The sequence below is a fragment of the Heterocephalus glaber genome, unplaced genomic scaffold (assembly GCF_053883595.1).
Source record: "Heterocephalus glaber isolate CG9 unplaced genomic scaffold, H.glaber_assembly_v1.0 deba00001481, whole genome shotgun sequence".
Lineage (NCBI taxonomy): Eukaryota > Metazoa > Chordata > Mammalia > Rodentia > Bathyergidae > Heterocephalus > Heterocephalus glaber.
The window spans coordinates 43722173-43866351 of NW_028258317.1; the positions used below are offsets into that span (position 1 = coordinate 43722173).

The 144179-nt window shown below is 37.3% G+C and overlaps 1 long non-coding RNA gene across 2 annotated transcripts; it reads left to right on the plus strand.

Annotated features, from left to right (window-relative positions):
• The first annotated feature begins 2224 nt into the window (after nt 1-2224).
• Nucleotides 2225-87634, plus strand: LOC147825922 (uncharacterized). 2 transcript variants are annotated; one of them, XR_015440086.1, is made up of 4 exons: nt 2225-2452; nt 9791-9862; nt 64875-64984; nt 83917-87634. It is a non-coding gene; the product is annotated as an uncharacterized LOC147825922 (long non-coding RNA). The 2 variants fall into 2 exon arrangements; XR_015440087.1 differs by lacking the exons at nt 64875-64984; nt 83917-87634 and adding an exon at nt 48405-51231 and having other exon boundaries at nt 2228-2452.
• Nucleotides 87635-144179: the final 56545 nt, after the last annotated feature.

The following is a 144179-nucleotide window of genomic DNA, read 5'->3' on the forward strand; positions in this document are numbered from 1 at the left end:
CTTTCTTCCCTACTGTCCTGCTTCAGATTCTTGGAGTTGGTTATTAAGTTCTGGAAATTAGTGGTTCCAAGTTGGCACCTAAGACTGTTCTATCAATCAGTGGCAAAATAAGTCACTATTGCTAATAATAAAATCCCAACATTATAAATGATTTACTTTTTAACAAGTACATAAAATAGTGAGGAGTCAAAATTAACTCTGGAATTCATCATTCTTACTGATATTAATTCTAATTGTTTTTGCATACTGCTAGAGGAAAGGATGAAAGTGAGGTTAACAAAGTGGAACTTGAACATACTACTAAACATATCCATAGGATTGAGTAGGGCAGGTGAACTTTATTAAGTGTCATGTATGACAGCTGGATAGGAAGGGTAAAGAACTGCTGCTATAGAATGAAATCCCACAACGTTTCTCATATTTATATCTTTTCCATTCCATTTGCTCTATTATCATTTCTGGTTTGGATATAGATTATTTCACTTCCTATGAGATCTCTCTGCCTCTTGTCTCTATCTTCCGGCCCACTTGGCGACCCACTGTCGACTTGCTCTAGACTGACTTCCTGGAGGACACTAAAAATGGGTCACATCTTGGTTTATCTCATGTTGTCTGTCCTTCCAGGGTATCTTCAGGACCTGTGAGGTGTCTCCTCCAGCCTTGTCTCAAGTGAATTCTCTTCAGTTTCCTCTGCACACCAACAGGACAAATTTTCTTTTCCCAGTTTTCCAGGTCATTCATCTAAAATGACTGTTTCCTGCTTTTTAAGGAAGAATCTTTTTCTTACAAGAGATAGCTTGAAGGAAAACTAAAGTCCTCTGTGTAGTGAAATGTCAAGATCTCTAACTGCAAGCAGCAATGGGCAGAAAAACATGTATTATAATATACCATAGAGTAATAAGGGGGAAAAATAAGAACACATATGTCTATGTTTTGCTTTAATTTGCAGAAACACTGGGAAGACATATGAGCCTAACTGGTTTAGGTTGGTGAGATACAGATGACAGAGAAAAGAGGTGAAAGTGAAATTTTTTATCATGTATGCCACTATATGTATGAGTGTAATGTTTGCAAATATATACCTCATTAGAAATAAGAATTTAAAATGTGCTGATTTGTTATTAAAGCTAAAGCAATTTCGAAAAGCCATTTTCAACACCTCCTCCATGTTCCCAAAGGACATCATTAGCAACTTTTTCATATGGCATTGGGTTCAAGTTATTTAAGTTTCTTTCTTGAAGCTTGAAAAACATTTTAAAGAGTCTGAGCTGATATTCTGAATAATTCATTGTTTTATTATTCTATCAATGCCTTATAAGTGATTGGTGATTAGGATATTTTTTAACTTGAAGGCAGTTGCTTCCCGGACTCAAAGAATAGATGATGAATAGAGAATTCAAAGGAAGCAGCTCCTGTCCTGTTCTAGAGGAGCAGTGGGCGGTGTCCCGTCACATTATTCTCACAAATTAAGAGGGCTCTGAATAGAAGATAAACGAGTCTCTGATTCATGAAAACTCTTGGTCTCATCAGCCTCACATGGTCATTCTTTCACTCACTCACTTTCTCATTCGTAAATATATATATTCAGTGGCTAGCTCAGTGCAAGATACTAAGGACCTAGTGTTGACAGACAGAAAGGACAAGCAAACATAAATTCATATTATCAATTTAAATTGTGATGATTGCTTGCAAGAAAATACTGGTAGCAATAGAAACTTAAATTCTGTTTGCAGGCTTCCCAAATCCAACCAGGAGCTTGGCTCTGCAAAGTGCCTAATATTTCAAGATTCCTGCTTTTCTTTTTGGGTAGAACAACAAAAATCTGTGCCTCACAGATCTGAAGGCTGAAAGGTCCAGGCAAAGGTGTTGGCATATCTAGCATCTGGTGTGGGCATGCTTCCTTGTTTGCAGAATGGCTATTTTTGTTGTTTCTTCTCATGGTAGAGAGCAGACAGAATGGGCAACTCTAGCACCTCTTCTTATAACAGCACCAGTCCTATTCATGAGAGTCCATCCTCATGACCGCATTATCTCCCCCAAAGTCCTACCTCCAAGTCCACTACATTGGTGGTTTGGATTTGAAAATGTAAGTTTGAGGGAGAGGAACATAGCTCATAACCTTCTACTTGTGACCCTCAATAATTCTTGTTCTTGCAATCAAAATTATTTCATTCCATCCCAACAACACTAGGCGTCTTAGCCTATGCCAAAATCACTTGTGAAGTACGAAGTCCAAAATCTCATCCAAATCAGATATGCATGTGGCTCAAAGTACAATGTAACCAGAGGAAGAATTTCTTTCCAGCTCTGAACATTTGAAAACAAACAAGTTATGTAGGTCCAAACTCAGCAATAAGACAAGCAGAGAATAGCCATTCCCATTAAAAAAAAAGAGAGAACTAGAAAAGAAGGAAGGGATGACAAATTCCAAGGAAGTGCAAAGCCTAGGAAGGTAAGCTGCATAAGTTCTTAAGCCTTGAGGTGGTTTCTCTTTGCTTTATTCTTTACCTTCTGTACCTATGGTATCAGAAGACCTACCCTGGTGCCCACTGGGGTGGTGGACCAGATTCTGCATCACAGGGTTCAGGCACCTCAGGCTCTAGGTGGGCCTGTCTTGTGCATGATAACTCTTTGTTTCTCTCATCAGCTCCTCTTTTTTTGTTGGTACCAGGCATCAAATTCAGGTTCTTGCGCTTGCAAGGCAGGCAGCAGCAAAACTGAGCTAAATCCCTGGCCCCTCGTCAGATCCTCTTAACATATTCAAAACAATTTTTTTTGCTTAAATTCCTTTATTGGCACATTTTAGGTATACAATATGTTTACATTTATCATTGGGCATTTGTACCTGTACATGATGTATCTTGGTTCTTATTTTTCCCCCTTCCTCTGCCCTCCCTTCACCCCCTCCACCCTTCCCTATTTACAAAGACTTTGTTTCCATTTTTTCTTTTCTCATAATTTTTCCTTTCCCTTCTTTACTTTCCTTTTCCCCTCCCACTTTCCCTACCCCTTTGGACCTTTTCTTCCTATTTCAAATTATCAATTATTCATTTTAATCATTTTAATCCTTATTTACACTTTCAGTTTCTCATACCAGAGAAACTATTCGGTATTTACACATATGTCCTATTTATTCCCTTAAGAGTATGGCCTCAATGTGCATCCATTTAGCTATAAATGTCTCTAGTTTCTCGTTCTTTATGGCTGAGTAGTACAAAATATTTTTGTTAATAGCTTTATATTGTTGATGTTGTTAATTTAGACAAACCCCTTAAAAGTGGAACCTTACCTCATGGGAAAGTATTATAGATAAGGAAATATAAAGCTCTAAAGAAATCTGTGATAAAGATTCAGTTTCAGCAAATCCTCAGTATTGGCTTCCAGTGCTCCAGATGTCCAGCTAATCTATAGGCATTTGGTATAATTGTCTACAAGAACTGCAAGTTTTAATATTGTGCTTAAATTACTTATCAGGTATGTCTTAATTCATGCATGTATTTATCTTTCTAATTAGGCTGTAAACTGGTGAACAGTACTTGGTTCTTTTCTAAATTAAGTGTATTGCTAAATTCTAGATAAACATAATGATCACATTCATCAGAGGGAATTTGTACCTGTACATGAAATATCTTAATTTTTGTTTTCCATTCCCCTCCCTTCCTTTCAACTCCTATTCTACTCCTTATTTACAAAAGCTTTATTTCCAATTTCTCCTTCCTTTCTCATTTTTTGCTTTTCTCTTCCTTCCTTTCCCCTCCTTCTTATGTAGCTGCCCTTCCCATTTGAATATTTTCTTTCTATTTCACCCCAAAGAATTAAAAGCATCATTCCACAGCAATATATGCACACCCATGTTTATAGTGGCACAGTTTGTAATAGCTAAATCTTGGAAACAGCCCAAATTCCCATCAACCAATGAATGAATAAAGAGGATGTTTTTTTATACAGTGGAATACTACTTAGCCATAAAGAAGGATAAACTTGAGACATTTCTAAGTAAATGGATACACCTTGAGACCATACTGTTAAGATTTAGTTCTTGAATAATAAGAGCATTAAAGCTTTGTAAGTGGTTGGTAGGAGTGGAGGGCAACTCCATAAAACAGAAATTTGCAACTTGACTGCAGAGTAGAATTATCTGAGGAGATGTTTAAAAGTATGATGTTTGACAATCACCTCTTATTTATTCTATTTAGTTGGTCTGGAGTATAAGAAAGGGGTGAATAATTTCAAAAGGCTTCCCAGATGTTAAAATTCAGAATCACTTTTATAAAGCAATTTATAAGTGGAAGCCTGTGTGCTCATGATATTTATGACCTATCATAATTTAGAATAGAATAAAAAAACTGGAAAGAAAAGAAAGAAAGAAAGAAAGAAAGAAGGAAAGAAAGAAAGAAAGAAAGAAAGAAAGAAAGAAAGAAAGAAAGAAAGAAAGAAAGAAAATTATAGTAATTAGAAGTAGTCTAAAGTATAGTAGAAAGATCCTTAATGGCAAGAACTACCATTCATTGCATTTGTTATAGGTAATGACAACCTGAAGCATACATTTAACTTCCCTGTTTAATAAGTAAAAAAACCAAATCAGGCTTGTTCAAGTCAAAAGACATGCCATAGATTCCAATACTAAGTGAGGAGAGGAATAGATACTCAATTTTATCCAACCCTCAAATACATGCTTTTTCAATTTTGCCAGAAAGAGGCAAGAATTGTATTAGGCCTTTTCACTTACATTATTTTGGGGTTTTTTTCCTTAAATTATTTTGGGATTTTTTTGCTTAAATTCTTTTATTGGTACATTTTAGGTATACAATACATTTACATTTATCATTGGGTGTTTATACCTGAACATGATGTATCTTAGTTCTTATTTTTCCCCCATTACCTGTGTGCCCCTCACCCCCTCCACCCTTCCCTATTTACATAGACTTCATTTCCATTTGATTTCTTTTCTCATAGTTTTTCCTTTCCCTTCTTTCCTTTCCCCATCCCCTCCCACCACCCCTACCCCTTTGGACCTTTTCCTATTTCAAAGTTGAAATTATTAGTTATTAATCCTTTTAGTCCTCATTTACACTCTCAGTTTCTCTTTATTCCCCCCCCCATTAACTTTATTGGTACATTTTAGGTATAAAATAGTTACATTCATCATTGGGATCCTGTACCATTACATGAGTCTCTTGGTTCTTATATTTTTTCCCCTTCCCTTGCCCTCTCTTCACCCCCTCCACCCTTCCCTATTTGCAAAGGTTTTGTTTCCATTTTTTTCCTTTTCTCATATTTTTTCTTTTCCCCTTTTTCCTTTCCCCTACCCCTCCCACTTCCCCTGCTCCTTTAGACCTTTTCTTCCTGTTATACAATATCAGTTATACATTTTTTAAATTACAATATTAAGATCTAGGAGACATTACCACAGATTTTACAGAATTTAAAAGGATATAGAAAGCATATTACAAAAATCTTTTTTGAAATAAATTTGACAACTTCTAAGAAGTACCTTGGAAGACAAATTAATGAAACTAACTCTGGAGGAAATATAAAATTTGAATAGCACCTATTAAAGAAAGCATATTCCATGGGCCAGGGATTTAGCTCAGTGGTTTCGCTGCCTGCTGCACAAGCGCAAGGACCTGAGTTCGATCCCCGGTACCAAAAAAAAAAAAGAAAGTATATTCCTAGTTTGAAAACCTACCTATATGACAACAGCAGCCTCATATACATTTTAACTGATAAATTATATCAAACAATTAAAGCAGAAAAAAGAAGAAACACTTCTCCCCTCATTTTAGGAACTCAACATTGTGCTAATCCTAAAACTGGATAAAGATAATAGAAGAAAAATGTATGAACATAGATAGAAATTTGTTTAACAAAACAAACTATTGGAAGTCAGATCTGGCAGGATGTAGAAAGTGGTTTTGTTATAGGGATGGCAGTGTTGGTTCAGCATTGGAAGATCCACTCCCAAAAGTCATCATTTTAACAGAAGAAAGGAAAAAGGCATATGATCCTGTCGCTAGTTGGAGAAAAAGTTTTGGACTAAATTCTACAGCTGTTCATGGTAAAAGCTATCAGAAGACTAGAAGTAGAACAGAACCTTCTCAACAGATTAAAGACATGTACTCCATACTTCCAGCGAGAACGCCTTATATAAATGGAGAAGATACAATGCTTTCTCCTTAAGGTGGGGAACAAGGGCAGATATGCTTACTCTTTATCTGTCCATTAAACTTTGAAACCTAGGCCCCACCAAAATAGTCTGGCGATAAAATGACACAATTAGGATAGGATTGGCATGGTAGAAGCAAAATCTTTATATGTAGATGAAATGATCATCTACAGAGAAAATACTAAGAAATCTCTAGGAGCCCCTAGAACTTGTACTTGAATTTAGCAGGATTAGAAAACACAAGGTATATATAAAAATTCAGATCTGTGTATACTAGCTATAAATGAAGAATTAGATATTGAAATTTAAAAGTTATGTAGGAGTATAAAGGACCTAGAAAAGTTAAAAAAAAACAAAAACAAAAACAAAAACAGTGTTGGAAGACATTTAGTACCTAATTTTAAGACTTCTTCTAAAGCTACAGTAATCAAGGCAGTGTTGGTGTAAGGAAAGACATATAGATCATTGGAATAAAACAGAGAATCTAGAAATAGAACCACACATATATGGTCCACTGAGTTTTGAAAGATTTTTTAACATTAACATTTTATAGAATATAAACTCAATTCAAGAGCCAAGGAAGAGATAGTGTTTTCAGCAGACACCACTAGAACACCTGGTATCCATATATAAAAAATTAACCTCAACCCTTTATTTCCATACATGAAAATAACTTGAAGGGATCTATGAACCTAAATAGGAAAGCCTAAAAGTATAAAACTTTAGAAGAAATTATAAGGGAAAATACTTATGAATCAGGGTAGGCAAGAACTTCCTAGGATACAAAAGACATGATGTATAAAAGAAAAAAATTGATAAATGAGATTCCATCAAAATTTAGAACTTTAAATGACATCATTAAAATGAAAAGTAGTCCTTAAACAGACCATATTTCCAATGCATATAACCTATGACCAGAATATATAAAGAATTCTTAGAGCTCATTAATAGACAACCCAATTAAAATGTAGACATAAGAAGATGATAAATAGCCAGCATAGCACAAGGAAAGGTGTGCAACTCTAGAATCAGAAAAATACTAATCAGTACAATAATAAGATTGAATTATTACACTCATTAGGGAGATGAAGTTAAAAGTTTTAAAAGCCTTGCCATGAGTTTTTCTTTTTGTTGGATTCTCCCCCTTTGCGTTTAATTTGTCACACACAATGGATTCATTCTGCTGGGTTTCCTGGGGTTGTGATCCTCATTGTCTTTTCCTAGGGTATTGTCTAAAATTTTTTGGAGTGCCAGTTTGGTATTCATGAAGTTCCTGAGGTGCTCTTTATCATGAAAGTATCTTATTTCTCCATCGATTTTGAAAGATAGTTTTGCAGGGTACATCAATCTGGGTTGGGGGCTGTTTTTCTTTAGGGCTTGAAATACATCGCTCCAAGCTCTTCTTGCCTTGAGGGTTTGCATTGAGAAGTCTGCTGTGATTCTGATTGGCTTTCCTTTGTATGTGATTTGTTTCTTTTCTCTCACTGCTTGCAGAATTTTGTTCTTCTGTTGGATTTCTGGAACCCTAACTATTATATGCCTATGTGCAGATTTTTTTTGATTAAGGCTAGCTGGAGTCCTATATGCCTCACTTATCTATATGTCAAGTTCTTTTCCCCTCCTTGGGAAGTTTTCTGCCACCACTTCTGTGAACAGTTTTTTAAATGTCATCTGCATTCTCTCCTCTTTCTTCATTGACTCCAATCAGTCTTATGTTATTCTTCTTTGCATCATCTAGCAGCCACTGGATTGATTTCTTGTGTTCTCTTACAATTTTAAAGCAATTTTTCTTTTCCTCCTCACTAATTGCAATCTTATCTTCTATATCTGCAATTCTATCCTCACATTGGTTCATTCTGCTGCACAGACTTTCGATGGAGTTTTTAATCTCCTGGAAATCTGTTTGCATCTGTTTTATGGATTCCATTTGTTTCCTATGTTGGGATTCCATTATGTTCCTCAGATCCTCTATTTTTTTATTTGTGTCCTCTCTAGATTTATTAATCATGTCTTGAACCATGAGCAAAATCTTTACTGTTATCTGAGCAATTATTTCTGATTTCATTTTTCCCAAATCCTCTTTTGTTGCCAGTTCAGAGAGTCCAGGTTGTTGAGTATCAGATTGTTCCACCTCATTTCCCTTTGGGGTTGCTGTAGGTGATCTGGAAGTCTGTTTTTGAGGCTTGTTTATGTGTCTTCTCATTTCCATGGCAGGGGGTGCTTCTGGTACCCATGTGGCTCACCTTCTCTGCCCTTGGAGCCTGGGATGGTGACGGGGTAGCTCCCTTCCTGGTGCTGGAACCAGTTCAGCTTCTCTGCCCTAGGAGCTTGGGATGGTGGTGGGGAGCTTCCTCCCAGGTGCTGGGACTGCCTCACCTTCTCTGAAGTGATATTTTTTATAAAGAGTAATCCATTCATTCTATATATCCTAAGTTCTAAGAATCAGAACTACCAAAGGCTTCAAGCCTGGATTGTGTTTATCCATCTTCAATGGCATTTTTGATGGCACAAAGCCCATCTCTATGGCATCCTTGATTAGTGTGAGAGTATACTTATTTCATCCCTAGATCAACAAGGTGACAGAACGAGGGTTAACACAACCCTCTATAAAAGTGAACTTTTCTTCACCCTTTCCATATTTCTTCTGTTTGCTCTGCAGAGAGCTACTATTCCATGTTTTGCAAGAGTATCTAAGGAAAATGGGTCAGTTCCCTGGCATGCACCAAGGCTCTGGGTTCAATCCCTAGTATAGCAAAAAAGAAAACCCAATCCAGGAGCTCAGGTAGGATGATATCTATTTTGAGTCTTCCTTGTATCACAGCTCTCAGTTTCTCACACTAGAGAAACTATTCAGTATTTTCACATGTATTCTATTTATTTCACTTAAGAGTATGGCCTCAATATGCATCCATTTAGCTATAAATGACTCTAGTTTCTCATTCTTTATGGCTGAGTAGTACTCCATTTTATTAAAAAACCACATCTTCTTTATCCAGTTTCCAGTCGATGGGCACTTGGGCTGTTTCCAAGCTTTAGCTATTACAAACTGTTTCGCTATAAACATGGGTACACATATATTACTGTTGTATGATTCTTTTAATTCTTTTGGGAAGATACCCAGCAGTGGAATAGTGGGGTCAAATGGGACCTCCAGCCCTAGTTCTTTGAGATATCTCCACACTGATTGCAATAGTGGTCGCACCAGTCTGCACTCCCACCAACAATGGAGAAGGGTTCCTTTCTCCCCACACCCCAACCAGCATTTGTTATTGGTTTATTTCTTGATAGCAGCCACTCTTTCTGGGATGAGGTGGAATCTCAGTGTTGTTTTCATCTGCAACTCTTGAATGACCAGTGATGTTGAACATTTTTTCATATATTTATTTGCTGCTTTTACTTCTTTGTCTGAGAAACATCTGTTCATTTTGGATGCCCATTTTTGAATTGGGTCTTTGAATACGGGGGTCTGATTTTTTTCAGTTCTTTATATATTCTAGATAGTAGTCCTTTTTCTGAGGTACAGCTGATAAAATTTTTTTCCCACATTGTAGGTTGTCTGTTAGCTCTGTTGGTGGTTTCTCTTACAGCGCAGAATTGACTTACACTGTTTTATTTCGTTCTTAGGTTAATTCTGGCATCGTGGCATTGCTGAACAAACTGAAATTTAGAAGATAATTTCACAATGTCAGATTTTTAGTAAGTAACTACTATGGACGAAATGAATCCCCTTCCCAACTTAAGTTGCAATCCTAAGCACAAAGTTTCGGGAGATCAGGAGATAGAGACTTGGAAGGTAATTAGTTCATGATGAGATTAGGGCTTTTGTTAAAACACACACACATACACACACACACATACACACATATTCATACACACATGAGAGCTTCCTCTGTCTGCTCTAGAGGACACAATTACAAACCCATCTGTTGAGTACCAGTGTTCTCATCAGAACCCAACCATGCTGCCATCCTGGTCTTGAACTTCATCTCCAGGACTCTGAGAAATGAATATTTATTTTCTCAGTCACCTAGGCTACGGCATTTTTAATAGAAACACAAGCGAAGACAATTAAAATTTTATTTATATCTCTCTGAGTCCAAAATTGTATTCTTCTGCCCATACAGAACATAGAATTATAAAAGACCTTTAAGGGGAGTTTTTGTTCATATGTTGGGTACTTAATAAAAATTCATCTAATAATGAAATTACAGTACTAGAACTACATGTATATGACCTTAAGGAAAGGTTTGAGGGGAAGGCAAAGAATTTATATTTATAACATGGCAGGATTTGGTTAATAATATGCAAGTTGTCTGGACCTAAAATATCTCTTATACTCAGGACAACAATAAGAAAGGAAATTTCACAGCCACACACTTAATGTGGCGTATGGCTAGGGAAAGAATAATCAGAACCTAGAACCCCATTTTTGGGGCCCAGAGCAGACTGGTGCCACCCATTGGTATTCTAAGTATTTTCTTAGGTTTAAAGAATCAACAATGAGTAATTAGATCCCACCAATTTGTCCCATGAATGCAGACATTTCCAAGGTGTTTATTTGCATGAAAAGTAACACTTGATGAAAAAAATAAAAATAAGTCTGACTATATTTGCAAATATGTATGACAAAAATAGTTTGAATTTAAAAGTCAGAAACAAAAATTTTAAGTAATTGCTTTCTTTGAAATGGAACCACTTTGGTAAAGACAGCAGGAAACACAGAGATATGGGTTTACTTTTCTCTGAGTTATACTGTACTTCTGTGAGAAATTTACAAAACAAAAAATTTACAAAACCCTGCTGTCAAAGAGTGGTTGTACAAGGAATCAAAATCCCAGACTTGGAAAAACTAGAAAAGTTGCACAATGATAGTCAGGCTTAACAAACTCAGAGAAAAGGTTGGGCAGAATCAGATGGAGGTTTGTGTTTTTGACTTAAAGAGGTTAAAAAATTGCATGAGGCTCAATCAGAAAGGAAACCAAATGCAATGTGAGTGTAATCAAGACGCATGGGCTCTAAGCTCGATCCTTGTGTGAAACTTTGAGCATCACTTTCTTTAGCTTCTCCACCCATAAACAGAACTGGCTCTGTGTCAGGACAAACTGTTACAAGGATCGTGTGAGGAAGAAACTGTAAGGCAATCAGTCAATACACTGTGCCGAAAGCACAAAACAATAAAACATTCTGCAAAGATGTGAAATTATGTTTATTTTTAGCAAACTTGGAACCTGTAAAACATACTGTTGGACTTTGTGAAAGGGAGTAGCCATGTGATGACTACATCAAGGAAAACATGTATTTTCCATGTCACATAACAGAAACATAATGAATGGATTTTTCCTACTGGAAATGTACTTCTTTTTTAAGAAATATTTTAGGCTTACAGGAGACTTGAGTGATTTTCGTGTCACTATTGTACACAAGAATTGGTGTCACTTTGCAACTCAACATTACTCCTCCACCAGACACACTCCTCAAGTCTGTCAATAACTGCCCCTGCTCCTGCAATCACATCACATATCCCCATGGCCCTGGAACTTTTTTCTGTACTCTGCGTTTGGGGGACAGGCCCAAGGTCAAACATGCAATGGGAAAACTTGTAGTCAGAGAGTAAGACAGAGTCAGTCAGTTAAAGGCTGATGCAAAAAAGGTTTTAGTATAAAAAGAAGTGCAGATATATTATGATAAAGTAATTTCACATGCTCTTTTATGCTAAACAGGCAGTGAGTGTTCAATAAATAAAAATTAGAGCCCTTTTTATGCTCTGACTACTCTGCTTCTGACTGCTCTGCACGCTCTACTGTAGGAAGCACTTGAGAATAGATCCTGTCCAGAGCAGACGAATGGAATTGATCAGGATGCCCAAGCCTCTTCCCTCTGATCTCCTCCATTTAGCTTTCCATAGCCCTTTCTGGTTCTACTATTTCCTGCAAAAACTGTGGGTAATAAACACATATTACCCAGCAATTTGGCAAGGATGGGTTTGAAATAAACTGTGGCAATAAATTTGAAAATGATTTTAAAGCAGGAACTACTAGACAAGTAGTAGTTGTAACTTTTAATTGTTGTGGTAGGCCATAATATCTTTAGTTTTAAAAGCACTTAAGCATCTTAATTACATCACTTTATATATATTGGAACTTTTTAGATTGTTTCAGTAGAAAATAACTTGTTTTTAAAACAGATCCTAAGATCTTTGGCTTTTTTTTTTTTTTAGATAGGTCAAAATAACACCCTTGCTCTGAAAACTACTTTTAATATAATTTTTACATAACTATTACAGGAAAAATGCTTACTATGTACATAGAAGAAGGGGTGAGAACATAGCGCCCTGAATTTTTCCATCTTAGCATTTGTGGTGTTTGTCATTTTTGCCTACCTGGAACTTTTTCATCCCTCTGTGGTAATTTTTCCAAATTTTTCTTTTTAAAAGTTTTTATTTGGGCTAGGGATTTAGCTCAGTGGTTCCGCTGCCTGCCTCACAAGTGCAAAGACCAGAGGTTGATCCCTGGTAAAATAAAATAAAATAAGATTTTAAAATTTAATTTAATTTAATTTGTACATGTTTGCAGTTCATGAAGTTTATGTTGATTTAAGGAGTAGGTACATACACATAATGTGTCTCGATTTATTTTTATTCCCCTTTCCTTCTCTCCCTCAGACTCTGAATTCCTTTTCCCCATTTTGGGAGGGCAGGGGGTGAGCACAATAGTACATGTGTTTTTTTTTTAACTGTATATCCTTTTATTGGCACATTTTAGGTATACAATATAATGACATTCACCATTGGAAATTTGCACTTTTACATACTCTCTCTTGGTTCTTATTTTTCCCCCTTCCCCTACCCTCCCTTCAACCCCTCCATCCCTCCCTATGTACACAGACTTGTTTCCATTTTTTCACTTTCTCATAGTAATTCCATTCCCTCCTTTCCTTTTCTCTACCCCTCCCACTTCCTCTTCCCCTTTGCCCATTTTCTTCCTATTTCACATTATCTATTATATCTTTTAGTCTTTATTGACACTTTGAGTTTCTCATAAAAGAGAAACTATTCAGTACTTACACGTGTGTCCTATTTATTTCACTTAAGAGTATCACCTCAATGTACATCCATTTAGCAACAAATGTCTCTAATTTCTCATTTTTTATGGCTGAGCAGTACTCCAGTTTAGAAAAAAACCCCACATTTTCTTTATCCAGTCTCCAGTTGATGGGCATTTGGGCTGTTTCCAAGTTTTAGCTAATACAAACTGTGCTGTTATGAACATGGGTGCACATATATCACTGTTGTATGATTCTTTTAATTCTTTTCAAAAGATACACAGAAGGGGAATAGGTAGGCCAAATGGGACTTCCAGTCCTAGTTCTTAGAGGTATCTCTATACTGATTTCCACAGTGGTTGCATCAGTCTACACTCCAAGCAGCAGTGGAGCAGTGTTCCTCTTTCCCTACAGCCCCATCAGCATTTGTTGTTGGTTGATTTCTTGATAGCAGACATTCTTTCTGTGGTGAGGTGGAATCTCAGTGTTGTTTTCATTTGCATTTCTCAAATGACCAGTGATGTCGAACATTTTTTCATATGTTTATTTGCTATTTCTACTTCTTTGTCTGAGAAATGTCTGTTCATTTCAGATGCCCATTTTCAGATTGGGTCTTTAAATTTGGGAGGTCTGATCTTTTTAAGTTCTTTCTAGATTCGAGATAGTAGACCTTTGTCTGAGGAAGAGCAGGTGAAGATTTTTTCCCACATTGTGGGTTGTCTCTTCACACTGCTGGTGGTTTCTCTTGCTGTGCAGAAGCCTTTTAATAAGAAGAGATCCCACTTGTTGATTGTTTGTGCTAGATCATGAGCAACTGAGGTGTTGTTCATAAAATCTTTTATTATACCAATGTCTTCAAGAGTTCTACCTAACCTCTGTAGCCAGTTCAGCATTTCTGTTTTAATATTTAGATCTTTAATCCATTTTGATTTTAGTTGAGTGCATGGTGAGAGATGTAGGTCTAGTTTTAGTGTTTGGCAAGTTGAAACCCAATTTCTCCAGCACCATTTATTAAAGAGGCTATTTTTCCTCCAGTGAGGGTGTTTGGCTCCTTTGTCAAAGATGAGGTGGCTGAGTGTGTCTGGAGTTGTTTCTGCATCTTCTAATCTGTTCCACTGGTCCTCAGGTCTGTTCTTTGCCAGTACCATGCTGTTTTTATCACAGTAGCTTTGTAGTATAGTTTCAAGTTGGGGATTGTGATACCCCCTGCCATGTGTCTGTTACCTAGAACTGCTTTTACTATTCTGGGTCTCTTCTTGTTTCAAATGAATTTTTGGATTGTTTTCTCAAGGACCATGAAGTATGGTGCTGGGATTTCAATTGGAATTGCATTGAATCTAAATAACAGTTTATGAAGTATGGCCTTTTTCACTATGTTGATCCTTCCTACCCAGGAGCAAGAGATGTTTTTCCATTTTCTGATATCGTCTTCAATCTCTCTTTTCAAAGTGCTATAGTTTTCAGAGAAGAGGCCTTTGATTTCTTTTATTAGGTTGATTCTCAGGTATTTCAGTTTTTTCAATGCTATTGTGAAAGGAATTGATTTCCCTATTTCTCTCTCAGTGAGTCTGTTGTTCATGTAGAGGAAAGCTATTGATTTTTGTATGTTGACCTTGTATCCAGCTACTTTACTGAATTTGATTATTAACTCTAGAAGACTTTTGGTGGACTTCTTGGGGTCTTCTATATAGAGTACCATGTCATTGGCATATAATGACAATTTGACTTCATTTCCTATCTCTATTCCTTTATTTCTTTCTGTTGTCTAAATGCTGTGGCTAATGTTTCCAAGAATATATTGAACAAGAGTGGTGATAGTGGACATCCTTTTCTTGTTCCTGATTTTAGTGTGAAGGATTTCAGTTTTTGACCATTTAGTATGATATTGGCTGTTGGTTTTTCATAGATGGCTTTTATCAGATTGAGGTAGAGACTGTCTATTCCAAGTTTTTGTAGAGTATTTATAATAAAGACGTGTTGGATTTTGTCAAATGCTTTTTCTTCATGTATTGCGATGATCATATGGTTTTTGTCCTTGGCTCTATTGATGCAGTGCATTACATTGATTGATTTGCCTATGTTGAACTGTCCCTTCATCCCTGGGATGAATCCCACTTGGTCAGGGTGTATGATCTTCTTGATGATCTCTGGATTCTATTTGCCAGTATCTTATTTAGGATTTTTGCATCTGTGTTCATTAGTGAGATTGGCCTATGGTTCTCTTTTTCAGTTGGGTCTTTCTCTGCTTTGGGGATCAAAGAGATGCTTCCTTCCAGGAATGAATTTGAGAGTATTGCTTCCCTTTCAATTTCACTGGAGAGTTTAAACAGTAGTGGCAGCAGTTCCTCTCTAAATGTCCTATAGAATTCAGTGGTGGACCATCAGGACCCAGGCTTTTCTTAGTTAGTAAGTTTTAATTACATTTTCAATTTCATGGATTGATATTGGGTTGTTTAGAATTTTTAGGTCTTCTTCATTTAACTTTGGTAATTCATACGTGTCTAGGAATCTGTCCATTTCTTCTGTGTTTTCCATCTTATTGGCATATATGTTCTCGAAGTAGGTATTGATGATCCTCTGGATTTCTGCTGGGTCCATTGTAATTTCATCCTTTTTATTCCTAATTGCGTGGATTGGGGCCATTTCATTCTTTTTTCTAATAAGGTTGGCTAAGGGTGTGTCAATTTTGTTTATTCTTTCAAAGAACCAACTCTTGGCTTCCTTAATTTTTTGGATTGGATTCTTAGTCTCCATTCCATTGACTTCTGCTCTGATCTTTAGTCTTTCTTCCTTTCTATGGTGTTTGTGTTTGTCCTGCTCTTCTTTTTCTAGAAGCTTGAGGTTCAGCATCATGTTGTTTAATTGGGCTCCCTCTGTTTTCCTCATATGAGTATTCACTGCTATGAATTTCCCTCATAAGACTGATTTCACTGTGTCCCATAGATTCCAATATGTTGTATTGGTATTGTCATTTAGTTTTAGGAACTTTCTGATTTCTTCTTTAATTTCCTCTGTGACCCATTGGTTATTCAGAAGTATGCTGTTCAATTTCCATGTCTTTATGAAATTCTTGTGGTTTCTTTTGTTATTGATCTCCAGTTTCATCTCACTATGGTCTGATAATATACAAGGGATAACTTCAATTCCTTTGCACTTACTTAAATATGTTCTATGAGTGAGTATGTGGTCTTTTTTGGAAAACGAGCCATGTGCAGCAGAAAAGAATGTGTAGTCTGATTTTGTGAGGTGGAAACTTTTGTAAACATCTGTTAAGTTCATTTGTTCAAGAGTTTGATTGAGTTCTATTATTTCCTTGGTTGTTTTTTGTCTAGTTGATCTATCTATTTGTGACAATGTGGTATTGCGGTCCCCCATTACTATTGTATTAGTGTTTATATGATTTTTCATGTCCATTATTTCTTGTTTTACATAGTTGGGCTCATTAGATTTTGGTGCACAGATATTTATGATTGGCATCTCTTCCTTTTGGATTGTTCCCTTTACAAGGATGTAGTGTCCTTTTTTGTCTCTCTTAATCAGTGTTGGTTTGAATGCCACTTGATTTGCAAAGAGGATAGTGACTCCTGCTTTTTTTCAGGTTCCTGTCACATGCAGTATTGTTTTCTACCCTTTAAATTTCAGTCTAGGAGTTTGTTTTTGAGTCAAGTGTGTTTCTTTTATGCATCATATTGTTGGATCTTGCTTCTTGACCCATTCTGCCAGTCCATTTCTTTTGATTGGTGAGTTGAGACCATTAACATTAATGGTTATAACTGATACATATTGACTTATCATTGTCATGACTTTTTCTTTTTGTTGAATTCCCCCCCTTTGCTTTTAATTTCTTGTCACGCCTGTTGGATTCTTTCTGCTGTGCTTCCTGGTGTTGTGATCCTCATTGTCTTTTTGTAGGATTTTGTCTAAAATATTTTGGAGTACTGGTTTGATATTTATGAAGTTCCTATGATGCTCTTTGTCATGAATGTATCTTATTTCACCATCAATTTTGAAAAATAGTTTTGCAGGGTACATCAATCTGGGTTGGAGGCTGTTTTCCTTTAGGGCTTGGAATATATCACTCCAACCTCTTCTTGCCTGGAGGGTTTGTGTTGAGAAGTCTGCTGTGATTCTGATGGGCTTTCCTCTGTATGTGATTTGTTTCTTTTCTCTAACTGCTTGTAGAACCTTGTTCTTCTGTTGGGTTTCTGGGATCCTAACTATTATATGCCTATGTGTAGATTTTTTTTTTATCAATACTAGTTGGAGTCCTACATACCTCACTTACCTGTCTGTGAAGTTCTTTTCCCCTGCTTGGGAAGTTTCCTGCCATCACTTCTGTGAACAGGTTTTTTATGTCATCTGCACTCTCTCCTGTTTCTTCATTGACTCCAGTCAGTCTTATGTTATTCTTCTTTGCATCATCTAACAGCTGCTGGATTGATATCTCCTGGTCTCTTACAATTTTAAAGAAATTTTTCTTTTCCTGGTCACTAATTGCAATCTTATCTTTTATATCTGAAATTCTGTCTTCACATTGGGTCATTCTGCTGCATAGACTTTCAATGGAGTTTTTAATCTCCTGGAAATCTGTTTGGATCTGCTTTATGGATTCCATTTGATTCTTATGTTGGGATTCCATCATGTTCCTCAGCTCCTCTATTTTTTTAATCTGTGTTCTCTCTAGATTTATTAATCATGTCTTGCACTATGAGCACAATCTCTGCTGTTACCTGAGAAATTATTTCTGATTTCATTTTTTCCAGATCCTCATTCATTGCCAGTTCAGGGAGTCCAGGTGGTTGAGTATTGGAGTGTTCCATCTCATTTCCCTTTGAGGTTGCTGTAGGTGATCTGGAAGTCTGTTTCTGAGGCTTGTTTATGTGTCTTCTCATTTTGACGGTGGGTGGGGGATGCTGCTGGTGCCTGTGTGGCTCACATCCTCTGTGCTGGAAGCGGTGGTAGGTTGGCCTGAAAGCCTCCTAGTCTGCACTGGGGGATGTGGGGCATTGACCCAGTAGCCTCTTCTGTACTGGGAGCTGTGGCATGTTGACCCTGAACCCTCCTCTATGCTGGTAGCTATGGCATCCTGACCCAGAAGCCTTCTCTGTGCTCAGAGCTGTCTCCCCTTTTCATCACTGTTGTTATTATTGTTATTTTTAGTTGGTGTTTATGATATAATGTTTACATTCCTTGTGGGTATTTGGTACATTTACATGACACCCTTAAATTTTTATTTCTCCTTCCATTGCCCTTGGTCTCCTGGATCCCTTCCCACTTCCAAAACAATTGTCTCCCCGTTTCCTTCTATCAGTTCTTTAATTCATTTTTATTTGTACTTTTTCTTACTCAAATGAGAGATACCATACACTTTTTAAGCTTGCGTATCTGATTTATTTTACTTAACATTATATTTTCTAGGTGTATCCATCTTTATACAAAGGCCTCATATTTATCCTTCTTTATAGCTGAGTAGTATTCTATTATGTATAGATACACTTTTGGTTTATCCATTTGTCTGTTGATGGGTATACTGGCTGTTCTAGGAATTAGCTATTATGAATTATGCTGCTATAAACATTGGTATGCATGTTTTGCTGTAATAAAATGATGTTATCTCTTCTGGGAAGATACCTAGATGGTGAATGGCTAGGTCAAATGGAATTTCTAATTTTAGTTCTTTGAGAAATCTCCATATTGATTTCCATAATAGTTGTATTAGTTTACACTACCACCTACATTGAAAAGGAGTTTCTTTTCCACTGCAGCCATGCCAGAATCTGGTACTATTTGAATTCTTGATGATTGCCATTTTTTCTGGTGGAAGATAAAATCTTTATGCTGTTTGAATTTGAATTTCTCTGATGACCACAGATGTTGAAAATTTTTTTGTATGATTATTAGTGAGTTGTACTTCTGCTGCTGAGCAGTGTGTACTCATTTCACTTCTTCATTTTTTTGATTGGGTCTTTAACTTGGGGGATCAAGTTTTTGTGTTCTATATATGTTCTAGCTAGAAATCTTCTGCCTGGGAACTACATGGAAAATTTTCTTTCCTATTTTGTAGGTTGTTTCTTCACTCTACTTACTGTTTCCATTTTTGTGCATAAGTTTTAAATTTGATATAATCCTATTTGTTGATTCTTGCTGTTATTTCTTATACAATTGGAGTTCTGTTCAGAAAGCCCTTAACTACACCTATGATTTCAAATGTTTTTGAGTAATTTATCTTCCAGGAGGTTCATTGTTTCTTTTTTAATATTTAGATCTTTGATCCATATTGATTTTAGTTTAACACATAGTGAGAGATATGGGTCCAACTTCAATTTTCTGTGTTTAGATAACCAATTTTCTCAATACAATTTGTTAAATAGGCTATCGCTCGCTCCTCCAACCTAAGTTTTTGGCCCTTTGTGGAAGATCAAATAGCTGAAGATGTTTGGGGATGTTTCTGTGTCCTCTATTTTTTTCCATTGATCCTCATGTCTGTTTTTGTGCCAGTACCATGTGGTTTTTATCACTGTTGCTCTGTAGTAAACTTGAAACCAGATATTGTGTTTCCTCCTGATTTGCTCTTGTTACTCAGGATTACTTTTGCTATTCTGGTCTCTTTAGGTTCCACCTCAATTTTAGGATTGTTTTCTCCACCTCTCTGAAGAATGCTGTTGGTATTTTGATTAAGATTGCATTGAACGTATATATCAATTTTGGCAGAATGGCCATTTTGATGCTTTTGGTTCTGCCTATCCAGATTGGGGGACATCTTTATATTTTCTAATGTTCTCTTCTATCTCTTTTTTCAGAGTACTGTAGTTTTCATTGTAGAGGTCTTTTGCTTCCTTGGTTAGGTTAATTCCAAGGTATTTAATTTTTCTTGATGTTATTGTGAATGATATCATTTTCCTAATTTCTTTTTCATTTAGTTCATTATTGGTGTACACAAATGCTTAGGACCTCATCATTACTTTTTCTACTTCCTGTGATTTCATTGGTGTTAATCATACCCTACAAGCAGGGTGGGCATGTGGCCGGCCTTGACAAAGGTGACCCAATTCTGAGGGATACAAAATTGGCCCAGAACACCTTTGAAACTGGTGAGGAGGGCAAATTCTCTTTCTGTGAAGGCACTAGGAAAATACAAGCTGAGTTTGGAACTTCTGGAAGTCTTCTTATCATCATAAGGAGAAACTGTGCATGAATATGTGTAACAGGGACTTAAAAGTTGCTTTTTTTGTATTAAATTCTTTTATTGGTACATTGTAGGTATACAACACAATTACATTTCTCATTGGGAATATTACCTTTATATAATGCATCTTGGTTCTTATTTTTTCCCCATTTCTAGCCCTCCCTTCATGCCCTCCACCCTTCCCTATTTACAAAGACTTTATTTCCATTTTTTCCATTTTTCATCATTTTTTCCTTTCCCTTCTTTCCTTTCCCCTGCCCCTCCCACTACCTCTACCCCTTTGGACCTTTTCTTCCTATTTTGCATTATCGATTATTCAATCTAATCATTGGTACATTTTAGGTATACAATATAATGACATTCATCATTGGAAATTTGCACCTTTACATAGTCTCTCTTGGTTCTTATTTTTCACCCCTGCCCAGCCCTCCCTTCAACCCCTCCAGTCCTCCCTATTTACAAAGATTTTGTTCCTATTTTTCCATTTTCTCATATTAATCCCATTCCCTTCTATCCTTTCCCCTAGCCCTCCCACTTCCTTCCCCTTTGCCCCTTTTCTTCCTATTTCACATTACCTATTATACATTTAGTCCTTATTGGGACTTTCAGTTTTAGAAGTTGCTTTTGCTAAAAGCACCGACTCTTCACTTAGCTTGCAGATGTCTGATGAGAAAATAAAAGTGGGATAAAATTTGGCATCTCTGCCTTCATTTTTTGTCTTCCTTCTTTATTACCTTAAACTTTGAGTCCATTCTGGAGATAAATATGTTGATCATTCAAAGCTGGGAAGCATTGCCCTTTGAGGCTGGAGACACCAAGATAAAAGTAACTAAAGCATTGTCAAGATTTCAGGAACATCATAATCAACAGATTGTCATCTGCTGGCTTTCACTGTGCCCTGCTCCACATCTCTGGAGCAGTGACTAGAAGTCTCTGGCCATGGCTCTAAACTGGCCAGGAAGAGCTCACCTTGGGACAGACCCTCCTGTGAGGACCCTGACCCCCTTGGGCAGGAGTAAGGATCACATCCTGGACCCAAATGGCCTCCTCAGGCCTAAGACTTTCCAGAAGGCTCCCAGAGCCAGAAGGAATACAAGACTGCTTAATTATGCCTACCTCTGGCTCCTTGTCCCCATTCTTCCCCTGTTCAAGCCTGAAGCTCCTGTCAGTGTCCTGAAAATGGGACTGAGGATAATAGTCCCTCTGCCTTCTCAGTACAGCTACACTAAAGATTAACACTTCCTTCCTACTTTACCACTTCTCCCCACGCATTTTCTTTTAGGTTGAGTGGCTCCATATGGCCTCTTGAGACTCCCTGAAGTTAGGTCCCCTTTGGCCTAGGACTCTGGCAACATATGGGACTATTACAGATGAAAGAGGAAAAGAATGAGAAAAAGTCAGAAAAATCTCTGAGTTCTGGTCTTTTAGCTATGACCAAAACATTGAGCCACTGTGGTCTGTAAGTCAATCATTCTTCCATTTGGCTAATTTAAGGGAGTTTATCTCTTATATCCAAAGGAATTATGACTAAAACATTTATCATGGTGTGATATAACTTGTTGCCTATTTGTCTTCTTCATGAGACTGTAAAGAGGGAAGGGGCCGCATTTGTCTTTTGAATTTTATATTCCCAACATGTAGCTCAACACCTGTCATGTTAAATACTGGTTCAGTAAATGGATAAAAAAATAAGTACAATAGAATGCCTGTACCTATTAAATAAAAATTCTGATGCCACTGTTCTGGGCTCAACTCCAATACTCACTACCTACAAACCAGATTAAAAGTAAAAATGAAATCACTTATAGTAAAGTTTCAAACTTCTCAAGTAATCAGGACTGAGAAAGAGAACCAAATTTCTCAAATGGGCCAGTTTTAATCTCCATGACAATAAGCTTCCCCCTGTTTTAATCTTTACGCAAAAAAGTAGACTGAACTAACCAGAGGTCAACAAATGAGTTATTGCAAGGAAAGTAACTTTAAAATGACCAATCTGCTCTTTACTCTTTGTTTCTGCTTTCTTCAGCTCTTTTCTGTCTAGAGAATCTAATTCCTTGATTGTACTCATTGGAACACTCATCCTCTTTTATGGAATAAAGTGTCACTTACATCTAAAACTTTAAAATAAAGCCAATCAAAATCTTTAAATTAAATTTGTTTGATTTTTAACATACCTAAGAAGCTTTTGTTTTAGAATCGATCTGGCTATCTAGAACATAATTGAATTGTTAATGTTGATTTCTACACATATGCTAGCCTCATGAATGAAAGGTTTGAGTAGGCATTTGTTTCCAAAACACATGTATGTAAATCACACATGAATTTGAAAGTATTCATTTGTTCATTTATGTTGCCACATGTACATCTAAAGCCTATTATTTGGTCACGGGAAAAAGTATAGGAAGAAAAGTTTAAAGTACAATAGATTAAATGAGAAACATTTAGGTTTCGAGGAACTGTGTATTAGCTTTCCTGTCACTGAGACATGATTTGCAACACCCACAAATTAAAGGAAGAGAGGTTAATTTGGCTCATGGGTTCAGGGAATTAAGTCCATGGTTAGCTGGCTCTATGGCAAGAACATCACAGTGGAATAGTGTAAAGCTACTTCATGGTGGCCAGGAAGCACAGCAGGGGGATGAGTGCCAGGGAAGAGGGGCAAAGAGACCAGATGTAGACTCCAATGTCATACCTCCACACATCACCCAGAAATACCCAGAACTGTGCTTTACTCATCCTCTAGACACCCCCCCAAACCAATCATGTTGACACAAGTAAACTTAACTACTACAATCTGCTGCTGGGGCTTAGCAATCCAGGAATACTTTGGTTACTAATTAAAATTGAAATCCCAAACATGGGGTACATCTAGAATAGGAAAAACAAAGTGATACATTATATGGGTTATTCTTGAATTTTACAATAAAATTATCTTGGTTCTTATAGCATCTTCAGTTTTATTGTTTGGAGACTGCAGCAAAAGGTACTTGGTTAAAGAATGTTAATTGTCATATTGATCACTATGGCTATTTAGGCTTAGTTCTGAAAGCTATATTATTATATTATTATCTCTAATCAGCATTCATTCTGAGTGCTGTGATACTCCCTTATAAACAATATTGTTTTGCAACCATAAAGTCAGTAATTCCAAAGAAATTAAGTTGGGTTTACAGTAAACCAGTGATTACTATATAGTCTGTGGTATCTACATAATGACATATTTAGCTGTAGAACTGCATGTGAAACACAGAGCAATGATTACATGACTGTTTGGGGCCTAGGAAAGAAAGAGACACCAAACGTTTTGATGGTTGAAGGGCTGTGAAATCTTTTTGCTTTTAATGTCCTTTTTAAAATTATGATCTTCAGACATCCTGAGTTTATCTTGGAAATGGCCTTTGCAGATCTATTGCTAAATGATGTCTCACATTATATGTTGAACATTTATTTTATTAAAATAGGATGATAAAAATAGAACATTCATTTGATTTAAAGTAGCAATAGAAAAAAAATCAGCCAGATTTGCCTTTAGCAAAAAATCTGTCTCTGTTTTAAGAGTTTCTTTATTGATATTGTTTAGGTGAAGCTTCAGGTCATGTTTCTAGACAAAAGCATGTATCAAATGACCACTGCATCCAACAGTTCTATTCTCCCAGTTGTGTTAAGGTTACTGTCACTGCTTGACTTGCTTTTAATTAAGTTTTAGTTAAACCTATTGTCTTAGGCTGCTTTCTGTTGCTATAACTGAGTGCCCTGACTGGGTAATTTATAAAGGAAACAAATGTATTTGAATTACAATTCTCAAGACTGAGAAGTCCCATGGTGTAGCCAAGGCATCTGATGAGGGTCTCTATGCTTCATCCAAATGGGTTAAAGACTTCATGTGGGGAAATAGAGCACATATGGATGCTTGAGCCTCTCTTTCTCTTCTTATAAAGCCACTGTACCATCATAGAATCCCATTCTGAAAGCTTTATCTAACCCCAAAGGCCCTACACACCAATATATCATTAACATAGGACTTGGGGAATTAAATTTCTAACATGAATTTGGGAGAAGAGACATTCAAACCAATGTATGTTGCTTCCTAGTATAATAGAAACTCTAAGCTATAGTAATTATTGAACCTTAGAGTAAGTGTGGGCCCCAGAGATATTTACAGAGGTGATGTAAGTGATAAAAGCTACTCCATGATTCATGACAGTCATACTTAAACTTACATGTCTCATCTCCTAATCCAGTGTTCCCTGTAGTACTAAGACCTGCAGAAAGAACAAAGATGAGTTAGATCCAGACCTCACTCTCAAGGAGGTCAAACTCTGGTAGATCATATGGGACAATAAGAAGAGCAAAGACATCACTATAACTCAGGATTAAGGAACCTAACCCAGAAGTAGATTTGTAGAGATATAAGGAACACAGAACTGAGATTTCTATAGCCTGGAGCTCTACCATTTCTTAGCTGCAAACCTTCAGCCAGACAAATAATAGTTCTAAAGCCTACTTTCTTTTCTATAAAATTAGTATGTGGGTTTGCTCTTAGGAGGAATGTGGATCATGTAAGTTATACTCTGCACAGTGCCTGGTACATGGGAAGAACTTAGTGAATGATTGTTATTTTTTTAAAATTTTATTTTATTGGTACAATTTAGGTATACAATATAATGACATTCATCATGGGAAATTTGCACCTTTACTTAATCTCTCTTGGTTCTTGTTTTTCCCACTTCCCCTACCCTCCCTTCAATGCCTCCATCCCTCACTATTTACAAAGACTTTGCTTCCATTTCTTCATTTTCTCATATTAATTCCATTCCCTTCTTTCCTTTCCCCTACCTCTCCCACTTCCCCTCCTCCTTTAGAACTTTACTTCCTATTTCACGTTATCTATTATACCATTTAGTCATTATTTACACTTTCAGTTTCTCACACTAAAACTGTTTGGTATTTATACGTGTGTGTCCTATTTATTTCACTTAAGAGTATCTCCTCGATGTGAATCCATTTGGGAATAAATGTCTCTAATTTCTCATTTTTTATGTCTGAGTAGTACTCCATTTTATTTAAAAAACACATTTTCTTTAACCAGTCTCCAGTTGATGAACATTTGGGCTGTTTCCAAGTTTTAGCTATTACAAATTGTGCTGCTATGAACATGGGTACACATATATAACTGTGGTATGATTCTTTTAATTATTTGGGGAAGATACCCACCAGGGGAATAGCTAGGCCAAATGAGACTTCTAGTCTTAGTTCTTAGAGGTATCTCTGTACTGATTTCCACAGTGGTTGCACCAGTCTGCCCTCCCACCAGCAGTGGAGCAGTGTTCCTTTTTCCCCACAGCCCCAACAGCATTTGTTATTGGTTGATTTCATGATAGCAGCCATTGTTTCTGGGGTGAGGTGGAATTTCAGCATTGTTTTTATTTATATCTGTCCAATGACCAGTGATGTTGAACACGTTATCATATGTTTATTTGGTATTTCTACTTCTTTGTCTGAGAAATATCTGTTCATTTCAGATGCCCATTTTGGGATTGGGTCTTTAATTTTGGGAGGTCTGATTTTTTTAAGTTCTTTATATATTTGAGATAGTAGACCTTTGTCTGAGGAACAGCAGGTGGAGATTTTTTCCCACATTGTGGGTTATCTCTTTACATTGTTGGTGATTTCTCTTGCTGTGCAGAAAGAAGCTTTTTAATAAGAAGAGATCCCACTTGTTGTTAGTTTGTGCTGGTTCACAGGCAACTGAGGTTTAGTTCATAAAATCTTTTCCTAAATCAATGTCTTCAAGAGTTCTACCTAACCTCTGTTCGAGGTGATTCAGTGTTTCTTTTTTTTAATATTTAGATTCTTAATACATTTCAATTTTAGTTGAGTGCAGAGTGAGAGATATAGGTCCAGTTTTAATCTTTGACAAGTTGAAGCCCAATTTTTCCAGCACCATTTATTAAAGAGGCTATCTTTCCTCCAGTGAGGGTATTTGGCACCTTTGTCAAAGACAAGGTGGCTGAGTATGTCTGGAGGTGTTTCTGCATCTTCTAATCTGTGCCACTAGTCCTTAGGTCTGTTTCTTTACCAGTACCATGCTGTTTTTATCACAGTAGCTTTGCAGTATAGTTTCAAGTTGGAGGTTGTGATACCCCCTGCCATGTGTCTGTTACCTAGAATTGATTTTGCTATTCTGGGTCTCTTCTTGTTCCAAATGATTTTTTTGGATTGTTTTCTCAAGGTCTGTGAAGTATGCTGCTGGGATTTCAATTGGGATTGCATTGAATCTATATACCAGTTTTGGAAGTATGACCATTTTTACTATATTGATCCTTTCTACCCAGAAGCAGGGGATCTCTTTCCATTTTCTGATATCATCTTCAATTTCTCTTTTCAGAGTGCTATAATTTTCAGAGAAGAGGTCTTTGATTTCTTTCAATAGGTTGATTCCTAGGTATTTCAGGTTTTTGGATGCTATTGTGAAAGGAATTCTTTGCTCTATTTCTCTCTCAGTGAGTCTGCTGTTCGTGTAGGGGAAAGCTATTGATTTTCGTGTGTTGACCTTGTATCCAGCTACTCTACTGAATTTGGTTATTAAGTCTAGAAGACTTTTGGTGGTGTTTTCAGGTCCTTCTATACAGAGTATCATGTAACCTGCAAATAATGACAATCTGACTTCTTTATTTCCTATCTTTATTCCTTTTATTTCTTTCTCTTCTCTAATTGTCATGGCTGATGTTTCCAAAACTATATTGAACAGGAGTGGTGATAGTGGACATCCTTGTCTTGTTCCTGATTTTAGTGTGAAGGATTTCAGTTTTTGACGATTTAGTATGATATTGGCTGTTGATTTTTCATAGATGGCTTTTATCAGATTGAGGTAGAGACCATCTATCTAGAAACTTGAGGTTCCGCATTAGGTTGTTTAATTGGGCTCACTCTGTTTTCCTAATATGTGTATTCACTGCTATGAATTTCCCTCATAAGACTATTTTCATTGTGTCCCATAGATTCTGATATGTTGTATTGTCATTTTCATTTAATTGTAGGAACTGTCTGATTTCTCTTTAATTTTGTCTGTGACCCATTGGTTATTCAGAAGTGTGTGGTTCAATTTCCATGTGTTTATGTAATTTTTGCAGTTTATTTTGCTATTGATCTCCTATTTCATCAAAATATGGTCTGCTAATATACAACGGATAACTTCAATTCCTTTCCACTTACTTAAACATGTTCCATGAGTGAGTATGTGGTCTATTTTGGAGAAGGAACCATGTGCAGCTGAAAAGAATGTGTATTCTGATTTGCAGGGTAGAACACTCTGTAAACATCTGTGAAGTTCATTTGTTCAAGAGTTCGATTGAGTTCTAGTATTTCATTACTTATTTTTTGTCTAGTTCATCTATCTATTTGTGACAGTGGAGTATTAAGGTCCCCCACTACTATTGTATTAGTGCATACATGAATTTTCATGTCCATTGATATTTGTTTTATACAGTTGTGTGCACTAGTGTTTGATGGATAGATATTTATGATTGGCATCTCTTCCTTTTTGATTGTTCCCTTTACAAGGATGTAGTGTCACTCTTTTGTCTCTCTTAATCAGTGTTGGTTTGAAATCCACTTGGTTTGCAAAGAGGATAGCAACTCCTGCTTTTTGGGGGGTTCCCACCACATGGAGTATTGTTTTCTACAATTTAACTTTCAGTCTGTGAGTTTCTTTTTGAGTTAAGTGTTTCTTGTATGCAGCATATTGTTGGATCTTGCTTCTTGACCCATTCTACCAGTCTATTTCTTTTGATTTGTGAATTGAGATGATTAACATTGATTGTTATAACTGATACATATTGACTTATCTGTCATGACTTTTTCTTTTTGTTGGATTCTCCCCCTTTACATTTAACTTCTTGTCATGCATGATGGATTCATTCTGCTGTGCTTCCTGGGGTTGTGATCCTCATTGTCTTTTCCTAGGATATTATATAAATTTTTGGAGTGCTGGTTTTGTATTCATGAAGTTCTTAAGGTGCTCTTTGTCATGAAAGTATTTTATTTCTCCATCAATTTTGAAAGATAGTTTTGCAGGGTACATCAATCTGGGTTGGAGGCTGTTTTCCTTTAGGGCTTGGAACACATCACTCCAAGCTCTTCTTTCCTTGAGGGTTTGCATTGAGAAATGTGCTGTGATTCTGATGGGCTTTCCTTTGTATGTGATTTGTTTCTTTTCTGTCACTGCTTGGAGAACTTTGTTCTTCTGTTGGATTTGTGGAATCTTAATAATTCTATGCCTGTGTGTAGATTTTTTTTTACCAAGGCTATTTGGAATCCTATCTGCCTCACTTACCTGTATGTTAAGTTCTTTTCCCCTACTTGGGAAGTTTTCTGCCATTACTTCTGTGAACAGTTTTTTTATGTCATCTGCACTCTCTTCTGTTTCTTCAGTGACTCCAATCAGTCTTATGTTATTCTTCTCTGGATCATCTGTCAAGTGCTGGATTGATTTCTAGTGTTCCCTGACAATTTTGAAGCAATTTTTCTTTTCCTGGTGACTAATTGCAGTCTTATCTTCTATATCTGAAATTCTGTCCTCACATTGGCTCATTCTGCTGTGTAGACATTCAATGGAGTTTTTAATCTCCTAGAAATCTGTTTGCATCTGTTTTATGGATTCCATTTGTTCCCTATGTTGGGATTCCATCATGTTCCTTATCTCCTCTCTAGATTTACTAATCACATCTTGTACTATGAGCACAATCTCTGCTGTTACCTGAGAAATTATTTCTGATTTCATTTTTTCCAGATCCTTGTTCATTGCTAGTTCAGGGAGTCCAGGTGGTTGAGTATCCAAGTGTTCCATCTCCTTTCCCTTTCAGGTTGCTGTAGGTGATCTGGAAGTCTGGTTTTTAGACTTGTTTACATGTCTTCTCATTTCAATGGGGTGGGTTGCTGTTGGGGCCTGTGCAGCTCACCTCCTCTGTGCTGGGAGAGGTGGAACAGCTGCCTGGAAGCTCCTTTCTCTGGGGTGAAAGCAGTGGAATGGCAGCCTGGAATCCCCCTCCTCTGGGCTGGGAGTGGTGGAACGGTGGCCCAGAAGGCCCTTCCTCTGGACTGGCAGTGGTGGAATCGTAGCCTGGAACCCCCTACCTCTGGGCTGGGAGTGGTGGAATGGGACCACAGAAGCCCCTTCCTCTGGGCTTGGAGGAGTGGAATGGTGGTCTCGAAGTCCCTTCCTCTCAAATGTTTGTTGTTAATAGAAGAAACAATTATAGGAGGTTAGAGGATGGAAAGGGATTGCCAAGGTAGTGCAATTGGAAAAGATTGTGAAGAAATGGCATTTTTGGGGCATCAGAAAGACAAATATGCACTTCAGAGGAAGGAGAAGTGAAGAGTGTAGAATAATCAGCAAAATTGGAGTATGTAAAAGTAATGAAGAGGAAAAATGAAGCTCACAGGCAGGGCACACTGACTGAACTGCCCTGTGGGCTGAATTCAACTAATAAGGAATGACAGTGATTATAAGTATTTACTGTAATAAGTCCACTAGAGAAGTGAGAGGAAATTAGTTGAGGAAGTAAGCAAAAGCCTTCTAATGTGGTCTAGAGTCCTAGACTGTGGGTGTTTTAATTTGGAGGATATTTGAAAACTTTGAGATGTGGAGGTGTGGCCTAAGTGGATATAAACTTTAAACAAAACGATTCTGGCTTGTGTGGAAAGATGCTGGATTAGTCAGGGTCCTCCAGAGAAGTACAATGAACAGAACACACAGGGATAGGCAAGTGAGGGGATTTATTAGAGGAATTGGATCCTGTGATTAGGAAGGATAAGAAGTCCCATGATAGGCCATCTGCAAACTGGAGAATAAAAGAAGTTGGTACTATGGTTTGGTTCAAATCTTCGAGTCCGTAGAGCTAATGATGCCACTGAAAGGTCAAAGGCAAAAGAAACTGGGGGTCCACTGGTACAAATCCTGGAGTGTGGAGGCTGAAGAATCTGAAGTTCTTATGTCAAAGAGCAGGAGAAACTTGAGATTCCAGCTCTGGAAGAAAGATAGAAGATGCAAATCAACATTTTCTCTGTCTTGTGCTCTAGCTGGTCCACCACTGGTTGAATGGTGCCCACCTACACTGGGTGAGTGCAGATCATTCTCACTCTGTCCACTTATTCAGTCTCTTCTAGAAACTTTCCCAGAGACATGAAAAGAAATAATGTTTTACCCAGAGTCTCCTTAATCCAATCAATTTGCCACCTAAAATGAACCGCTACAGGTGCACTGCAAGAGGAAGTAGCACATGGATAACAACCCACTTCAGGCCTTCAACTGATAGAGACAAAGGCCTGAGGTAGGACAATAGCTACAATTTAAAAAACAAGCAAAGAAGATGTAAAACATAGACAAGAAACGCAGGATCTTAACAGCTCAGTCTGTCATAACGAACTGGCACAAACTGAGTAGCTTAAACCAACAGAAATTCATTTTTTCATAGTTCTGGGGGGTAGGGGTTTAAAATCAAAGTGTCTGCAAGGCCATTCTCTCACTGAAGTTTCTGGAAAAGAATCTGCCTCTTTCTCTCATATCAGCTTGTTTCTGGCTGCACTTATCTTATGGCTGCACTGCTGACATTTCTCCCTCCACTTTTACACAGATATCTCCCATGTGTCTGTACTCTGAGTCCAAATCTCCCTCTGCTTTTTCTTATGAAGACACCAGTCATGGATTTAGGGCCACCCTAATACAGTATGGCTTCATTTTAATTACATGAGCAAAAACTCTATTTCCTGGTAAGGTGATATGCGTAGGAATTGGAGTTATGTGGTCTTTACAAACTTGAAAACTGCTAAGATATGGAAGCCAGAAAGGGATCACTTACATTCTGCCATTTCCATAATTTCTTTTAGTCCAGTGATAACACTTAGAAGGAAACAACTCCTTTGGTATTTGGATTGGATCACCAGGCTCATTGAACAGGCCAGACATGAGCAGCCTTCTGCTCTTCTTCACTGAGGTCAAACTGATGTAACTGTCATTCACTGAATCTCAGCTCGAGTAGAGGAGTCTTTTCAGATGTAGCATGAACACTTAAGGGAAGAGGAAGCTCTGGAGCCAAAATGAATGCCAGTCTTGTTCTTTTACACATCTGTTTTATCCTGTTTCCTCATCAGTAAAATGGGCATGATGAACTGATGGAGCTCTTATTCCAGGTCTTACTGCTTACTTAAACACTTGATAAATGTGGCTTAGGGCCACAACACTAATTATTATTATTACTTTATGTAGAAATAGCCATCTTTTGATGATGGTTGCTTTCATTAGACTGCCTTTTAGCTTCCATGGTGACTTGACTTTTACCTCTAACATTGACCTGTGGAGAACCAGAGCACATTGTCACTGGAGTGCTGACTTTGATTATCTGAGAGCCACAGCCCAAGGGTAGGAAAAGAAGACATAGGTTCCTTAGCACCCATAGGTCGTGCCATTTTATGGTTCCACAACAGTATCTCTATTTCCTTTTCCTCTTTCTCCCAAGAAAATCTTATAAGTAAAATACCTGCAAACAATTAGCATATTTTAAAAATTCATAGATCAAATCTCATTATGGTAAACTTTAGGGGACATTTGAAACACATTTGTCACATTACAATTTTGTTATGCTAAATGTTATTTGAAACCTGAGCTGTGGCTGAAAAATACTTTCCTAAATACATTTTATAAAAGTGTAATTGAAATGGAAGTTCCATAAGGATCACATTAAATGCTCTCATTGTGTCCTCCTCCCACCTGATCTATTTCTCAGTGTGCTTCATAAGCAATTATTTAGAGACATCATCAAGAGATATTGCTGCTGACACAGTGGAAAGCTTTGGTTAGTTTGGTAGGTTGGTGCTCCTAAGGGCAGGGGATGCATAGCACTCACTTTGTACCTCCAGGTACCTGGCATGTACTTTGAAGGTAATCAAAAAATATCTGATAAATGAATGAATAACTAAATGACTAATTGCTGATTTAATTAGCATCAACTTAGAAAAGCCCTCATGAGACTGCACCCAAATCCGTTCATTTATAAACATTCACCAAAAATATTTTACATATACAGTACTTAATATCAAAGCAGAGCTGGGATTTTACAAAAGCAGAATGTGTTCAGTGAATTGTCTGAATATCTGCAGGCCAATCAAGAGATTATTGCTTCTAATTAGTATTCCTACAAGTGGTTAATTTTTCCCCTATGTCTGACTTGCAAGCACTCAGGTGCAAAATTTGTTCCTGTCTTTAAGACCAACTTAATAATTACTCCCCATCTGAATCTTGGAACCAGAATCCCCCACTGATGGGTACAAATGAGGGAGAAATATGTCAGCACACATGGGCACTGGCTCGTGGCAATGAAGATTTATTTGATCCAGCCAGGCAAGTGATCACTGGAAGCAAGTAATCAAGAGAATGAGATTCCAGGGTGAGCTCTGCCAGTACTTCCTTTGTTCAATAGCATATCCCAGCCCTGTCTATACCAGAGCAGAAAGTCCAGGGGATAGTGAATTTGTTAACACAAATCTTGCTTGAAGATGTTGACCTTGAAAATATTCAGATTTTGGAGCTCAATTTTTGTTCTTAAATGGCTTTAAACTTTTTTTTTGTTGCTCAGTCGCTGTCATTGGGATTTACTTGGCTGCCAGTTTAGAGTTGCTATTTGAAAAGAGCAGCACCATATGCAGCACATGCATATTCAATGGTGCAGTTCTTTTTCTGGGGGGAAGGGGGTGCCCGGACTCATTGCTCACAATTTGAATTTGCATCCCATTTTGCATAAATTTCCATGTATACTTCATAAGCCTTTAATTTCAAGTCTGTAAAATGAGACAAATCAATGCAATCTAGTGCAATTGTTTTCCAAGGCATTAATCACATGAAATACATCCCAGATTTCCTTAACCAATTAATTTAATCACATCCAAGGTTAGCAGAGACACAGAAGTGGTGAGTGCCTAGCCTAGGGCTGAAAGGATGTATACAGCCTTGACTCTTCACTGGTGTTTCTCCCTTCCAGTCCTCATGTCTTCCTTGGGAGATTATATTATAGTTTTCCCAGTATTTTATTTCTGCAAGAGGATTATACAGCTTTATCCTGTAGAACTCAGGAAAGTCTGTAGGAATTATTTGGACCAATGAAATATGAGCAGAAATGATGTGTCTTCTTTAGAAGAGGAAATGTTAAGAGCTAACACATGGTTCAATATCTCATCTTCTTCTGTTCCAATATAAGCAATATTCTAGAAACTAATGGAGGCTTTTCCATTAGCTTGAAGCACAGGGTAAGATCAAGAGAAGAAGCACTCCAGCTGACCCCAACAGTGGAGGTGCAGCAAGAGAAAGAAATATGTCTTTGAGGCAGCTGTTGACATTTTCATGTCATTTATTGCTACACCAAATCCTAGGCCTTGACTGATGGTACATATTGTGAATTAGTACATTGAGCTATAATTTGGCCCCAGTGGTTTATATTAGTTTTGTTTATGTGCACAATTTTGGGGTGAAGGCAAATGTAGGGAAAGATATAGTCGATGTGTCTAACAAACATAATGTGCTTGGGGAAATAATGTAAGCATTGAGGCTCAATGAAATGACATTATACATAATAATAATACAGTATGGATTATATCTTCCCTATTTGAGTAAGACAGGATAGACTATTTAGATTTCTTAAAATTGGCATATCCATAAAAATTTTGCATGTACTTTGGAGAATTACTGACTTTCTTTTTGAAATACTTTGGAGTTCTTCATATTCCATTGTAGGAAAAGTCTCAATAAAATGCCAATTTTTGAATACCTTTCCTTAGTGCTATCCAATCCACCAAAATTTAAAACTGGATGAACCTGAAACCACACGATAGTGCACAGTGAACAATCAAACAATAAAACATTAAATCCTGAATTTGAGAAGTGAGAGCTTTAAGTACTTCCAAAATGCAAAAATGCAGCCAGGTATGCTGGCACATGCCTGTAATGTCAGCACTTGGGAGGCTGAGGCAGGAGGATCACCACAAGTTTGAGGCCAACCTGGACTACACAGTGAGCTCAAGGTGAGCCTGGACTACATAGTGAGACCTTGTCTCAAAAAGCCAAACCAAACAAACAAACCAAACCAAAACAAAAACCACAAGAAACATAAAGTGCTGAAAAGTATAGGACAACTGAAAAATAATATAGGAACATAGATTAGGTGAAACTTTTTTTTGCTTCTGCTTCCCCACAGTGTTATCCTACAAATTCGAAATGTGGACCAATTTAACCTTAATTCTAAGGAAGACATATAATAATGAAGGTTATTTTATTCACATAATGAAAAGATGTGCATGTGCATATACTTCAAAAGTGAAAGAATCAAAAATCACAAATATTCGGTTTCTCATTCTTTCCCCAAGCACATATAGCCAAGAAATGGTTGTACATTTTGCAAACTGTTCTCCACTAAGAATATTATTATTAATGTTTTCTAGATTATATGGTAATCATTCTTGACTTGAATCAACCTCCTTCCTGGTATAATTTCTAAATAATTAGTAGTTTAAATGTAACTTCAGGACTTTAACAGTCTTTCTAAGGTCTTTCTTCTAAGACCTAGTAGGAGAAAATATTTTCCTTAAAGAAAGAAAAAATATTTACAGGAAACTTATACTGTGTAAATTGAATCATAATAAAAAAAAGAGATAAGCATTTGGAGTCCCCAAATATAGGGAAAACTCAATAGCGAGATAGCCTATCAAAGGATTAGAGGCTTAATTTACTTCCCACAACAGCTTGGAAGTCCACTTCCATCTCTGATGCCAGATATCCTTTGGACAGGATATCTTCCAGCACAGAGATTCTCGTGGTGGTTCCTACATTATGAATGCTAAAAGAATAATTCTCCTTAACTAAATCAATTTCTTGTCCATAGCCAGAAATAGTAGGATTAGAAGATTCATTATGAAGATCATTTTGGAGGTTCATTCTAATGTCAGGAGTTTCAAGATCAGTCAGAAAGAACCTTGAACTTTCAAAACTGGTATAATTCTTAGAGTAATAAACACCTGTCACTGTTACTCGAAAGGCTGACACAGAAGGCTTGTTGGGTATGATGACTCCTTGGACTTGAGAAATTTAAACCAGAGAAGAGTAGGGACATCAGGCAGAATACAGTCTTTTGAAATGAGTTTTCCTCTAAAATTTATCAGATGTTATTAGATTGTGGTGGGGTTTTTTTTTGTAATTAAGTACATACTACTTCACAAGGATAGTGCCTGACAATGTTGTAACAACTCTCTGGTCTTAAAATGTTCTTTAAAGAAAATAGAATTTTCTATATCTCTCCTTAAAACCTGTCAGAGCCTTGGCCATGCAGTGATATGAACAAGGTATCAGGGAGGTTCTGATCATCTACAAAGGAGGGGAAGGTGTTTGAGAGCTATAATCTAATTTGGTGATTAATTTGCATTTGAGGGGAAAGGATACTATGTTATTTTGATCACCCTGGGCCCCTATTTATGCACCTTATACTTGGTCAGGTGGTTGGGAGTTTGTGCAGCTTCCAATACTACACTAAAATCAAAATGGAATGTTAAAACAGAAACTATCTGCTAGAAGATAAAACAGCTAAAACTCTTAAAGACAAGGCATCAGCAAGGACTTTCTGAACAGAACTTCAATTGCACAAGAAATAATTCCAAGAACCACCAAATGGGATCAAAATCAAACTAAAAACCTTATGTATAGCAAAGGAAACAACCAAAATAGTGAAGAGATCACTTTCAGAGTAGGACAAATTTTTGCCAACTATTCCTTGGACAGAGGACTAATATCTAGAATACATAAAGAACTCAAAAAATTTAGACTACCAAAAATAAAAGAGCCAATCAAAAATGGATAGCTGAAATGAATAGATATTTCTCAGAAGAACTACAGATGGCTAGTAAATATATGAAAATGTATTCAACATCTATGGCCATTAGAGAAATGCAAATTAAAACTACACTGAGATTTCATCATACTAAAGGAAAAATGACTATCATCAAGAAATCAAATAATAAATGCTGGAAGGCCAGGGATTTAGCTCAGTGGTTCCGCCTCCTGCCTCACAAGCACAAGGTCCGGAGTTCAATCCCTGGTACAAAAAAATTAAAAAATAAGAAAGAATAATAATAATAATAATAATAATAATAATAAATGTTGGAGAGGCTAGAGGAAAAAAAGGGAATGTAAACTAGTACAACCATTATGGAATCAGTATGGAGATTCCTCAAAGAATAAAAAATAGAAATTCCATTTTACCCGGGTACCCCCTTCCAGGTACCTTCTCCAAAAAGTTAAAGACATCATATAACATGTATACCTATGTTTATAGCAGCACAACTTACAATAGCTAAATCTCAGAAGCAATCTATGAGTCCATTAACAGATGAATGGATAAAGAATCTTTGGTATTTGTGGACAGTGGAGTACTTCTCGGCCATGAAGGATTAACCTTTGTAGGAAGATGGCTGTGTAATGTTGAGACAATAATGTAAAGTGAAATAAATCAGACACACAAACTTTAATATCACATGGTTTGTCTTATATGAGAAACCAAAATTATAAATAAAGAACAAAATAAAAGCTAGATTGCAAATAGGAAATAAGGAGTTAGATCTTCCAAAAAAGGAAGGGGGCCAAGAGATGGAGGGAAGGGGAGGAGGGGAAAGGAAGGAGATGAAAAAGATTGAAGATACGCTATGCATGTGGACCAACTCCCCACGAGGAATGGAATAATGTATTGCAAACATGCACTAATATAAAAACTGAAAAAAGAATTTTCATGTTATTAGTATCTTTCAAATTTTTCCTGTAGCTTTGCTGTCAAATTGATGCACTAGTTTGCAATGAAGCTTCAAATGTGACCTATGATCTCAACGTCACCATAATTTAGCTATCCCTAATATGTCCATTCTTTGGAACATCAGCTTTTATTGCTATAATAATTTTCACATTATTTATAAATAATATGGTGCCATAAATACTGACCTTCAGGGCCAGCACAAGATGTTTTAAATCAAGTTTTTGCCTGGTTGAGGTGAGATTCCAACTCTTTATGACATTTTATTGAAAATGGCTATGTTAAATTCTCCAAAGATATCTGGGACATTTAGGGACACAGATTTTGTGAAGCCATAAAAGTGACATTGCAGGGACTAAAACAAGCACAGTGGAATTCTGTTGTTACTCCAATGTTACATGAGAGGAAAATCTGTGTAGCATAGATTTCACCCTAAGGTGAGAGAGCTGTATACAGCAGGACCGTGGATAGGCACAGGGGTTGTTTCCAGGGAAGCATTTATTTGACTCCCCCACATAACATTTTAAAGATGTACTCTTTTATCTTAATTTTTTCCTGTGCAACAGATGATATCATTTCCTCATCTACAAAAGGGGAAAAAAATAAAATAAACAATCTTAAGATTTACAAATGTAACTAGCTCTGATACGAGGACAAAACCAAAGCCAAGGCAATCAGGGTTGTGGAAAAACTCTCTTGCAAAAAATTTTGGGCAGTTTGAGAAGAGGAAATACCCAGGTGTCAGCAAGAAACAGAATTGTAAATGGATAGTTCAGCTGAAGAAATATTGATGACGGGACTATTTGCATTAAGATGTGTAAATTAGAGTGACCCAGGAGGAAAGTTGAGATACTCAGAGACCAGCAGTAGTGGAAAGTAATTACTCCTCCTATACATGATGGGCAAGGGAATCCAGTGGTGATCCTGAAGACCTAGGAGTTGGAGCTAGGGAGGAAGTCAGATATCTATAACACTAGGAGAACATAAACACCACCAGAACCATAACATGGAACAGAAAGGAAGCAGGACAAAATGCCCCAACTTCTCTCTCCTTCCACCCTAAAAGCCAGAGGAAAGTTCTCTTTGTTTCTAACCAAACATATATCACAAATAATTTAGAAAGAAAAATATGCCCCATTAAAAAGAAAAAAATTACATTCACACTGTATGTCAGTGAAAGGAAACCTGCTAAGGACCTTAATTTCTTAGTGGAAAGAGAAAAGAAAAATCTAGAAGAAAGCAAGGGAACAAAGAAAAGCAGAGATTTTTTACAAATCTGTGAACATGTCATTTTATAAGTCAAAGTGAGGACAAGAATAAGCACTATTATGGCAATTTTCAGTCTGTTTTCTATTTTGATTGCTGTGAATATGCTGGGGAATGGCAACTACTTTCTGAAATGGCATGTATTTATGTTCTGATAAATAAAGCAGCAGGAGAATCTGGGGAGCCTCAAAGCCACCATGGTATTTCTCTTTAGAGGTCTGTGAAACTACAGAAGAAGATTTGGGGCCCTGTGCTGGCATCTTCATTCTAAGACAGAGTGTGTTCACTATTAGATCACATCTTTTTAGCTCCTATACCTGCCAAAATGAATTACCAAAAATAAAGATTTGTAGGGAATTACTAGCGAAGGGCTTAAAATATCACAACCTTCTTTATGTAGTTCTGGAGATCAGAAGTTGGAAAGTAGATCTTTCATAAAGCCTTTATTCTGGAAGCCCTAGGGAGAACCTATTTCCTTGACTTTTCTGCTTTCCAGATGCTGCCCTCGTCTCTTGACTTACGGTCTGCGTCAGTCTAACTCTGCTTCCCTCACCATGTACTGTCACCCTCTTCCTGTTTATTAGGACCCCGATGATTACATTAGGCGTCGAACAATAATGAGAAATAAAACTATGCATGATTCACAACTTCAATACTGGGAAAAGCTATACTTGTTTAATTTTTTATTGCCTAGTTAAATTTGGGATGCACTGAAAGTCTATCGAGACTTTAAAATTCAAATGTTAGTGTTGCAAGCCACAAAACAACCCTATTTTCACCAAAACTTTTATAGAATAAATTGTTCAGTCATTTACTCAATGGCTCTTTATCAAGAGAATGAAGTTTTTTAGATTAATATGTATTAATTTTACATATCAATGGGGTTCCATGTAATATTTTAAGATATGCATATATTCATTGATCAAATCAAGGTGATTAGCATTTCTCTCTCCTTACCATTTCTTTACACTTGGAACCTTTAAGCTCTGATGTTCCAGACATTCAGGAAATATATAATTAATTTTTGTGAGCTATAGTCATCCCACTATTTCACTGAACACCAGAACTTATTCCTTCTCTCTCACTCTGTTTTGACACTTTTTACACAATCTTCTTTTATCCACCCTCATCACTCAGTCTTCCAACCCTTTAGTAATAACTATTCTGCATTCATATCCATCTTTTCATAACTTTCACATATGATAGAGAACTTGTGGTATTTGTTTTCCTGTGTCTGGCTTATTTCATTTACATAATATCCTCTACTTCCATCCATTTTGCTGCAAATAGCACGGTTTCATTCTTCTTTATGGATGGATAATATTCTATTGTGTGTGTATATGCATTTTTATCCACTTATGGATGCAGAGATTGAGTCCAAGTCTTAGCTATTGTAAATAATTCCACAGTAAATATGACAATGTAGATCTCCTTAGTGTGCATATCTAATTTCACTTGGGTATGTACCCAAAAGTATGATAGCTGGAACATATTGTAGATTGATTTTTAGTTTTTGAGGTGCCTCCATGCTGTTCTCTGCCTATAATGACTGCACTAATTTACATTCCTGTCAATAGTGTATAAGTTCCTTTTTTCTCCATATCCTCACTACCATTTTTTTTTACAATTGCCATTCAAACTGGGATGAGATGATATCTATTTGTAGATCTGATATGTATTTCTAATAGCTAATGATATTGAGCATTTTTACATGTATTTGTTGCACATTTGTATTTCTTCTTTAAGAAGTGACTTTACGATGTCCATTTTTAATTGTATTATTTATTATTTATTGTTAAGTTTTTGAGTTCCTTATGTATTCTGGGTATTAATTCTTTGTCAAATGCATAATTGGCAAAAATTTCTCCCATTATCTTCCCTCTGTTGATGGCTTCATTTGTTGTGTGGAAGTTTCTTAGTTAGATATAATTCCATTAGTCCATCTTCACACCTGTTTCCTGGGCTTTTAAGGTCAAACCAAAAAAAATTAAATGGCTGTACCAATGTTTTGAAGTGGTTCCCCTGTTTTCTTCCAGTAGTTTCATAGTTTCTAGTCTAATGTTTAGGTCACTGATTTATATTGAGTTTATTTTTGCACAGAGAGAGATAGTAGTCAAGTATTAATTTCCTGGATATCTAATTTTCCAAACACCATTTATTGAGGAGGCTGTCTTTTTCTTATGTATGTTTTTGGTCACTTTTTTCAGGAATTTGTTGGTTAGAACTGTACGGGTTTATTTCTAGGCCCTCTATTCTGTTCCACTGGTCTCTTTTTCTGTTTTTATCCCAGTACCGTGCTGTTTTGGTTACCGTGGCTCTGCAGCACACCTCGAAATAAAGTATTGTGATATCTCTCAATTTATTCTTTTAGTTCAAGATTTCTTTGACTATTCAAGGATCTTTTGTGTTTCTATGTGAATTTTAAGATTTTATTTTCTGGTTCTGTGAAGAATGCCATTAATATTTTTTTGGGGGGGGATTGCATGGAATCTGTAAATCACTTTGGCTAGTACATACATTTTAACTATATCAGTCATTGCAATACATAAATATAAAAGGACTTTTCCTTTTTTGTGTGTGTCTTCTTCCATTTTTTTCGGTACTGTGAAGATCTTTCACTTCTTTGGTTAAATTTATTCCTAGGTGATTTTTTTAAACTATCATAAATGCAATTATTTTCCTGGTTTCTTTCTCAGTAAGTTCATTACTGGTTATATTGGTCAGCTTTTTGTGACTGGGACAAAATATCTGACATGCATAATTTAAAGCAAAAAAGTTTATTTTTACTTGATTGTACTCCATGGTCAGTTGACTCCAAAGTGGCACCAAGATGGCAGAAGAGCATAGAAGAGGAAAGCCGGCCACCTCATGGCTGCCAGGAAGCGGAGACAGAAGAAAGTCCACAAGGCCAGATCTGGTCCCAAAATCCCACACGCATGACGAGTGCAGATGCAGTCATAGGTGTGCTTTACTTATCTTCTAGACAACTCTCAAGCCAATCAAAATTAACCATCACCTTGCTGTATAAAAATCCAACTTATTTTTGAATGTTGGTTTTGTATCCTAAAACTTTTACTGAATTGATCAATTCTAATAGTTTTTTGATGGAGTATTTAGCTATTTATATATATCTATAATGATATTATCCAAAAACAAAGATACTTTGACTTTCTATCTTTCTATTTGTATACTCTTTATATCTTTCTCTTGTCTAATTGTTCTGGCTAACATTTATAGCTCTACATTGATTAAGAATAGTGTGAGGGAATATCCTTGTCTTCTTCCAGATTTTATTTCATTTATTTATTTTCCATTAAGTTTATTAATATATTGTAGATATAAAATACAGTTACATTCATCATTGGGATCTTGTACCTTTACGTGATGTATCTTGGTTCTTATTTTTTTCCCCTGCCCCTGCCCTGCCTTCACCCCCACCAGCCTTATCTATTTGCAAAGACTTTGTTTTTTTCCTTTTCTCATATTTTTCTTTTCCCTTCTTTCCTTTCCCCTAACCATCCCACTTCCCCTACTCCTTTAGGTCTTTTCCTCCTATTACACAATATCAATTATACATTTTTTAAATTACAATATCAAAATTTAGAGGACATTACCACAGATTTTACAGAATTTAAAAGGATATAGAAAGCATATTACAAAAATCTGTTTTGAAATAAATTTGACAACTTCTAAGAAGTACCTTGGAAGACAAATTAATGAAACTGACTCTGGAGGAAACATAAAATTTGAATAGCACTTATTAAAGAAAGCATATTCCTACCTTGAAAGCTTAGCCATATGACAACAACAGGCTCATATACATTTTAACTGATGAATTATATCGAACATTTAAACCAGAAAAAAGAAGGAACACTTCTCCCTTCATTTTAGGAAATCAATATTATGATAATACTAAAACTGGATAAAGATAATAGAAGAAAGAAGTATGACCATAGACAAAAATTTGTTTAACAAAACAACTATTAGAAGTCAGATCTGCTAGTATGTAGAAAGAAGTTTTATTACAGGGATGGCAGTGTTGGTTCAGCATTGGAAGATCCACCCCCATAAGTCATCATTTTAACAGAGGAAAGAAAAAAGCCATATGATCCTGTCAGTAGTTGCAGAAAAAGTATTGGACTAAATTCTACAACTGTTCATGGTAAAAAGCTACTAGGAGACTAAAAGTAGGAAAGAACCTTCTCAACAGATAAGACATGTACTCCAAACTTCAGCAAAAACACCTTATATGAATGGAGACAATACAATGTTTTCTCCCTAAGGTGGGGAAAAGGGCAGATATGCCTACTCTTCATCTGTCCATTAAACTTTGAAACATAGGCCCAAACCAAACTAGTCTGGCAATAAAAAGAAACAATTAGCATAGGATAGGCAAGGTATAAGTAAAATCTTTATATGAAGATGAAATGATCATCTATAGAGAAAATACTAAGAAATCTCTAGGAGCTCCTAGAACTTGTATTTGAATTTAGCAGTAGAAAACACAAGGTATATATAAAAATTTAGGTCTATGTGTACTTGCTATAAATGAAGAGTTGGATATTAAAATTTAAAAGTTACATAGGAGTACAAAGGACCTAGAAAACTAAAAAGAAAAAAAAAGAAAAAACAGTGTTGGAAGACATTTATTACCTAATTTTGCTTTTTTTGGGGGTACCAGGGATCGAACTCAGAACCTTGCACTTGCGAGCCAGGTGGCAGAACCACTCAGCTAAATCCCAGGCTCTTATTACATAATTTTAAGACTTCCTCTAAAGCTAGAGTAATCAAGGCAGTGTTGGTGTAAGGAAAGACATATAGATCATTGGAATAAAACAGAAAATCTTGAAATACAACCACACATATATGATCCACTGAGTTTTGAAAGATTATTTAACATTAACATTTTGTAGAACATAACTCAAGAGCAGAGGAAAAGATAGTGTTTTCAGCAAATGGTACTACAACATCTTTTATCAGTATGTAAAAACTTAACCTAAACCCTTTATTTCCATACATAAAGATAATTTGAAAGGATCTATGAACCTAAATATGAAAGACTAAAACTATAAAACTTTAAGAAGAAATTATAAGGGAAAATGTTCATGAATTTAGGGTAGGCAAGAATTTCCTAGGATACAAAAAACATGATGTATAAAAGAAAAAAATTGATAAATGATATTTCATCAAAATTTAGAACCTTAAATGCCATCATTAAGAAAATGAAAAGTAGTCCTTAAGCAGACCATATTTATAATACATATGACCTATGGCCACAATATATAAAGAACTCTTACAGCTCATTAATAGACAACTCAATTAAAAAGTAGGCACAAGAAAATGATAAATAGCCAGTACAGCAAAAGGAAAGTTTTGCAACACTAGAATCAGAAAAATACTAATCAGTACAATAACAAGATCATATTGTACACTTATTATGGAGATGAATTTAAAAGTTTTAAAAGAGCAGATGTCAGCTTAAGTGTGAACCAGTTAGAACTTTCAAATACTGCTAATGTGACTGTAAAATGATAAAACCATTTTGGAAAATTATATAGAAATTACTTGTATTACTGTTAAGAACCAACAGTCCTGTTCTTAAGTTTTTAATTAGGAGGAATGAAAATACATGTTCACAATTGATATGTACATACAAGTTGACTATCCATTATCTGATATTCTTGGGACCAGAAGTGTTTCAGATTTTGGGTTGAAATCCACTTGATCTGCAAAGAGGATAGCTACTCCTGCTTTTTGGTGGGGTTCCTGTCACATGGAGTATTGTTTTCCACCCTTTAACTTTCAGTCTATGACTTTCTTTTTGAATGAAGTGTGTTTCTTGTATGCAGCATATTGTTGGATCTTGCTTCTTGACCCATTCTGCCAGTCTATTTCTTTTGAATGGTGAATTGAGACCATTAACAATGATGGTTTTAACTGATACATATTGACTTCTTGCTGTCATGACTTTTTCTTTTTGTTGGATTCTCCTGCTTTGCATTTAATTTCCTGTTGCACCCAACAGATTCATTCTGCTGGTCTTCCTGGTGTTGTGATCCTCATTGTCTTTTCCTAGGATACTGTCTAAAATTTTTTGGAGGGCTGGTTTGGTATTCATGAAGTTACTAAAGTGCTCTTTGTCATAAAAGTATCTTATTTCTCCATCAGTTTTTTTCCTTAAATTCTTTTATTCATACATTTTAGGTGAACAATACATTTACATTTATCATTGGGTGCTTGTACCTGTACATGATGTATCTTGGTTCTTATTTTTTTCCCCATTACCTGTGCACCCTTCACCCCCTCCACCCTTCCCTATTTACATAGACTTTGTTTCCATTTTTTTTCTTTTCTCATAATTTTTCCTTCCCCTCCTTTCCTTTCCCCTTCCTCTCCCACCACCCCTACCCCTTTGGACCTTTTCTTCCTATTTCAAATTATCAATTATTCATTTTAATCATTTTAAATCTTATGTACACTTTCAGTTTCTCACACTAGAGAAACTATTTGGTATTTACACATGTGTGTCCTATTTATTTCACTTATGAGTATGGCCTCAATATGCATCCATTTAGCTATAAATGTCTCTAGTTTCTCAGTCTGTATGGCTGAGTAGTACTCCATTTTATTAAAAAAAACACATCTCAATCAATTTTGAAAGATAGCTTTGCAAGGTGCATCAATCTGGGTTGGAAGCTTTTTTCCTTTAGGGCTTGAAATACATCACTCCAAGCTCTTATTGCCTTAAGTGTTTGCGTTGAGAAGTCTGCTGTGATTCTGATGGGCTTTCCTTTGTACATGATTTGTTTCTTTTCTATCACTGCTTGTAGAACTTTGTTCTTCTGTTGGGTTTCTGGAATCCTAACTATTATATGCCTATGTGTAGATTTTTTTTTTTTTAACAAGGCTATTTGGACTCCTACATGCCTCACTTATCGTATATCAAGTTCTTTTCCCCTGCTTGGGAAGTTTTCTGCCATCACTTCTGTGAACAGGTTTTTTATGTCATCTGCACTCTCTCCTGTGTCTTCATTGACTCCAATCAGTCTTATGTTATTCTTCTTTGCATCATCTAGCAGCTGCTGGATTGATTTCTCATGGTTCCTTACAATTTTAAAGAAATTTTTCTTTTCCAGGTCACTAATTGCAATCTTATCTTCTATATCTGAAATTCTGTCTTCACATTGGCTCATTCTGCTGCATAGCTTTCAATGGAGTTTTTAATCTCCTGGAAATCTGTTTTATGGATTCCATTTGTTTCCTATGTTTGGACTCCATCATGTTCCTCAGCTCCTCTATTTTTTTATCTGTATCCTCTCTAGATTTATTAATCATCTCTTGCACTATGGGCACAGTCTCTGCTGTTATGTGAGAAAGTATTTCTGATTTCATTTTTTTCCAGATCCTCTTTTCTTGCCAGTTCAGGGAGTCCAGGTTGTTGCATTTCAGATTGTTCCATCTCGTTTCCCTTTGAGGTTGATTTAGGTGATCTGGACATCTGGTTTTGAGGCTTGTTTATGTGTCTTCTCATTTAGATGGTGGGGGAGGGGGTGGGTGCTGCTGGCACCCGGAGGGCTCACCTCCTCTCCACTGGGAGTGGTGCTATGGGGCCCTGGGAATCTTCTCCTAGGCACTGGGAGCAGCTCAGTTCCTCTGCACTGGAAGTGGTGCTGTGGGAGCCTGGGAGCCTCCTCCTGGGTGCTGGGAGTGGCTCACATCCTCTGCGCTTGGAGTGGTGCTATGGTGGCTGGGTTGCCTCCTCCTGAGCACTTGGTAGCAGCTCACCTCATCTGTGCTGGGAGTGGTGCTATGGTGGCCCAGGAGCCTACTTCTGGGTGCTGGGATCGGCTCACCTCCTCTCCACTGGGAGCAGTTCTATGGCAGCCCAGCAGCCTCTTCCTGGGCACTGGGAGCAGCTCACCTGCTCTCTTCTTCCAGATTTTAGAGGAAATACTTTTATTCTTCCACCTTCCACATGACATTGGATATGTGCTTGTCATATAAAATAGTATCTACTCTATTCATTTCTGTTTTAGCCTTTATTATTAATTTCCCTGTGTTGCTTTCCTGTTTTTCTTTTTTGCTTTTCTGGTTAGTTGAGATGCAACATTAGGTTATTTATTAGAAATTTGCATCAGAATGAAGCAGGCCAATGAGTGAAACTGTGGGCAGCTGGGCACTGTCAGAACATTTGGTAGCCTTCTTCACCATGGACAGGGCTGCTCCCTGGCCAGGCCAGCCTGCTCCCCAGGGGTGGGGGCAATCTGTGCCAAGACAACGGGATTTCTGAGCCTCCAGTATCACTCTTTGCTTTCATATAAAAATCATTAATTTCCTCTTTTATTGATAACTTCATTGACGCTGGAGAAATTTCTGAGAAAAACAAACCAAGAGTAGGCTTCATATTTACTTTGATATAAAACAGCCTTCTACTGGCTCTTATATTTTTCCATCCAACAAACTTTTTTTTCATCCAACAAACTCTTATTAAGCACCTCCTCTGCTCCAGGCTCTGTCTAAAATGATCTAGAAGGAAAGATGGGGGAAAGAGAAGCTGGGAAGTTTACAAACCTATAAGCATGTTATTTTATGAGATAAAGAGAAGACAAAGTGTCACTATAGACAAACTCAATGATGAGGCAAAGACAGAAGCAGTGTAGCTCTTAGCCTATGCCCAGAATTGCAGAGGAAATGCATATGAAACCAACCATGAGAGGAAGTGATAGGTTCCATTCAATTGGTCTCTGCCCTTTTGCTAGCTTTGTATGTGACTCTCAGACTTTGAGGTGAGTCTGAAACCAATCCACCATTATTCTGTGACCCTCTCAGGTGCCTGCAATTAAGCAGAGGCAGGTTTTTTAGTAACCCAGATACAATACTTCCTAGGAAAGTCCCAGAGTTTTCATCAAAAAGATGGAGATGACACTGTTCCCTCCTCCACTGAGGAACTTTGGTGCTGAAATATTGCTGAGGGTGCAGGTGTGAAAGTATGTAAAACAGTGTGCAACAGCAGGAGATCATTAGTAACTCCATGGCAGCTCTATCAAGAGACAAGTTTAATACCCTGCTAATCAGATTAATCCTACCCTAGTCACACAGTCATAAGTCCCTCAAAACTTATCACTTCATTCTGTGACAGCAGGCTTAGCAGAAATATAGCTATGGGCCCCAGGCATGTACTGTCTCTCCTTCTGCTAGGTGTCTTTGCTGTAGATGTCCATACCAGCAGACTGACCTAGACACACTTTGAACTTCTGGTTAAAATAAGATTCATGGAAGACTGGGGTTCTAAGGGAACATAACAATCAACACAGTTGACAATCTCTGTCTACAGATCAAAGTTACAGGGACAAGTATATACAAGCCAAAGCAACGGCACAAACGTGTTAAAATTGATATCGAAATAGGACGAAAAGGTCCAAAGAGGTAGGGGAAGTGGGAGGAGTAGGGGAAAGGAAAGAAGGGAAAGGAAAAATTATGAGAAAAGGAAAAAATAGAAACAAAGTCTTTGTAATTAGGGAAGAGTGGAGGGGGTGAAGGGAGGACAGGAAATGGGGAAAAAATAAGAACCAAGATATACCATGTAAAGGTACAAGTACCCAATGATAAATGTAAATGTATACCTAAAATGTACCAATAAAAGAATCTAAGGAAAAAAAATAGCACTCAGGTTTTTTAATCTACCGGTCTGCAGTTGAGAGTCTTTCTGTCTATATCATGTTTTAACAGTTATCTGGAAACCATGAAGTTATTTCAACAGAGTGATTTTTTTCATGATCTACCACTTTGGACTATTCATATCAATATTTTCATTGGTTGCAGATACTACAAAGACAAATAGGCTTCTTTGGCAGGGCAACTAAACATTTCCTAGTAATAATAAAATCATTTCTCTTTTCTCTCGTAGGTAGGTGGGTGGATGCCTGCTGGACAGAGAGAATCTTTTGAGACCCAACAGCACATGGCCCAAATCAATGATTCTTAAATTCTGCCCCCCATCAGCATCAGCTTGGAATTTGTTAGAAATTCCAATTCTCAGGTCCATCTAGACTTATACAGTCAGAAAATCAGGTGGTGGGACCAAGCCCTAGTCGGATTATGACACATGCTCAAGAGTTAGAGCACTCACCTAAAGAAGGGCCGTGGATTTAGCTCAGGGCTTCTGGTGCCTACCTTGCAAGTGCAAGGTCCTGAGTTTGATATCCGGTACCAAAAAAAAAAAAAGTAATGCTATCTGAACTTGTCCTTACAAATGGTCAATGGGCATATATGTAGTTACAATGTAATGGGGCAAAAGGATGTTTATTGCTGTAGTACACCATCAGTTCTTCCTCGAAGAGCAATTTGCTCATAGACAAAATCAGATGCTTGTGAAATGTAGCATTTAGTAAGAGCCTGCCTAAATTCTTTTCATGTCACAGGCTTGCTGAGCCTCATGCAGTGCTGGCAAGTACACAATGTGGTTTAGGCCTTTAAAGAAAAAAAGTTCTATTTATTAATTTTGAAATTAATTAAGCTACAAAAATATAGTATCCTAAACTGTATAAGACATAGGAATAAAGTAGCCCATAAACACCAGATTGGGGACAAAAGCTGTAAGAATACCAGATATCACATTTTCACACCACCTCCTCTTGCTATCAAATTCCCCAGCAGGGTACTACAGAAAAATTGCCTGTCAACAGACTGAAATAAATAGTATGTGATCCTGGGTATAATTCTCTGGTAATTCAATTTATACTAAATGTACACAGAGTCAAGGAAGGAGGTGAGAGTGAAATTGGTCGTGTACATTAGGAATATTAAATTCTTCAATTTCAAAAAGAGAATCACTCACAGTCTGTTCCTCTATGGTAAAAGTATTTCTGGCTACGTTGTTGTTCCACACACCAAGCTTAAACTCAGGCAAATCACCAGGCTTTCTTTGCCTTAAGGAGTACTGCTTGATTTACCACTTGCCTCCAAAGTGATCTCTATAAAGCGGTGTGAAAATTTCACTCAAAATTAGGACATGTTTATTTCTATCCTAATTCCCAACAATATGATTGTGGCAGACACTGTAGTTTGCCTATACAACAGTCATTTCCCCTTTATTTCTTGCTAAGAAAATATGATTTTGTTCCTGTTATGAGGAAGAATTGAAAGAATTTTAAATGGACCAAAAGATTAGATGTTTTCCTTGAAAATTGTGTTGTTTAGAGCTTACTCTTGTAGAATATCTTATAGAATATCTGACTTTGTTATTTGTGCCTTTGAACTATTTAAAAACCCCATTGAGATAGAAATTAACTTATAGAAAACTTACGGTAAAACAAATATTTCTTGTTTATAAATATGCAAATAAATTCTGTTCAATGAAGGTTCAAATAACTTTCTTCCCTCACAGTGGAAGAAGCCAGTTTTGCAATGGTTAAATTCATTCCTACAATCATGCTTTCATATATTTGTTTCATTTATTGGTACCCTTCAAAACTTCCTGTGTCTTCTTTTTTACTTTCCTTCTTAATTAATGGTTAAGTAAAATCTTTGACACATATTTATTTTATATCTGTAAAAGAACCACAATTGAATTTTTACAAAACAATTATCCTTTAACAATGTATTCCACAGCAGTCCACCAAAAGACTATGTATATGTTTCTAATTCTCGGAGATAAACAAGTATTATTCTAATACAATCATAATAATCTTATTCTCTTTTTGCCTCCTGGCATCACATTCTGATCAATGAGAAATGAAGGAGGAGGTCCTGAAGGAAGCTTACTTCTCTGGCAAATAAATTAGTGGCCAACAGTGAGAAATAGAGAATGCCTCTTCTCTTTTACCTTTAGATGTCACCGTGTGAGAGCAAGGTGTTTGGAGCTCCAACTGCAGGGCTTAGTCACACTGAGGGAATACCAGAGACTCTCAGACAAGCCAATTCTGAGTCCTGTCATCATGTACTGAGCCTCTGAATCAATCAATCAATCAATCAATCAGCGAACTCAGCAACTACTCTCAGGAGTTTTTGTATTAGGCAATCATCCCCCAAGGTTTAAACTACACTAAATGATTATTTTGTCACATCCATCTATAAGCATTCTAACAAATATCTTCACAAATTCAGATGGAAAAAGTACCTAGAAAATCTGACATCCCTGATGGTTCCTCTTTTCGCCCTGTATACACTGGTGATGATGGTGGGAAGACAAGGATGATTGTGCTGAGTTGGACAAGGGAAGACAGTATAGACAGTATAGACTGTAAGTATAGACTGTCAGTATAGACTAACAGACAGTATAGAAGAGTCATATGTAATGTGAGGATGGGAATGGTAGTAGGAAGATTATGGTGGGGTGGCAGTGTTATGGTTTGAATGTTTACTCCCCCTCCAGAGTTGATATTGAAACTTAATCCCCAAATCAACCACCAACCTTAAGTAACATAACAGCAAAATTAGACTAGATTCCAGATCTGTATCTCATATTATGCTGTCCTCAGTTGTCAATGAAAATTAGGTATGTCACACTGGCAGTGATCCATGTATCCTGTTCTTCATCATCCTCATTTATTTAGCATTTGCTTCATGTCAGTAAATTTGATAAACATACTACCCATTGGATACATTGCTATTTAATCTGTGTAATGATTAAATGACTGAATTGATAGATCATTGTTCCAATTTGTTTTTGTCTTCCTCTTTCCACCCCCTTGAGTAGTCAACTCTCACACTAACTCTGGTCTTGGCCCATGGAACGTTATACCCAGTGTTGGCCAGAGGGACAATAACATGACACAGCAAGAGACTGTAGAGCACTTGAGCATTGGGATTTGCCCTATCTTGATCTTTTTAAGAATCTTGGGATTGGCACCATGTGAATAAAACCAAACTAATCCACTAGATACATGTTGTACATTCATCTCTATGACTATAACCAACAACTCATGCCAAATAACGTAGATCATCACATATGTGGGAATTGTAGGCCAACTAGTGTACAGTTAACACTCCAGCTGTTTATAGCCACATGGATTAGCTCAGGTGAATTCAGAAGAAAAACTGTTTGACTAAGTCCAAGTCAAATTGTCAATTCTTAGAATTATATGAGTATGATAAAAATAGAAGTTTCCCTTCATAGCACAGTGCCTATCTTCCTCACATGGAAAGATCCTCATTGTGACTGAGGTCCCATCTTAGACTTCCTGAGCAGAGTTACTGTCTGTATTTGTGGGGGTTTTTGTTTTGTTTTGTTTTTTGCTACTGGGGATCAAACTTGGGACCTTGCGCTTGCAAGGCAGGTGGCAGAACCACTGAGCTAAATCACTGCCCCGTCTTGTGTTTTTATGACACTCTCCTCATACATCTGTGACAGTGCTTCCTGTATTTACTTACACCATCTTCTCCACTAAACCAATTCTATATTGAATCTTCAACATCAAGTATAGTGCCTAGCATATAGCCAGTGTTAAATACATTTTATTGGAGAAATGAAAAAAATCAATCATTTAAAAATAAAACTATTCTCACTCCACATTTTTAGATTTGTCTCAGAAGATTTCTCATCTCCCATCTTCCGTTTCTGCTGAGGTATCTCTTCATGTGAACTTACTAAATGTGGCTGCCACTCCAGTTTGAATAAGGATTATCCCATCAAAACTTGTGCTGAGGTTTAATCCTTTAATGCAGCAGTGTTGAGAGGCTAAGCCCAGTGAAAAGTGTTTGGGCACGGTGGTGGATAGATTAATGCCACCTTTTAGGGGCGATTTCTCACTCTCATGGAATTGGATTAGTTGACATGGAAGAAAGTTATGATAAAGAAAGATTATTCCTTATATTTTATCCTTTATTTTTTTCATCTGTGTACATGCCCTCTTGCACTTCTGCTTTTCTTTTTCTTTTCGTTTCTTCCCCTCACACACACACCCAGTACCTCAGATTGAACTCAGAGCCTCCCCACTGAGCTATGTCCCCTGCTCTTGTTACTTGCTTTCATTTTGTGACAGGTTCCCACTAACTTGCCCAGGCTGTCCTTGAACTTGCAATCCTCCTGTCTCAGCCCCTCAGAGCACAAAGATTATAGACATGAGCCAACACACCTGGCTCCTTTGGTTTTCTCCTGTGCATGAACAACATGAGATCTTCAACAGAAGCATAGCAGATCCAGCTCTCCAATCTTGAAGTTCTAGGCTCCAGATCTAAATGAATTTCTTTTCTTTATGAATTACCCATTTTATATGTTTTTTAATAGCAATAAAAAACAGACAACTAGAGTTAGCTGTTCATTGGTCATGTCCATTTTTTCTTCTTCCAGGATAGACATTTTTCTTTTCTCACTAAACTACATTCTCCAGTACTCCTTGCAGTTAGGTATGAATATCTCACTAATTTCTAGGTGATAGAAAACAAGCAGAGATGATGTATAGCACCTAGGCCTAGCCCACGAAAATTTCCTATGTGTTTCCTTCCATAGCCTTTCTCCTTTTACTAGCTCAGTGTGGGTGAGCACATTGACCCTGGAGGTGTCCAAGATGGAGGAGTCAAAAGACAGAAAGTCTGGTCCTTCAGGCAACCCTTCTCAGTCAGTCAACTACTGAAAAGGAATACCCATTTGGGATGTTTTTTACTTATATCTTTATTGGTACATTTTAGATATACAATATATTTACATTTATCATTGGGTGCTTGTACCTGAACATGATGTATTTTGGTTCTTATTTTTCCCCCATTACCTGTGTGCCCTTCACCCCCTCCACCCTTCCCTATTTACATAGACTTCGTTTCCATTTTTTTTCTTTCTCATAATTTTTCCTTTCCCTTCTTCCCTTTCCCCTTCCCCTCCCACCGCCCCTACACCTTTGGACCTTTTATCTATTTCAAATTATCAATAATTCATTTTAATCATTTTCATCCTTATTTACACTCTCAGTTTCTCACACTAAAGAAACTATTCGGTATTTAGATGTGTCCTATTTATTTCACTTAAGAGTATGGCCTCAATATGCATTCATTTAGTCTCTAGTATCGCTTTCTTTATGGCTGAATAGTACTCCATTTTATTAAAAAAAACCCACATCTTCTTTATCCAGTCTCCAGTTGATGGGCACTTGGGCTGTTTCCAAGCTTTAGCTATTACAAAGTGTGCTGCTACAAACATAGGTGCACATATATTGCTGTGGTATGATTCTTTTAATTCTTTTGGGAAGATACCCAATAGGGGAATGGCTGGGTCAAATGGGACCTGTAGTCCTAGTTCTTTGAGGTATCTCCATACTGACTTCCACAGTGGTTGCACCAGTCTGCACTCCCAGCAACAATGGAGAAGGGTTCATTTCTCCCCACACCCCCGCCAGCATTTGTTATTTGTTGATTTCTTGATAGTAGCCATTCTTTCCCGGGTGAGGTGGAATCTCAGTGTTTTTTTTTTCATCTACATCTCTCGAATGATCAGTGATGTTGAACATTTTTTTTATATATTTATTTGCTGCTTTTACTTCTTTGTTTGAGAAATGTCTGTTCATGTCAGATGCCAATTTTTGAATTGGGTCTTTGAATTTGGGGGGTCTGATTTTTTTCAATTCTTTATATATTCTAGATAGTAGACCTTTGTCTGAGGTACAGCTGCTAAAAATTTCTTCCCACATTGTAGGTTGTCTCTTAGCTCTGTTGGTAGTTTCTCTTGCAGTGCAGAAGCTTTTTAATATGATGAGATCCCAGTTGTTGATTGTTTGTGGTAGCTCCCGTGCTACTGAAGATTTGTTCATAAAGTCTTTTCCTATGCCAATGTCATCAAGAGTTCTACCTAACTTATCTTCCAGCAAGTTTAGTGTTTCTGTCTTAATATTTAGATCTTTAATCCTCTTTGATCTTAGTTTAGTGTGTGGTGATAGGTATAGGTCTATTTAATCTTTGGCAGGTTGAAATCCAGTTTTTCCAACACCATTTATTAAATAGGCTATCTTTCCTCCAATGAGGGTGGTTGGCTCCTTTGTCAAAGATGAGATGGCTGAGTATGTCTGGAGTTGTTTCTGCATCTTCTAAACTATTCCACTGATCTTCAGGTCTGTTTCTTTGCCAGTACCATGCTGTTTTTATCACAGTAGCTTTGTAGTACAGTTTCAAGTTAGGGACTGTGATACCCCCAGCCATGTCTCTGTTGCCTAGTATTGCTTTTGCTATTCTAGGTTTCTTCGGCTTCCAAATGAATTTTTGAATTATTTTCTCTAGTTCTGTGAAGTATATTTTTGGAATTTCAATCAGCATTGCATTAAATCTATATAATAGTTTTGGAAGTATGGCCATTTTCACTACATTGATTCTTCCTACCCAAGAACAAGGGATATCTTTCCATTTTCTTATATCTTCTTCAGTCGTCTTCTTCAGAGTGCTGTAGTTTTCAGTGTAGAGATCTTTTGCTTCCTTAGTTAGGTTGATTCCTAGATATTTCATTTTTTTAGATGCTATTGTAAAAGGAAATATTTCCTGGAGTTCTCTCTCAATGGGTCTGCTATTTGTGTATAAGAAGGCTATTGTCTTTTGAGTGTTGATCTTGTATCCAACTACTCTACTGAATCTGTCAATTAAGTCTAGAAGTCTTCTGGCAGAGTTTTTTGGGTCTTCTATGTAAAGTATCATATCAGCAAATAATGACAGTTTAATTTCTTCCTTTCCTATCTTTATTCCTTTTATTTCTTTTTCTTTTCTAATTGCTATGGCTAATGTTTCTAGACTATATTGAACAGGAGTGGTGATAGTGGGCATCCTTGTCTTGTTCCTGATTTTAGTGTGAAAGTTTTCAGTTTTTGACCATTTAGTATGATGTTGGCTGTTGTTTTTTCATAGATGGCTTTAATCAGGTTGAGATAAAGACCTTCTATTCCAATTTTCTGTAGTGTTTTCATCATGAATGGGTGTTGAATTTTGTCAAATGCTTTTTCTGCATCTATTGAGATGATCGTGTGGTTTTTGTCTTTGACTCTGTTAATGTAGTGTATTACATTTATTGATTTATGGATGTTGAACTATCCTTGCATCCCTGGGATAAATCCAACTTGGTCAGGTTGTATGATCTTCTTGATGACACTCTGTATTCTGTTTTCCAGTATCCTGTTGAGGATTTTTGCATCTATGTTCATTAGGAAGATTGGTCTGTAATTCTCTTTTTGGGTTGGGTCTTTCCCTGGATTTGGAATCAGAGTAACACTTTCTTCCAGGAATGAATTTGGAAGCCTTGCTTCCCTTTCAATTTCCTTGATGAGTTTAAAGAGCAATGGTGATAGTTCTTCTTTAAATGTCTTGTAGAATTCCACAGTGAAGCCATGAGGACCTGGGCTTTTCTTTGTTGGTAAATTTTTTATTACATTTTCAATTTAACTCACTGTTATTGGGGTGTTTAGAATTTCCATATCTTCTTCATTTAACTTTGGCAATTTGTATGTATCTAGAAATCTGTCCATTTCTTCTGTGTTTTCCATTTTATTAGAGTACAGGTTCTCAAAGTAGGTATTGATAATCCCCTGGATTTCTGCTGGTCTGTTTTGGCTTCACTTTTTTCATTCTTAATTGCATGGATTTGAGCCTTTTCTTTCCTTTTTTTGATAAGGTTGGCTAAAGGTTTATCAATTGTATTTATTCTTTCCAAAAAAACCTCTTTGATTCACTGATTTTTTGTATCATTCTCTTAGTCCCCATTGCATTGATTTCTACTCAGATCTTTATAATTTCCTTTCTTGTATGAGCTTTGAGTTTGTTATGCTCTTCTTTTTCTAGGAGCTTGAGGTTCTGCATTAGGTCATTTAACTGTGTTCTCTCTGTTGTCCAAATATGGGCATTCACTGCTATGAATTTCCCATGTAGAACTGCTTTCATTGTGTTCCACAGATTCGTGTATGTTGTAGTGGCATTATCATTTACTTGTAGAAACTGTCTAATTTCTTCTTTAATTTCCTCTGTCACCCATTGGTTGTTCAGGAGGGTGTTATTAAATTTCCATGTGTTTGTGGGCGTTTTGTGGTTTCTTATGTTATTGATCTCCAATTTTATTGCACTATGGTCTAATAATATACAGGGGATAATTTCAATTCTTCTACACTTACTTAGATATGCCCTATGAGCTAGCATGTGATCTATTTTGGAGAACGACCCATGTACAGCTGAAAAGAATGTGTATTCCGATGTTGTGGGGTGGAACAATCTGTAAACATCTATTAAGTCTGTTTAATATCTTGGTTCAGTTCTAGAATTTCATTGTTAATTTTTTTTCTAGTTGATCTCTCTACTTATGATAGAGGGGTGTTGATGTCCCCCACTACAATTATAGTAGTGCTTATTTGGTTTTTCATGTCCATTAATATTTGTTTTGTATAGTTGGGAGCATTCATATTTAGTGCATATATATTTAGGATTGTCCTCTCTTCCTCTTGGATTATTCCCTTCACAAGGATGTAATGACCATCTTTGTCCCTCTTAATTAGCTTTGGTTTGAAATCTACTTTGTCTGCAAATAAGATTGCTATGCCTGCTTTTTTCTGGGTTCCTGTTGCATGGAGAACTGTTTTCCATCCTTTTACTTTCAGTCTATGAATTTCCTTTTGAGTTAGGTGTGTTTCTTGTATACAGCATATTGCTGGGTTTTGCCTTTTAATCCATTCTGTCAGTCTATTTGTTTTGATTGGTGAATTAAGGCCATTAACATTGATAGTTTTAATTGAGAGATATTGAGTCATCCTTATAATGATGTTTTACTGTTGTTGGCTCTTTTATTTCTTATTTTTCCCCCTTTCCCTTTAGTGTCTTACCTTGCATGGTGTCTTCTCCCTGTTGGGCCTCATGGAATTGTGACCTTCCTTGTCTTTTTCTAGGATATTGCTTAAAATTGTTTGGAGTGTTGGTTTGGTGTTCATGAAATTTCTCAGGTGCTCTTTGTTGTGAAAGTATCTAATTTCCCCATCAATTTTGAAAGATAATTTTGCCAGATACAGCAGTCTAGGTTGGAAGTTATTTTCTTTTAGGGCTTGAAATACTTCACTCCAGGCTCTCCTTGATTTGAGTGTCTGTGTTGAGAAGTCTACTGTGATTCTGATGGGCTTTCCTTTGTAGGTGATTTGTTTCTTTTCTCTCACTGCCTGTAGAATTTTGCTCTTCTGTTGGGTTCCTGGGATCTTATTTATTATATGTCTAGGTGTAGATTGTTTTTGGTCATGGCTAGTTGGAGTTCTACATGCCTCACTTAGCTGTATGTCCAATTCTCTATCTCTGCCTGGGAAGTTTTCTGCTATTACTTCTGTGAACAGATTTTTTATGTCAACTGTACTTTCCCCTGTATTTTCATGGACTTCTATCAGTCTTATGTTATTCTTCTTTGCATCATCTAGCAGCTGTTGGATTGATTTCTCATGGTCCCTCACTATCTTTTAGAAATCTCTGTTTTCATGGTCCTTAACCACAATCCTGTCTTCTATATCTGATATTCTGTCTTCAGATTCTTAGCCTGCTCTGCATGCTTTCAGTGGAGTTTTTAATCTCCTGAATATCTGTTTGAATCTGTTTCATGGATTCCATTTCTTTCTTATGTTGGGTGATCATGGTTTCCATCTCTTTCTTATGCTGGGCACTCATGGCTTCCAGCATGCTTCTGATATCATCTATTTTCTTATCTGTTTCTGCTCTAGAGCCTCTGATCATGTCTTTTCTTCTGTTTACCATCTCTGTTTTTATCTGGGAAATTATTTCTGTTTTGAATTTTTCTAGAGCCTCATGCATCTGCTTTGTTACTTCCTGTGCTATCAGTTCAAGGTGTTCAGTTGGTCAAGTATCAGACTTTTCCACCTCATTTCCCTCAGAGTTTCTTTTTTGTGGAGTGGAAGCCTGTGTTTGTGTCTCGCTTAAATGCCTTCTCATTTTTGTTTTTGGTATTGTCCTTGTTTAATTCCTGGGTTGATATTTCAAAATTGCTTAATGTAGGTATCTTTGTTGCTTGTGTTTAAAACTTCTGTGGAATGATTGCTTTACGAGGTGTCTTCCAGATATAGCTGGTGTTTAGGGTTTGTTTGTTTGTTTTTTTTTCTTTTTTGGTACCAGGGATTGAACTCAGGCACCGGAACCACTGAGCTAAATCCCCGGCCCAAAATTCTTTGTTTTTTTTTTTTGGTACCAGGGATCAAACTCCAGTCCTTATGCATGCACAGCAGGCAGCAAAACCACTGAGCTGAATCCCCCTCCTGCTGGTGTTTAGGTTTTGAGACTCTAATGACTCTGAGGCTATTTTATTTACCTTATACCATGAAGGAAAACTGATTAGATCAATTACAAAATGTTAGCCCAAATGATACAATGAGCAATACCATAGCATCAAGTGCATCTTAGAAAATGACCATTTGTGGTAGTTATTAATCTATCACATTTAACTATGTGAATTAAATTAAAACTGAGGACCAACCCAACATATATTTATAATGAATAAACTCTTCAATATAGCATCTTTCCCCTTCAGGATGGGGAATTAGAAGGAGTTGGGGAGGGAAAGACAGGTAGGAAGATCAGGAAAGATTAGCAGTGAGGCCAGAAGACACAGGAAGATCACACAAACTGTAAGAAATTGTTAAAGGCAAGAGGAAAAGGCAGAATGAAAGAACAAAGATGTGAACAGAATCACCTAACAGCAACAGGGAGGCTAGATACTGTATTTACTTTCCTTTAAAACTAATGATAATCAAGAGAAGGAAAAAGAGAAGACAAGAAAAATAAAGGAGAAATCCAAATTCAGTACAGAAAGGAATAAATGGGGAGATGAAGAGGAATGTGGGACAGCAAGAGAATGAGTGAGAGAGATAAAGAAAAGATAAAAGAAAGAGAAGAAAGAAAAGTAAAAATTTGAAGAGTAGAAAAAAGTAAAAATTAAGAATTAAAATAACAGAAAAAAATTTTTTTCTTTTTTGCAAATAGCAAAAACTAAAAATGATGGGCCTCCTTCAGGGTATGTCTCTGCTGTCACAGTAGGCAACATAGGCATCCGTGTGTATATATGAGCCAATGAATCTCAGCCAGCCAGCAGCAGACCTGTGAGATTCAGGCAGATTTCTGGCTGCTAGTCCCAAGTTGAGCTCCCTGTCCTCCTGCAGGGTTGAACTCTGCAAAGTTCTACTGCAGGTTCCAGTTGCCCTTCCCCTGAAGATAGTGCAGGTTTTGATGGGAGGTAATAGTCCCTGGTGATGATCCCTCCAACTTACCAAGTATAGTGGTCTGGTGTGTCTTTATTGTAGAGATTCTCTTTACTTTTCTGCTGAGCTTCAGTTTTCATCAAGGAGCCTGAGAAGCCCTTTCTGTTACTAACTTCTGCTCTATCTTGTGGCACTCAGGACAAGGGCATTTATAATCTCCTGTGCCTCTCTAGTGTGAGACCAGGTAGCAGAAGAGCCAGAAGGCCAGAGACGGGAAGGGGGAAGCCCTTGGAGGCACCCTCGCAGCTAAGCAGCGCGCCGGATAGGGCGGAGGCTCCAAGCCTCGCCTGGGACCTCACCGTGGCATGGGTGGGGCTTGGGATGGAGCCAGGGAGCTTCATGCTGCTTGGCTCACCCACTTGGGCTGGCTGGTAGTGCCGGATGGGGCGGGGGCTCCAAGCCATGCCTGGGACCTCACCATGGCTTGGGCACCATTTTGGATTTTATAACAAGAAGAATTAAACTTTTCCTATATTGTTAAGCCACTGGGATTTATCTGTTATATCAGCATGCCTACCTCATTGTGAACATTGATTATGATTGTCAACACCTAGGAGATCAGTAAAGCACACTTCTAGGCATGTTGGTGGGGTGTTTCCAGAGATATTAGCATGTAGCTCAGCAAATTGAGGGAGGATGAGCCACTCTGACTGTGGGTGGCACTATCCAATAGGCTTCCAGCCCAGATGGAGTGAAAGGGGAAGGAGAAAGTTGGTCTGCGTTTGAAATGATCCATTCTGCTTTAGCTAGTCTTTTGCTATTGTCTTCACCTGTGGACATCAGGCTCCATCTTATTCAGCATTTCAGTATAGACTCACACCAGTGACTCTCCAAGGACCTCTCAGGACTTCAGGCTCAGACTGGTACTTCATCCTTATTCTCCTTGTGCTGTGTCTTCTGGCTTATTGGACCAAGCAGATACTGAATCCTCTCCAGCACACAGACAGCCACCATGGACTCTCCCACCTCTGATCCTGTGAGCCTCCCTAATGAATCCCCTTGCACATCTTTATACATAATAATAAGCATGCACATAGTTATATAAAAAGAAGTATATATAAATTCTATGGAAAAATTTGCATAGTTAAAATTCAATTAGCTCCATAACATGAACCTTGTCTTACTCATCCATTGCTTCCAAAGCACACAGTATAAAGTCTTACATTGAGAAGACATACAGAGTATAAGACCTTTGATCATATGAGAATGTGTGCTATATATAATCATAGTATTTTCTACTTCAGTTACACCTATCTTTATTTTTATATGCAGGAATATTGATTTATTTTCATTTCATTATATTTTATTTTCAGTCTAACTTCTTTCCTCCCATCCTCCTCCCCTCCTCTTTCTCCTTCTTCTCCTCCTCCTTCTTCTTTTTATCCCCTTCTTCTTCTTCTTCTTCCTCCTCCTCCTCATCTTGTCCTTCTTCTTCATTTTTGTATTCTTCTTCTTCTTCCTTATAGGCATTTTCCTTGCCATTCTCTCAACAGTTTAGGGTCAATACATCTCTCTTGAGAGCCATGACTAGAATGACATACAATATTCCAGATGTAGATCTCCTATCAATGTGTTGAGGCTTTGATAGATCTTTATGAGATAACATATTGGTTGTTTCTTTTTCTCCTAAGCCTCTAAATGACTCTTTCATTTTGGAAATAGTAAAATCATCTATTTTTTCATTGATGAAGTATAAGATTTTAGAGTGGAATCCATTCAGATGGTTGGCTTTATCTACTTCATTTGAGACCCAATCCCCAAAGCAGGAGTCATTTGAGGTTGGGTACTGTAAATGTAACAGGTTGGAGATTTCTTTCATGTGGCTAAAGACTATATGAAACATTTAGAAATAGAACTCAGAGTATTCTTTTGAGAAAAAGAAAAATTTAAATTTCTCTAGACTCACTATTTCTTTATTGCTGTTTGTTTTAGTCAGTGGTTTAAGGGAATAGATTTAATACAGGACACATAATTTATAGGATTATTTTATAATATTCACCAAAAATATCTAATACAGAAGAGTTCCAGAGTTCTTTCCATACACTAGAGACCCTAATAATCCGGTGGAGGGTCTGGGTCCCACAGCAATATCCCGCAGTAGTCCAGCCTAGGCCTAGAGCCCAAGGCAATGCCTCATGAAAGTCCATATCAGGATCTGCACTGGGAAGGCCCCAAACCCAGTGGTGGAAGCCAGAAAGTCTGTGCTGGTGGGTGAAGGGTTTATGCCACCAGGCTGAGGGACCTGCATCAGAGCCAGGAAGTTGGAAACAATCCTCAGGTGGGTCTTCCATGCCCAGAACCACTCAGTTCAGCTGGGTGTTCCCACTCACGTTGACCATTAATTCATCCACCATACTATTTTAGTCCCTTATATAGAACTGAATTTAAGATAGTTTGTGTCCAATATAAACTAAATTTTGGTATTTAACATCTGTAGACCTAAGCCTCACAAAGACTTTGCTATTTGGTCATGTTTTTAAAAGATAAATAGAAAGCATAAACTCTCTATTCCTATAAAAGACAATTCTACAAAAAATTTCTAATTTTGATGTCAATTCCAGAGCTTTATTTTCTCATTTATTTCCTGTCCTCTAGTATGAACCCCCAGTCATGCCCTACCAGAAACTGGGGCAGAATGCCATAGCATGGGAAATATGAGCCCAGTTGACCATCAACAAGGCCCCAAGAAACACTAGAGTTGTGTGGTCAGACACAGTAAAGGACAAGTGACAGCAAAGTCAAACGCTGATGAGTTCAGTAAGTCTCAAGACAGAAAATATGTAGTGGGACTATGTGGGAGATGAAAAGGTATGCAGAGCAATGTTTAGGAATAGTTCCAAGTTACAACACAGAAGTCCTCAAACCTTCATCAGAGCCACACCCACCTGAGAAAGAAAAAGAGAGGCTGCAAGTGCTGCTAGAAGATTACATTATCTGTCAAAGTGAGGACAATCTCTAATGATTTGTTTTTCAGGGAAAGCCAAGTCCAAACATCTCCTCTTTATTGTTTTGCTTCTCTATCACTTCTGTTTTATGTCATAGCCATCAGTATAAAGCACTTCTGTGAGGAAGAATACATTGTAGTAAAAGAGAGGCCATCAGGCCAGATCATAATACCACCATTGCTGCTTTATTACCAGCTCTGTGACCTTGGCCAATATTCTCATCTCTCTGGACCTCAGTCAGGGTTCCCAGGGCTCAGATTGTCTGATCTCCAGAGTCCTTCCCAGTTCTCAAGTCCACTGATTCTCTGATTCTTGACTTCAAAGTCTTTTCTACCTCAATTTACATTTTATTCTGTCTGTCAATCCCAAGTGCAACCCAGATGGATTTTTTATTTACTGAGTTTATTGGTACAATTTAGGTGTACACTGTGATCACATTCATCATAGGGAATTTGTACCTGTACATGATATATTTTGTTTCTTATTTTTTCCCATTCTCCTTCCCTCCCTTCCATCCCTCTACCTGTCCCTATTTACAGAATCTTCCAGCTTCCAGAATTCATGACCCAGTAGAGGAAGCTGTCTTAGGAGCCAGGAATCAATGAAGCTCTATTGCTTTAAATAGCCTAAATTGAGATGAACTAGTAAGAGTTTTTTCAGATGGGCTGACTTCCCCTTGGTGAATGAAGGCCTCAAAGCATCTTAGGGCTAGCTAGAAACTGAAAATTTAAGATATTTAATACTTGTGTATGAGACTCTGTGCTGATGAATTATTTATTATTTTCAGTAAGCATATCTCAGAACCAGCTTCATTTGGTGTTTCTATTTATAAGAAAAGCAAATTTGAGGTCAGAGTTATTTGAGGAGATGTTAGCTGCCAATCTTTCAAGTGCTGGTTTCAACAAACAGCATTGTCCTGGTTCATTTACTATAGTCCATGGTGAAACATTTCCATTGTGTGCTGAGGGTGTGATTTGGCAACAAACCTTGAGTATGTCTAGGTGAATATTAATGAAGATTCCAGAAACTACTGTGTAAACCTGGGTGTAAATTTTATTAACATACAAGGATTTATATATATGGCCATGCATGTAGCATGACAAGTACATTATTTCCTACAAAATTAGCAGTTGAGGTTGTTTGTGTAGTAAAGAACCATAATAAAGGAGTAAATATAAAAAATTGATCAACTAAAAAATCTTGAGAAACTCTTCTGGCACAGGAGTAGCCCTGCCAATAAGAATGTAATAAATGCTCCTCAGCACTTAACAGACATAATACTTCTGGTCTTAGCTATTTGTGACTGACCCCAAGGACCTATAAATGACAGGAGGTATGGTAAACAGGACACAGAAGAAAGGCACTTCATCGCTGTTTTTCCAAATGTAATGCGCACATTATTGGTGGTACACAAGACAATTGTAGGAGACAAAATCCATGTGGCATATGTAAGTAACTCAGGTTAGAATATAAGTAACTCCTTATTTAAGTTATAAATAGAATATTTCTTTTGGTAAAATATGTAAAGACTGAAATAGGAATATATATATATCATATATATATTATATATATATTATATATATATGATATATATATATGAGAGAGAGAGAGTATAGCAAGGCAAGCAGAAGTGGAAGTGAAATTTAAAGAGGATAACGTGGAGAGGGGTAGGAAAGGTTATTGATGCAATCCTGGCAAATTACCTGAAGAATTTGCTGAAAAGCACATTCTGATTCAGTAGCTCTGGAACAGGCTTCAAGAGGATATTGAGCTGGTCTCAGGCTGTCCTTGGGTAGCAAGGAGGGTTCCTGAATCATTGCACTCCATCAGAGATGGTGTCCAAGTGAACTAGAAGTTAACATTTTTATGACATTTAGTTCTACAGTTTTCTATTTATAAAAATAACATGGCTTATACCTATAGTGCTGATATTATTTTATTTCTTTTTAAATTTTAGTAAAAAATTGAATAGTTTTTAAGATGAATATTGAGTAATACTAATATAGGTATACATTATAATAGCAAAAATCACAACATAGATATATAACAAACTTATAGAAAAAATCTGACAGAGAAAGTAAACCTACATCCACTGTCTTATTATTTACATCATGTGGATTTATTCAATTTTAATACAGAATCTTATATTGTGAAGCTCCTATATTAGTATAGGCTTTTATATTAAGAAAATCTTACTTTCCAGTTTTATGAAGTTGATACTTTTAATTTTCATTTTAGAGATGAAGAAATCATCAGAATTCTATGTCAGGTGGAGGATTTTTGAAGACTTCTGGACATATTGTGTTTATCATCCTCACAGGAGAAATCTGCCCTCCTCTTCTTCCTAGGTACCAATGTCTTTGGGTTCTCCATCCCCTGAACATTTATGGTTAAACACCCCCTTTGCTTTGACTCATTCATTGTTCATATGGGTTAATACAATCAATAAGAATACTTTCTCCATCACTCCATATCTTCAAGTGATTTCCTATATCTCTGCCCTTATTCATTAAGTGTTGATTTTATCATTGAGCACTGAAGACACATTGTTTTTGTCAATATCTTGTGGAGTAGCTCTCCATGTCTGCCATGTATTGGTTATTTCTGTCTAAATCAGTTTCTTTTCTCAGGCAGATTAATGATGGCATAATTTCAAGCAAACTTTACAGTTTTCTCAGTGGATAATTATAACTTATCAAAAGAATGTCAATTACAAGGACCAATTCATGCTTTCCTTTTAATAAGACCTTGTTACTGAGATAAGGCTCTTTATGTAGTAAGAGAAGATTGACTCCTAGGAATTGAAATCATCAATAAGTTTGATCTTATGGTCTTAGAAACCTTGGTATGGCTTAGTTTAATTGGGAAGGAAATGCTGCTAACATAAATCCAAACAAACTTACTGAGAAGTCATTAAAATAACCCAAGTACTTAGACACCAACAAAACAATCTGGGGGAAAATAATTCTGCACTATAGGGTAATAAACATTTGAGGAAACTCATCAAAACAGAGATGGCAGGTACAGTATGTCCAAAAGACAGACTTAGGAAGTGAGCTAATCAAAGAGAAACATGGCAAAGAAATGAACTCCAAAAAGAAAGACTGAAATAAAGATAAAAACATTTTATTTTTCCCAATAATCTTTATTAATCATTCATTTGCTGTGTGCAAACTGCAGCTGAATCTCACATTACATTACTGAGGTAATAAAATAGCACATAGCTCTTGGGGCAAGACCATTTACTCATGAGCTTATCAATTAAAGTTAAGGGTATGGTAGCAATAGTAATGCACAGATATTTAACAGGAAAACTATAAAGCTGGATTCTAATACCAAGTTTGCCACTGGCTAATTGCCCTGACATGAGAGTCACTCATCAGTAAAGATCTTGGTTTCCTCCTGATAAAATCATATTAAACCAGTGATCCTGAGAATTCTTACAGCTCAAAATGACTTGAGTCTTGTTTTGCTTCTAAGATAGAGCTAGAACCGATTTTTTAAGGTCTCTTCTCATGAAAGAGCTATGATTTGTAATTACGTACAAACAAAAATATACCAAAAGTATATCCACCTCTTAAAATATGTTATATGCTCATTATTGCCTTGGATAACATATATTGGTGATCAAGAAATCCATTGTTTTTTTAACTGACCATGTCAGAGATTCCTCCAGACTCGAAATTAAGGGTGACTTTTTCTTCAGGTCACTATTTTGAACACTTTATCTGTATCCATCTATGTGTCTATGTATGTATATGTGTATGGATCTACCTGTTATCTACAATTGAGTCTAAAACTGCATTGGGATAGATTATATCTGCTGATCTAGGTTAAGTTGGGAGGAAAAGTGTTAACCAAACAGACCAGCATTCCTTTGACAAAAGCATTCCCTTAGCAGTAGGTACAGCAGCTTGCTTTTATCAGTCAGACTTTTAGGACTCTTGAAATTGGCTCATGCTAATCAATGAGTGATGGGTTCACAATGAGAATTATGAACTAAACAACTGAAAAGAACCCCTCAAAAGGTCTGGAATAACTGCTCAGTGTATTCTCTTCTACATGAATAATCAAATCCAATGAGGTCTTTACATGCTTGGATTAGAGCAAAATTTGAAGTGTACATACATGTATTTTCATTGTAAATAGGTAAAATTAAGAAGACACTTATGTTACTTAGGCAGAATGTTCTTCTCTGGATGGGGTTAGAGACACAAAGACTTACCCTTCCTTTCCATCTTCACTTCTTTGGGCTTCCTTGAAAACTGTTTAGCTACCATATGTGTCTCTTTGATCTGGTAGAGAGCAATATTATTATTTAGATTAACTTTTCTTAAAATTGCAACTTATCCCAGGACAGCATGTTGGACATTTAAGTTTCATTTAGGAAACTCTATGTGGAAATGTGGAACTTGCACTTGGTGACCTATAGCTTACTGAAGATGCTGACTGGGTATGTTTGTGCTCTGGCCCTACTGTAGGAAGGATGGGCATCTCGAGGTTTTACTCGTAAGTTGTGTGGGTAGTCTTTCATTGCTGTCCAGAAGACTCAAGGAGTCTCAGCATAACCTACCTAGAACCAAACAGTATTTCCTACACCTTTGGGATCTTTAGCTGGGCAATGAACCTTGTCTATAATATCAAAAAGTCATTCCTTGTCAGCACTGCTGAGCTAATTTTCTTGCTGACTGAACAGACAGAAGTGAGCCTGTGATGTCTGGAATTCCATATTCAAGAATGCTACTTCCAAAATAAGGACAGATTGTGTTGTCACCTTATAGTTACCCCAACAGCTGGAGAAAAAAAGCTAATGCAGCCTCGCTTCATTTCCAGAAGTGTTTTTATAGCAACCTCTTTGGAAACTACCCATGGATCTGCTGACTTCTTCCATCAGAGAGGACAGTACTTTCTCTCTCCAGCTCACCTCTTAACACCTTACCTCCGGTCTTGCTCACTTGATTATTCAGCCACACCATTGGTATCACCTGGAGATACAAAGGGTGCTCCCACCAGGACTTTCTTCCTTTGGGTTCCCTCTGGACACCTATCCAGCTATTCTGTGAGTTGCTCCCTGACTGTATATAGGTTTTTGTTAAATGCAACAGCCATGTTAACCCTACCTGAGATCCCAGCCCTGCTGCCTTATCACCCTTTATCTCCCATGCTTTATTCTTCTACATAGCACTTTTCACCACTCAATATATATTTGTACATTCATTGCCTGGTTCCTACAATTAGAGTATACTTTTCATTAGAGAAATATTTTATTTATTTTGTTTTCTACTGTGTCCCAAGAACCTAGATTGTACCTGGTATATAATAAACAATCAATAAATATTTGTTTGAAGAAGCAATGAGAAACCCTCAGCTTGGGTTTCTGATTGGTGATCAAGGTCCATAGTTCCTGATAGTGAGTATCCATCACAATTACCTAGAGGAACTTAAAAATATATCAGACTCTAGGACTTTACCCTTGATCTATTGAAGCAAAATGTCTGAGAGAAAAATGTGCAGGACCCTATAATTTTAATAAACCTCTTGAGGTTTGTGATGTGCAATCAGACCCAGTGGTCCAAGCCACAGTTTCAGGAATACAGGAGAAAACATAAAGTAGTAGTTACCATGAGGATAGGAAAGTCAGCCTGGATTTGATTTCTAACTTTGTCATTTGCTTGCTACTATGGTTGTCTTAGTTACTCTTCTCATTGCTCAGACAAAATACCCAATACCCAAAGTTAAAAGAGGAAAGGTTCATTGGCTCACAGTTTGTAGAGGTTTGGGCATTCCAAAGGTGCAATAGTCCATGGCAAGCAGGCAGATGAGAGCACATTAGCCCTCTTTCTGTCCCTTATTTTTTATGCAGGTCACCTGCCCCGGGGCAGGCGTAGCACTCATATTTTTAATCCTAGCCGGGACTCTGCCAAACCGATCCGTGGACTGATTTAGTAATCACACATCCCTGTTCCCATCACCACACACTCTAGATGCAGCTACATCTGAAAAGTGCCCCACATGTCTGCAAGAGGCTCTGGGGGGACATCTAGGCATGAGCCATAAATGTTCTACAAAACCTTTGCAAGCCTCACGTTCCTCATACTTAAGATGAGTACATAACAGTATAGTACAATGACAGACACTTCAGGTTCCTAGAGCATAAGAGTCAGAAAAGCAAATTATCTTTCTGTTCCCAACAACAAAGGACTGTAGGTTTAGGGATATGAATGTAGAACATTAACAGCTGCACTGTGGTTCAGTTCTGGAGCATCAACCTAGAGCGAGGGAAGAGGCTATTTCTGGGCTCTTGTTCAGAGCATAAGAACCATGATTCTAGTGCCCAAATGGTTTTCCATTCCTAACAGGAGGGGCTCACAGCTTATGAGTGGATGCAACTGTCAGAATCAGGGGCTTATGTCCATAGTCTCACAATATGGATGTCCCCTTTTCGTCAAGGGTTCAGGGTACGGAATAGAATCATCTAACATACTTGCCCACAGCTCTGTTATTTGAGCTGGAACAAAATGCAGGAAATGAACATTGCTTCAAGCTTAATTCACAATCTCTGACACTATTATCTTTCTATTTGGGCCTTCGGAAGAATTTCACTTTTTATTCCTTCTGGATAGAAAGTCCCTATGAAACCTTCTCAGCAGCAGATTATTGGAAGTGTGAGCAACCCTGTTTGGCCAGTAATAGTAATACTATTAATCATAACTAATGCATTTGGTATTAGTGAATATAATACCAGTGTAATTCCATAGCAATCCTTAAATTCTTTTCTATAAAGACTCCTTTTAATTCTAATGCATGAGTTTCAGCTATGTATATATGTACATATATATGTTTATATGTATGTATATATAGATAAAATTTACACAAACATATTTAGTAAAAAAATGGGTCTTTCTTGCTTCTTGCTTTGTTTCCCATTATTAGTCTTGTATATCACAATTCACATTTATGCAGTGAAATCTGTGTGGTTCTGGTTCACTGGATTTCCTAAGGATTTGTGTTGAGATGTCTTTTGAGAAAAGATAAGAGTGCCCTGTCATTCATAAAGTAGACTGCAGTGCTGCATCAGTACAACATGATCATTTGTTAGCAAGTATAGTGATTGTGTCCTATATGTCTTTTCTCCCACTACAGTACAGCTCAACTGCACAGAAACTACCTAAAGATGTAATTTAAAATTTTAGAACTGTTTCTAGATGAGAAATTACTAGAAGTAAGAAGAGTACATTTCCAGTGACCCAATTTGAGATCAGCAATTAATTAACTATTCATAGATGTCACTTCAAGAAAAGCCTTTGTCAATATTCTGAAATTTCTTTTATAGATTTGTGATTAACTTCTAATTATAGACTAATTACCCTCTTCATTATCATAGAAAATCTTGTGTGTTGATGCAGAATCTATAAATGATGCCAATGAGACAAGTGTGGATGTAATGTGCTCCCTTATTATCTAATGTGTTTCTCCATGTGAGCAAAGAAGGAAAAGACAGTCCCCATGTTACCTCAGCTGCAAAGCTGGCAGCTTGTGAATCCTGGTGTTAAAATGCAGTGACAGCATTTTCAGCAACCAGGAAAATGACTCCAGTGAAATTTCTGACTTTACTTCAAAGAGAAGCATAAGGAGATCGAGAAGGGAAAAATGGGTTTTGTTTTCAGATAGAAGCTTTGAGGTGAATTACTGAAGTGGCTTCTTAGAGCAGACAGGAGTGTGTGTGTGTGTGCATGTGTGTGTGTGTGTGTGTATGTGTGATAGAGACACAGAAAGAAACAGGGATGGGGGGGTGCCCATGTGTGTTTGAGAATTTGCCAGCAACTTAAAGAGAGAAAATATTTATTTCCTCAGAAAATGAAATGGAAGTTTCAATAACAGAGAAGAAAATGTTATTATTACTGATCAAAGGTCTCAATCATATCTGGTAGCCACTTTCTCACACTATTTTAAAAATGTGCTTCCTTTCTTACAGTAAATAATCCTATCATCCCCTGCTGCTCACCGAACACAAGTTTTATTCTATAAACCTGAAAGTGGCTTCTTATTTCACTTCAGTCAGTAGAAAGACAAACTACCCCACCATGCTGTGTTTGACCCAAGAAATCAAAAAGCCTTAAACTCCCTTGGGTCTCACAGCACAGTACTGCAAACTTCTAATGCAGGTTCGATACACCCCTTTCAGACAGTTAGGTGGAGAGTCAACTGTTATCCACCAGAAGGTAAGCTTCCAGGAGGGCAGGGTTTCCCAATGTCTATTTGCTTACTGTGTAATTCAATACTGTACTCAGTTCAGTGTCTTGTTCACATTAGATGTTCAAGAAATATTTTTGAATTAAAGTACATCCTGTTATCTGATGACTTTTCTGAGCTCCATTTTGGAAGGGAATACTCTACTACAACAAAAATTTTTATCCTTTGCCTCTCTTTTCCTCACACACACTCCCAACTGCTGTACTGTGAAATGTAAGGCTTTATTTACCTAGGACCCACAATAACATTTTGTGGCTTTTGACATGAAAACATATAAAGAACTGTATAGAAAGAATGATTATCATAATGATGTATTAAGAGCTTTCATAGAAAAGAGTGTCAGAAGAATCACACCTGGGAGAGAGATCTATAGTCTCTTCCTCTGGATGGTTTGTTTTAAAACTTCAAGATGACATTTCCTTAAGGTTTTAGAAACCAAAAGCTTCTGGATGATGAGAGCAGATGATAGACCAGCCCTTGGGCCATCATGAACTTTTTTTTATTAATGTATAACTTTATTATCATTTACTAAACACACACATATACAAAAATTAAAATTATTCAAAGAAAAATAATGCAAGGGAAAAAAACTACAATAATATTCAAATATAATAGAACTCAACCAAAGCAAAACTGAAAAGTATGTAAACATTTTTCCATATAATTTTTTAAAAAAATCTCAAGCATTAACAAGACATCAGAAGATGTGATTTGTTTTAGAAAGATTTTCAAAATTAATATTGAACAAATAGTGGTCTGGAGAAAAATTTCTAATTAACTAGTAGACTCCACATAGGCCAAATTTTTTAAAATTAAAATTTCAATACAGTCATGTAACATGTGATGAAAATATAATGTGAGAAATTTGTTATTAGGCAATTTCATCCATGTGTATCGCAAAGTACCATACAGAGTGCCAACTTCTAAGTGCAAACTGAAAAGGTATACCTCAATCATCTGTGATGGCCCCTTGATATTATCCAAATACGCAGTTAAACATGAGATACATGAGGCTACCACTGGCATAGCAGCACACTATTTTACAGTAAAATATTTTATATAAGTAGAATTATGCTCTAAAGGATGAAAAGCACAGCATGTTATGATAAGTACCTAAAACAGTAACAGTCATTTATCACACTATCGAGTACTGTGCACTAAACATAGTTGTATGTGCTTCTTCTGGAAACATACCCTCCTCTCCTTTGATCTCAGTGACTCTTCCTTCCCAACCCACTGATGAGCTCCAGCCTAGCCTCTATCTACATCTCTTCCTATAGTTTTAAACACAATCTATATATGGATTCTTTCCAGATTCCACCCTGTAACCTGATCTCTCCCCTTCCCCTCCTGCCACCCCTACCCCTTGAAGCTTTTCTTCATATTTCAAATTATCCATTATTCATTTTAATTATTTTAATCCTTAATTGCACTTTCAGTTTCTCACACTAGAGAAACTATTTGGTATTTACACATATGTGTCCTATTTATTTCACTCAAAAGGATGGCCTCAATATGCATCCATTTAGCTATAAATGTCTCTAGTTTCTCATTCTTTATGGCTGAGTAGTACTCCATTTTATATTTAACACACACACACACACACACACACACACACACACACACACATCTTCTTTATCCAGTCTCCAGTTGATGGGCACTTGGGTTGTTTCCAAGCTTTAACTATTACATCATGGACTTTTATAATCTAAAGTTAAATATTATCATACTCTACCAAACTTTGTATCGCTCCTCTATTTTTCCAGTAGTTATGAAGTCATCAGCAAAACATATTTTAAATCATCAAGTGAAACAATTGAGAGCTTTGACAGTGGCAGTGAGTCCCCTTAATCCTGGGCCAATTCAAGGTCTGCTTTCTTTCTCCGTATTGTTTATTCATTTTATTTCTACAAAAATTGAGCATGAGGCGCCAGCCAGGGAAGCCACGCTGTTGCCCTTGCTCCCCTCCCCTGGCCCAGCCCGGGAGAGCTGGAGGCCGCTGCTGCCCCAGTCGCGCGGCTCGGGGCTCTGGCTCCTCTCGGGCCGTGGGGGCCGCAGTCTTGTTGCCAGTGCTGCTGCTGCAGCTGCTGTTGCTGCACCAGGAGGACGGGGACGGGTCGGGGACGGGGACGAGGACGAGTCCGGCGGCGCAGGGAGGAGAAGCCCCAAGGGGGCGCGGAGGAGGAGGAGGAGGAGGAGGAATAGACCAGGAAGATGATCAGGACGAGGATGACGTGGAGCGTTAAGCGGGAGATCACCCTTACATTTCAGGCTGAGGACTGAAAACGTGGCTCCAGTAGGGAAATGTCCCATCACCTGTTCCCCTTGGCCGTGGAGGAAGATATGAAAATGGGAGACACCAAAGAAGCCAATCGGGTCTTTGACCACGAGAAAGAAAACACTCTTTCCATCTGTCTCCTTGAGGAAAAACAAAAAGTTGTTTCTTCCAACATTGATGTCCCTCCAGCGAGTCTTCGGGCTGGAGATACTGGCCAACTGGGAATGGCAACAGCATAGAACCCAAACCTCCAAGAAAACTCTCCTAACCAAAAGGTGTACACTAGCAAGACAAAAAAACCTTTCAATAATGACCACTCTGCTCCAACTGAATAATAAAACACATGGGCCCACCTCCACTCCTGCCAGCAGAGGGCAGGTGGGAAGCCTAGACATCTACCCTTGCGGAGTAATAAGGTGTCCCGACACTGCTGGTAGAGTCGCTTCAGAGAAGACCAACAAAGGAGCTTGGATTTTCATCCTCACCCAGCAATGACCCTTTATTTCCATGGTGTCCGTGGAGAACTCTTCTACCCCAGCAGTAAAAATCCCACACCTCAGCTGTCAGTAGACCCAAGTAGGAAGCCTGGACTTCCATGCAGAAATGAGGCAGTCCTCCCTCCACTTCTTTTGCCAGAGGCATGTCACAAAAAGCCAGTTTAAAAAAAGAATTTTAAATGACATTCAGAGTCTGAAAACATAACACAAAAATATCCAGGTTTAATTTCAAAATCATTCATAATACAAAAAGCTCAGAAGATCTCAGACTGAATGAAAAAGTAATCAGTACAAGCCAACACTAAAATGACAGGTGTTAGAACTGTCTGACAGATTTTAAAGGAATTAAAAAATGCTTCAGCAAGCAATTATGAGTGCGCTTGGAACAAATGAAAAAGTAGAAAGGCTCAGCAAGGAATAGGTAGTCTCTGCTGAGAAACCATGGAGCCAAAAAATTGCAAAATATTTTTCATGTGCTGAAAGAAAACACTGCAATCAGCATCTATACCCAGAGAAAATATCCTAAAGTAATGAATTGCAAATCAAGACATTCTCAGATGAAGGTAAATTAAGAGAATTTGTCCCTAGCAGGCCTACCCTAAAATAATGGCTGTAAGAAGTTTTCTTTATGATAAAAGTAGTCTTGGAATGTTAGAAAAGAAGAACATGCACAGTAATCAAAAATATGTGTAAATAACAATAGTCTTTCCTTTTAAAAAAATTGAACATGAAAAAACTTTTCACTATAATGTAAAAATTGGAAGCATTTGAGGGCATAAAATGATAATTCAATGAGACTGCTAATTTATGATCTCCACTTATGTAAGAGGTAGGATGCACATAAGCCATTGTAGGCCTGAATGAATGATCCTTACTTGTCTCTCTAATGATGGTAAGTAATATAATCTTTGCAGAGATTTAAAACAAAGCTGCTTGATAAGACAAGGATTTTTTCAGGAGAACCATTCACAAACTTGATAAAGTTGACATGTTTAAAGTCCAGTAGATATAAACTTCTCCAGACATGCTTACAAGAAGAGTTTACTGAAGAAAAAAAAGTTTACTGGAAGAATTTATACTTCTTCTAGAATGACACTTAGAAAACTCTTCCTTCCATGCTACATTGACAAATCCTATAGGAAATCTAACTACAATGAGATATTTGCTTGGTGAACCTGGAATCATCTAAGGGGAAGTTAATCATCTAATTCAAATGTTTATTGGCACCAGGCTCTGAGGATCTTAGGTGCCCTCTCCCAGAGGAATGCAAAAAGGTCAGCTACTGTGGCCAGACACAATCCTTGTTGAAGAGAATTTGAATGTCCACAGTTGACTTTTGATGTGGTGAGATCATACAGCAGAGTAAAACAGCTCACCTCACACCCAGAATACAAAAGAGAGAATAGGAGACCAGGGTCCCATGATCTTCTTCCAAGGAACAGCCACAGTGGCCCAAAGACCTCCCACTTTAACCTACTTAAAGTTTCTACCAACCCTCAGTCATGCTAAGATGGAGACCAAACTCCTTAAAAATAAGCTGTTGTCACAACCCTCAAATCCAAATAATAGCATATTCCATCACCATGCTACTTACAACCCCTCCTACAACCCTTATCCACCAACTTCTCAGTCATTCCTAGCCCATTAACAAGCTGCTTCTGGCTAACAGATTTTCTCTCAGCTTCTACCTCTTCATATTTCCTCATGACTTTGGTATATTGAAGGACAAATTATTCATTATCCTGGCCTCCTTGGACTGCTCAGCTCTAGCAGTTTTCCTTTTCCTATAGTTCAAGCACTCATTTCCTTCTCATGCCTTTTATTCTTTTCAAATTGCCCTATTTCTAAGTATCTCAATTCCTTCTCTTTGACTCCCATATTTATGTGTATATTACCCATTTCGACAAGCTTTCAGCCCATCAAGATTCCCACATCCCAACTCACTCTATCACTACAATTCCCCCTCTCACTCAGCCCAGATTTCATGATTCTTCATTTTTATCGTTACTTTGCCAATGTAATCTATAACCTTTCCCTTCTGTCTATATTTTTACTTTTCTGACAAAACTAAAACTTTTGATAATTTCCCCCATGCTGCTATGTCCCAAACCCCCTAGTGCTCCTAAGTACAAGTGTAGAACCCTCATGTTCCTGAGATAAAAACTAGTCTCACTTTACATACATGCTCTCACACCTGAAATTTGCTGTCAATACTCTGGAAATCTTACACCTTTTTTTTTTTTTTGGTACCGAGGATTGAACTTGGGACCTTGTGCTTGTGAGGCAGGTGGTGGAATCACTGAGATAAATCCCAGGCCCCTATCTTATGCTTTTTTGATAGTCTCACTGCATTTTTTTCTGAAACAGCAATTTTATTTCTTTTCCTCTTTCTTCAAATCTCCCATTAACTCTATTTTCCTTATGTAATTAGATGAGAACTTTTCTCTAGAAATCATCAGTGGGTACTAGCCATCAGATGGGAGCAACATCATCTTTCCAATGGTAGCTTTCCTTGTCTGCCTCCACCAGTCCCCAGTAGCAAAGGTCAAGTTCACATCCTTTCTGGGCATCTCAAAAACTTGACTCTTCCAGTGAGCCACTCCCTCTGTTATATAATCAATCTTTTCCCATTTGCTTACTTATTCTCCTCAGTGCACAGACATATTTTGGCATCTCCTGTCTTAAATATGCACACTCACACACAACATGCCCACTGACTACATAGTTGTTGCCAGCCTCCACACCACTTCTGTGCTCTCTTGTCACAGTCAAATTTCTTGAAAGCATTGTTTACATTCACATGCTGTCTGTACTTCCTTGTATTATAGTTGGTCTTTAGTCCATCTCACTCTGTAGTGTGAGCAGCTGAACTCCCATCATATCAAGATTATTAGCCTGCTTAGGAGGGATGGGAATCCACAAAAGAAGGGGAGAAATGAAGGCACTAGATGAGACTTGAATAGGGAAACTTCTGGAGAGAAGGGGCCAGACCTCACCCCAGACATTCCATCGGTGAGTGCTTGGAGATCCTGGGAAGCAGCTGTGTGGCCCAGACCAGTGGCTGCAGGAGGATCCCAGCCAGGGGTCTCCCCTAACCCCAGAGGCTTGGGCACACCCACTCAAGCCAAAGACCTACCCAGAAAGGGGCTGCACAGGCACATGGACTTCAGCCAGAGGCTCCCCTTACCATTGGCCACAGCCAGGGACCCGCCTGGAGAAGAGCTGCACAGGCACACAAGCAATACCCAGAGGCTCACCCAATACCACTGATAAGTGCAAGGAGACCCTAGCAAAGCCTGTGCAGACAACAGAAACTGGGGTGCACAGCCCCCAACTAAAGGCCCTCCCAGACAAGAGCTACATAGGGGCCCCAGTGAGAGGTATGTCTAGATACCATCTCAAGTGTGCTCAGTCCCCAGCCAGAAGCCCACCCAGACAACAGATCAGCTCAGGGATGCAGAAAGCCACCACTCTGAACCAAGGAACTGATGTATTGGTGAGCAGCAGAGTAAAGGCTGATTGGTGGATTGCAGAGAATTCAAGACCACTGGGTGAGCAAAAACACAACAGGCTGCATCTGTTGAAATGAGAAGACACATGACTAAGTCCCAAAACCAGACTTCCAGATCACCTAAGGGAACCCCAAAGGACAACAAGATGAAACAATTTGATACTCAACCACCTGGACTCCCTGAACTGGCAATGAAAGGGGACCTGGAAAAAATGAAATCAGAAATAATTTCTCAGATAACAGCAGAGATTGTGCCCATAGTACAAGACATGATTAATAAATCTTGAGGGAACACAGATAAAAAAAATAGAGGAGCTGAGGAACATGATGGAATCCCAACATAGGAAACATATGGAATCCATAAAAGAGATGCAAACAGATTTCCAGGAGATTAAAAACTCCATTGAAAGTTTATGTAGCAGAATGACCCAACGTGAGGATAGAATTTCAGATATAGAAAGTAGGATTGCAATTAGCTTCCAGGAAAAGAAAAATTTCTTAAAAATACTAAAGAAGCACAAGAAATCATTTCAACACCTGCTAGACAATACAAAAGAGAATAACATCAGAGTGACTGGAGTTAATGAAGAAACAGGAGAGTGCAGATGACATAAAAAAACTGTTCACAGAAGTGATGGCAGAAAATGTCCCAAGCAGGGGGAAAGAACTTGACATACAGATAAGTGAGGCATATAGGACTCCAACTAGCCTTGATTAAAAAAAAACTACACATAGGCATATAATAGTTAAGATTCCAGAAACCCAACAGAAGAACAAAATTCTACAAGCAGTGAGAGAAAAGAAACAAATCACATGCAAGGAAAAACCAATTAGAATCATAGGAGACTTCTGAACACAAACCCACAAGGCAGGAGAATCATGGAGTGACATATTTCAAGCCCTAAAGGAAAACAACCTCCAACCCAGATTGAAGTACCCTGCAAAACTGTCTTTCAAAATTGATGGAGAGATAAGATACTTTCATGACAAAGACCACCTTAGGAACTTCACGAATACCAAACCAGCACTGCAAAAAAGTCTTAGACAATATGCTAGGAAAAGACAACAAGGATCACAACCCCAGGAAGCCCAGCAGAATGAATCCATCGGGCACCAAAAGAAATTAAATTCAAAGGGGGAGAATCCAACAAAAAGAAAAAGTCATGACAGTGAGAAGTCAATATATATCAGTTATAACCATCAATGTTAATGGTCTCAATTCTCCAATCAAAAGAAATAGACTGGCAGAATAGGTCAAGAAGCAAGATCCAACAATATGCTGCATAAAAGAAACACACTTAATTCAAAAAGACACTCCTAGACTGAAAGTTAAAGGGTAGAAAACAGTACTCCATGTGACAAGAACCCCCCCCCAAAAAAAAGCAGGAGATGCTATACTCTTTGCAAATCAAGTGGATTTCAAACCAACACTGATTTAGAGAGACAAGGAAGGACACTACATCCTTGTAGACTGAGCAATCCAAGAGGAAGAGATAACAATCATAAATATCTATGCACCTAACACTAGTGCACCCAACTATATAAAACAAATACTAATGGACATGAAAAGTCATATAAGCACTATACAATAGTAGTGGGGCAACTCAATGCCCCATTGTCACAAATAGATAGATCAACTAGACAAAAAATAAGCAACAAAATACTAGAACTCATTGAAACTCTTGAACAAATGAGCTTAACAGATGTGTACAGAGTGCACCACCCTACACATTCTTTGCAGCTGCACATGGGTCATTCTCCAAAGCAGACAACATACTCATAGAACATGTTTAAATAAGTGCAAAGCAAAAGAAGTCATCCCCTGTATATTATCAGACCATAGTGAGATGAAATTGGAGATCAATAGCAAAAGAAACCACAAAAATTTCATACACAAATGGAAATTGAACAACACACTTCTGAATAATGAATGGGTCACAGAGGAAATTAAAGAAGAAATCAGACAGTTCCTTCAAATAAATGACAATGACAATACAACATATTAGAATCTATGGGACACAATGAAAGCAGTCTTATGCGGGAAATTCATAGCAATGAATACACATATTAGGAAAACAGAGTGAGCTAAATTACACAACCTGATGAGGAACCTCAAGCTTCTAGAAAAAGATGAGCAGGATAAATCCAAAGCTCATACAAAGGAGGAAATTATAAAGATCAGAGAAGAAACCAATGCAATGGAGACTAAGAAAACAATACAAAAAAATCAATGAAGCCAAGAATTGGTTCTTCAAAAGAATAAACAAAATTGACAAACCCTTAGGAAGTCTTATAAAAAGAAAGAAAGAAAGGCCCAAATCCATGCAGTTAGGAATGGAAAGGGTGAAATTACATCGGACCCAGCAGAAATCCAGAGGATCATCAATACCTACTTCAAGAACCTATATGCCAATAAGATGGATAACACAGAAGAAATAGACAGATTCGTACATATGTATAAATTACCAAAGTTAAACGAAGATGACCTAAAAATTATAAACGATCTAATATCAATCAATGAAATTAAAAATGCACTTAAAAACATACCAACTAAGAAAAGCCCAGGTCCTGATGGTTTCACTGCCAAATTCTATAAGACATTTAGAGAGGAACTACCTGCTGTTTAAACGCTTCAATGAAATTTAAAGGGAAGCAATACTCCTGAATTCAGTCCTAGCAGCAAGCATCACCTTGATCCCCAAAGCAGAGAAAGACCCAACCGAAAAAGAGAACTATAGGTCAATCTCATTAATGAGCATAGATACAAAATCCTTAATAAGATACTTCCAAATAGAATGCCAGAGTTCATCAAGAAGATCATACACCCTGACCAAGTGGGATTCATCCCAGGGATGCAGGGATGGTTCAACATATGCAAATCAATCAGTGTAATACACTATATCAATAGAGCCAAGGACAAAACCCATATGATCATCACAATAGATGCAGAAAAAGCATTCAACAAAATCCAACACACATTTATGATAAAAATCCTACAAAAAATTGGAATAGATGGTCTCTACCTCAATCTGATAAGAGCCATCTATGAAAAAGCAACAACCAATATCATACTAAATGGTCAAAAACTGAAATCCTTCACCCTAAAGTCAGTAACAAGGCAAATATGTCCCTATCACCACTCCTATTCCATATACTTTTGCAAACATTAGCCACAGCAATTAGACAAGAGAAGGAAATAAAAGGAATAAAGATAGGAAATCAGGAAGTCAAATTGTTATTATTTGTACATTACATGATACCTATATAGAAGACCCCAAGAACTCCACCAAAAGTCTTCTAGACTTAATAACCAAATTCAGTAAAGTAGCTGGATACAAGGTCAACACATAAAAATCAATAGCTTTTCTCTACACGAACAACAGATTCACTGAGAGAGAAATAGGGAAATCAATTCCTTTCACAATAGCATCCAAAAAACTGAAATACCTAGGAATAAACCTAACAAAAGTAATCAAAGACCTCTTCTCTGAAAACTATAGCACCCTGAAAAGAGTGATTGAAGATGATATCAGAAAATGGAAAGATATCCCTTGCTCTTGGGTAGGAAGGATCAACATAGTGAAAATGGCCATACTTCCAAAACTGCTATATAGATTCAATGCAATCCAAATTGAAATTCTGGGAGCATATTTCATGGACCTTGAGAAAACAATCTAAAAATTCATTTGAAACAAGAAGAGACCTAGAATAGCAAAAGCAATTCTAGGCAACAGAGACGTGGCAGGGGGTATCACAATCCCCAACTTGAAACTATACTACAAAGCTACTGTGATAAAAATTGCATGGTACTGGCAAAGAAACAGACCTGAGCACTAGTGGAACAGATTAGAAGATGCAGAAACAACTCCAGACACTCAGCCACCTCATCTTTGACAAAGGAGCCAAACACCTCACTGGAGGAAAGATAGCCTCTTTAATAAATGGTGCTGCAAAAATTGGGTTTCAACTTGCCAAAGATTAAACCTAGACCTATATCTCTCACCATGCACTAAACTAAAATTGAAATGGAGTAAAGATATAAATATTAAAACAGAAATGCTGAACCTGCTGGAAGAGAGGTTAGGTATAACTCTTGAAGAAGTTGGTGTAGAAAAAGATCTTATGAACAAAACCTCAGTTACCCGTGAACTAGCACAAACAATCAACAGGTGGGATCTCTTCTTATTAAAGAGCTTCTGCACAACAAGAGAAACTACCAGCAGTGTGAAGAGACAACCAAAATGTGGAAAAAAATTTTTGTCTGCTGTCCCTCAGACAAAGGTCTATTTCAAATCTATAAAGAACTTTAAAAAATCAGACCTCTCAAATTTAAAGACCCAATGCAAAAATGAGCATCTGAAATGGACAGACATTTCTCAAAGAAGTAGAAATAGCAAATAAACATATAAAAAAGTGTTCAACTTCACTTGTCATTGGAGAGATGCAAATAAAAACAACACTGAGATTCCACCTCACCCCAGAAAGAATTGCTATCATGAAATCAACCAATATCAAATCCTGTCAGGGCTGTGGAGAAAGAGGAACCCTGCTGCACTGCAGGTGGGAGTGTAGACTGGTGCAACCATTGTGGAAACCAGTATGGAGACACCTCACAGAACTAGGACTGGAAGTCCCATTTGACCCAGCTATTCCCCTGCTGGGTATCTTCCCCAAAGAATTAAAAGAACCACACCACTGTGATATATGTGTACCCATGTTCATAGCAGCACAATTTGTAATAGCTAAAACTTGGAAACAGCCCACTTGCCCATCAACTGGAGATGGGAAAAAGAAAATGTGTTGTTGTTTTTTTTATATAAAATGATGTATTACTCAGCCAAAAAGAATGAGCAACTAGAGACATTTATATTTAAATGGATGCACATTTTAGCAATACTCTTAAGTGTAATAAATAGGACACACATGTGTAAATATGGAATAGTTTGTCTAGTGTGAGAAACTGAAAGTGTAAGTAAGGACTAAAAGGTATAATAGACAATGTGAAATAGGAAGAAAAGGGGCAAAGGGGAAGGGGAAGTGGGAGAGGTAGGGGAAAGAAGGGAATGGAATTAATGTGAGAAAATGGAAAACTAGAAACAAAGTCTTTTTATATAGGGAGGGGTGGAGGGGTTGAAGGGAGGGCAGGGGAATTGCAAAAAAATAAAAACCAAGATGGATTATGTAAAGGTGCAATTTTTCAATGATGAATGTCATTATATTGTATACCTTAAATGTACCAGTATAATTAATTTAAAAAGATGATTAGCGATGACATTGGCTAATCATTTGACTAATGAACAGACACTTCTCTGTCTGTCACACTGGCATCGTCTTGATCATTTGCTATAGTTGCCATCACCATCCTCCTCTGGTGTTCTGCTCTCTGGACTCCAGCCTACTCTACACACCTGCCATCTTTCTCCATCACCATCCACTTACTCTGTTCCTCTGTCTCTTGCTTCCCTACTGTCTGACATCTCAGATCCTGAAGGCTTCCTCTTGAGCTATCTTCTTGTTCCACATATTTTCCAGGTGTATCATAAATCATTTAGCTTTAGGTATCATAAGTATTTTAATGACTTTCACATTTATTTCTCTGGTTCAGGCCTGTCCCTTGGAAATCAGGCTTAACATGTATCCCAATTCTAATTTGACAGCTCTGCTTGGATAATTCCCAAACATTTGAAACTTCCATACACAAAATGTAACATCCTATTCCTGAATCAAAATTTTTTCTTCATGTCTACTTTCTCTGTGTCAGTTGGAATAACATCCCATTGACACTGATTCTCAAGCCAGGAGGCCCCATATCGAATCTATTTACAAAGTCTCTTGATTGTATTTTCAAATATGGTTTGCTTGTGGAACTTTGGTTCAAGGCTTCATCAGCTCTCAGCTGAAATATTTAGTAACATGAAAACTGCTCTTGCATTTGTAGTTTCGCTCTTCTCAAACCCATTCTTCTAATAACCCTAAGCATGTTTGTATAAATATGTATCAGATTGTCATTTTCTATCTAAAATTTCTAATTGCTTGTCATAGCACACAAAATCAGGTCAAATTTCCTGCTGCTGCCTCCAAAACTATCCACAGACTACACAGTTTCAAATATACCTTACAATATGTGACTGCTCACTTCTTTCAGTTCCTGGAAATTCTAAGTTTTAATCTGTCTCAGGGCCTTTCTATGTTCTATGCCCTTTGGCATGGATGCTCTCTATAATGCCCTTGTTCTTCATACATCTCCTCCTATTCATCCTTTAAAGTAATCTTAGTTTCAATGTCAGGACCTCTCCTTACCTATTCTATCTAAAGCAGCCCTCTCCTTATCCTATTCCCACAGGAATTAGCTGTCTTTGCCTGTGCTTGATTTCCTTAGTAATATTTAGCACAGTTTGCAATTATTATGACATATATTTTAAGTGTACTCACTTTTATTTAACCTATTTATTTGTTGGGATGCAAGTCCTTAATTCAGGGAACTTTGACCTGTTAACTCAGCATTGTAATCTTCATAAAAGTGTTTGGCACAGACACAGTTCTGCAATTGTGTTTCTTGAATTAATAAATGAATATCTTCAAACAAAAAGTAGAGCTATCCTTTCATATTCAATGCAATAATTGCATTTGGAGGAAGAATTTTATAAGGTATAAAATGGAAAAATCTACCTAAGGGATTAAATTTAGGCCTTTTGCTTCCATTAAACAAGTCCCTCAGATTCTCTCCTTTACTGTCTGCAGGAGAGATGAGATGGAGAAGCATATTTGGAGAAGAGTGGGGAAAATGCAGCTCTCCTGAGGGAGACATACATCCTCTAGCCTGGAATCACATCGCCTGCAGATACACAGGATCTTCCATTTGTTAAGAGTTCTTATTTCTGCAGGTGATTCCTCTCTTCCATCCCTTGCTTTTCCTTTTCGTGGATTTCCAAAGTAACAGCCACAGAAGGGGCAATCAGGAAGAAGAAGCATTCCTGACAAATCATTTGCCCAGAAGGGGAGAAACAACTGGGAGAACCCCCCCCCAAAAAAAAACAGCAGAGGAAAGCAGAATAGGGATTAACAAAAAATAGTAGAAATCTGTCAACTTTATACTGCTTTATTATTAATTCTGAACTTGCAGACATCAAGATATAAAGAGCATGTGCTGGTACGATAATTTCCTATGGCTACTATAACAAATTACCACAAGCTTAGTGGCTTAAAGCAACATGGATGTGTTATCTTAAATTGTGGAGATCAGAAACCCAAAATTGGTCTCAGTGGGGTAAACACATTGTGTTGGTAAAGCTGCACTCTTTCTGAATGTGCTAGCAAAGAGTCTGTTCCAGCTTTAGAGGCTGTCTCATTGTTACACTCATGTCCACATCACTTTGGCTCTCTTTTTCTATCAGATCTCTTCTGACCCCGACTGCCTTCTCCTTCTTATGAGGATTTTTGTCATTACCTCAGACCCACTCTGATAATTCATGATAACCTCCCTGTCTGAAGACCCTAACTTCATTGCATTTGCAGTCTCTTTCGCCATGTAAGGTAACCTGTTCACAGATTCTGAAGGTTAGGACATGGCCACATTTGAGGAATCAGCATTTGTCATGCCACTTCTGTGTTTGTTTTAGTCTTGTCACTTATATACTACTCTGTGTCAAGCACTATGCCAAGCACTTTCAAATAATATTTTATTTAATCCTCACAAAATTCCTGAAATATAGGTGCTCTCACCTGCATTTTATATACGAGGAAACTGGGGATTGGTGATATGAAACCACTTGTTCTTACTTTCCCATGTTCATAACTCTGGTAGTATATAACTCTAGGAAATATACACCTATGTTTGCTTAACACCAAATCCCATAAATCTGACTGCTGTGTGGGTAAAGCTGCTGTTACTTTTAGGCCAAAAGGGAACTCTATAAGTGGCTAGGTATAAATGGCTAGGCAATATTTTTTGTATAGTGAGAGCTACTTAACTTGAAATAATCATATAACTGCTCTAAGTATTTGGGTTCTTCATATGACTATACATTCACACCTTCATTTGTTAAACATTTACAAAGGCCCAAAATACAGCTAGTTACTACCCAAGAATTTGAACACTCTACTAAAAGATACTGCCCAGTTTAAAGGGAATGATGAATTGATTCAGAGCCCAAAGCATAAAAGATGCCACTGAATATGAATTCTCATCTCTTGTTTATTTTTGATTATAAATTCCTCAGATGTTTTCCTGACTCTTCTGATTTATCTGAGAATGTTGTTATCACAAGAATTAGCATATAGTAGTGACTCTATGTAACATTTTGTTGAACTGGATAGATTTCTCTGTGGATTATCTGCTCAATGGCAAAGTAGTGATTTTTTTATATTCTACCATTCTAGTGGATTGTTGGTAATTAAGTTATAATCTGAAGAAATTCAAGAATTATGATTTTTTCAAGCAACAATTGGATGCTAAAACTTGAAAGGTTTATTTTCACTGTTTCCTAAACCTGCTTCCCAACATGTAGAAGGCAAGAGTATCTTTGAATGTGAGATTGAGTGGGTGGTCAGGTGGGGGAACAGAGAGGTGAATGAATCTCGGTACCGGTTAAGCAACACTAAGGTAAAGCCAAAGACTCTAAATGATCATCCACAGATAGACTTATATATGCAAGGGAGAGAAAGACCCTGTATCAGCAGACTCACATATTACTGCAAATATTCCCTGTGGTTTGGAGTAAGAGGCTTTTCATCAATTTCCCATCATATTTTACTTTTACTTCCTACTCTTTTGTATCACCATTGCTTACCTTTTTCCTCATTTCTTGTCTATTCTAAGCAATCCTCACTATAAGAAATATAATGAAGTTATATTTGAGTCTTTTGTCCTTTTATCCAAAAGATGGATCTATGAAACAAAAATTCAGTCTCAATCTCTGAAATAAATCTTAGTACTAGAGTGTTGGTGAATTTACATCCCTTGCCATATCCAAACCAAGATAATGAGGTAGCAACATTAGCCTCTTCTGGAGCACCATGGTGCTACTGATAGACTGCTCAATAACTTGGTACCAATTGTAAGGAACTCATTGGGGTCCTGAAAATCCAATCTAAAAATCTAATATAAAGATCTGCTTGGAATAAAGATGAAGAAAGAAAAGAAAGTAGAGTCTTCTTTGGGTCATACCATTGCTAGTAAGTTTAGAATAGGTCAGAGGAGGATTTACACTGGAAGATGAAAGGTGAAATTTGTTAGCATTGAAGAATAGCTTCTCTAAGGACTGAATGTGATGTCTTTGTTTTAGCTTTTAACATTATAGTCATTAATGTTAAATGACTAAATCTAAACAAGTGTTATATGGTTAAGTCACCAATAAATACCTTCATAAACCTAAAGACAAACTAGAATGGCTCTAAATAAAACTCCTAACAAGTTGTAATTCCTTTTTGTACTCTGTTTTATAACTGAATTTCATATAATTCTGAGATTGTGGAATTAACACAAGGTCTTGTGAAACCATTGAAGTAGACATTAGAAGAACTGGTTCCTGGTCTTTTTTTTCTTTTCTGTAAATAACTAGCTGTGTGTTATGATTACATAATTACTGTGGTTTGTTTCCTTCCATGGCAAATGAATGGGTTAAACTAGATACACATTAAGACTCCTTTAAAATAGTAAAATGAATGGACAATTTTCTTTAGAAAATAGTTTATTCATTGATTTTAGAAGCCCTTATTTTGTAGGATATTAATGAAAATTACATGATAAAATAGTTCTATGGTTCAAATAGATGTAAGAAATATAGACCTAAGCAAACTTCATCAGATTTCTACTGCAGGATATTTCTGAGCCATTAATATGTGTGTTTCCTGTGGTCATTTATTCCATAGACAGCTATTTATTAAGTACTTACCATGCATCAAACACTTAAATACTCCATTGAGCAAAACCAGGCATGGCACTTGTCTTTCTTTCATAGAGTTTACAATCTAGGGGGAAAGGTAGATATTTATCACATAAGGCATACAAATAAAACATAAAATTATAATCAGCCTTCTTTGGAGAGGTACCCAGTGGTATAAAGTATGCATGAGAGAAGATTTGAATCTGATTAGGGGAGATCAGGGAGAACATCAGCCTGTATAATGGCAATGAGAATAGAAGAATGAGTTTAGATTGAGGAGAAAATGGAAAGAGATGGGTAACAGAACAACATGTGGAAATGCCTGTGCTTACCACAGCAAATGAAAGACTGGGAAAAAAAGCTCTAAAAATGAGAGGCAATCTGCAATATTTCTCTTATTATTTGCTATAGAAACTGCACCCTCCCACACCAAAAAAAAAAATGTAGAAATCATGTTTCCTGGAAAAGACTTTGAATAACACTTCTTAATAGAGTAATTCGGTATGGACTGGTACTGTTTTGGATCCTGCTAAAAGGGACTTGTTTCTGAAATGTTCATGCTCAATGGGCCAGAAGTAGGCTGCTTTCTCATGTAGTGTTTGTAAGATCTCTTAATTACATAATATAAAGAAGAAAACATAATGAGTATGCAGGTGGGCATTAGAAAATTTGCTAGGAGATTATCAACAATGCCAGGGAAGATTTTTATATGTTGCACAGTAGTGTAGAAGGTCCTGTATCTGAGACAGACGCCAGTAACTTTGGAAGTTGAGTGTGCAAGTGAAAGCGAATGTGCAAGTATCAGGTGGGAGAGATGAAATAATGAGGAAAAGCTATCTTTAAATCTTACAGCACTTTTTCATTTTTCTCAGAGCTGGGAGACAAACCATTTTCAGAGAAAACTCAGGGGCATATTTCTTTGTCAATGTGAAGGAAAAAAAGATTTTCGATCAAGTCAAGATTTTCTACTGGCAATAATAAGGAGCTAATAGATCTGTGTCATCTACAAGGCTATAATCATTGTTAACACTGAAGTGATATTATTCTCAAAGGTGGATAATGTGAGATTGAGAATGTCTTAGCATCTATACAGTACACACACATAAAGAAAAACATCTACCATGGTTTAAAAGCAAGGGCACATTTTTCTCCAAAAGACTGAGGGAAGGCAACTATTGATTTTAGGCTAGGTGACCAAGCATTATTTCTTTAATTCTTTTTTCCTTTCCTTCATGATCAGAGATGATTTCCAGTTGCCCAAAGATAACATCTACTTTCAAAGCAGAAAAGCAATTTTCCCCTGAGACAGTCTCAGGAAATCTCTCTTTACACATTACTGTCCACTGGGTCACAAGATATTCATAGCTGTAAGAGAAGCTAAGAGGTGGAAGAATAGTAAAGATTGGCTTGGATGAATCTTAGTTTTTCTCCCAAATCTAGGCACCTCATGGTTCAACAAAATGGGGTTCCATTAGCAAAGAAAGATGAGGGATATTGGATAGATACATAATGAGGTCTGCTCCAGATGTGGATTTTACAGAATTTTTTGATGCTACAGCTATTGTTATTGTACATGTCTTTTCTTTCTTTAGTCTGGTCCTGGAAATTTGAGGCCCAAATTCCAAGTAAGTGAAATACCATAAGATCACCTTTTTGGATGGATGTGAGCTATTTCCTGCAACAAGGCTATTGTGCCCAAGTTCCCAAACTTCTTCTCCAATGTTCCAATAGAGAACCTACTTCATAAATGCATCACAGGAAGCTTATTAAAGTATGCATTTTGAGATCTCCACCCTCAGAGACTCTAAGTCACTAGGTCTGTGTTTAACAGAGAAAACTGGTCTCAGGACAATGTGAGGGTGACACTCCTGCACAGGCAATATGAAATGTTTGACCTATGGAGAGGATGAGCCTGAGGATTACAAGAACATAATGAGAATGTTGGTTCATCCTCCCCACCACCCGACCCATACCATATTGAAATATTTTTCTGTTATCCTGAGACCATCAAGAGAATCTTAGAGGTTGGTTTTTCTTACTGAGTAAAAACAAAAGGATAATTTGGGGCAATATTTAGGGGAGTGCTAGAGCTTGTGGAAAACAGTTATATGACAGCAAGGACGGATTGCAGAGAATCAGTCAACAATTTACTGCAAGATAGCTGGCTATGATAACATGGACAGCCAGAAGACATTTGTGAAATATATACTCATTCCTTAAGGATTCTCCAGACAACCTAAGGAACAAAATCAGAGAAAAGATGGCACTTTTTGGTTTAGAGAGAATGGAAGCTTTAAATTTTGGTAACAGAGGATTTTTAAAAAATATGGCTCATCATCTCCCTACCAAAAAGACTGGAGAAGTCTAGACACAATTTTTTTTGCGGGGGAGGTGGGTACGAGATATTGAACTCAGGTCCTTGCGCTTGCACAGTGGACACTTGAATTTTAATAATGTTTCTTGATAAGCAGGAGTGAAAGAAAATGAAACAAGCATTGATTGAGAGACCATTTGTGAGGTACATCTTCACAGTTACTATGAAAGGCAGGTATCAATGCACGCATTTGTACTGGTGAAGAACCCAAGTTGTCAGTCAGATAGATATTTAAAACTACAATGTTGGCAGAGTAGAGCCTGCTTTTGTAACAAGATCTTTTCTTTTATTCCAGATCTTGTTTTCTTTTCATGAAATATTTGCCTCTCTATCTGTGTATTATATTCTGTTAAATTAGAAGATGACACTGGTAGTGTGGGATTCTAAGAATTAGCTCTTTATCACCTGTTGCTGTCACCTACTGAGATTACTTCCATTTGTGCCTGCTATGGTAAAACTACTTTCCCAACCTCTCTTCCCTGTGGTCAAGTCTGGGATAGATACACTTTATAAGAATCCTGAGAGATTTGGCTTTTCAAAGTGGTGTGGGGGGGAGGGAGGCAGAAGATAATGCATGAGGGAGTCCCTCCGGGACTTCCTGACCCAGCAATGCCTGCACAGATTATTAAACAGTTTCAAGTGACTTAACTATGACATAGTACCTCCAGAGAATAGCAGGGTTATTGTCATCACTGTCCCAGTGAGGGAGACTGTATGACTTGTGTACTCTTCAGCTAGCAGAAAAAAATGAGGGGGAAAAGTTTCAAATGGCATTTATTTGTCTGGGCCACTGGGCCAGTCCAGCCTTTCTTAATTCTCTAAGGCACCATTGCTGTGGATATGTTTGCACATTCATTTGCTTTGTTGAATAGCCAAGACTCCCAGAACAACTGGCTGAGATATTCCTATAGAGGAACAGGATAACTATTAAAAATAAGGCACTGATTCTTCACTGGAACATCAATCTGTTTACATTGTTTAAATAAATGTTATATAAGTTTACTATATATCCACAGCCAATATAATGGGCTAGGTTATGCTACTGTAACAAATAATGCTAAATAATGGTAGCATATAACTACCAAGGTGTTTTATTCCTGCTATAAATACATTGCAGGTGGTAGTGGTCTTGCTAAAGAACAAAAATGCCAAAATTTTATTATTTAGGATTCATAATCCAATGAGACAAATAGAAAAGGGGACAGAGAATTACCTTTGTAATCTCATTTTACATATATTTCCTTAGTCAAAGGAAATCAAATAGGCTTGATCAACTTCAAGGAGGTGGAAGTACATCCTCTCTTGTGCATAAAAGAACAGGGAGGGGCAACTCATTTTCAGGTCTCCCTTCTCTCTCTCTTAGACAGAAGCTTTCTTTCTCTCAAGAAATTTTTCCTACTCTTGACAAACTTCATTGTTCCTAGAATTCATTCTTCGATTTTAGAGAACATGAAGTCATGTTTCAGATATCCTATAGGTTCGGGAGTTACATTTCTTCCCCTATATCATTTTGGAGGTTCCACTGAGATTACTGGTTAGAGGTAACAGTTTTCTTTTGTTCTGTAGGTTCTAATTTTGGTCTTTTTGCTTCAAAGATTGTAACTTTTGTCTCATAGGCTCTGGACATTTGTTTCATAGATTCTGATTTTGGTTTTATAAATTCTGGCCTTTGTTTCAAAAGTATGTTAATTTTAAGTTTTGTGTTTGAAATGTTTGCAAATTTCTTGTTTTTCTTTTACATTGTCTTTTGTTAAAATTACATTTTATTCTTGTTTTGTATGTGTTCCATTTGGACTTAGTTGCATAAAAATGTTGTAAAATGGGTCTCTTATGAAACCATCTCAGAAAAAGACAGCTCAGGCTTTTATCTGTCCTTTATAGAATGCCAAACAGTGGTTACTCTGCCAGCTAGTAATTGCCCTTAGGGCAGCTGCCACTCTCAAAGCAGAGGACAGGTTTCTCCAGTTGTTCTCTGGTGAATCCCCACCCCCATTGACACCAATGGCAGGTGGAATGTTGACCCGATAGGCAATTGGGTTCCTTTCAGAGACAGGTCTCTGATTACATGGAACTAGTGGAAACTAAGGTGACTACTGAGGGGTCATGGCCAGGGCTACTTTATGGCAGATACCCAAAGGTCCCTCAGAAGAAACTAGCTGCCAACAGCCCAACAGGGTAATCAGCAGAAAATCTCCACATCTTGTCCCTATCTGGACTCCTCAGTAAGGTGAAAGGGGAACTCTGTCAGTGAACATCAGATATCCTCTGTCTCAGAGTGATCTGAAATGTTGCCACCAGAGCCTTTCTTAAGCCTCTGTTAAGAGTTGAGCTACAGGGCCGGGGATTTAGCTCTGTGGTTTCACCACCTGCTGCACAAGAGCAAAGACCCGAGTTCAATTCCTGATACCAAAAAAAAAAAAAAGAAAAGAAAGAGTTGAGCTACAGATTTGGACTGCTTTCTCTACTACTAGTAAGACAGACCTCTAGACAAATGTAAAAAAAAATCAAATCTTTGATAAATTAAAATCTACCTGAAACTTCTCTCCCTCTCCTAGGCATAGTTTTCATCAATTTATGTGTGGGGGGGGGAGAAAAATGCCTTTTCTGATAGGTTATGGACTTTAAAACACTGACTGTGGACTTATAAAATGCTATATGGTGATTTTTTAGATGTTTACCCAGCTTGAGCTTTATTTGGACTTTTTTTCTCTGCTAGTGAGTTAAAAACTCCCCTTAAACTTTTCTCCACCTTGTTGGGAATTCATTTGAGAATCTGTTGTAGTCAGACCACTCCTCCTTCCAGAAAGTCAGACTAAGGCAACTTGCAGCAACTGTTTTGTCTTACACTAGGGAAAATAGCAATCAGTAACTTGCGTTTGTGTTTTTACATGCTAGCTAGAATATGGGACTATTTTCATTAGCCTTTATCTTCCTTCATGCGTGGATGTAAGTTGATAAAGGTGCCTTTACTGATGTGGGCTGCGGCTGCTAGGAAGACCTATGAGTTTCAAATACTTAATGAATTTAAAATGGACCCTAAAGGAGTAGCCTTGTCTTGATGCTAATAAAGGCTTTCTAAATGACTCGATAGACAACAGAAATTTCTCAGAGCTTTCTCTGTCCTATGGCCCAGAGCAGAATCTCTGACTTACCGTCTCTGGAGGTGATCACTTTTGCAGGAAAAGTGCCCTAACTTGACTGTTGACCTATTTTCCTCTCAAGTAACTAGAAAGCAGTGATTTTAATCTCTTGGTTTGCTAGCAATATTTCCTTCTGTAAACATGATTGTTATGGGTGAAGTCAACTGTAACTTGTACTTTGCGAATACCTACTGGAGCAAGGATATGAGTTCTCTGAGGAAGATAAGATTGCACGCTGGTAAAGGGTAGATAGTCCAGTCTGGTTTTATTTTCTGAGTCTCTCTGATGGTAGCTACCTACCCTGGAGTGGAATAAACCTTGGGGGATGCCCTGGGGATACCCTAGGTGGCACAGGAATAAGCAGAGACTTATGGGATACCATATTTGTTTCTCTTGTTTCAGATTAAGAATGCCACATCTGAGCTTGTTACTCATTTAGAATATATTAAGGAGCAATTTAATATTTCTCTACACCTGCTCATGGTTTGCCTACCTCCTAAAACCAAGTACACAGAGGAAAGTACTATGATGCTATCTCACAATGAGAATTATACTGTAAAAGAGAGAAAATGGTCAAAATCATCTTATGTATCTTATGTTGAGATTTTCTTTACATTAAGAAGTAATTCTAATTCTAATTACCTGTGTTCAAATGTAAATGTGGGCCATAGAAAAATGAGAGAAACTTCACCCTTAAGACAGTCAGTACCTCTAAGCAGGCTAGAGGTACTGAGGTTGCCCTTTAAAACCTGAGAACAAAGTTTCCAATACAAATTTAAGCCTAACCACCAGGTTCTGAGGATGAGATTTCTAGGCTAGCCATAATTAAAACCTCCACAAGGCTATATCCATCCTTAGCTAATTTGTTCAGCTCCCTAAAAAACAACATCCCTTGCAGGAATTAAATGGCAAATATGGGACTACCTATGTTCATGTGTCCTTTTCTCTCAGTGATCTAACTAAGACAGATTAAATGAGGCCTAAGAAAGTTTTCGGATGATCCTGATAGGAACATTGAGGTCTTTAGAGGACTTACTCAGACCTATGGACTAGATTAGAAAGAAGTAATGTTGCTCTTAAATCAAATATTGATTTATAATGAGAGACAAGTAGTATTACAAGCTGCTACTACATGTAGGGATAAATATTATCTTAATTTTGGAAGCTCAAAAGACAGGCAGCCAGGGGAATAATTGGTTCCTATTGGAACACAAACAGTTCCTATACAAGACCCCCACTGGCCTGCCAATCAGATAGGAGATTAAATAGAAGACATTTTCAGGCATGTATTCTTGAAGGTCTAAGAAACATAAGAACTGAGCCCTTCAACTAATTTAAATTGGCAACTATTTATCAGGAAAAAAATGAGGACATCCTTTGATCCTGATTTGATAAAAGAAAATATTAAATTTTTCCCATCACAGTCTTGAAATATGTAGATAGTATAGTGTTATGTGTCCCCTCAGAAGAGCTTTCTAGCCAATACACCTATGCTCGGCTAAATTTTCTAACAGACAGCAGTAATAATGTTTCTAGATGTAAGGCACAACTTTTTGCATTGAGATAAAATATTTAGGCCTTATTATATGTAAGGGAACCCGACTGGAGGAAGAAAGAATTAAACCAATTCTTTCCTTTACACAGCCCAAGTCTCTAAAACAGCTAAGGACATTCCTGAAAATCACAGGCTTTTGTGGCCTTCAGATAGCAGGATATAGTGAGATTGTATGACCTCTTTAATAGCTTATAGAAAAACCCAAGAGACAGACACCTGGGGACCTCATTCCCAGACCGCATTCCAGAAGCTCAAACAAGCACTTCTAAGTCCCTGGCACAGGACAACATTTCAGTTTGTATGTTAATAAAAGGTGAGACATGGTTTTGGGAGTGTTTCTACAACATCAGAGAGCTGCTCAGCAGCCTGTAGGGTATTTAAATCATAAATTAGATATTATAGATTCAGAGTAATTCATTAAAAGCATAAGTACTAAACAATATAGTTAGAATACTTTCATTCTCTTTCAGAGGCAAAAAGCAGCCATTCGGGTTCTTTGATCATTGGTTTGAATTTCTGCTTGGCAATTCAGTTGGAGTCCATCACAGCTTTTGTCACTAAAGATATGTTTTGCTAAGGACTACAGATCCACACTGGAAAAGCTTCTTATCTTAATTGTTCTTCTACACCTGAGATGGTTACGATTTACTTCTTGTGCCATACTTAAAGGCACTCTTCTGTCCCTTCTCTACTGCCCTTCCCCTGAGAAATAACACAGTTTGATTCAAGGCACTTCCCTTTCCCGTGGCTGATAAATTTCAAGGCAAAGCTTCCAGAATGGTGAGTTTCCCATGCCTGGAAACCTTCCAGAGTAAATCTGACCTTCGCTTATCTCTTGGCCATATAGAAAACTGGTCTAGGTTTAATCCTGAAACTCAAAAAATAAACATAAATGTTTTAGTTCAGATTTATCTGTCTTTCAGGCCTCTGGGAAAATTAGAGAATGGTAAGAACAGTTAACCTGGCTCTGGCCACTTCCTTGCACCTCTAGTCTGCCGCCACTGGCACTGGATGATATAAAGTCTAAGGGACACCTGAGGTCAGGCACAGAACAAGAGAAATAAACAGGGATGCCTTCTTTTCCTTTTTTTTCAAAATGGGGAAATCTTTCATAGGTGGACATCTGCAGCACAGCAGGTTGGAGCCTTGGCAGGCCTTCTTCCCTCACTGCTTGGAATTCATACTTAGCTCCAAAGAGTTTCACCTAGTTTCTTCTATATACAAAAAGCAGACCCCCACTGGCAGAGTTAAAATTACCTTTAACAGTTTGTCCCTTTAGAGGAAAAAATTATATGTGGCTATCAAACAACTGTGGTTATCAAAGCAACAATGAGAAACCTGTATAGCTGGGTATTCCAGTCAGATAAACCATCAGCTTAGGTCCCATCTTAAAATGGTCTTTGTTTTCACAGGTGTAGAAGATTTTTATTCCTTTTGATTCTTATTACAAGAGATATCTGTTAATTGATCTACAAAGTTCTGAGTAGCATTTTTTATAATTATAAACCTAAAAATTATAAAAGTTATTATAATTCAACTTGGCCAAATACACCTGAGTGCACTCTGGTTTATAAACAAGTTGTCTTATGTGTCTGTCTGTTCAATTTGTTACAAAACATATAGCTTTGTCTTTTGGCATTTTGGATTTTTTAAGATATATAATATCTCAGGAATCATTCATTGGTCAAAAATAATGTGTTAATTGTTATGATCTGGCTCTAATAGGTCATCTAAAAGCTTATTAAGATATTTAAATAAAGACTCTTGGGCTTAGGAAAACTACTGGACAGGCCTCCCCTTGGTAAATAAAGGAGCAGCTGCCTGGAAAATAATTTATTCCAGTCTTTGTTCACAGAGGGGACCCCAATAATTTCCATAGCCTCAGGAGAAATACATTGCTAAACATATCATTGTGCTATGTATACATTGGTCATGGTCTAAGTTTTCTGTGGGAAAACAATAAGGTTTTATTCAAAATGTCCTTGGTAGAAAATAAAATTAAGGGACAAAGGGTTTCATGTAACTGATACTCACTGTTATTTCATGGTGTATACATTCATGCCTTTTGGTTGTACAGGTCTTCTAAGATACTGTTTGTGGTAATGATCTTTTTTGACTCAGATATCTGCCTTTCTCTTGCACTCCAGATACTTGTGATGAGGTACATGTCAAGCCAGCATGAGATAACCAGTCAAATAATAGTTTTCTTAAAAACTTATGTAATGTATATGTTATATGTGTCACTACACTTAGGGATTCTCAGAGGCCAAGCAGTCCAAACAATGCCACACACTAAAAATTAAGGGCTAGACATTATGAACTTCTAAGGTACATGTATAAGCCAATATGTATGTTCTCGTTAGATGGCATCCTACTAAAGGATAAAAAATAAGAAATAAGAATTTTCTTTATGTCATTTAATGTCTTGTGATCAAATGGAGGTGTTTGACTAAGACTATTTCATACTAAGATGGACATATAAGTGTTACAAAGAAAATGTCATCATGATTGACATGCTAAAATAGTATGTGTAGCTCTTGATCTTAAGTTTTTCTATATAATGTACATTCTGCAGCGGTTCAACTACTAAATCATGGATGATAAAATAACAGCCCTCTAACTGTGTTTCATATTTAAAAAGTGCTTAATGTCCAGATGAAATTATAATAGTTAAGCTCACTGTCCTATGTCACTGATCTTCTCTTCTGGGTATTTAACAACTAAAGTGTGGAGACCAAAACTAGAAAGGTAATTGGGCTAAGAGGACAGCCAATATTTTGGCCCTGGCCTCTCAAGGTCCACAGAGAATCCACAACATGAGGGAACCTTTTCTACAGGATCCTACATCTTTGGTAAGTCACTCAACCCACTGAGCAAGGAGATTGCTGGGCACCAGAGGACAAATGTACCATATGCCAAAGGTGGGTCACAAAGAGGGAAAAGTCTCCCATGCTTTCACTGAAAGCAACATGGTCAACCAAGGCCATGACCCATCCTGAGAGCTGACACTGACAGAGGAGCTGAGAGGCTCTATGCATGGTTCCAAAGTAATCCCTGAGGAGACTTAACTGACCTTGATAGATAGCAAGAGGTTCATACTGATTGACAGGTCTCACTTTATCTTGGTCTTAAACACCCAGCAGAAAAGAATAACCAAAAGAGGTATAAAAGAATGCCATAGTAATAAAGCTAGATATACAAAGGGGCTTCAATCACTGACCCCTTCTGACAGTTTCTAGCTACACCAGTAGCTGACCACAGTTATGGATCATTAGGGAAAAAACTATGCTAAAATCTATAAGAGCTCAACTAGAGTTTTAAATTTCTTAAGCAAGATTTGTTCTTCAAATTGTCTCACCTTCTTACAGCTAAAACTACAGAGACTTATGACAAAGTATCAGACTTATACATGACCTTTATCAATGAAAGAATCTAAGAGCCAGCAGGTTACAATCACTATTTCGATTTATAAGTGTGATTTTCTCCCCAACCTGCTCTTCCATTCTAGTGTGCTCATGCTTAGATTATACATGCTCTAATTTCTTAAAAGTTTTGTTTATTCTTCCCTAGAGGCTGCCAAACTCCAAGCAGTCATACAAATGGAACCAATGACAAATGTGCTAGACTTCTTTCACCAGATTGACCTTGTAAACAGCTTATAACTTCCAAACTATACAATATGACTTCTATGTTGGATTCTGAAGTTTCCTGGACCTTCTTATCCTTTTTGTGAGAGGCTATTACTAGTTCCTCCCAGTGGAAACATTTGTTGGCTATATTCATAGCAATCCTGCTGACCTTATAATTTGGCCCATGTATTCATCACTGTTTCTTTGCCTTTGTCTCCTCCAGACTCAAAGCTATACAGCTACCAAGATGACAATGCCTGGCACCTATCGAAGGGCTTTAGATAAACCCTCTGTAGAGTAACTCTAACTGCTGATCACAACTATGACCCTCTTCAGCTGGAAGTATCCAGAATGGTCTTTACTCTTTCCCCCCTCACAGCAGTTAGGGGTACTTCTTCAGAAGGGGGAATATTGCAGAGAGGTAAGATAATTAGATGTCTTGTAGGCAGTTAGGGCCAGCCCACAAGGTGCCAACATGGTTGACAAAGAAGACACATTTATTGAAGGCCAGCATTGTAAAAGGAGAGAAACTACCACAACCATGTAGAATAAATAGCAGTGACTGATATTCTAAATAGGTATCAATCACCTGGGTGGGGGGCCAAGGTCTTAGCCCAGCCTTTCCAGGAAATATCCCTGACCCCCACCCTTACTGAAAATCCTTGTGCACTTGCTACGTGACTTCCTCTCCCATTTGACCCTCATTTAATCAATATTACCTGGGTGACTATACTTGTAATCTTATTGTTTAGGTCATGGTTTTGCCCCACCTCATGCCCATCTTATAAATTTCCATTGGGTCTTATAGTTTTGTCCCACTTTGTACCCACCTCACCACATGGCTTTGCTGTATAAAACATCTTTGAAAAGTGGGGTGGGAGAGCAATGCACTTTCTGGTCCCCCCTTCTGTCTCTCTTAGACAGAAGTTTTCTTTCTCTCAATAAATTTTTCCTACTCTTAACAGAAAAAATAAAAATAAAAGAACAGGGAAATAGCACATCACTGAAACATAATAATGTCTGCTATAAAATCAATGTGTTAGTACATATAAGTTTCTTCATTAACTTGATCCAATGAGCCACAAACTAGAAATGGCCTTGGAATTTTTTATTTACAAATTAAGCTTTACCATAGTGCCAGTTCAAGTTCTGAGTCTGAAAACAAACATTGCAGCAGATTATTCTGTAATCCAGTGACCCAGGAACATTCTTGGTAGCATCTAATACACCACATTTTCTTCACCATCACTCCTATCATGTGTAACTTAAGCTGAACCACAATAGCCATGTCAAAATGTACATTCACTCATTTTCATCATTTATATATTTGGCCTCTATTTTATGCCAAGCTTATATCTGAACTTCTTTCTTCCATCTTGATTCATTTTCAGTAAATGGCGATCAATGATTCAATGTCAGTCACAAGCAGAATGAAAATACTCATTTCATATTACTTGGCAATTTTAAATTTTATTGTTTATCTCTAATTCAAAATTTTCTGCAGGAGACCAGCCTGCTCGGAATAACTGTCAGAGGAGGTGAATGGAGATTAAAGACACAGACAAAAAGATAATTTAGAATGAGGGTACCAGAGGACTCTTGGCTCTAGTGGAAAATGAGCCCTGAGCATTTGGCTCACTTTGGTTTTATTCACTTACAGACAGGAGCAAGAAATTGGGTTAAGAGATTTATCTGGCTCTTGTTATCTATAGCATGTACCCAGGTAAACATCCAGATCTCAGCTGTATTGACTCTTCTCTGGACCTTGCAACATGTCAGCGTGCCTGCACATTGCCAAAGGAGGCACAGCTTGCTGTTTTTCTCTTTTGTGCTTGCAGAGAAGGTCAATTAGGCCTCAATCCTCATTATCTGGGCTCTTACAATTTTTAAACTTCAGTAGATTTCTCAAAATGATTCTCATTTAAAAGGATGAATTGACTATTTCTCAACAGATTATGACCCCTCCCCTAACTCTCAGAAGGTGAGAAGAGTTTAGATGGATTTCAGTTGCAGTGAATTAGGACATGGGGTTGTTCTGAAGAGCAACAGGTCTATCCCACGTAACATACCTTTAATCTCATTTTCACAGGGTAAAGAGGATAAGAAAGTAGCTATGAAACTTACTATCCAACAGGATTGGTGCCAATGAGCTCTAAACCCTGAGACATTATAGGTGGTGCCAAGAAGTTCACAAATTCCTGGCATAGAATCCCCAATTGTTTGCATTTATGCACAAATCTATTTTCAGAAGAAACTTCTTGGCTTTCATCAAATTCTCAAGGGATTATGATCTAAAAAATATAAAAAATCTCAGTGTGAAAATAAATAAGGAAGGTCTATGGTTCCAGAAACTTAAATAGTCCTGTAGTTTTATAACACCACAGGATAAATACATGTTCTTTACAGAATGGATGTATTTTCAGAAGTCAGATATAAATCAAACAATATTTAAAACATAATGAGAACTATGTAAATTAAATAATCCTTCAGTAAGATGAACATAGTCTATTTTATAAATTTTATGGATCTTCAAATTTTTCAATAGGTGCTCCCACGCGTGCACACACACACACACATACACACACACACTCATGTTCCCAATCTTACAGGTCATAGAGATCAATTCAACATGTTCCTTGCTTTATACTTTCTTCTTATTTTCATGCCATTTCCTTACATCAACCTGTTCCCATAGTCTAGGTTTCTGTGACAATTTTCTCATCATTCTCTGAATGACAGGGACCTCTAGGTCAAAACTGTAACATGCGTAACATCCTACATAAATGTAGTTTAATTTATACATGACAGATGATAATAATGTCTGTTATCACCTAAACAGTAAATTCCTATTCTGTCCTTTTACTCACAGGCCTTATAATTACCCTACATGAAGTTTTCATTTTTCTTTTGAAATTTCCACATAAGGAACATAGAATAGCAGAAAGAACACAAGACTTAAAGTCAGGATACTGGGTTTAATTCCTGGCTTCACTCTTTATCTGCTTCATATAACCAAGTCACATGTCTTCTCTCAACCTGCTTCCCTATTCTAGGGTGAGGAAATAGTATGTATACATATAGCAGAAGACAACACAAAAATATTGTTAGATTAAAGAAAATGATGTATTTAAAGAACCTAGCACTTGGGATGGTATGTAGAAAATGCTTAAGTACTTAATAAATGTTACTTGAATAAAATTCAACTAAAAGTTGGAATATTTCTCAGTCTAGTTTCCAAATAGTTCCCATTGGGTCTAGAAGCAACATTTGAAGAGCCAATTTTCAGATTTTCCCTGAAAATTTGTTGGAATTATTTTGAACAACTAGGATATAAAGTGAAAACTAGGCAAAAGTCCTGGCTGTTTTCACCCTACTTCGTGTGCATAGTAATGGCCGTATATGAAAGAAATGTCTCCCACATTACATTAGAAAAAGATTGAGCTCATCAGCTACCTAAAATGACATATTGAAAATACGTGAAAGATTCACAATCTCTTTTTTCCCTCTTTTATTGAGGAAATTGAAGCACCCCTCAAAGTTTTGTGATTACCATATGATATCAATATTTCACATGGCTCAACTTAACTTGAATATACTGTGCACATGGTTTTGAAAACCATAAATCACGTGTTTATAATTGCAAATATTATCAGATTAACTGTGACCTTGAGAACATTCCATTGTCAGCATTTGCCAGATAAATAGAAGTAGCTTCTTCTTCCACACTGGTTGGTGTCGTCCTCATTTCTGCCTCTCCTCTTTATCCACTGGTGCTGTGCTCCTTCCAGCCTCCGCAGTCTGCCATCTCCTTTCAAGGGTCCAGGATTAGGTCAGCAGTCCTCTGCCACCACCTCTCTACTTAGCCTCATGAGAGCCATTACAGAAAAGATTTCGGACCTTTTCTACAATCATCTTTTTGTGGCCCCTAATTTCCTCAGTTGCGATATCCCAAAACAAACCCTTTCCAGCTTGGAAACCAACCCTTTGCTCTCCATTATCAAATAGAATTTCCCTGTGGCAGTGTCTGACAATTGAAAATGTTCCTCTGGGTCCTACCTTCTGTATCTTTATTCTACTTTATCACTCCCCTGGATCTGCCTCTTCCTCCCTTCTTATCCAATAGTTCTTCAAAAATACCTCAACAGAGATCAAAATTAAACCAACTATTTTAGTTTTTCATAAAACCCTAAAGTGAACCAGAACCAGTCATATTAACAATGGTTTCATCAACTCTCAAGAATCTTCCACCCTCTTATCTTTTACAATTTCCCATTACCAACACTTTGATATTTCCATTATCTACATTTTTAAAGCCCATTTTCAGGCTAATGAGAATTTCTGTTGAACCAAATCATTGGCTCCAATACACTTATTTCTTTAAAAAATTCAAAAGGAAAAGAACACATTTTTTAAAAACATTTGTTTTCTGTTTTAAAAATGTTTTCTAAAGGACATTAAGTTTCACATCCTATTAATTAACAATTATTTGTATTTAACCCTAAGTTTTACAGACTTTATGATTTACTACTTTTTTCCTATAACACATACAGTACTTTTCTTTCAGATTCATCTAATACTTATTTTATTGTGGCAACAGAACAAAATTTCCCATTTTAGCCATCTTTAAGTGTACATTTCATGGCATTAAGTACATTCACACTGTTGTGTGACCATCCCACCACCATCAATCTCTAAAACTATTCAAATCCCAAGCTGAAACACTGTACACATTTAAAAAACCACTCCCCAACCCTCCTCTCACTTCCAGGCAAGTGCCATTCTCCTTTCAGTCTATAAGGATTTGGCTCCTCTAGACATGTCTATGGACTTGATTACTCTAGACATACAATATTTGTCTTTCTTGACTGGCTCATTTCACTTAGTGTAGCTTCAATTTCATCCATGTTACACCTTATTTTGGATATTCTTTCCTATTGGAGACTGAATAATATTTCACTGTATATATATCTGTGATGTTTTGTTTATCCATTCACCCCACCTTTTATTTTAAGAAATACCACCTTGGAGATTTGTATCCAATACAAAACATATGCAAGTCTTATATCTTTGTGAATATGATTGCTGCTTTAATTTGGACTCCTACTTGAAGAATACTGACTACTAGCTTCAAAATCTGCCCCCTCATAGTGTTGATACCTTGTGTCATTTTCCTCTATTTTAGTCCCCCCTTCTCTCCTCTTCTCTTCTCTCTCTTTTCTCCAGAGATCACTTCTCTTATTCCAGACATATGTTGCCTTTTTATTTCTGCAGTTCTAAAAAGAAAATGTACAGTTATAAACCATATTTTCAATATTCCTTCTAAATAAGCCATTATAAAAATTTGGGAGTCCTTTCAGCTCAGGGAAATATTTTATTTTTTCCTGTTTTTTCTCACTCTTTTTGGATAGGAATAGAAAAGACTCATATTAGATAGACATTAAATCTCAACAATGACCTTTAACATTTCCCTCACGTGTTCTGTCCCTTTGCCAAAGTTAGCTTTATATGACAGATTACTTCTATTTCTTCATCATTCAATTCACTATGTATGAATAATTTTTAATGTTTCTTTTTTAATAACATCTTTGTCTTATTTGTTGAAAAGCATATTTCATTTTCCTAAATGTATTATTTAGAGCATTTTTCTCTTTCTTTCAAAGTCTATTCATTCTTTTAAACTTTTTTGTATTATACATAGAGGAAACAATAGATAGATAGATAGATAGATAGATAGATAGATAGATAGATAGAGGCATACATTCTTCATGTTAGTTGTTTTCTTCAAAAGTCTGGCAATTCTCCCTTCCTGCTCATTTAAGAGAGAAGCACTGGCAATCTCAGCAAGTGTCTGCTGGACTTCATCAAAAGATGCTGTTGGTGAGCAGAATGCTTCAGTTTTCAGTATCTACATCTTTTTCCTTAGACCAATTGGTTTCTCTAGAGGGAGATTATCCAATCTGCTTCCTGGACACATGAGACAAAGGGCCAAAGTCATGTAAGGAGGGAAGAGGGATGGATATGGACAGTGAGCCTGGGAGCCCAGGAGAAGATGCAGGGAGGACAGTGCTCTGTCATTCTCATGCATCCCTCTGGTTTTCTCTACATTGACTCACTTTTGTCCCCATCTGTGCTTAGGGTCAAATTTCTCAGCAGCAGTTACTTTTGAAATTAAGCCTTGTTCTGTCCAATTAGGGAAGTACAGACTCCCACTACTAAGAACAGAAAAGTGGATTGGGGTTTTCATGGCTTCTTACACAAAGTGGTAGCCTGTGTCTCACACTATCCTTCAGAGGTGTCTGATGCTTCTTTGTGAGCATTTCCAGAGTTCTCATTCACAAACTGACTTCCTTTCCTTCCCTTGTTACTCTGCAGGCTTCCTCTACTCTGCAGGTTCTGCTTTCTCTACTCAGTTATTATTAACCCATCTCTCTCCCATCCCTGAAACTTTACTGATACCTATTTTCTACCCTTATCCCCTTTACTCCAGTTTTTTTCTTTGTTACTTTTATTTTTTATTCAGTTACAGTCATTTTGAAAGACTTAGGGAGAAAGTAGTGATAAATACCCATGTTCATCACTCCTAGTTTAATTGGACTACTATTCATGCTACTTTTTCTTATTTCTAGAATTTCCCTTCGGTCAGGAAATATTCAATGTTAACAGCAAGGAAAACAAATTATCTCTTTTATTTCTTCCAAGTCTTTAATTTTGTTCATGTTATTATAGTTTTTGTTCTATAGAGACATAAGATTTTAAAACTGATAGGAATCTTAATATACTAAAATTCATCCTTTTCTTAAATATGTTTTCTCTCTCCTGACCTAATTACTGGTATTTAAAATAAATGTCCAACATAAGATAGAGATTTGTCTATAAAAATTATCCTGAACTCTTTGTTTTCCTAAAATTCATATCCAAAATCTTCCCAGTTCTATTTATTTGTTTCTAAATGTCCCTTGAGTGAAGCTGATCTCACCATCTCTGCTGCCATCAATCTTTTGTTCTCTTTCTTCACCCACTTTCACTGCTCCTCACCTTTTTAGAACTGAGTTTACAAAGTCAACTCTTCCATAAAATCTTCCCTGAAACCTCCCTTCCTTGCTTTCCTTGACATTTCTCCATAGCTTTTGTAACTTTTATTCTATATCATGGTGAATGTTTGTTTTTATTCTAACATATTCCTTCTCCAAGAATGCCATGGTTTCCTGCAAGCTATGGGGTAATATCACTTCTCCCCATGGCCAAGACAATGGTCAGACTTGTGGAGATGTTTGGTAAAATGTGTCACATGTTTGAAATAGAGCACCCACAGCATGACAATTTAAAAGCATAGTATTTGTTAGTATTTGTTTAAAAGCATAGTTTGTTAGTGAGTAAAATAATAAAAGAAAATATGTTTTCTTATCTAGATACAGAGGGTAAAATAATTAGAATACCATGTGTCTTTACCTAATATAGGAAATGAAAAGATTGTCCAAGACAGTAAGGCTAATCTAGGTGTTAGTGGGCTGGGAATCCTCTGGGTTCCTTTAGTTAGCTCTTTCCCCAATTCTGAGCATTTCCAAGGCAGACATATCACTGATGCTATATGCTTCCTTACGAGTTTTTAGAGAGCCGACTTACGGAAAGGGAACTTAAAGTGGAGTAGGAAAAATTTATTAGTAATGTTGTAAATAAAATATGTTTCCTTTTGCTTGAGCAATCTCAGCAGATCTGTCTTGCTGTGATGTCAGGCGGGGTTTCTGGAGGGACTCTCTGGAGAGCATTTTCAGCATGGGGATCAGACATACATCTTTCCTGGGGCACCATTAACTTAGACAAAGTCCCAATTTGGACTGGGACAAAGTTAAACCTCTTTAAAATATGAGTTTTTTGATAAGACACAAGAGAAGTAAATATATGCATATATACGTATATATTTCAAATCAAATAGCATGTTTTCTCTATTCAAGGAGTCAGCATTTTTTGTGTATCCCTCATGAGAAAAAGGCTCATGCTTGACAAGTTGTGAACCTTTGCTTGTTTCCATAGCAGGGTCAGTTTGTCAGCCCACACCTGCCCTAGGGTTGCCTGGGAATCGCTCAGCTAATGATCCTGTTCAGCAGATTTCCTCTTGAGGAACTAGTTTCTCTGATGGACTTTTTTTCCTCCCTGAGATGACTTTCTCCAACTTTGGATTTTTATCTCTTGATATATTTTGCACAGAAATGAAGGGTTTTAGAGTTTAGGAATGTGAAAGGAAAAAGAGATAAAGGGATCAAAGATACACAGATATAAATACACATAGTCAATTCTTACAATTATTAAAATGCTTTGCACACATTTGATTGTGTTCTGGCCCTGTGAAACACTGACACTCAGCTTTCAGAAAGGAAAATAATAGTATCCAACATATTTGTTGAGCATTTATTTATTACATCCCAGGTATTGAGTAAAATGGTCTGTACATCCTCAATTTAATCTACACAATGAACTTCAGATGTTATTATAATCTTTTTGCAGATGAAGAAACCAGGTTTTAGGAAGTTGAGGAACTTGCTCAAGGCTCCTCAACTAATAAATGTTAATAAATTAATAAACAGCTAATAAGTGGCAAGTGCAGTACTGCTACGATCTGAGAGTTTCTTTCCAGAATTCATATATTGAGAGATAATCACCAGGGTGACTGCTATAGTTTGAATGTGTCCCCTGTCATATTGACTCATTGCCAATGTGATAGCACTAAGACATAGGGACTGTAAGAAGTAATTAGCCCATAAAGGCCATTTCCTCATTAATGAGATTAAAGATTTTATGAAAGAAGCCTCCCTTCCTGCAGCATTTAGAGGAATGGAAAGAATAAAGTGTTAACGGATTAGGGAGGACAGGACTTGGTTAAATACAAATGAGAAGGGAGAGAAAATATTAGTGGAAGTGAATATCTAGTGTTTTGGAAAAGAGGGTAGGCAGATGTCCCCCTCTGAGGAAGGAGATTCGGGTGTGGCAGGCTGACTGGGAAAGTTGGCATGACCTGTTACTAGCAAAGTCCCAGGACACACGCACAGAGCAGTTCCCAAAGCCCTGCACATGCTAGTTTCAATTCTTCTCAGATGAATTCAAGCAAGTTTTTCATAGAATGGCCTAGACCTGACATCAACCTGAAGCATGAGTGATACAAAAAGAACAGTCACCACTGAGCTCTGTGCTAATGTGTTCTTTCACAATAGTCTACTCTCATGCTATAGAGTGTACTTTTTTTTCTTACTTTTACTTGGCCCTAACTCATTCTGCATAGCCTGTTTCTTTTCCTACCTTTAATAGGTGTAAAACCTTGCCACCGTTCACACTTGTCTTGACCAATTCCTTGCTCATGTCAGAAAGAATCTAGAAACCACCTCTTGGAAGAGGCTTCAGCACCCTGAAACTCAATAACACTTCCACATATGCTTTAAATATTCTTGCCTATTTTCACATTAAGGCAATCATACTGAGATACTTAAATGGCTCTTTTGGAAGTCCATCTTCATTATTACATTGTCATCACCTTGGAGGTGATGAACATACTAACTTACTGCCATGTCCTTGAATCCTAAATGTTTGTTGAACATGGGAGAGAATAAATTAAACTTGACTTACCCTTGGGCCAGTTGAACATCAATTCCTTTCTTTGACATTTGCTTCTTGGGCCACTTTCCCTGTACCAACTTAGATTTTTGCAAGAATGAGATTCCCTTCAGGTTAAATTTTGCTTGAAGGGAATTACTATTATTGCCACAAAAATGAGCACAGGCCTGGAGGCCCAGGGCCTAAATAAAATCAGCCTATGGACAAATAGTAACCTTAACAGAAATTGAGAATGCAAGGCTGGAATTGGTGCTGTACTTCCCCAAGCCCCTGAGGCTTCATGCCTTCAGATGCATCATTGGTAAGCCATAAATGAATAAGGCAATGTCTGGGAGAGAGAGAGCTGCCCACAGTTAAGAACCAGAGGTGTCTAATAAACTTTTTCCTAAAATTTCTGTAAAGTAAAATGAACCAGCCTCCTTTCCTTATCCTGACTGAACAAAGGCTAATAAAGACTGTGTGTGTGTGTGTGTGTGTGTGTGTGTGTGTCTGAACACAGGTGTGTGCATGAAAATGTACATACCACCCAAGTTAAAATAAAGAAATAAACAAATCTTACCCTAATTTCTCGTTTCCTTAATTTCCTAATTCTTTCAAATTCTTTACACACACACACACACACACACAATCATATCTCCTTTAATAGGAAACAATGAATTTTCTTTGACAATATAAAGCTTGAATTTGAATTTGTCATTCTCAGGATATACATTTTGCACAACTTTTATTTTTCTCAAAGTAACAAACTGCAGCTCAACAGAACTGAAAAATTGCTTCTATTATATGGGGACAGTGCAATGGAAAATAATCATTTCCCCTGCCCATTGAACATATTTACTGAGCAAGGCAAGATACCGACCAGTGCCTGCAGCTACTTATTCAGGACCAGGACCAGCCAAACAGCAAAGGGAAGTCTATGAAGAAGATTAAATAGCCTCATAACTATTTTTTCTCCCACTACCATTTCTTACCTCTCACCTCTTCCTTCTATTCTTTTTTTACTGAAAACTAACATTTATTTACCTGTCTTCCATATCAATGCTTTTGACACAAAGAACCTATGTTGTGTTATGAGGATTGTCTCCCTTTTTTACCAGATGTCCTTTACCTAGGAGGAGGAGAGCAATCTCTACTCTAGAAAGCATTGCACACTTACACTAACTCCCCACTTCTACAAAGGAGGTGGAAAAACAACTCAATAAATTTAAACTATGCAGAATTAGCTAAAATATTGCCATTAAGCAGGTACATCATCACTCACTGTTATTTAATATTATTAACTGAAGTTCAGTGTAGAGACTTTGGGTCACATAGCTTTAGGGTTAAATTCTCACATTCACTAGTTCTGTGACCTAGGGAAAATAATCAGACTTTTCAGAGCCTGAATGTAAATAATTATAACTGGAATATAATAGCTGCTTTTTTGTACATAGTGTATCTGACACAATATTAGGCTTATGCAGGTCTCCTATCATTGCTAGCTAATATTAATGTTGTTAACATTATTATTATTAAATCAGGTCTTTCATTTACATAGGAGGTTCTATTACTTTGTACTATTGGTCCATATCTCTTCCATCAGTAGGAGTAGATGACCCAGTATGAGGTTATTTTTTAGCCAGCATCCTCTACCAGCCATCTAGGTACCCAAAGCACTGATTTTTGCATAAATGGAATTGACAAGAAGGCTTCCCATTGTCTTTGTCCATAACATCCAAAATTATAGACCATGGTGTTGTGATAAAATACCTGAGAAAAACAATCTACAGAGGGAAGATTTTTTTTTTTGACTCATGATTTCATAGCTTTCAGCCCATAGTTAGCTGGATCCTTGGCCGAAACATCATAGTAAAAGGGTATTGCAAAGAAAATCTGCTCACCACATGGAAACCAGGAAATAGAGAGCAAAAGAAGAGCTGGAGAAAGACATGCCCTTCAAAAACCACATCCCCAGTGACCTACTTCTTCCAACCAGGCTCCACCTCCACATAACTCATTCAGCCATGAACTCATCAATGGGTTAATCCATTGACAAGGTTAGGACCCTTACCATCCAAATCACCTCTAGACATTTCTCCATTCAGTCAAGTTGACCATCAAGATTGACAGTCACACAGACATCCTAGGGAACAGTAAGATGATTCCTTTGTAAAAAAAAAAAAAAAAAAAAAACTCAGCCGTGGGCCAGGGATTTAGCTCAGTGATTCCGCTGTCTGCCTCAAAAGCGCGAGGTCCCAAGTATGATCCCTGGTACCAAAAGCAAAAAAAAAAACCTCAACCATCTCTAAGTGGCGAAGGTTCACTTAGCAACAGGGTCAGAGAATGATATTTGTTCTCTCATATTCTGCATTAAATTACCTGTGTGTCCCCTAGGATCTGTTTTTTCACCTTCTATCTCCAAGAAGTGGCACAGAGATTGACACGGAATACATGCTCAATGAATGCCAATTTGATTATCTTTCTTAAGCTTCAAGAGAGTCACTCCTCTAAGTTAGGAATTTAGAAAATAATTCATAAATAAAAGCTTTGAAGACTAGGTAGACCTCCAATAATGTCTACTTTGTTCTTTTAATCTTCTCCTGAAATATTTACCTATTCCTATTTTTTTCTACATGTAAGAGAAGGTTGACCACTCTGATCATGTACAAAAACAGCCAAAGATTTTTTTGTACTTGTTTGCAGTGCATTTGTTGTGACTAGTTGAAATATGTGCATGACACCTCTTATTTCTTCCCTATTCCTCCCTTCATGTCTTAGTGCCCCTCCATTTGCCAAAGATCTACCTCCCTATTTCCTATTGTCTGTCTTTTATTTTACTCTTTGATTATTTATATTTTGGTTCCCTCATTTAATAAACCCTATGTAATTTTTAAAGCTCGTGTGTCTGATTTATTTTACTTAACATTATGGTTTCAAGGTGCATCCATTTTCCTGAAAATGACTTGTTTATCCTTCTTTATGGCAGAATAGTATTCTACTCCATTGTGCATAGATACCATATTTTATTTATCCATTCATCTGTTGATGGACATATGGACTGCTTTCAAGATTTAGCTATTATGAACTGTGCTGCTATAAACATGGGTATACAAGTATCATTATAATATTGTCTTTAACTCTTTTGGGAAAAAAAAGGAGAATACCTGGGTCAAATGGAATATCTATTTTAAATTTTTAAAGGAATTGCCATGCTAATTTCCATGATTGTTGTACTACTTTGCATTCCCACCAACAATGTAGAAAGGTTACTTTTTCCCCACAGCCTCATCAGCATTTGTTATTATTTGATTTCTTGATGATAGCTACATTTTTCTAGAGTGAGACAGAACCTCATTGTTGTTATAATTTGCATTTCTCTAATGGTCAGAGATGTAGAACATTTTTTTGTATATTTATTGGCTATGTGTATTTCTTCCTCTGAGAAGTGTCTATTCATTTCAGTTACCTATTTTTTGATTGGGTCTTTTATTGGGAGAATCTAATTTTTTTGTGTTCTTTGTATATTCTAGATATTAATCCTCTGTCCAAGGTGTGAGTGGTAAAAAATTTTTTTGTATTCTGTAGATTACCTCTTCACTCTTGTTGATTGTTTCCTTTGCTGTGTAGAAGCATTTAAATTTGATATAATTCCACTTGTTGATTCTTAATGTTATTTCTTGTGCAACTGGGGTTCAGTTCAGAGTCTTTGCTTATGACTTTGACTTCAAGAGTTTTATCTACCTTATCTTCCAGCAGGTCGTTTCTGTTTTAATATTTAGACCTTTGAACCATTAGATTTAAAGCTTTTAATTGTGACATCCAGGAATTTCTTTCTTTCCACTGAGTGGCTAAACTGGAAATTCATTTAAACTGCCACCTGGTGGCACTTGATTTATGACCTTAAGATCTGAAAACCCTTGCTCCCCATAGGCATGATTAACTGAATCACAAAGAATAGAACACATTTGAAACACATTTTTTAATTAATTTAGGCTATTTCTTCAAACATTAAAAATTGAAACACCAAAACTGGATTTCTGTCATCCCATATTAACAATTACAGTAAGCACTTATTTAAGGTATACTCCTGATAAATGGTATTGAAAGGGCCCAGAATAAAATTCTGGAACCATCTGTGTCATAATTTTAGATTCTTTCTCTGTTCCTTTTCTGTGAACTTGGAAAATATTGCTTTTTCTGCTTGTTTCACAGAATACTTCAGGGGACTCAATGAAATATTGATGTGAAAGTGCTTATAATCTGTGAAATAATACACAAATATTAGTCATTAGTGTTATTCCTACCACTCTCCCTCAAGCAAGACAGAGAGGCCTTTGAGAAATGCATCTAATTAGATAGGAGCATTTCCATGTTTATCACTATGTTCTAAATGAGTACACATGAAAGGATCTGCAGGTTCCATGATACTGGGTGTTAAAATGTTAGAAAGTGAGCACCTGCACATTCTGGGCTGCCATGGGCAAGAAAAATGAAGCTATTAATATTTATCCATGGGAAATCAGAAGTATCACACCAATTATATTTTCCCAAAGTAGCAAACAATTTTCAATTTGGACTTTAATTAGGAAGTGACTCCTTCCTCCAAAGAGTTTAAATTACCCTATCCTTTGCCTTAGCATGTTGGAGAAAGATATGTGCATGCCCCTGGAGACCAGACTAAGAAAGCAGCAATGTGGGAACCACATTGTTATTCACATACAAAAAGGAAAGGGAAGCTTCTGCTTTCTAATGCATTGACTTACTAGTACCAGACTTGATCCACCACCCCAACAGAAACAACTAGAAACCAGAACAAAATATGTGAAACAATAGTTTTTCAGGCAGTAGATGATCTGTGACCTGAGAATGTAATCCTGGGAGAGATTAAACAAGGGTTGTCCTCAGAATAATTTGAATTTCTGCCTGGAAGCACTTTCCAGACATGAATCCGGGAGGAAGAAAGAGTGCAAGCACAATACCACTAACCCAGGACATTGAGGCAAGAAAAATCAGAGTTGGTGAAGGCTGAGGGAGTGGAATTCAAGGGATATAGTGTTGAAAGGACATAGATACACAGAAAAAAACTTCAGAAGCCTGTATAAGAATGCCCTTGCATTTGCAGCCAATACTAAGCTGTATGTGTAAAGACTGACCCTACACATGTCAGTCAAAGAATTTCTATCAGGAGTTGTAAGCTGAATAATTTCAAGAGTTGACACATGATGGAAAGTGTGTGTCTCTATGTGTACATGTATGCACAAATGTGGGTATACATGTCTGTATAGGTATGAGAGAGAGAGTCTGAAACAGAGACAGGGAAAGAAGAATCAAGCATGTGATATTATTGGTGTATGGTAATAATGAAATCTATAAGAATGTTCCAGAGGTCCCGAGTCACGTGGAACACAACAAATCAGTCCGCTGCAGACAGGCAGGTCTGCAGACACCCTATCGAGGTCCCGAGTCCCAGAGAACAGGCTGAATCAGCCCGTGCCCCGGCAACAATCCACTGGAAGCACCCCCGCTCCTGTGTACAGCCATCTGGTTCTACACTGCAAACACACAGAGGACACCAGACCATCAGACCACAGTACTGATTCCCGCTGCTCCCAGCCCAGAGGTAGGGGTTTCTGAGCCGCCATCTCCCACTGCTCCTGGACCAGATGAAGGGGCTTCCCAGCCACCATCCCACCCGCTGCTCCCAGCCCACAGGAAAGGGCTTTTGGGCCACCATCCCTACCTCTGCTCCCGGCCCCTGTCCCACCTCTCCCAGCTCAGAGGAGGTAATCCGTGCAGGCACTAACAGCACCCCCCCCTGCGAGTCGAAATGAGAAAACACATAAATAAGGCTCAAAACCAAACTTCCAGATCACCTACAGCAACCCCAAAAGGAAATGAGATGGAACACTCTGATACTCAACCACCTGGGCCTACTGAAATGGCAACAAAAGGGGATCTGGAAAAAATGAAATCAGAAATAATTTCTCAGATAACAGGAGAAATTGTGCCCCTACTGCAAGACATGATTAATAAATCTAGAGAGGAGCTCAGGAATATGATGGAATCCCAACATAGGAAACAAATGGAATCCATAAAACAGATGCAAATAGATTTTCAGGACATGAAAAATTCCATTGAAAGTCTACACAGCAGAATGAGCCAATGTGAGGACAGAATTTCAGATATAGACAATAAGATTGCAATTAGTGACCAGGAAAAGAAAAATTGCTTTAAAATTATAAGGGAACACGAGAAAGCAATCCAGCAGCTGCTAGATGATGCAAAGAAGAATAACATAAGACTGATTGGGCTCAAGGAAGAAACAGGAGAGAGTGCAGATGACATAAAAGATCTCTTCACAGAAATAATGGCAGAAAACTTCCCAAGCAGGGGAAAAGAGCTTGACATACAGATAAGTGAGGCATATAGGACTCCAAAGAGCCTTGATCAAAAAAAATCTACACATAGGCATGTAATTGTTAAGATTCCAGAAACTCAACAGAAGAAAAAAATTCTACAAGCAGTGAGAGAAAAGAAACAAATAACATACAAAGGAATGCCCATTAGAATCACAGCAGACTTCTCAACACAAACCATCAAGGCAAGAAGAGCTTGGAGTGACATATTCCAAGACCAAAAAGAAAACAGCCTCCAACCCAGATTGATGGACCCTGCAAAACTATCTTTCAAAATGGATGGAGAAATAAGATACTTTCATGACAAAGAGCACCTTAGGAACCTCGTGAATACCAAACCAGCACTCCAAAGAATTTTACACAATAGCCTAGGAACAGACATTGAGGATCACAACCCCAGGAAGCAAAGCAGAATGAACCCATCTGGCATGACAAGAAATTAAATGTAAAAGGGGAGAACCCAACAAAAAGAAAAAGTCATGGCAATGACAAGTCAATACATTTCAGTTATAACCATCAATGTTAATGGTCTCAATTCACCAATCAAAAGAAATAGACTGGCAGAATGGGTCAAGAAGCAAAATCCAACAATATGCTGCATACAAGAAACACACTTAATTCAAAAGGAAACTCATAGACTGAAACTTAAAGGGTGCAAAACAATACTCCATGTGACAGGAACCCGAAAAAAAGCAGGAGTAGCTATTCTCTTTGGAGATCAAGTAGATTTCAAACCAACACTGATTAGGAGAGATGAAGAAGGAAACTACATCTTTGTAAAGGGAACAATCCAAGAGGAAGAGATGACAATCATAAATACCTATGCACCAAACACTAGTGTGCCCAGCTATATAAAACAAATATTAATGGACATGAAAAGTCATATATGCACTAATACAATTGTAGTGGGGGACCTCAACACCACACTGTCACAAAAAGATAGATCAACTAGACTAAAAATAAGTAATGAAATACTAGAACTCAATCGAACTCTTGAACAAATGAACTTAACAGATGTTTACAGAGTGTTCCACCCCACAAAATCAGAATAAACATTCTTCTCAGCTGCACATGGGTCATTCTCCAAAATAGACCACATACTCACACATTGAACACGTTTAAGTAAGTGCAAAGGAATTGAAGTTAGCCCCTGTATATTATCAGACCATAGTGCAATGAAATTGGAGATCCACAGCAAAAGATACTCAAAAAGTTTCATAAACACATGAAAATTGAACAACACACTTCTGAATAACCAATGGATCACAGAGGAAATTAAAGAAGAAATCAGACAGTTCCTTCAATTAAATGACAATGACAATACAACATATCGAAACCTATGGGACAAAATGAAAGCAGTCTTAGGAGGGAAATTCATAGCAGTGAATATGCACATTAGGAAAACAGAACGATCCCAATTAAACAACCTGATGCTGAACCTCAAACTTCTAGAAAAACAAGAACAGGACAACCCCAGAGCTCATACAAGGGAGGAAATTATAAAGATCAGAGGAGAAATCAATGCAATAGAGACTAAGAGAACAATACAAAAAATCAATGAAGCCAAGAGTTGGTTCTTTGAAAGAATCAACAAAATTGACAAACCCTTAGCCAACCTTATCAGAAAAAGGAAAGAAAAGGCCCAAATCCATGCGATTAGCAATAAAAAGGGTGAAATTACAACAGACCCAGCAGAAATCCAGAGGATCATCAATACCTACTTCCAGAACCTATACACCAATAAGATGGACAACAAAGAAGAAATGGACAGATTCCTAGATATATATGAATTACCAAAGTTGAATGAAGAAGACCTAAAAATTCTGAACAACCCAATATCAACCAATAAAATTGAAAACATAATTAAAAACTTATCAACTAAGAAAAGCCCGGGCCCTGATGGCTTCACTGCTGAATTCTACAAGACATTTAGAGAAGAACTGCTGCCACTACTGTTTAAACTCTTCAATGAAATTGAAAGGGAAGCAATACTCCCAAATTCATTCCTGGAAGCAAGCATCACCTTGATCCTCAAAGCAGAGAAAAACCCAACCAAAAGGGAGAACTATAGGCCAATCTCACTAATGAACATAGATGCAAAAATCCTTAATAAGATACTGGCAAACAGAATGCAGAAGATCATCAAGAAGATCATACACCCTGATCAAGTGAGATTCATCCCAGGGATGCAGGGATGGTTCAATATACACAAATCAATCAATGTAATACACTATATCAATAGAGCCAAGGAAAAAAGCCATATGATTATCTCTATAGATGCAGAAAAAGCATTTGACAAAATCCAACATGCATTTATGATAAAAACCCTACAAAAAATTGGAATAGATGGTCTCTATCTCAAACTGATAAAAGCCATCTATGAAAAACCAACAGCCAATATCATACTAAATGGTCAAAAACTGAAATCCTTCACACTAAAATCAGGAACAAGACAAGGATGTCCACTATCATCACTCTTGTTCAATATAGTTCTGGAAACATTAGCCACAGCAATTAGACTACAGAAAGAAATAAAAGGAATAAAGATAGGAAATGAAGAAGTCAAATTGTCATTATTTGCAGATGACATGATACTCTATATAGAAGATCCCAAGAACTCCACCAAAAGTCTTCTAGACTTAATAACCAAATCCAGTCAAGTAGCTGGTTACAAGGTCAACACACAAAAATCAATAGCTTTCTTCTACACAAATGACAGACTCACTGAGAGAGAAATAGGGCAAATAATTCCTTTCACAATAGCATCCAAAAAACTGAAATATATCCAGGAATCAACCTAATGAAAGAAATCAAAGACCTCTTCTCTGAAAACTATGGCACTCTGAAAAGAGAGATTGAAGATGATATCAGAAAATGGACAGACATCCCCTGCTCCTGGGTAGGAAGGATTAATAGAGTGAAAATGGCCATACTTCCAAAACTGCTATATAGTTTTAATGCAATTCCAATTGAGATCCCAGCAGCAGACTTCATGCACCTTGAGAAAACAATCCAAAAATTCATTTCGAACAAGAAGAGACCCAGAATAGCAAAAGCAATTCTAGGTAACAGAGACATGGCAGGGAGTATCACAATCCCCAACCTGCAACTCTACTACAAAGCTACTATGATAAAAACAGCATGGTACTGGCAAAGAAACAAACCTGAGGACCAGTGGAACAGATTAGAAGATGCAGAAACAACTCCAGACACACTCAGCCACCTCATCTTTGACAAAGGAGCCAAACACCCTCACTGGAGGAAAAATAGCCTCTTTAATAAATGGTGCTGGAGAAATTGGGTTTCAACTTGCCAAACACTAAAACTAGACCTACATCTCTCACCATGCACTCAACTAAAATCAAAATGGATTAAAGATCTAAATATTAAAACAGAAATGCTGAACTGGCTACAGAGGTTAGGTAGAACTCTTGAAGACATTGGTATAATAAAAGATTTTATGAACAACACCTCAGTTGCTCATGATCTAGCACAAACAATCAACAAGTGGGATCTCTTCTTATTAAAAGGCTTCTGCACAGCAAGAGAAACCACCAGCAGTGCGAAGAGACAACCCACAATGTGGGAAAAAATCTTCACCTGCTCTTCCTCAGACAAAGGTCTACTATCTCGAATCTAGAAAGAACTTAAAAAGATCAGACCTCCCAAATTTAAAGACCCAATCTGAAAATGGGCATCTGAAATGAACAGACATTTCTCAGACAAAGAAGTAGAAATAGCAAATAAACATATGAAAAAATGTTCAACATCACTGGTCATTTGAGAAATGCAAATGAAAACAACACTGAGATTCCACCTCACCACAGAAAGAATGTCTGCTATCAAGAAATCAACCAACCACAAATGCTGATGGGGCTGTAGGGAAAGAGGAACACTGCTCCACTGCTGCTTGGAGTGTAGACTGATGCAACCACTGTGGAAATCAGTATGGAGATACCTCAAAGAACTAGGACTGGAAGTCCCATTTGACCCCGCTATTCCACTGATGGGGATCTTCCCCAAAGAATTAGAAGAATCATGCCACAGTGATATCTGTGCACCCATGTTCATAGCAGCACAGTTTGTGATAGCTAAAACTTGGAAACAGCCCAAATGCCCATCAACTGGAGACTGGATAAAGAAAATGTGTTTTTTTTTAAATAAAATGGAGTATTACTCAGCCATAAAAAATTACAAATTAGAGATGTTTATAGCTAAGTGGATGCACATTGAGGCCATACTCTTAAGTGAAATGAATAGGACACACATGTATAAATACCGAATAGTTTATCTGGTGTGAGAAACTGAAAGTGTAAATAAGGACTAAAATGTATAATAGATAATGTGAAATAGGAAGAAAAGGGGCAAAGGGGAAGGAAGTGGGAGGGCTAGGGGAAAGGATAGAAGGGAATGGGATTAATATGAGAAAATGGAAAAATAGGAACAAAATCTTTGTAAATAGGGATGAATGGAGGTGTTGAAGTGAGGGCTGGGCAAGGGTGAAAAATAAGAACCAAGAGAGATTATGTAAAGGTACATATTTCCAATGATGAATGTCATTATATTGTATACCTAAAATGTACCAATGATTAGAATGAATAATCGATAATGTGAAATAGGAAGAAAAGGTCCAAAGGGGTAGGGGTAGTGGGAGGGGCAGGGGAAAGGAAAGAAGAGAAAGCAAAAATGATGAGAAATGGAAAAAATGGAAATAAAGTCTTTGTAAATAGGGAAGGGTGGAGGGCATGAAGGGAGGGCTAGGAATGGGGAAAAACTAAGAACCAAGATGCATTATGTAAAGGTACAATTCCCAATGAGAAATGTAATTGTGTTGTATACCTACAATGTACCAATAAAGGAATTTAATAAAGTGCAAAAAAAAAAAAAGAGTCTGGAGAAAAAAAAGAATATTCCAAACACAAAGAGAAGAAACTCGGACCAAATGATAGAATATTCTTTTGATAAGATGCCTGCCATAAGCTAGAACTCCATTCTGTTAACATGTAACACTGTAGAATCAGAGATTCAAATCTTGGGTTGGCTTCATAGAGTCCTAAGTTATAATCATCACGTTACTGCCATAAAATTTGACTTTATGTAACTATTTTGGAGAGAGTTAGAATTATAGTCTGGAATAGGGAAAACCAAATGAGCACAGAGCTCATATTTGGTGTTTGTCAATTCATCTATATCAGACACAAATTAACATGCCTCTACTTTGACAGCTTTAATTTTTCCAAGGGAACAACCTGAATTTTCAACCAACCTGCTCTTTTCCAGAATCTCCTGAATCAGCTTGGAACTCAGAACCTCCAGGATTGGGAAACTTCTAGGACTCCCACATCTGGTTTGATTATCTATTGCTTATGCCACTTTCAGCCTGTCAGTGTCCTCTTTTAATGAAATGACAGGTCTGAACAGCCAAAGATCACAACCTAGTATGTGCCAGAGAAGTAGTCAACCTGTCTGAAGATTATATCAAAAAACAGAACTGACCTTTGTGTAGAATTTCTTATGTGGGCAAAATGTTTCTTGTGAAAGGGATTAATGAAAGAAGAACAGAAAATATGGTCAGTGTGGCTAGCCTGCTCCTCACAAACACCTAATATTTCCTGGCAGAGTGTCCACCCTAAGAAGGAAGGATCCTTCACTAAACATTTGCTGAGCATATATTGTGGGCCAGATGTGATGTCAAGACATGGGAAAAGAAAAGGAAGGAATGTGTCTTAGTTACTTTCTCATTTCTGGGACAAAATACCTGACACTAACGAGTTGTAGGAGGAAAGGTTTATTTTAGCTCACAGCTTGTAGGGCTTTCAGCCTATAGTCAGCTGGTTCCAAGGCAGGGTGGCATGGTAAAAAAGAGCTCATGGCAAGGCAGGCAGGAAGTATCACCTTCCTTCTTCTTTCCCTTTGTATTCCATCCAGACTATAAGCCTACTGGCTGGTGTCACCCACACCCAGACAAGTAGGTCTGTGTCATCCATCCATCCATCCATCCACCCATCCATGCGTCTATTATTGACTGATTCCCATTATTGAATGAGGTAGTACATCTGTGTCAGCTAAGACTCAATTAGGGGAACCAAACTATTAAGAAATGCAACTCTGTGTGTTTACTTACTAAAAGGTTTGTCATTTAAAAATTGATATATGCTGCTATGAGACCCACTCAAACAGTCCCTGTAAAACTGTTGTCTTCAGGTCTCATGTTGATGATCAGACAGAAGAAAGAAAAGACTTCTGTAAACTGAGGGATAAAATAGATCACCCAAAGGGCACACACACAAGACACAGGCTTTGAGCATGGACAAGAATCTGCCAGTTGCTGTTGCCTCTGACCTTAATGGTATGGGTGTCCTGCATAAGCTTGAGCTCTTTGTTGCCGAGCTAAGCATTCAGCCTGCCTTAGGAATCTGAGAAACTGAGGAAAAACCCAGGGAATGGGGGAATAATCACAGACTTCTGCAATGAGCTGAACTGACAAATAAGCAACAATGTGCTGGAGCTGTACAATGAATGTAACTTCCCTTCCATCCAAAACTAATGTACATTAGCCTAGCTACTTTAAGGAACCACAATAGAATACTCTTGAATCTCATCAGGATTCTTGGAGAAAGATGTTATTATTCCCTTTTTACAGATGGAGAAATTGAGGATGGAAAGTTTATGATCTTATAGTTAGTCATGAGCACAGCTGGGACTTAATTAAAAAATTCCCCTCCTACTCCAGTATTACAGAAAAACATCCAAAATTGCTAATAGGAAGCAGAGTGGGTGGACCAACACGCTGTTTCAGAAGGCAGCAACAATAAACAATGAGGAAGAGATAATATTGCTGGAGTACAGCAGTAGCTAAAATCCTAGCTAACAAATACTGAAGGTATTTCTAGTATGAAAAAGAAGCCCTTCAACAGGGATTCTACAAAAGTCCTGCTCTGGAAAATTCAGCACTAAATCTCTTATAGAAATGAAGATAGGCCAAGCCATTTCACAATGGCAGGAGTTAGTTTGTGCAGAATATCATGTATAGCTGAGCCATTAGAACTGTGCAAAGCAATGGTTCTGAAGTTAGCAAGCCATATGCTAAGGAGTTTGGCTATACGCATGCTGCAGAGAATAATACCACTTCACTCAAGTTGGGGCAATTTCATGAGTATTTGTGAGATACTTCTGAGAGACAAATCTAATTTACAGAGTAATTTCATGTTAATCAGTCCTCCCCACCCAAAAGTATATGCAACATCCCCACGTGCACCTTCTGCTTGAGGCAGGGAGATAGTTGAGGACTGGAATGTCACCTGAACTCATTTACACTGCTTGGCCATTGTTGCTGCTAGTACTGTCACACCTGTGTCTGACAGTCTGTCTAGAAGTGAAATTCTTAATGGCAATTAAACTCTTTCAATAAGTCCCATCTTGTTTTGAAAAAGTGAATCTCTTAATGGCATAGAACCATACCAAGAGCTTCAGTTATTAGAACTATTTATTTCCCTCTCTAAGAATGGGAGGGAAATGTCTGCTGTAAGAGGAAGAACTGTTCCATTTATGGAAATGATGAATAGCTTCAAAAAACAGGGTCATTTATAACAATAGGTGTCAGAAGGTTTGATGCATGAACAATAGACTGAGCCTGATAATCTCGGGAGAGAAAAGCCAGTGTTGTGGCAGGCGGGCAGTCTGTCCCAGAGATGCTGCATTATTAAACACTTCCTGTATCAGGCAGGCAGCCATCCAGGATCCTGAGCTCTAGAAGCTCCATTCATTGTAGCAAGCTAAAGAGCAAGGGTGGGGGGCCAGGCATGGAAATTTCTTTTTCATTTCCACACACCCTGTATGGATGGAATGCACAACCCATCCCACTTGCAAAATGGATAATCCATTCTGCTCACATCTCATGGACTCCATTTGAGATAACCTGTTACAATTGAAAAACTAAAAGTACTTTTCAAATATTAGAACGACTGGTCCTTATTCAGAATCTTTCTGAGCTATATCTTGTCCTTGACCCTGCCAGACCCAGGAATTCTAGGACACTGGCCTGAGCTCTGAGAGTGAAACATTCTTTTGGTGGGGCAAAGAAAAACAACCAAGACTATCCCTGAAAACCAGTCTATAAATATATCTGCTCAGCCTTGAAGTTTGTACATCCTCAGTACAGCACTGCAATAGATCCTGGAATGGCCTTTATTTTACATAAGGAAAAGATACCATATTTTCCAAGGGGTCTGAAATAATCTATTCACTCTCACAACAAATGAATAACTCCATCGATATAAGAATCATTGTAATTTTGTTCAATTGTAATGTATAATGATTAAAGGAAGGAGCCTCATTAAATATATTGGATATAAAACAAATAAAATTTTATTATTCTTTCCAAATCTCATCTACCTTTGAAAATGTAAATAATAGGGGGATTACACAGCATGCATGATCTCGAGAAGCTGGGGTGCAATTAGCAGAGAGGGATGTGTTAAAATTTGCTCGTGAAGCTTTCATACATCAAGCCTAGGCTTGTTACAGTATCTCCAAGCTCCTACTCATTCCACCATGAAATTATTGGCCATTAGAACTGATAACTGCGGGGGAGATCACCCAGTACAATCCTCTTTTCATGTCTATAGTAACTAATAATTTAGGACAACTAACCTAGCTAAGGACATCCAGAGACATGGAACTACCAGGCCAGGATCCTTTCTATTCACTTCTAAGTTAGGAAATCTGAAGAGCTGGAGATTTTTATAACAAGGATAATCCATAGACTTCCTTAAGTAGATTCAGAAACCTACTAAAACCAGGGCTTTAGATCCAAATTTCTACTCTACATTCATTTCCCTACAATTCTACAATGTAATTTTTCAGATAATTAACATTCTTTTCAGTTAGGTTTTTGCTTCGAGTAACAAAAAATGCACTGGTATGCTGTATCATTAATTTTCTTTATTAATAGAAATATCTAAATAATTGACTTTTAGTTTAAAGGACCAGATGACAATGCCTCTTGCAGCATATTCAGATCAAAAGATAAACTAGAGCAGCTCCTTGTATAATAATTGTATTTCATACCAGACACCATGGTTTTTATCTGCATCCTGTTCCTATTTTATATTACTCTGACACCTGTAATTAATAACATCTCTAATAATAGCCTAAACCCAGAGTAGGATTTTTGGAAAATTTAAATGACTCTGGAATAAGAACAAGAAAATTTTGATTTTTTGACAGGTTCATTGAAATTCAATTGATACAAAATAAGCTGAACATGTGTTCAGTATAAAAGATACAAAAATCATATATATATACATATATATGTGTATATATATGTGTGTATATATATATATATATATATATATATATGGGCATGATCAAGATAATTCTCTTAGTTCGCTTGAGCTGCTATAACAAAATACCATAGACAAATCAGTTCAAACAACAAAAACTCTGCCAGGTCTTATCATTAGTGTCTCCATACAATGCTCTTTTCCCCACTCTGTGGCATCACAATACATCAGCAAAACTGATATCTAAGTATCCAAGCAGAAGAATGAGGGGAAGTCTCTTCTTGCAGCAGATATCCACAAATTCCGTGAATATTTTCTCTTGCTCACCAACTTCCATTCCTTTCATTTGATTGCAGGATGAGACAAAAGGAGTATTTCTTCCTGTTTCCCTCTTCATGAAAACTATTTCTGCACTCTTCCCATCCCACACTAGCTGGTCCCATTGTCAAAGATAATCAAACCAGTTTAAGTCCACTCACCAGGAATTAGGGAGTCTCAGATAGGAAGAAGGCATTCTTCTTAACTCAGGCCTCAAGAATTTGTTCTCTACATGATACCACTTCTGTAATCTGTGCTCCTTGATATTCTGTAAAGAAAGAAAAGCTCAACAAATATCTTTCATCATCCTATTACATTCATATAATGCAAGATTGGGATACATTTTAGATATCTTTTTCATGCCCCCAAATGACTATGAGAATAACATGTATGAAACATGGCCATTAAATCTAACCTTGATTTTAGTACTCTTTCTGTCACTATGTTATCTGAAAAATGACTGCCATAAAAGGGAGCAGGCCAACTAGCTTGCATGAACAAGTGCAAACATCGGGTTACTAATGGGAGAACAATCCAAACACAATGCAAAGACTAGGCTGGTGACTACTGATGGCTAAGTGGCTGGGTCGTTCCTATGATAAATAAATATACTTAGTTTTTATCTCTCCATCCATATGCAATTTTAAAACAGGTGCTTTTATTTGGCTTCTCCAAAACCCTTTATCCTATAATCACATGCTTGCAAACTGTTGATAGAATAAAAAGGTTTTATGAGTATGCAAGATGTTAGAAGAGACATTTGGAATCTATCCTTTACAACTGCGACTAACCAGGTCCCGAATACCACAGATGCCCAGTAAGTGTTGTTGATGGTCTGACTAATAGTTTAAAGCATCTCTGGAGACCCCTTAGGAAAATAAAATCTGAGTCTTTAGCACAAAGCTTGGCAGAGAAAGAAAAGCACTTGGAGATGCTGGGTAATGAAATTGAATGGAATTGTTCATACATTTATCTCGGACCCCATGCCAAAATTCTGATGGATTGAATTAATGCAGAAAAACTAGAATAGATAATGTAACCCTAAATAATGAACAGAAGGGGAAACTTAAGTTAAATCAATGGCGAAGTGATGAGTTAGGGTAATTGTTGACCTTGGAGGCCTTACATGCTTCACGTGTAAGAGTGTGGCTGTTTAACTCCGAGTAAAAACAAAAACATTTCTGTTTGGAAATGAGACAGAAAAGTTTCCTTTCTTTAGGAAACAGCACTTTTGCAATGACTACCATAGCATGAGAGTGATAGTGAATATTGGAATAACTGAGAATTTTAATTTAGCAACACAAGCCTTCCTAGGTTCACATCCAAAGTGTAAATCCCAAAGGATAAAGTTGTCCAGTTACCTATTTATGGCTTTCTAGAAGGCCGTGGGTTTTAAGACATGTGTCTTTGAAATATCCACCTATGCATGTGTGGGCATGGCTGAACATGCACCAGTAGTAGCAGAGAAGAAAACAATGGGCTGGAGAAGACAACCATGGTTTCTGTCTGAAGGAATGGACTCTGTTCTGTTGTAGATGAAATAATTTGATTGTGGTGACAGCAAACTTCCCAGTCGTGTTCCATGCTATACTTCATCCAGAGCATCCCACCAACACTCCCATGTCTTGGTCAGAAAATATCCCAAGTGCAAACAGACAGGATTTCTGTCTGAAGCCATGCACATCTGCACAGTTTGTGTGTATTCCCATGCACATCTGCCCATTTGTGTTTATTCTCAAGACACCCATCAAAGGATGATGGCTAATACAGCTCTCTGTATGAGCTAAGCACATTTTTATCTTTGGCCAATATTTGACTCTTGAAACAATTTTCCTCATATTTCCCAGACCCTTGGTGTCCCAATTGACCATGAAATTCTGCCTTATCATCTGCTTCACATTCACTGCAGGGACTTTTATAATAGAATTCTCTAAGTATCTACTGGCTAAGAAAATTTTAGGAAATTTGATGGTACAGTGGACTGTAGCAATTCAAAAATGCATCAGAAGTTGACAAAAGAGAAGTATATAACAAAATAACACTATTCCATAAGTGAATTCTGAGGCTCAGATTATTTTAGGTGGATGAATTATTGTACACCAGTAGTAAAACTCATAATACAGAAAAATCTTTGTAGCTTAAGGTAATTCATTTCCCTGTTCTTGTCTTTCCTGTGTGATAAATAGGAAAGACAGTCCGTGATAAGTCATTTTTTAAGACACAGAGGGACAACATGACAAGGAAGCCAGGAAAGCCATGACCGGGGACTGGAAAGCGACCTTTGAATAACTGCTTTTGGAGGGAGTCTGGCTAAGACCTGGTTTCATTGCCTCTTTTTTACATTTCTGTAGGTTTTACACCAAAGATAAAAGAAAGCTATTCCTCAGAACAAAATGGAACAAAGGATTTTTCAAAGTGGTGACTCAAATCTTCATCCCTTTTGACTATTGTACTTTTATCCCCAAGATATGTGCCTGGTAGGCTCAAGAAAATGAGACGACATCAAAACCACCAACACCTTCAAGTAGCTGAATGAAATTCTGTGTTCAAATCTCTCACTCATTCAGTTGCCCTGCAGGCCACTAGAGCATGCAGGGTGAAATTTAACACCCAAAGCTTAACCTTTCCAGCCCATTCTCAGCCAAATCTCTTCTCCAGGGAGTAAGTGTAATTTATTTTTCATATCGCTTCTGGATCCAGCTATGTAATAAAAGCTCAAACACATGTTTTTGCACATGTCTGTATTTCTAGTTATCAATACCATTAACTGGGGGAATGTGAAAATCTTAAATATACACAATTAACTAAGCATTTTCAATATTTTAATTGTAGTCTGTTATGCTTTACAGTTAATATTTCTAATCTAAAGTAATGTAAGCATTTACATACCTAAAATTCAACTCCTGATAAATGCCAAATGCAGATGAAAAATAAAAGCAAAACTATCAGAAATTATGCAATGCTATGAATGTATTCAGTATCTAATGCCTTTATAGTCATAGCCAATTGATCTATTAACAAAGATAGTGAAAGAGAGAAAATATTACCTTTCTAAGACCTGATTCATTGTCTGTAATATAAATGCTTTTGGAAACTGTTTTCTCCTCAAACCACCAGAATAAGTTTTTTTCTAAAATTCATAGGAACGGAGTGCTATGTAGACCCAAGTGTGTATGGAACGGGAAGGCAGGGTAGTCTGACAATAGAACCATCATTTAAAAGTTGTTATTAGGGCTCATTCAACATATCTAACAGTCTAAGTAAGAGGAATTCATTTGGGCAATACACCTTGTGTCCCCCAAACATTTTTCTCCACCAGCCTTCTATCTATTCTAAAACATCCTACCATGCAGTGTTTTCCTTTGGTCTGTTGTTCCTAAACATGGTAGCCCTCTGATTCACCTGTGGACCATGACAAGAAATCTTTTCCCAGACTCTACCCTAAGCCAGCACTTAGGGAATCTATATTTTAACTAGTTTTTCAGATGTCTGTGGTGAAATAAGTCCAGCTGATTGAACATTGGACACTACTGATTTAGAAAACAACATGAAATGCAAAAAAAAAGAGAAGATACTTCACTGAAGCCGATAGTGCAGAGGGTTCCTAAACTCATCGTGTTAACAGGGATGAGTTTATCAAACAAAGTACTTGTCACCTTGAAAAGCTCACAGAATCTTTCTAATCCCAAGAATCAAAAGCTTGAATGCCTCCAGGGCAAGTAGATGACACATTTTGTAAGTGAGACCAGGGGAAAGGAACACATGGCTTCCTCAGTCTATATGTCATGTCATTTCTTACTTTTGACAAACACATGGGATCAATAAATATCTCAGATCCCTCCTAACTCTTCCATAAGAGAAGCATTGGGGTAAGTATGTTAAAGGGCCATGGACACTGAGCTACATGCCTGAAAAGTGATAGGGAAGAGTGAAGTCTTTGGCATATATAAAGAGCTTCAGCCACATCTGGAGAATGCAGTAAGAGCCAACTCTACCCAACTCCCGCCAATTTTCATGCAGACAGATTCTGCATAAAAGGAACCAAGATTGTCAAGAGCAAATAGAAGTTAAAGAAAAGCTAGCTAGGGCCAGGGAAGCCTTTGGATCTAGTTGGGTCTAGCCAAAAGAAGAGAAGACTCTCCTCGCATTCTCTACCTTGGAAAGTAATGTACTGTTTTATTATATTGAGATTTTGATGCAAGAAAGTGATATTTGGAAGCAGGGAGATTTACAAGTGGAATGCCAGTAAATTATTTGTCCTCTCTGAGCCTCAATTCTTGCACTAAGTAGGAGGAAATGTCTAACTTTTATGGTTGCTTTGAGGCCTCTATATGAAAATGCATATAAAGCAGCAGCATATTTCCTGACACAAGTAGACACTTGATAAATAACAAATTTCTTTTTAATATCATATTCCAATACTGTCTTCTTTGCATCCTTGCCTCTTTGGAGATTTTATAAAAGACTGCTTTATCCTAACCATGTCATTTATAAGATTGAAACTACTCGGGGAGTTCTTCCTCAGATTTTTGCAGACTCTCCAAGGTTTCTAGAAGACAGGCACTAGATGTTCTCTGAGTTTTCCATTGAATAATGGCTGATATCACTTTGAAACAACAATAATTTATGATCTCGTATCTCCCTTGACATAACCTGGAATTTTTCTGGTCTTTCTCATATGGCCATCTGATACAAACACACACACACTCAGAAGACACATGACATCATTAATTATTACCAGGTCTTGAGGATTTATTTTGCCTTTATAACTCTTTCCCCAATATTTTGAATGTATTTATGACTTTGTTCTTGTTCTTCTACAAAATAGAAGCAGAAAAACAGAATCTTTGTTCTCCTTATGTAGAGGGACAATGTTTCCCAGTTTGCTAATTTGGGAAAAGCGAGAACGCAAACAGCAATGCCTGTTTGATTCATTTATGTATAAACACTAACTGAAGGACTACTGCACCTTAAAAACAACACCTAATGCCTTTATATACATGAGAAAGTGCTAAGATAAGGGCCTCCCACACACAAGTCATTCATGATGGCTTTTATTTTGGGATCAAATATATAGTTTATGGCCATGTAACTTGTAACCTGACAATTCCCATGAAGGATACCATGGTGATATCTTCATAGTCAGTTAGGCTACCCATGTGTGCTCCATATGATCTACACTCCCTACATTTAGGAAAATCTAAAGAATAAAACAAAAAGGATGTGGCATTAGATATAGACTGGCTAACACTGTGTTTCATCATTCTCATCTTCAGTAGGTTCATAATTGTCTCCCTGGTAGCAATGTCTCTAGAATTATATTAGCACATATCCAATGAAGAATTTTGCCTTCATTAATGTGCTATTATTTATTATTTATTTATTATTTATATTTCTTCCATTTGCGCTTGTCTATTTAATGATATTACATTCCTTCCACGTTGACAAAGACTATTTCCTCTTCACCAAAACCTATTTAGCTGGATATACAGCTAAACTACACATCCTGGCCTCCACTGTGCTGAGTGTGACCATGTAACTGAGATCTAGGTCTTGTGTAAAAAAGATCTGGCCCCTCACATGCATAGTCTTTCTTCTTGATACGATATCCATAATTACTCTGCCACATGTTGAAAATGTCAAAGCCTACATCAGCCTGAGTCCCTGAGTTTCTCCATGGAGAGTTATTCTAAAAATCTAGACACCTGTACTGGACAAGAACTATAATTGTTACTCAACCCATTGACATTGGTAATTTAATCGTCATTGTAACTTTGCCTACTTTGGCTAAAATATATAGTTGCTTAAGTGTCTAAATTTTCTTGGCACATTTGTTGAAAACCAATTGGCCATATAAGTGTGCATCCATTTTTAGATTCTACTATTCTATTGCTCTCAACTCTTGTATTAATATCGCAGTGTTTTGATTTCTTTAGCTTTTAGTAAATAGCATGCAATATAAGTAAATGGACAGTTGCAAATGGAAGAAAGATAAGCTTTCAAGTCTGTTAGTTTAAGTTATCCACTTTTTTTCAAAAAACTTTAAAATATGCTAGTTTTTTTGTTGTTGTATATAAATTTTTTAAGCAATTTGCCAATATATATCTTTTAAAGAGGCTCTTAGGACTGCATTAAATATCTAGGTCAATTAGGGAGATATGGAAACTTTCAATCCATGAGCATGTTATGTATATATCCATTTTTACTTTGTCTTTTGATGGTGCTGGGTATTGAACCAAGGGATATTTTAACCACTGAGCTACATCTCTAGTTCCTTTTAGTTTTTGTACTTTATTTTGAGACAAGATCAACTTAACAGTTGCCCAAAGTGCCCTTGAATTTTCAAACCCCCAGCCTCAGGCTCTAGAGTAGCTGTGATTATAAGACAATGTGCCACTACAAACAGCTACATGCCCATGTTTAAGTGCCTTTCATTTCCCTTTACAGTGTTTGTAGTTTTCAGTATTTAGTTTTTACATATTGTTTTAGTCAACTTTATTCCTAAGATTTCATTGCTATTATGAGTGGACTTAAAATTTCTAAATGATTTTTGTCTACTGATCTTTTTTGTTGTTGTTTTATTTTGTTTTGTTTTTCTTTGTTTTCTGAGACAAGGTCTTGTTATGTATTCCAGACCACCCATGAACTCACTGTATAGCCCAAACTCAAACTCACAATCCTCCTACCTCAGCCTCCAAGTGCTGGAATTACAGGCATGTGCCACCACACTGACTTTGCATTTTGATCTCACATCTTGAAGAGTTGCTGAGTTAATTTTGATTCTAGTAGCTTTTATTTGTGAATTTTCTGCAATTTTCTACATTCATGATCGTGTCATTTGCAAATAAGGACAGTTTCATTTCTTACTTTCCAAGTTGCGTATCTATTTTTTTTCTTTTACTTGTATTATTTTACAAGAACCTCTAATACTATGTTAAATAAAAGTGATGTTCCCAATCTTTGGTAGAAAGCATCGAACCCTTTATTATTGAGTATGATATTGAGTATAGATTTTTCACAGGTACCATAAATCAGACTGAGAGTTTCCCTTCATTCCAAGTTTGCTGAGAGCTTTTGTTATAAAAAGGCATGAAAATTATCCAAACCTTTTAAACTTTTATTATTTTTGTATCTATATTGAAAACTAAAATAGTTTTACTTCTTTTTTCTATTATGGTAGAATTACACTGATTGACTTTCATATATTGAATTAAAATTGTATTTCAGGATCAACTTCAATTGGTCTTGATATATTATCTTTTAGACATATTGTTCAGTTAGATCTTCAAATACTTTACTTTTATGTTCATGAGAGCTATTGGCCCTTATCTCTAATTCTTTGTCATTCCTATATCTGGTTTATAAACAGGAGTTCTACTCTGCTCATGAAATAAGTTGGTAAGTTTTCCTTCTATTTTGCAAAATTAATTTTTACAGGATTTATAATATTTTGATCCTTACATGTTTAATATTATTTACCAGTGATGCTATCTAAATCATACTTTTAAAAATTATAAATCTACTGCTTTAATTGTTCTATCATTCAAGCTTTTATTTCTTCTTGAGTCAATTTGATATTTGTGTCATTCTAAGGATTTGTTTTTATTTCTGCTACCTACATTGCACAATTTATAAACATTGTTTAAATTTTATTAGTACACTTACAATAACTGAAGGAGCTGTAATGGTCTTTTAATATTTACATTTTTAAATTCTATGTTATTTCCTTTTGTTTTGATCAATCCAGTGAGAAGTAAATCCATTTTATTGATTTGTTCAAAGGAAACATTTTTTTTTACTTAAATTCTTTTATTGGTACATTTTAGGTATACAACACACTTACATTTTTCATTGGGAACTTGTACATTTACATGGTACATCTTGGTTCTTATTTTTTCCCCATTCCTAGCCTTCCCTTCACCCTCTCCACCCTTCCCTATTTACTAAGACTTTATTTCCATTTTTTCCATTTCTCAGCATTTTTCCTTTCCCTTCTTTCCTTTCCCCTGCCCCTCCCACTACCCCTACCCCTTTGGACCTTTTCTTCCTATTTTGCATTATCGATTATTCATTCTAATCATTGGTACATTTTAGGTATACAATATAATGACATTCATCATTGGAAATTTGCACCTTTACATAATCTCTCTTAGTTCTTATTTTTCACCCTTGCCCAGCCCTCCCTTCAACCACTCCATTCCTCCCTATTTACAAAGATTTTGTTCCTATTTTCCCATTTTCTCATATTAATTCCATTCCCTTCTTTGAAGGAAACATTTTTTAGATTCATTGATTTTAATCTAATATTGTTTTGCTTTCTGTTTCACTGATTTCAAATCTTTTCTGTTTTCTTTGGATTCAATCTGTGCTTTACTTATTTATATTTTTGATTCTTAAGTAAAAATTTAGGTCCTTATGTTAAGACCTAAACATTTTTTTTAAGGGCAAGTTTTTTTTTATATATATCCTTTTATTTGTACATTTTAGGTGTACAACATAATGACATTCATCATTGGAGATATGAACCTTTACATAGTCTCTTTGTTCTTATTTTTTCCCCTTTCCCCTGCCCTCCCTTCAACCCCTCCATCCCTCCCTATTTACAAAGACTTTGTTTCCATTTTTTCATTTGCTCATATTAATTCCATTCCCCCTCTTTCCTTTCCCCTACCCCTCCCACTTCCCCTTCCCCTTTCCCCCCTTTTCTTCCTATTTCACATTATCTATTATACCTTTTAGTCCTCATTTACACTTTCAGTTTCTCACACCAGAGAAACTGTTCAGTATTTACACATGTGTCCTATTTATTTCACTTAAGAGTATCGGCTCAATGTGAATCCATTTAGCAATAAATGTCTCTAATTTCTTGTTTTTTATGGCTGAGTAGTACTCCATTTTATTAAAAAAACCACATTTTCTTGATCCAGTCTCCAGGTGATGGGCATTTGGGCTGTTTCCAAGTTTTACCTACTACAAACTGTACTGCTATGAACATGAGTGCACATATATCACTGTGGTATGATTCTTGTAATTCTGTGGGGAAGATCCCCAGCAGGGGAATAGCGGGGTCAAATGGGACTTCCAGTCCTAGTTCTTTGAAGTATCTCCATACTGATTTCCACAGTGGTTGCACCAATCTACACTTCCACCAGCAGTGGAGCAGGGTTCCTCTTTCCCCACAGCCCTGCCAGCATTTGTTGTTGGTTGATTTCATGATAGCAGCCATTCTTTCTGGAATGAGGTAGAATCTGTGTTGTTTTCATTTGCATCTCTCAAATGACCAGTGATGTTGAACATTTTTTCATATGTTTATTTGCCATGTCTACTTCTTTGTCTGAGAAATGTCTGTTCATTTCAGATGCCCATTTTTGGATTGGGTCTTTAAATTTGGGAGGTCTGATTTTTTTAAGTTCTTTAAAGTTTCGAGATAGTAGACCTTTGTCTGAAGGACCACTGTTGAAAATTTTTTCCCACATTGTGGGTTGTCTCTTCACACTGCTGGTGGTTTTCCTTGCTGTACAGAAGCTTTTTAGTAAAAAGAGATCCCACTTGTTGATTGTTTGTGCTAGTTCACAGGCAACTGAGGTTTTGTTGATAAAGTCTTTTCCTACCCAAATAAGACCTAAACATTTAAAGTTCCAGTTTTCACACCCTACTGAGGTCACCAGTCACGCAGAACATACGCCGAAGCAGCCTGCGGCAGACAGGCAGGTCTGCCCAAGTCCTACCGAGGTCCTGAGTTGCACAGAACATGCCTAATCAGCCCGCTGCAGACAGGCAGGTCTGTGCACGCCCTACCGAGGTCCTGAGTCTCACAGAAGACACCAAATCACCCCGCTGCAGACAGGCAGCCATCTGGTTCCACACTACAAAGACGCAGAGGACACCAGACCACCAGACCAAGGTACTGAGGCCCACTGTACCTGGCCCAGAGGTAGGGGCTTCTGAGCCGTCGTCCCACTGCTCCTGGTCCAGAGGAAGGGGCTTCCCTCCCGGTCACCATCCCTCCCGCTGCTCCCAGCCCAGAGGAAAGGGCTTTTGGGCCACATTCTGTTCCGAAGCTCCTGGCCCAGAGGAAAGGGCTTCAGGGCCACCATCCCTCCCACCGCTCCCAGCCCAGAGGGAGGGGCTTCTGAGCCACCATCCCCCTGCTCCTGGTCCAGAGGAAGGGGTTTCCTGGCCACCATCCCTCCAGCTGCTTCCAGCCCACAGGAAAGGGCTTTTGGGTCACCATCCCTACTGCTGCTCCCAGCCCCTGTCCCACCTCACCCAGCTCAGAGGAGGTAATCCGTGCAGGCACTAACAGCACCCGTCCCCCGAGTCGAAATGAGAAAACACATAAATAAGTCTCAAAACCAGACTTCCAGATCACCTACAGCAACCCCGAAGGGAAATGAGATGGAACACTCTGATACTCAACCACATGGACCCACTGAACTGGCAAAAAAAGGGGATCTGGAAAAAATGAAATCAGAAATAATTTCTCAGATAACAGGAGAAATTGTGCCCCTACTGCAAGACATGATTAATAAATCTAGAGAGGAGCTCAGGAACATGATGGAATCCCAACATAGGAAACAAATGGAATCCATAAAACAGATGCAAATAGATTTCCAGGACATGAAAAACTCCACTGAAAGTCTACACAGCAGAATGAGCCAATGTGAGGACAGAATTTCAGATATAGACAATAAGATTGCAATTAGTGACCAGGAAAAGAAAAATTGCTTTAAAATTATAAGAGAACATGAGAAATCAATCCAGCAGCTGCTAGATGATGCAAAGAAGAATAACATAAGACTGACTGGGCTCAATGAAGAAACAGGAGAGAGTGCAGATGACATAAAAAATCTCTTCACAGAAATAATGGCAGAAAACTTCCCAAGCAGGGGAAAAGAGCTTGACATACAGACAAGTGAGGCATATAGGACTCCAAATAGCCTTGATCAAAAAAAAACTACACATAGGCACCTAATTGTTAAGATTCCAGAAACACAACAGAAGAACAAAGTTCTCCAAGCAGTCAGAGAAAAGAAACAAATCACATACAAAGGAAAGCCCATCAGAATCACAGCAGACTTCTCAACACAAACCATCAAGGCAAGAAGAGCTTGGAGTGACATATTCCAAGACCAAAAAGAAAACAGCCTCCAACCCAGATTGATGGACCCTGCAAAACTATCTTTCAAAATGGATGGAGAAATAAGATACTTTCATGACAAAGAGCACCTTAGGAACCTCGTGAATACCAAACCAGCACTCCAAAGAATTTTACACAATAGCCTAGGAACAGACATTGAGGATCACAACCCCAGGAAGCAAAGCAGAATGAACCCATCTGGCATGACAAGAAATTAAATGTAAAAGGGGAGAACCCAACAAAAAGGAAAAGTCATGGCAATGACAAGTCAATACGTTTCAGTTATAACCATCAATGTTAATGGTCTCAATTCACCTGTAAAAGAAATAAACTGGCAGAATGGGGCAAGAAGCAACATCTAACAATATGCTGCATACAAGAAACACACTTAATTCAAAAGGAAACTCATAGACTGAAACTTAAAGGGTGCAAAACAATACTCCATGTGACAGGAACCCAAAAAAAGCAGAAGTAGCTATCCTCTTGGCAGATCAAGTAGATTTCAAACCAACACTGATTAGGAGAGTTGAAGAAGGAAACTACATCTTTGTAAAGGGAACAATCCAAGAGGAAGAGATGACAATCATAAATACCTATGCACCAAACACTAGTGTGCCCAGCTATATAAAACAAATATTAATGGACATGAAAAGTCATATATGCACTAATACAATTGTAGTGGGGGACCTCAACACCACACTGTCACAAAAAGATAGATCAACTAGACTAAAAATAAGTAATGAAATACTAGAACTCAATCGAACTCTTGAACAAATGAACTTAACAGATGTTTACAGAGTGTTCCACCCCACAAAAACAGAAGACACATTCTTCTCAGCTGCACATGGGTCATTCTCCAAAATAGACCACATACTCACACATAGAACATGTTTAAGTAAGTGCAAAGGAATTGAAGTCATCCCCTGTATATTATCAGACCATAGTGCAATGAAATTGGAGATCCACAGCAAAAGAAACTCAAAAAGTTTCATAAACACATGAAAATTGAACAACACACTTCTGAATAACCAATGGATCACAGAGGAAATTAAAGAAGAAATCAGACAGCTCCTTCAATTAAATGACAATGACAATACAACATATCGAAACCTATGGGACAAAATGAAAGCAGTCTTAGGAGGGAAATTCATAGCAGTGAATATGCATATTAGGAAAACAGAACAAGCTCAATTAACCTGATGCTGAACAAAAAATCAATGAAGCCAAGTGTTGGTTCTTCGAAAGAATCAACAAAATTGACAAACTCTTAACCAACCTTGTCAGAAAAAGGAAAGAAAAGGCCCAAATCCATGTAATTAGGAATGAAAAGGGTGAAATGACAACAGAACCAGAAGAAATCCAGAGGGTCATCAATACCTACTTCCAGAACCTATACACCAATAAAATGAACAAAACAGAAGAAATGGACAGATTCCTAGATACATATGAATTACCAAAGTTGAACAAAGAAGACCTAAAAATTCTGAACAACCCAATATCAACCAATGAAATTGAAAATGTCATTAAAACTTATCAACTAAGAAAAGCCCGGGCCCTGATGGCTTCACTGCTGAATTCTACAAGACATTTAGAGAGGAACTGCTGCCACTACTCTTTAAACTCTTCAATGAAATTGAAAGGGAAGCAATACTCCCAAATTCATTCCTGGAAGCAAGCATTACCTTGATCCCCAAAGCAGAGAAAGGCCCAACTGAAAAAGAGAACTATAGGCCAATCTCACTAATGAACATAGATGCAAAAATCCTTAATAAGATACTGGCAAACAGAATGCAGAAGATCATCAAGAAGATCATACACCCTGATCAAGTGAGATTCATCCCAGGGATGCAGGGATAGTTCAGTATACGAAAATCAATTAATGTAATACACTATGTCAATAGACCCAAGAGAAAAACCGTATGATTATCTCCATAGATGCACAAAAAGCATTTGACAAAATCCAACATGCATTTATGATAAAAACCCTACAAAAAATTGGAATAGATGGTCTCTACCTCAAACTGATAGAAACCATCTATGAAAAACCAACAGCCAATATCATACTAAATGGTCAAAAACTGAAATCCTTCACACTAAAATCAGGAACAAGACAAGGATGTCCACTATCACCACTCTTGTTCAATATAGTTCTGGAAACATTAACCATGGCAGTTAGACAAGAGAAAGAAATAAAAGGAATAAAGATAGGTAATGAAGAAGTCAAATTGTCATTATTTGCTGATGACATGATACTCTATATAGAAGACCCCAAGAACTCCACCAAAAGTCTTCTAGACTTAATAACCAAATTCAGTCAAGTAGCTGGTTACAAGGTCAACACACAAAAATCAATAGCTTTCCTCTACACCAATGACAGACTCACTGAGAGAGAAATAGGGCAAATAATTCCTTTCACAATAGCATCCAAAAAACTGAAATACCTAGGAATCATCCCAACGAAAGAAATCAAAAATCTCTTCTCTGAAAACTATGGCACTCTGAAAAGAGAGATTGAAGATGATGTCAGAAAATGGACAGACATCCCCTGCTCCTGGGTAGAAAGGATTAATAGAGTGAAAATGGCCATACTCCCAAAACTGCTATATAGATTTAATGCAATTCCAATTGAGATCCCAGCAGCAGACTTCATAGACCTCGAGAAAACAAGCCAAAAATTCATTTGGAGCAAGAAGAGACCCAGAATAGCAAAAGCAATTCTAGGTAACAGAGACATGGCAGGGAGTATCACAATCCCCAACCTGCAACTATACTACAAAGCTACTGTGATAAAAACAGCATGGTACTGGCAAAGAAACAGACCTGAGGACCAGTGGAACAGATTAGAAGATGCAGAAACAATGCCAGACACACTCAGCCATCTCATCTTCAATAAAGGAGCCAAACACCCTCACCGGAGGAAAAATAGCCTCTTTAATAAATGGTGCTGGAAAAATTGGGCTTCAACTTGCCAAAGATTAAAACTAGACCTATATCTCTCACCATGCACTAAACTAAAATCAAAATGGATTAAAGATCTAAATATTAAAATAGAAACTCTGAACCAGTTGAAACAGAGGTTAGGTAGAACTGTTGAAGACATCGGTGTAGGAAAAGATTTTATGAACAAAACCTCAGTTGCCCGTGAACTAGCACAAACAATCAACAAATGGGATCTCTTCTTATTAAAAAGCTTCTGCACAGCAAGAGAAACCACCAGCAGTGTGAAGAGACAACCCACAATGTGGGAAAAAAACTTCACCTGCTCTTCCTCAGACAAAGGTCTACTATCTCGAATCTATAAAGAACTTAAAAAGATCAGACCTCCCAAATTTAAAGACCCAATCCAAAAATGGGCATCTGAAATGAACAGACATTTCTCAAACAAAGAAGTAGAAATAGCAAATAAATAGATGAAAAAATGTTCAACATCACTGGTCATTGGAGAGATGCAAATGAAAACAATGCTGAGATTCCACTTCACTCCAGAAAGAATGGCTGCTATCATGAAATCAACCAATAACAAATGCTGGTGGGGCTGTGGTGAAAGAGGAACCCTGCTCCACTGCTGGTGGGAGTGTAGACTGGTGCAAGCACTGTGGAAATCAGTATGGAGATACCTCAAAGAACTAGGACTGGAAGTCCCATTTGACCCCGCTATTCCACTGCTGGGGATCTTCCCCAAAGAATTAAAAGTATGATACCACAGTGAAATATGTGCACCCATGTTCATAGCAGCACAGTTTGTAATAGCTAAAACTTGGAAACAGCCCAAATGCCCATCAACTGGAGACTGGATAAAGAAATGTGTTTTTTTTAATAAAATGGAGTACTACTCAGCCACCAAAAATGAGAAATTAGAGACATTTATAGCTAAGTGGATGCACATTGAGGCAATACTCTTAAGTGAAATAAATAGGACACAGATGTGTAAATACCGAATAGTTTCTCTGGTGTGAGAAACTGAAAGTGTAAATAAGGACTAAAGGTATAATAGGTAATGTGAAATAGGAAGAAAATGGGCAAAGGGGAAGGAAGTGGGAGGGCTAGGGGAAAGGATAGAAGGGAATGGGATTAATATGAGAAAATGGAAAAATAGGAACAAAATCTTTGTAAATAGGGAGGAATGGAGGGGTTGAAAGGAGGGTTGGGCAAGGGTGAAAAATAAGAACCAAGAGAGACTATGTAAAGGTGCAAATTTCCAATGATGAATGTCATTATATTGTATACCTAAAATGTACCAATGATTAGAATGAATAATCGATAATGTGAAATAGGAAGAAAAGGTCCAAAGGGGTAGGGGTAGTGGGAGGGGCAGGGGAAAGGAAAGAAGGAAAAGGAAAAATGATGAGAAATGGAAAAAATGGAAATAAAGTCTTTGTAAATAGGGAAGGGTGGAGGGCATGAAGGGAGGGCTAGGAATGGGGAAAAAATAAGAACCAAGATGCATTATATAAAGGTACAATTCCCAATGAGAAATGTAAATGTGTTGTATACCTACAATGTACCAATAAAAGAATTTAATACAAAAAAAAAAATTCCAATTTTACTTTAAGTACTGATTAGATCAGTCTAACAAATTTTTATTGTTGTATCTCTTTATTATTCAGTTCAAAGTATTTTTACCTTCTCCTACAATATCTTCTTGACCCAATAATTAAATTAAAATACTGTTTAATTTCCAAATATTTTCATACTTATCTCAGTATTATTGTTTTCTAATTTAATCCCATTGTGATTATAAACTATTACCTGTATGATTTCAATATTTTTACTTTCACTGAAAGTTGTTTCACTATGTGGTCTCTCCTAATAAGTATAATATGTGCATTTCAAAGAAATGTATATACTGTTATTGTTGAATATAGTGTTCTATAAATATCAATTAAACCAAAAGGGTTGAGATGTTTCTATCTTCTATGTCTGAGCCAACTTTTGGTCTAGTTATTCTATTCGTGGTTCAAAGAGTAATATTAAACTTTCCAAGTATGACTTTAGAAAAGTTCAGTTTCCCCTTTAATTTATCAACTTTTATTTTATATATTTGGAAATTTTGTTATAGATTAATACATATTTATGGTTATTATACCATCTTGTAAATTGATTATTTTATCATAATGAAGAGTTACATTTTATATTGCATAGCATATTTCAATTTGAAATTTTTTAATCATATATTACTCTAAATATTTTATATATGGTTTGTATGGCATGTCTTTTTCTAACCATTTATGCTCAGTTTATCCATGGCACTATATTTTAAATGCGTCTCTTGTAGGAGCATGGAATTTAATCTTTTGTTTTCAATTTTTAATCTATTTCATAATATCTGTTCATTGGAGTGTTATATTAGCATTTAATGTAATTATTGGTATTGTTAAGTTTGGTTCTACCATTTCATCTTTATTTTTTAACATATTCCCTCTACTTTTCCTCTGTTCCTCTATCCCTGAATATTTTAAATTGTCTGAAGATCTGGAGTTTGCGTTTTGAACTATTTCTCCTTAATGAAGAACTCCTTTTGGCATCTTTTATAATAAAGGCCTTCTAATACCAAATTCTCTTAAATTTGTTTTGTCTGAAAATGTGTTCAGTTTGCCTTTATTATTAGAGGACACATTCATCAGATATAGAATTCTAAGTTGATGAGAGAGCTTTTTTTCTCTTTGTTTTTTTCTTTCAAAAAATTTAAAGATGTTCCACTCTTTTTAGCTTCCCTCATCTCTGGTAAGAAATAAGCTTTTAATTATATCATTCCTCCTCTGTATATAATGGGTCCATTTTTCTGCTTTCAAGTTTTCTTCTTTACCTTTGGTTTTCAACAGTATGACCATGGTTCTTCAAAAAGATTTTCTGTTAAAATGTGTGGTGTTTACTGAACATAGTGCTTCCTTAACTTCCAGCACGTTTGTGAAATTTCCAGGTGATTTTTCCTCAAATGTTTTCTATGTCATATTCTCTTTCCTACCCTTCTGATACTCCAATTACACACATTTTATCTTTTTTATACTATCTAGGAGGATCTTAGAGTGTTTTCATTGTTCCATCTTTTTTTGTCCCTTTTCTTTGCTCTGGATAATTTCTATAGACCAATTTTGAAGTGCATTTACTTTGTACTCTGTCATGTTTATTCAATTCTTAAATATATTCAGTGATTCTTTTAAAAATTTCAGAAATTGTATTTTCTAGAATTTCAATTTTGTTTTTTTGGATTGTTTCTATTTCTTTTACTCAGCTGAAATTTCATGATGCATTGGGGATAGTTCAAAGTTTCTTTTAAAATGGAAACAAAGTTTTTTGTAAATAGGGAGGGGTGGATGGGTGAAAGGGAGGGAAGGGGAATGGGAAAAAAGAAGAACCAAGATATATCATGTACAGGTATAAATTCCCAATGATGAATGTGATCATAATGTAAACCTAAAATGTACCAATAATTAAAAATCTAAAATAGTTTCTTTTAAATTCTTGTGTTAATTCCCAAATCAAATTTCACCTCAAGACTGAACTTGAATAATTTTTTCTCTCTTGAGTATCCACCACAATTTCTTGGTTCTTTGCAGATTGAGGAGATTTTAGATTCTGTTCCTCCAGTTAATACTATTTTATTGTTTTCTTTTAGTGAATCATTTCCGTGGATATGCTTGAACTTCTAACTCTCTTTATTGGACAATAGCTTTTGTTTCTCTTTAGATATTTTGTCTTTAGCCAGGCTGCACTGAATCTGATTTACCCATGAGTAGGTAAAGGGTCATATAAAGATGTGGAGATATCTCCATACTGATTTCCACAGTGGTTGCACCAGTCTACACTCCCACCAGCAGTGGAGCAGGGTTCCTCTTTCCCCACAGCCCCACCAGCATTTGTTATTGGTTTCATGATAGCAGCCATTCTTTCTGGAGTGAAGTGGAATCTCAGCATTGGCACACATGTATAAATACTGAATAGTTTCTCTAGGGTGAAAAACTGAAAGTGTAAATAAGGACTAAAAGGTATAATGGATAATGTGAAATAGGAAAAAAGGGGGGAAAGGGGAAGGGGAAGTGAGAGGGGTAGGGGAGAGGAAAGAAGGGAATGGAATTAATATGAGAAAATGAAGAAATGGAAACAAAGTCTTTGTAAATAGGGAGGGATGGAGGGGTTGAAGGGAGGGCAGGGGAAGAGGGAAAAATAAGAACCAAGAGAGACTATGGAAAGGTGCAAATTTCCAATGATGAATGTCATTATGTTGTATACCTAAAATGTACCGATAAAATTAATTTTTAAAAAAGATGTGGATAGTTAGGGTTTGGGGCTCCTCTCCCTGGATCATTTACTTGAGGGATTTCCTAGGTCTCTTTATCATTCATGGTCTCTAGGCTTCCCTTTTCAGCCTCTCCAGGCTAGAGAGATGAAGACTATTCCATGTGTGCTTTTGCCTCTGCTTTACTCAGTACCAGCAGTAAAGCATTTGGACCGTGCAAGAACTGTGGTGATAGGACCCTCCCTGTACAGTTATCATCTTCCCTCCTCTGCATTATTCTATTCTTTCCACCAGACCTACCTATTCTGTTCTTTTTTCAGTACCTTCAGGGCACCAGCTTTAGTCTGAGTTCAGGTTTTTTTACTCTTTGGATAAACTTCTTAGTCTGTTCTATGCATGTGAAATTCAAAACCAGAGTAGACAGATTTAGGGATGTCTTCACTGCTTCTTTTTCTTCTGTGATTCCTCCACTCTCCTCAGCATTCAATTTCTCAGCTTCAGCTTTCTTGTGCTTCAAACCAGAAAAACATATGTTTTCCCCTTTGTACCCTACAAGCCTTGTCCACTGCGAAGATTGCACTTAGCTATAGTCAGGAAGTAATGGGGATGGTAACTGGCTCATACATCCTTCCATCTCCCTTCCTCCAAATGTACACTTCTTGTTAGAGTCTGTCAGCTTCCCTTCATTCTCTACTATCTTCATGTAGGTGCTTTTTGTTTCATGCCTAAGTTATGTATTTGTTTTCTGCATATAGCAATCTTCTTATAGGTTGTTAGTCCACCACATTCAGAAGTGCTAACCAGTAAAATATCTGAAAACATTGGCTTTAGTACTGAAAAAGACTTCAGAAATTATACAGGTTATTAAACTTAAACTCAGGAAGATTACATGGTCTGACCAAATTCATATAGCTACCATAGCTTATTAATGATGAAAACTATTAAATAAATAAATGATTTAGTCCCAATCTCAGTGTAAGATGTGCCCAAAATAGCACTGTAATAGTTAACTATGGTGTCAATATGGTTGAATAAGAAATAGCTAGCTGGTTGGTATAGCACAATTCTTGGGGTGTCTGGGAAGATTGGCTTACTGATGAGGGAAGACCAACCAGGTTGTGGATGGCACCAACCAACAGGTTCATAGCCTAGATGGAAGAAAAAGGACGTCTTACTTCTGTTTCTTCAGAGGAACTCCAATCTTCACCATCACCTCTGGGCATTCCTCTTCAGGCGTCCAGCACAGATTCTTCAGGTTTCCAGTACAGACCCTTCAGCTTCCTGATAGACTCGCGTGAGACTCTACAATGAGTTCCAGGCCTTTGACTTTCGACTAGACCCTGTGGTTCTCCAGTGCACCTCTGGCCCTTTTGGATTCTTCCTCCACACCTGACTTTGCAGTTGACCATTGCAGCCCTACCTTGTAAATCCTTTATACAATATAATGTATAATACAATATTATGTGTATAAATATAACATGTTCCTCTAGTGAACCCTAGAAGTTCAAGCACCATGCCCTGCCTGGTTAAGAAGAGAGATCTGTCAGAGCAGGGCACTAGAATGCCATCTTCAAGAACTTGGTGATAGATAGATAGATAGATAGATAGATAGATAGATAGATGTATTTTGTTAACCAGGTTTTATTTTATTACAGATGCACAAATGAACTAAAAGAAGGTAGCTGTAGAAGAAGGAAATTCCCAGGGTCCTGGAAGCTCTGCATTAACTAGTGAGGTCAGGCACCGTGAAACACATATTTACCATCAAGGTGATCTACTCTCAAATTCTGGGCTGATATGGCCTAATTAAACCTAGTTTACAAACACATATTAGCCAACCAATTGGATAGAATAATTATTTTGTAGAATTAGAATGGATAGGCAGAAAAAATGTAAGGCATACTTTTAAGAAACAGGAGTATTATACATAAAAGCATGGAAGTAAGACAAAAGGCACAAAGAATCAAAAGCAATATCTTTTCAACATGGTATTTTCCCATACCACATTCAGTACCTTTAACTCATATCAATATTTGACACATTTCATTCTAACAAGTAACTAACTGTTCTTCCATCCAGATGTCTTTATAAATGTAAATATGGGTTTCACATGCTGAGAAGAATAGGAAAGTAACAAGGAGATGTAGTCAAAGAAAGACTGGAGAAGCATTATTAAGTATTTTAAGATGTAAGTGTCAATGTCAAAGAAGATTATTCAGTTAGATCCACTGAAGAGCTCCATCAGGGAAGCAGAGGGACTTCTGTGGCTATGGAGAGAAGATGGGGCTGGATACATGGATGTATACATGGAAGGTGCCATATTAAGTTCTATTCCAACCAATCTGCAGCAGGGAGATCTCTGAGTGCTCCGGAGCAGGGGAAAACAATGACAGATATGCTACGAAGAAATGCTAGCATTAGAGCAATGTGCACTGTGAAGGGAGG